The 144,179-nt window shown below is 44.0% G+C and overlaps 2 protein-coding genes across 5 annotated transcripts; one reads left to right on the top strand and one right to left on the bottom strand.

Annotated features, from left to right (window-relative positions):
- Nucleotides 1-29,782: 29,782 nt before the first annotated feature.
- On the bottom strand, nt 29,783-81,278 carry LOC137412859 (carbonic anhydrase 13). 2 transcript variants are annotated; one of them, XM_068098191.2, is made up of 7 exons: nt 80,801-81,278; nt 42,915-43,112; nt 41,319-41,437; nt 36,968-37,063; nt 36,617-36,679; nt 35,430-35,585; nt 29,783-31,825 (listed from the first exon to the last, which is right to left on the bottom strand). In XM_068098191.2, exons 1-7 carry the CDS (start codon nt 80,877-80,879, stop codon nt 31,709-31,711), a joined length of 828 nt encoding a protein of 275 aa, XP_067954292.2. In that variant the 5' UTR covers nt 80,880-81,278; the 3' UTR covers nt 29,783-31,708. The 2 variants fall into 2 exon arrangements, with proteins under 2 accessions (XP_067954292.2, XP_067954293.2); XM_068098192.2 differs by lacking the exon at nt 80,801-81,278 and adding an exon at nt 44,133-44,700.
- A 30-nt stretch (nt 81,279-81,308) lies between these two features.
- NUDT19 (nudix hydrolase 19) lies at nt 81,309-115,894 on the top strand. 3 transcript variants are annotated; one of them, XM_068129221.2, is made up of 4 exons: nt 81,309-81,699; nt 91,295-91,873; nt 92,137-92,347; nt 115,535-115,894. In XM_068129221.2, the coding sequence occupies exons 1-4, from the start codon at nt 81,550-81,552 to the stop codon at nt 115,753-115,755; spliced, it is 1,161 nt and encodes a 386-aa protein (XP_067985322.2). In that variant the 5' UTR covers nt 81,309-81,549; the 3' UTR covers nt 115,756-115,894. The 3 variants fall into 3 exon arrangements, with proteins under 3 accessions (XP_067985322.2, XP_078640443.1, XP_067985324.2); XM_078784317.1 differs by having other exon boundaries at nt 81,310-81,800; nt 91,309-91,873; XM_068129223.2 differs by having other exon boundaries at nt 81,310-81,699; nt 91,309-91,873.
- The last annotated feature ends 28,285 nt before the right edge of the window (nt 115,895-144,179 follow it).

Genomic DNA, 144,179 nt, shown 5'->3' on the forward strand with positions numbered 1-144,179 from the left:
ATCCAGTAGTATATACAGATCAGTGGGTTTGAGCCGCTCGCACTGTGTCCCAATTACTCGTCCACACCCTTTAAAGTCACGTCATATTGCCATCTCAATGGTGAAAGATGAAAGATCAAGAAAGATCAAGATCAAATCAATTTTAATTATTAACACATATCCCAATTTGCATTACCATCCTCACTAAAATTGGATCGACTTGTGTCACAACCCCAATGTGTCCATCAGATTTCGTCCATAACCATCCGAGTTTTCCCTTTCATTGCTTCAGCCTGTCTGTGAAACACCAAGGTGGAAGTTTGCAGCCTCATACAAATTTGCACACAGACCGACCCTCACAGGCACACCTGTCACACTGCAGAGCCACCTCGCACACCACATACACGTCATAGCGTGAATCGAACCGAATTTACCTCATTATTTATTACTCCGTCCGAATTCACCATTCATCACAAGCTAGGAGAAGTACCCGGTGTTGCCGGGCGTGGAAGGGGGGTGGGAGGGGGGGGAGGAAGGAGAGGGGGAGGGGGGAGTGGGGAGGGGGGAAGGGTGGGAGGAGGGTAAGGGGACGAAGGGGGGAAGGGGGAGGGAGAGGGGAAATGGTGGGTAATGGGGGAAGGGGAGGGGAGGAAGGGGGAGGGGCAGGGGGCAGGGGATGGGTCAAGGGGAGGGGGAAGGGAGACGGAGGGGGGAAGTGGAGGGGAGGGGGGAGGGGAGGAGGGGGCGGGGAGAGGAAGGAAGGGGGGGATGGGGAGGAAGGGGGTTCATATATATGTGCTGGTGGGTGAATGTGGCTCACGTTTCTGAGTTAAGTGTGATGCCGATCAGGAAGAAGAAGAAGCCGTACTACCAAATTCGTACACTTCCGGAATTGTTTGATTTATTTCTGTTCAAATGTCTGGTGATTGTTACTCCCGCCAGGGACTAATGCATTCGATCGTGTCCGTCCGTCCGTGTGTGTGTGTGTGTGTGTGTGTGTGTGTGTGTGTGTGTGTGTTCGTGTGTTCGTGAACAAGATATCTGGAAAAGTTCCGAACGGATTTGGATGAATGTTGGTGGGATGATTGCCCTTGGGATAAGGAAGAATTGATTAGTTTTTGGTGAAGCTCAGGATATTATTCCGGATCCAGGAATTTTTTGAAGGCTTGTTTACCATTGGAAGATAGGGCTCATTTTTTTAAACATTATCTTCTATATATTCTATATTTAACATTGTGATATGAAAATAGTTTTCATATTTGTTGTAAATGTAGTTTAAACTCGTGGTTATGTGTTAGTGCGGTGTATTTTGTTAGCGGCGTCGTCTTCAAGGTTCTTTTTTTTTTCTAATAAAGACATATTCTGTCATTTTAAAACCAGCAAAGTGTGTATTCGGTTTCCCCGTTTCATAAAATGTATCGTTTGATACGTATAATTCTTTAAAACCGTTTTTTGTTTTTTTGTTTTTTTTTACCTCAGAAGAGATATCAACATTTACCTCAGCGAATGTCAATCGCGGTGTCAGTATTTGATGAACTTATAAAGACTTAGGTGACTTATAAGTGTGACAAGCATGTGCACGGGATTCTTCCCAGAAGAATGAGTGGTCGCATTAGCCTGTACGACTTAAAATGAGCGAGTTTGTTTTGACGTTTGGGCCAGTTTTACATGTTGTATCCCTAAGGAATGAAACGAACGTTTTCCTGGCTTACAATTTTATTTGAAGTCACACATGCCTCAAAACACACTCACCTATATGGAATTGAACGCTGAATCCGAAAATGTAAGTGAAATTGCCTTGTTTTTTTTTTACATTATCTTCTATATATTCTAAATACATATATATCTGTGCAGTGTCTGTCTTGTGTTGTCTTGTCTTGTGTTGTCACTGAACTACTCCCTCAAACTTTTGTGAAATCGTACTATTCCAACGACCCACGGCGGGAGTATGCGCTCTACTGAGTGGCATTCTAGTTTTGTATTTATCTATGCGAATGTGTACTTGTATATAACTGTCATTCATTTAAAAAGGCTTCGGCACTATCGAGCAAATTAATTTTTTTACTCCAAAAAACCGATCTTTTTTTTTTTTTTTTTTTTTTTGCCTAAAACACGCCCAGGCATTTACTGATGAACCTCTGAAAGTTTGACGAAGATCCGTTCAGCCATCTCTGAGAAAAATGGCGACACAGACAGACAGACACACACACAGACAGACCAACATCTCTCTTATATAGTAGATTTGTTTTGTTTTTTTTTGTCATCGAGAATAAAGAGTCGCCCACCGCGTACCACGCATTCCAGCATACGAACCCGCGTCCAGCCCCGGCACAGCTAATGTCATCATAGTTACCCTCGCCTGAGGAGAGGGTATTGCATTTGAGTTTGTTACTTGGCATTATGACGTCATAATTCGACAAGTAAAAAACTTCATCCGATCAAGATGAAATTTCTTGAGCGTCATCTAGGGATAAATTAGTGGAGAAATTTTTATGACGTCATAGGTCACGTGGTTCGGTCGCCATCTTGGAAAAACCGAAAAGCTTTGCACCTCTATATCTCAAGTGCTGCATGGAAAAAATTGAGACATGGCTCATTGTAAAGAACTCTCCATGAGGAATAAAATATGTTAATGATGATGTCATAGGTGCCTCCATTATGACGTCATAATTCGACAAGTACAAAACTTCATCCGATAAAGATGAAATTTGTTGACCATCATCTAGGGATAAATTGGTGGAGAAAAAAAAATAATGATGACGTCATCGGTCACGTGGTTCGGCCGCCATATTTTTTTAACACAAAAATCTTAAAACCACTGAAAACACATCCTGGCGAGCGTCTGCAATCTCCGATTGCTCTTTCTTGTTTGAAAATGCAATTTGCATCTCCGGTCCTCATCGCACGCAATTTGGACAGCATTAGTTTCATCCCAAACATCCATTATCAAATGCATTCTATTTTCTGCGAACTTCTTCCAATTCTGACAATGCAGATTAAGATACTGCGAAATGATATCATGAGATCTATAATTTCAAGAAATGAGAGCATCTGCAAGCACCAGCTTGCTATGCTTCTCAAAGTGAATCCCACTAATACTCGCCGAAGGCCTTCCTTTTGACAGCAACAAATAAGACATCCATACCACTATGTAGTGACAGATTACATCAGGCTGGAAGTGAGACTTTTAAATCAAGTACTGTAGCGGCTACCGCTGGGTTTTCACAATCGCCTTGCACCTATCAAGGACGTGGAGCGATCACCATGCCGGGCTCGTCCAGGACGCCCGGGCAGGCCCGCGCTCAACTTGCCAGGCCTCGGTCGGGACGCCCGGGCATGCCCGGGCAGGCTCGCCCTCAACTTGCCAGGCCGCAGCCAGGACGCTGGGCCACGCCCCCTCTCGCCTTTCCTGGGCAAACGCTCCTGGATAATATGTATATATATTGCTGCCCGATAAACGGGCTTTTCAGAGTGCCTGAGTGTTTGGTTTGAATAAAGCAACTCGGATGAATTCCAGCTTTTTGTCGCGTCCATTCTTCCGATCGACGTGGGAGCCCCAGCTCCTTCATTGGTGACCTACCGACATGGACACGGCAGTCGCCCTTAAACTGCCTACCTTCTGGGAGGCTCACGCGGCGGTTTGGTTCGCACAGGCGGATTCCCTGTTCGCCCTGCGAGGCATCACGGCCGACGACACCCGCTTCCACCATGTGGTAGCTGCGCTCGGTTCGGCCACCGCGGCCCGCGCCCTGAGCCTCCTCGAGAGCCCGCCAGCCGCTGACAATTACGGCGCGATTAAGAAGCTTCTCCTCGACGCTTTCGTCCTCCCATCGGCGGAACGCGCACGGCGCCTGCTCGACCTGCCCGAGCTCGGCGACACGCACCCTTCCGAGCGAATGGACTACATGCTTTCACTGCTCGGCGAGCACTCTCCGGCATTCCTGTTCCGGGAGCTGTTCCTCCGTCAGCTGCCTAACCCGGTACGCCTCGCCCTGGCAAGCACGACGATCACAGATCCCCGGGCCCTTGCCAGAGAAGCCGACAAGATCTCCGCCGCAGGTCAGCGCATCGCAGCGGCGACATGGGACCCACCGCCGTCCGACGCAACACCCATGGCGCCCGAGCGCCCGGCACGGTCGACGACCGAACTGCCGACGCAATTGGCGGCCGCTACACCGAGCCGACCACCTCCAGCACGACAACCGGGGCCTCCACCTGACCAAGCATGGTGTTACTATCATGCCAGGTTCGGACAGAAGGCCCGGACATGCCGACCCCCGTGCACCTTCGGCAGGCCGGGAAACGGCCGGGCCGGCATTCATTACCAGCCATGAGCGCCGGCCACACGGGCAACTTACTGTTCATCACGGATAAAGCGTCCGGATGGCGCTTCCTGTGCGACACCGGCGCCCAACTGAGCGTCATACCCGCCTCTGACCAGGACAGGCAATCCGTGGTTTGCGGCCCCTCCTTGGTTGCGGCCAACGGATCGACCATCCGCACCTTCGGCCCGCGCAACGTCACCCTCTGCTTCGGCGGCCAACGCTTTGCTTGGACGTTTGTAACCGCAAACGTGCCCATGGCTCTGCAAGGCGCCGACTTCCTCTGCGCACATGGACTGCTGGTGGACGTCCAACGGCGTCGTTTAATCAACGCCGAAACCTTCAGCTCCCTGGTATGCACATTGAGCAGCTCCGCGCCGACCGAGCTGGCATGCGCCGTCCCGGCGGCGAACGAGTTTGCTCGCCTGCTCACGGAGTTCCCGGCCCTCACGCGGCCGACGTTTTCGGCCGTCGCAGTACGGCATGGGATTGAGCACCACATACCAACCACGGGCCCGCCGGTCTACGCCAGGGCCCGCCGCCTCGACCCAGCCAAGCTCGCCGTGGCGAAGGCCGAATTCGACGCGTTGGAGCACCTCGGCATCGTGCGGCGCTCCGATAGCGCGTGGGCCTCGCCACTGCACATCATGCCAAAGCCGGGGGGTGGATGGCGCCCGTGTGGCGACTACCGCCGTCTCAATGACGCTACCACCCCCGACAGGTACCCGATCCCGCATATCCAAGACTTCTCCGCCCGTCTGGCGGGACGGGTCATTTTTTCGAAAATTGATCTCATACGGGGATATCACCAGGTACCTGTCAGGGTGGCCGACGTCCCTAAAACGGCAGTCATCATGCCGTTCGGCTTATTCGAATTCTTGCGGATGCCGTTTGGTCTCAAGAACGCGGCTCAGGCGTTCCAGCGCTTGATGGACGGCGTGCTGCGTGACATGCCGTTCCTTTTCGTTTACCTGGACGACATCCTCGTCGCCAGCACGTCCCGGGCCGAGCACCTCCTCCACCTCCGAACACTGTTCGGGCGCCTCAGCGAGCACGGCCTCATCGTCAACCCGGCCAAATGCCACTTCGGCACGACGGCCGTTGATTTTTTGGGCCACCACATCACCAAGAACGTGGCCGTGCCGCTGCCAACCAAGGTCGAGGCCATCACCACGTTCCCGCGTCCCCGCACCATAAAGGCCCTGCAGGAATTCCTGGGAATGGTGAATTTTTATCACCGCTTCGTGCCCCGCGCTGCTCAACTCATGCGGCCCCTCTACGAAGCCCTCCGGGGCAAGCCGGCCAAGCACGACATCGCCTGGTCCGCAGCAATGGATGCGGCCTTCCAAAGCTCAAAGCGGGCCCTCGCCGACGCAACACTGCTCGCTCACCCGGTGCTCAACGCTCCCATCGCCCTCACCACGGATGCCTCCGACTACGCGGTGGGCGCCGTACATGAGCAATGGGTGAACGGGGTTTGGCAGCCACTCGCTTTTTTCAGCCGGCAGCTCCGGCCGAACGAGCTCAAATACAGCACGTTTGACCGGGAGCTCCTCGGTCTACACCTGGCCGTCCGCCATTTCCGCCACCTCCTGGAGGGCCGACCTTTCACGGCGTTCGTCGACCACAAGCCGTTGGTTTACGCCATGGCCAAGGTCACGGAGCCATGGTCGGCCCGCCAACAGCGCCACCTCTCCGCCGTGTCGGAGTTTACCACGGACATCCGGCACGTCGCCGGCAAAAACAACGCCGTGGCCGACTGTCTTTCCCGGGCCAGCGCGAACGCGGTCCACCTGGGCGTGGACTTTGCGCTTATGGCGGCGGACCAAACCACCGACACCACGGTGCAAGCCCTCCGGGCGGCGGACACGGGCCTCCGCCTGGCTGACATCCCCTTCGCGGACACTGTCCTGCTCTGCGACGTCTCCCAAGGCCAGCCTCGCCCCATCGTGCCCGTCACCTGGCAACGCCGCATCTTCGCCTCCCTCCACGGCCTTTCCCACCCGGGCCGGAAAGCTTCCCAGAAGCTGGTGTCGGCGCGATTCGTCTGGCACGGCCTTCGTGGGGACGTCCGCGATTGGACCAGCACCTGCACGGCCTGCCAACGGGCCAAGGTCCACCGACACACCCAGGCCCCGCTGGCACCTTTCACCGTGCCCGAACGACGTTTCGACCACGTCAACGTGGATCTGGTGGGCCCCCTCCCCCCGTCACGGGGGTTCACACACCTGCTCACCATGGTGGACAGGACCACCAGGTGGCCGGAGGCCATTCCCCTCGTCTCCACCACCACCGCCGACGTGGCGTAGGCTTTTATCGCCACCTGGGTCGCCCGCTTCGGCGCACCGGCGGACATCTCGTCAGACCGCGGACCACAGTTCACCTCCGAGCTGTGGGGCGCGGTCGCCCGCAACCTGGGGGTCAAGCTCCACCGTACTACGGCCTACCACCCCCAAGCAAACGGGTTGTGCGAGCGATTCCACCGCTCCATGAAGGCCGCGCTCATGGCCGGCCTTCAAGACGGCGGTTGGGCCGACCGGCTGCCGTGGGTCCTTTTGGGCCTCCGCACGGCCCCCAAGGAGGACCTCCAGGCATCCACCGCCGAGCTTGTCTATGGCCAGGCGCTACGCGTCCCGGGCGATCGTGCCCGACGCTACCAGTCCCTGGTCCGCAGCTCACCAGCGCTCGGACCTCCAGGAGGCCGCCCGACGGTTTGCCCCCGTGCCAACATCCCACCACGGTGACCCCCAGTCCTACGTTCCCCCAGCACTTCGCACAGCGGAGTATGTTTTTGTGCGTCACGATGCACATCAGGGGCCACTCCGGCCGCCGTACGACGGGCCCTTCCGGGTGCTGCGACGGGACGACAAGTCGTTCGTCATCGACATCGGCGGCAGGTCGGACCGGATTGCGGTGGACCGCCTCAAGCCGGCGCACGTGGACGTCGACCACCCACCACGGGTGGCCCTTCTGCCGCGGCGAGGCCGCCCCCCGTCCACGGTGCCCCCCACTCGACCGCCCACCACCACACCGGACCCCCTCCCACGACCCGCCAGGGGTCGCTTCGGCCGGGTCATCAGGACCCCCCTCAAATTGACCCTGCCGGTGCAAGTCGATTCTGGGGGGACGTGTGTAGCGGCTACCGCTGGGTTTTCACAATCGCCTTGTACCTATCAAGGACGCGGAGCGATCACCATGCCGGGCTCGTCCAGGACGCCCGGGCAGGCCCGCGCTCAACTTGCCAGGCCTCGGTCGGGACGCCCGGGCATGCCCGGGCATGCCCGGGCAGGCTCGCCCTCAACTTGCCAGGCCGCAGCCAGGACGCTGGGCCACGCCCCCTCTCGCCTTTCCTGGGCAAACGCTCCTGGATAATATGTATATATATTGCTGCCCGATAAACGGGCTTTTCAGAGTGCCTGAGTGTTTGGTTTGAATAAAGCAACTCGGATGAATTCCAGCTTTTTGTCGCGTCCATTCTTCCGATCGACGTGGGAGCCCCAGCTCCTTCAGTACTGTAATTTTGTGTCACATACTTGTCACTGAGCTGTTTATATCCTGGTTCAAATCCTGATTTTGCTATAAACTGTCATCCCGGTGTTTTGCAGGCCGGGTTATTCATCAAAGCGTGTGCCGTCCCTCGGATGGACGTTAAACCAGCATTAGTTGGAGGATGTTAAAGATTCCACGGTGTCCTTCACAAGGAGTAGGCGAGCTATCGCCGGCATTCTGAATAAATTACTAATTCCTGCACAGATTGACCACTGCGAAGGCAAAGGCAAACCCCCGAGTACAACCCTTGCCAAAATGACGTCTTTGCCACCGATGCTCTGTCGAGACAGGTTCTCAAAACTGCAGGTGCCTCGCCTATCAGGATTACACCAATGTTGATGTGTTAATCTTATTATTTCATCAAAGGTACCGTGAAAATGGGGGGAATAGGGACAGCAAGGTGAATAGGGACACAAACTGAAAAAAAGTTCGGAAACATTTTTCGCTGAAAATTGATAACCATACTGATTTGTTGATATTTGGGTTGAAAGTGTTCTCTTGTTTTTTAAAAAAAGCAACTTATAGGATTTTTATGGCTGTCCCTATTCACCCCGTTTTACGGGCATTATTAAATATTATTTTTATAAAAAATAATAATCAAGAAACAATCCTGAGTTTCCAACTTATTGCTAAATTGCTAGCTCAGATGGATGCACATAATATGCACCCATAATATAAACCACGGTGCCAATGAAAAAAAAAATGGGATAAAAAGTTTCTCCAAAATGTCCCTATTTCTTGATTATTATTTTTTTGTATTAGAGACTGTCCCTATTCATCCGTAAAACGGGGTGAATAGGGACAGCCATAAAAATCCTATTTATTCCTATTTAACCCATATATGGGGTTAATAGGGACTATAAGTTGCTTTTTAAAAAAACAAGAGAACACGTTCAACCCAAATATCAACAAATCAGTATGGTTATCAATTTTCAGCAAAAAAGTTTCTGAACTTTTTTTCAGTTTGTGTCCCTATTCACCTTGCTGTCCCTATTCACCTTGCTGTCCCTATTCCCCCCATTTCACGGTATCCAATTTTGTTGACACAACGTCTGACGCACATGAACTTTAACCATTGCAAACGCAGACAAATATGTAAACAATATAAATAAATCACAGTGTATGAACAATAACAATTTTTAGATTTCACCAAGTTAGGATTTTCGAATGTTTTCGAGTTACAGGAGAGATGATACAGTTTGATTAAATGAGATGCGGGTTTGACACAGAGGCGTCACTGTACAAAATGGCTCTTCATGTCCAACATATTACTCATCTTCACCAGGCTGACCCATTTATGTTTTGTATTCCACTGATAGGCCAGATCTGGATCCAGACCAGAACCAAAATCGAATCAAATTTTCTTGTCACCCAAACCCAAACCCAAACCCAAACCCTAACCACCCGAATCACCCAAACCAGTCCACCAACATTTCCTCCATTCACAACTTTTTTTTGAGATATTTTGTTCACAGACAGAGGTGAAAAACATAACTTCCATCCACCTTCAGTGTCGGAGGTGATAACAAAAATGAACACCAGGCCTACCCTCCGTCAATATCTCTTCGTGGCAGCTATCGTCTTTAGTGTAGCAGCATAGCAAACCTGTTGTGCATTTTGTGATACAAGCACCAAATTTGGCACAAATGTACATTAATATGTTGCGAACATTTTCAGATATTGGGCCACTTGAAATTCCGTAATTTTTTTTTTCAAATTTTTTCAAATTTCGTAATTTCAAATTTTTCGGGTGACACCGTCACAATTTCGGTCTTCGAGGCCGGCCGATATAGTGGGGCGGCTTAGCCCAAATATTCAAAAGAATTGTGCATTTTGTGATACAAGCACCAAATTTGGCACAAATGTACATTAATATGTTGCGAACATTGTGTGGTCAGCAATGAAGACGAGAGTCTGAATTACATGTATGCAAAAGACCTTGTGAACCAGTGAAGCAAATACACGGGTAAGCATGAATTAAATCTAGGGCATGATATAATTTCCATGATGTTTACCTCTACACTCAATGGTGGAAGGAGGTAATGTTTTGATCCCAGCTTGTCTGTATGTCTGTTTGTCTGTTAGTCCACAAAATTCCAGACAAAGCTTGTAGTAGTGGTAGTTGTAGTGGTAGTGGTAGTGGTGATAACAGAAATTGTTATATAGAACTGAACTTATATTATTATTATATGCAGAAAATAACTTCATTTCTATATGCCCTGCAGTGGACAGGTTAATTGGTTTATGCACTGAAGGGGTCACCCTGGTGTGCACTGCTGTGTTCTGCCTCACTGAGTTGTTCAGGTATGATGTACTCAGCACAAGCTTCCGGTCGGCCCGGAGGTGGGGGTGTGGGGCCTGTCACGGAACGTCAAAACAAACGGCCTGCCGGGGCCGCCCAAAAGTCGGGCGTGAGGGGCGCGTCCACTAATGGAACGCCTCTCGCTTCCCAGATCGAGGGCCACGTGGTCAGGAGAACCTCGTCCCTTCCGGTCACACTTTGCCTATCGGCCGGCCTCGAAGACCGAAATTGTGACGGTGTCACCCGAAAAATTTGAAATTACGAAATTTGAAAAAAATTGGAAAAAAAAATTACGGAATTTCAAGTGGCCCAATATCTGAAAATGTTCGCAACATATTAATGTACATTTGTGCCAAATTTGGTGCTTGTATCACAAAATGCACAATTCTTTTGAATATTTGGGCTAAGCCGCCCCACTACTTGGAGGAACAGAGACAGATTCCGAACATTTTGGACGCCTTTTCACCACACACTTAAAGCCGTCTCAAAATTTGTGGTGATATCCAATGTGATATTCCAGAGACCGATGCCTTTATCCTTGAAGGAGCTGCAGTTGTCAACATGGTGAAACGAGCTGGTGACAAAACTTCACATCACTCTTGAAACGTAAACAACGCAAATTCCTGTCCGCAGCTCACCCTTCCTTCTGTCTGCCGTAAGGACACGTACTGAGCTCTCTGCAGCACATAATACAGCAGAATTGATTCATTTTACATCAAGGGCCCCCAGTTGTACAAATAGCTGTACCAATGCCTCATCATAGTTGTACTCATTCTTATTGACTCTGAATTTTCGTTTCCTTTATGTCAAATAACTACTTTACATGCGATTTCACTTCCGAATCTAAATTTTCCACCTGGACTCACCTTTGCTGACACGAGTCTAAGATTCTTACTCAGAACCATACGAATCAATGTACCACAAGGGGGGCGGTGAGCCTACGGACACTCTGCCATTGGAATCTATATATATATACAAGCTGAAAGCATCCGGCGTTGCCCGGGTTATTTTTGAATGAATTTACTACTATAATTCAGCTTTTACTCGCGGCCGTAGACGATTGATTACTCTAATTCAGCTCAGCTTTTAATTGTGAAATGGGCCCAGCTCGGTTGACGCGGCCTCGCCACCTAGCGTATAACCTTCCCGGGGCCCGTCCCGACATTTTTTGTTCTTTTTGAATGAATTTACTACTATAATTCAGCTTTTACTCACAGCCATAGATGATTGACTACTATAATTCAGCTGTTTTTAATTGTGAAATGGGCCCAGCTCGGCCGAGGTGGGCCTCGACCGGCCTCACCACCTAGCCTATAACCTTCCCGGGGCCCGTCCTGACATTTTTGGTTCTTTTTGAATGAATTTACTACTATAATTCAGCTTTTACCTGCGGCCGTAGAAGATTGACTACTGTAATTCAGCTCAGCTTTTAATTGTGAAATGGGCCCAGTTTGGCCGAGGTGGGCCTCGACCGGCCTCACCACCTAGCCTATAACTTTCCCGGGGCCCGTCCCAACATTTTTGGTTCTTTTTGAATGAATTTACTACTATAATTCAGCTTTTACTCGTGGCTGTAGAAGATTGACTACTGTAATTCAGCTCAGCTTTTAATTACGAAATAAGCCCGGCCCGGCCCAAACGGACTCAGCTGGCCTCGCTACCTAGCCTAAAACCTTCCCGGGGCCCGTCCTGACATTTTTTGTTTTAGAGGTTTCCTCCTATCTTTCACCGTTCGGGAGATTAGCTTGCGCAGACAAACAAACAAAAACTTTATTTTATAATATAGAGAGATAAACGCGAGTTGTCTGTGTGTATGTGTGTCCAGGTTTTGTGTCCGCGTTTTATTCAGAGATGGCTGAACGGATCTTCATCAAACTTTCAGAGGTTCATCAGTGAGTGCCTCGGAGTGTTTTAGGCCAAAAAATAATAATATTATGACAAAAAAAAATAATCGTTTTTTTGGAGTTAAAAATAATAATCGCTTGATAGTGCCTAAGCCTTTTAAAATTAATGACAGTTATATACAAGTACACATTCGCATAAATAAATACAAAACAATCACCAGACATTTGAATACAAATAAATCAAACAATTCCGGAAGTGTACGAATTTGGTAGTATGGCTTCTTCTTCTTCTTCCGGATCGGCATCACACTCAACTCAGAAACGTGATGAACGCCACATTCACCCAACAGCATATATATGAACCCCCTTCCTCTCCTGCTTTCCCTCCCCCCTCCCGCTCCACACCCTTTACCCCCTCCCCTCCCCCTCCCTCCCCCCTTCCCCCTCTCCCCTCCCGCCCCTTTCCTCCCCTCCCTGCCTCTTCCCCTCCTCCCTCCCTCTCCCTTCCCCCCCCTCCAACCCCTTCCCCCCTCCAACCCCTTCCCCCCTCCCTCCCCTTCCCTCCTCCCCTCGCCTCCTCCACACGGCAACGTCGGGTACTTCTGCTAGTGTCATATAAACACCCCAGGAGCCACTGGCACCACCGAATTGTATACATTCTCCCCTGGAAAATCTCACTGGCTTGAAGCCATGTCCGTCCAAATGCGAACAGATCTGTCGACATGTCCAAGCCTTTCTGCCGAATGTCTTTCCTTTCAATACAGAGACATGCATACAAAACCTGTATTTCGAAATTTAATCTTTTAACAATCCTGATACATTGTTGCACCTATACAATGGAACTCTGAGCCCTTGTGATGCCAGAACCCCACACGGGCACACAGAACTCCAGCAAAGGGCGAATGTACACTTTGTATATTTCAACAAGATCGGGGGCACTAACGTGGAATTTCTTCAAGGTACAAAGTACGAAGAGTCCTCGAGCAGCACGAGATACCATCTGCTGGATTTGACTATTCCACTTCAGATCAGATTGGATTATAACACCAAGGAGAGTGAACGATTGAACTCTTTGCAAAGGGATGTTATCAATGACGACGTTAAGGGAAAAATGCTTGCTAAGATCATTATCCAGCTGATGAAGAGATTTGGTCACCAAACGCAAGATTATAGGATTGCTTCTTCATTCCGGTCAATAATCTGATCTGTCTGTGCCATTTTCCAGGCTTTGATCTTTTAAGGTGTTCGACTTTGTTCTGAAAGTAAGAAACCTTAGCTTTACTGATGTGACGCTGAACTATGTTCCTTAGTCGACGATATCGAACAAAATCACCGATATCATGTGCAGCATCCTGTTGTACTTTTCGCTCCCAGACCAAACCCATGTATTCTAAAATCTGAATGGTACGCATTTTCATCGAGCCCACAACCACAACCACACACACCAAAACTCACTCTTAGAAGCACTCGTCAAGAAAAGCACACAGCCACTTAATCCGACAGATAAACAAATATAACTCCATGTACATTTACAGATACACCTCTACATTTCAATATTGCAATCTTTGAATCAAAAAAATTACACATTACATCTTACAACGTGATACCAACACAAGGAACACACTATTGAGACACCCTAGGGCCTAGACCATCGACCTCCAGTTGGTTGATAACATCAGAGTCACCACCAATTAGGAATCTGGGTCCTGCCTCCTGGAGAGGACAGACTCCTAATTCGACCAATTCTTTCCCAAGTCTAACTGCAGGTTAGACTTCACACAAATCAGCAATCTGGGTCTTGTCTTCAGGGCGACGAGAGACTACACCTTGTTCACCACCTGGCTTTTTCCGCTTGATCGGAGCACAGGACTCCAACCTGTTAACCACCGCAGGACTCAAACATTGCGGGCACCGCAATACCTTTTCCATCGCGGAAACACTATCCAACGAATTGACACATAACCGGTAACGACAACACATCATCAAATACTTCAATTTGTTTCGAGATACGTTACCCGCAGGAGCCCCAAGAGAGAGAGTCACTCGGTACCACTGTGGTTCCCCCTGGAGCACCACGGCAGTTAGTACCCCATCCTCGTCGCCAAGTTGTGGAAGAATCATACATGAATTTGTCCTCCATTTAATCGTGCTTTACATGAACATGGTATGACTTTAATGACACAAACACATCAACGATTACAGGACGAAGTCATCCAGCTCATTTTTCTCCTCGAATCCTTGTCCACAACCCATTTATAGTGTTCAGATGTTTATTTCCGAGTCGGTGGCTGTGTGAGTTTGAAGTTGTCGAAGCAGAAGTCTGAGGGGACAGGGAGGGTGGAGAAGAGGCAAGGGGCCTTGAGGAGATATCAACATTGACATCACAAAGTTGGGCTCCCAAGATCTAGCCAGTAATCCCGGTCGGTTACTCAGACAACAACATTCTCCAAGGCCCGACTTTCCCAGATATTAGTTGTAAACATGCAGTTATCTCTCCGGAAGCCTCCGCCAAGGTGTCTGACATCAAAGGAAGACAGCCTTGAGATGCCCGACTTACTGCCTGGCATGAGGGCATCGTCGATTTGTTCTCAGGCTCAAGCACTGCTCCCCATCTGACTACAGTGTGTAGAAAATGTATTTCGCGTGATATGTTATTTTCCAATAGTTTATCTTTTCCCAATGTATCTTAAAAGGTTGCCGTTTAAGGGGAAACACCATTAGTTGTTATTTATGACCCCCACCCGACTTCCTGCAGAAAGTTAACTATTAAACTGACTGCAAATGATTTTGAAGCTCGGATTTATCTACAACCGAGCTGGACACAAGTATTGATCGATAGTGAAGATTTAATTTACCCACAGTCGGTGAGGCCCAACATGTTGGTGGAAGTTGGTGATTTAGTCCATCTGTACTCTGACCGTAACAAGTCATGCGCAAGAAACCGCTACCTCGTTTCGGCCATCAATGGACCCTGGTGGAACATACGCAAGTTTGGAGGATCCCAATTGAGGAGTGCAGCGCATCGGGTCAAAAAATCAGAATGCTACAAGGTATCCAACTACTGGGAAGATACGCCCGCACTTCCTCGCAATAGGGTACATGGAGGTTCTCTGTACACCGAAGACGTGTGCCTCCAACCAACATCGAAACCACCAGAGCCCCCATATATCCCCTATTAGCTGTCTACACCTGCTGACAGTCCCGAATCCTTACCAATCCCTATCAGCCAGACATCGGATCACATCTCCGTTACACCCCCAAAGCTTAACACCCATCAACCAGATCACTCCCAATCTGTTGAGGCCATCGGTGACACCAGCGTGGATCATCCAACAATGTCTCCAAGCGACTGTGCACCAGGACGCTCCAGCCGTCCACGATACCAGCCCAAGTACTTGAAGGATTCTATTTTGGATGCTTAGGATCGTCATATGATGGCCATAATACTTACCCAAGTACTGTAATGGTACAGAATAGTCCCTGAGGTTGGAGGGGTCTACCACTGTAATGGACCTGCATATACATGACTAATTGGTACATTTCTTTGAAGTGTTGACTGTATGTGAGATTGTAATTTGCCAAATGTTTTGCTTATTCATTTGTTATTTGTGCTTTATCCCTGGTTTATAGTGGGTTTTGTTTTTCAATGTGTTGCCTGTAAAGGGTTTTGTTCACACTGGGTGCTCAATATATTGGTCCATAATATCCGTGACCTCCAACATTGTAGGTGATCATTACCTTTATTGTACTCAGCCATCAATTTTAGTAGCCAATTACTCTCACCTGTTTTCTACATGCATGACCTCGAGAACTGTCTTAAAGGTACGAGTACAACAATGAAAGGATGTAGAAGGGGAAAAAGAGGTCACGCCACTATGTGTATTACACCCACTGGTGAGGGCTGGCACGGGTGCTTATGGGGCCAGCACTAAGGCCTGCCTTTTTTACATGAAAAAAGGTATAAAGCCAAACATTTGAACAGCCTCGGACGTGCACCTTGACCCCATGGCCAAGGCACAACGTCAAAAAGGCTGTCCCAATAACAATACACATGCGCCTCAACCCCTGGGGGGAAGCACATGGTCATTCAAACACATGCATCATGCCCCCGAGGGGCCACATTGCATGGTCATACAATTGGGACCACTCCTCTCAATAGGAGTAAGACCCCTGGCAGGGGTGCTTATGGGGCCAGCACCAAGGCCTGCCTTTTTTACAAGAAAAAAGGTAAAAAGTCAAACATTTGAACAGCCTTGGACGTGCACCTTGACCCCATGGTCAAGGCACAATGTCAACAAGGCTGTCCCAATAACAATACACATGTGCCTCAACCCCAAGGGGGAAGCACATGGTCATTCAAACGCATGCATCATGCCCCCGAGGGGCCACAATGCATGGTCATACAATTGGGACCACTCCTCTCAATAGGAGTAAGACCCCTGGCACTGTTTTGGGGCCACAGCTAAGGCCTGCCTTTTTTGCTTGTGAAAAAAGGTAAAAAGTCAAACATTTGAACAGCCTCGGACGTGCACCTTGACCCCATGGTCAAGGCACAACATCAACAAGGCTGTCCCAATAACAATACACATGCGCCTCAACCCCAAGGGGGAAGCGCATGGTCATTCAAACACATGCATCATGCCCCCGAGGGGCCACAATGCATGGTCATTCAATTGGGACCACTCCTCTCAATAGGAGTAAGACCCCTGGCTGTTTTAGGGCCCCAGGCAGGGCCTGCCTTTTTTGCTTGTGAAAAAAGGTAAAAAGTCCAAACATTTGAACAGCCTCGGACGTGCACCTTGACCCCATGGTCAAGGCACAACGTCAACAAGGCTGTCCCAATAACAATACACATGCGCCTCAACCCCAAGACGGAAGCGCATGGTCATTCAAATGCATGCATCATGCCCCAGAAGGGCCACAATGCATGGTCATTCACTTGGGACCACTCCTCTCAATAGGAGTAAGACCCCTGGCACGGGCGTTTAGGGCCCGTCCGAAGGCCTGCCTTTTTTACAATGAAAAAAGGTAAAAAGTCCAAACATTTGAACAGCCTCGGACGTGCACCTTGACCCCATGGTCAAGGCACAGCGTCAACAAGGCTGTCCCCATAACAATACACATGTGCCTCAACCCCAAGGGGGAAGCACATGGTCATTCAAACGCATGCATCATGCCCCCGAGGGGCCACAATGCATGGTCATACAATTGGGACCACTTCTCTCAATAGGAGTAAGACCCCTGGCACGGGCGTTTAGGGCCCGCCTGAAGGCCTGCCTTTTTTACAATGAAAAAAGGTAAAAAGTCCAAACATTCGAACAGCCTCGGACGTGCACCTTGACCCCATGGTCAAGGCACAACGTCAACAAGGCTGTCCCCATAACAATACACATGCGCCTCAACCCCGAGGGGGAAGCACATGGTCATTCAAACGCATGCATCATGCCCCCGAAGGGCCACAATGCATGGTCATACAGTTTGGACCACTCCTCTCAATAGGAGTAAGACCCCTGGCACGGGGTCACCGTGCAGAGATTTTGGTTTTGCCTCGTGCGGCATGATTGCTGTTGGTGAATAAAAGCTGATTTACCACCTCAACAAGACTGGTGTTTGCTCGTGGTGTCGAGTTTGAAGATTCCTTTTGCCCAAGTTGGCGGGGCTCCTTTGGTGCTACAAATTTGGCCCAACTACTGGTCATGGCACTGACGAATTGGGTTTAATAGTTTTTGCCAGAATCGTTATTTACTTGTCTTTGGACAGCCTGCCTTCACCCCATTGGTTGGAATGCTGGCCCGACTCCACCCACAAAATAATCATGCAGCCGCCATTTTGCGAAGCAGCAAAGCCACAGGCCTTGGGTGTCACCACTGAACTATAACACTACGTGGAACGGACGGTGCCCGTGATCCGCTGAAGCCACCGACATGTATGGCGCCCCCTATCGTATGCACCCAGAAAAATGAATGCCCCCATAGCCTTTGTGGGTAGGTGTAAGTTTTCCAAGATAAATTTTGCCATTATTTTCATCGCAAGAACGTACTAAAAATATTGAATCCATGATTATCAATGTTACACACATGACTAATACTGTAATGTACACTGTACTTGCACAAAATACAAGGCAAAACATGGCTATCAAGGTCGAGTTTAGGTAATTTTGTGGCATACTGTCCATAATTCACACACAAAGCAAATTACAATAAACATGTCAAAAAAAATTAAAGGAAGTGTAGCACAACAAAGCGCTTAAATTGCATCATATACTTCATACATGTACACATACATAGATATAATAGTGAGTAAACATGCATAAATGTCCATGATAGGTACATGAACATTTTCTGTACAGTGTATACAGTAACAAATATGTTGCATTTCAGAAATGAGCTGATGAGAGTGAGGCAAGAACTTTCAACTGTAGTTATACAAATAACAAGGCAAATTACTGTACACAGTCAAGTGTCAAAGCTTCATACTATTAAAAAAATTACCAGTGACAATAATTTTCACTATCATTAAGATCATACATGTCTTTGAAATATCTGGATGTTGTATGCTAATAAAAAAAAAAATCCAATTTATTATCATTTTCTACATAATATAAAGTCCATGTCTACTGATGACGAAACAAAATTGTTTTGGCTAGGAGCTTCCTTACTTTGGGCCCGGTAGCAGCATCTGTTTTTACCCTTCCTAAGTGGTAGAGCTTGATCTGTCCATACCGTGATGCAATTTTCTTGATCAGGCTGTGAATGTGGTTGTTGTCAATTGTAGTATCAAACTGGTGACGGTGCAACTGAGGAAATAAGTTCATGTGGCTTGTGTTCTCCAGAACTGAGGAAGAGATAGCAGATGTCACTCCACGGCCTTGAGGAAGCTTTCCTTGAGTTATTCTTAGAAGTCGCTGGAAACATTTCTCTGTTTCTCTACATACAGATACTACGCTAGCTGATGGCCTCTGCAGCCTCCCGCGATCTTTCATGGTGACAAAGTCATGAGCATTGCCATCAGAAGATGACATTGCATTGGCACATTCCATACAGTCCATATGCAGCCTAAGAGATTTCACAATGTATCCACTGATGTAGTTGACAGCCGCATCCTTATATTCTGATAAGGGCTCAATATGTGGCATGTCACTGTAGTCATGATCTGTCTTGCTGGGTTGTCTGGGAATGAGATCATACTTTCGAGTAATGTTCATAGTTGTGACATCATTGACGCTCTCAGTGTGAAGAATGGCTGTGTCATCACGAAGAATACAGTTCCCAGTGCCATTTTTTATGTGATGTCTCATCAACAGGCGTTTGTATGCAGCTTTGAACTGTCTTGCAGTGGGGTTGTTGTTGAATCCTCCACGTGCTCTGAGGGCGGAAAAGAACAATTCAATGTGATCCTGAGAGAATTTATACGTTAGTAGGTATTTGAGTGGGGCATCGGTTGGTGCGACAAGTTCTTGATACATGTTTAAAATGCTTCTGATGCTAACAACGAAGCCAACAAAACCAGTCTTTCTTGGTCCTTCACACATTTTCCTACCAGATCCATCTTTGAGACCGAGAAGGAAGACTTCAGCATCATGCAATCGTTGTTGAATGGATGCATGGTTGTCCCCTTTCAATGGTGCTTTCAGCCCCCTTCCAAACGGATTTCTGCTGTTTAAAGCATCGAAGGCTGAATCAACATGCCGAAGAAACTCTATAGTTGCACTGCAGCCCTGGAATTGTGGAAGTTGAAGTTTTTCTTCGCAATATTGCAGAGCATCAGCAACACTGGCACTGAATATTTGTGCTGCCAGGTTCACTTTCATTTTCTGCGTTCTCCACTGAATGTGGGCATTTTTTACCTTGTTCCCAAGTCGGAGTCCTTCAGATCCTTGAAGTTTGTGAAGCTCTTCAATGTATGTCCATTTCACACTTTGACCATCCTGCGTTCTAAAAATCCCACCATCTGCAAATGAATTGCGAAGTAGTTTCAGCATATGGCAGACGTCAAGTATCACATATACGCGCACGGAAGGGTCAGCTGGGTGTGGAAATGAAGGATCCATTCCATTGATGTTCACGTTTGCTCCTAGTACCTTCATCATTGCAATATGGCAGGATGGCCCATCGCACGTTAATGACACAGCACGTACACCAATGTTATTCAGTCGCAACAGACATTCCAGAACCAAATTTGCCCTTTCTGCTCCCGTCATTCCATCTATGAGGAAATATGCTAATGGTATTTTCCAAGATTCATTCACTGAGACTGCCATGAGAACAAGGGCATCTTTAGCTAATGGGGTGGCATCATCTGTTGCACCATTTCCAACATCTACATAGCCATGATATTTGCCTTCAGCAAATTCCACATGCTTGTGAATAGACATCTCGTCCAACATCAAGGCGATGATAGTCTCCTTTCCAGTTTCTCTGTTTCTGGTCACTTTTCCTGCTAGTGAGGAGAATGCCTGTTTCGTGAAACCTGGATCACCATCAATCCTACTGTACCATCTCCGAAGTTGGCGTGGGTGGGGTATGCTCAAGTCAAAAGTTTTTCTGACATATTCATAAGCCTTTGCCGAGTAGAATTGTAGTGTGAGTGCAAAGGACTTCAGCTCCTCAGGATAAGCAGATGATCCCTTTCCCTTTTTGCATTCAACGATTCTTGTCATCAAATCTTTAGGTATGCCATCAATGGTGCCATCAAGCAAGTCCGCGCAATTGGTGGAAATCAGGTTTTCATTCCGTAGCTCATTGATGACACCTCTCAGGGTCTCTACCTTCCGCTTAAAACGGCGTGTTCGTTGATGCACTACTTTCATTTTCTTTTGACATATTTCCAGTCTCTCTATGGACTTATCTAACTTGTGCTTCAATTTCCTCGGAGAGTCCATTGTAGCATAATTGTGCTCAGCCAGCGGGTCAACAGGGGCATTTTGCCGTGGCAATGGGCAAGAATGAAGATCTGGTTCCCTTAAAGGTGGTGTAGAAATGCGGACTGCTGGGCATTTCCGGTTGTTCACTTTCTGAAACAAAAAACAAAAAACAAAATTTCAAAGGGTAATTCCATGCAAACAGTGATGTACATTGCAGAAGCTAATAATTAAAATTGCTGTAATCACTATAGGAACTAGTAAATTTCATAAATTAGTATTTTAATCACAAAGTACCAGAAGGTCTTACATTGGTTGCCCATTTGTGTGCACACAAACAAAATCAGAATTTCTGCCAGTGTGCATTAGCAGGTAACATAAATGTTCCCAAAATGTGATCTCTTTCAATACATTAGTTGTCTAAGAGACTAAGACAATCAAATAGACAATGTCATCAGATATAAAGATAAATTCTTTAAAACTATTTTATTGCAGCCGTCTAATGACAGGTGCCTCTTTTGGTGAAAATTGTCATCCCTTAAACAATGGCTTTATTCCAAAGTGTTACTAAAATTCATTATGAAATTTAATTTTGTTTTACACCTCACCAATTGCATCAATTATTTCTGATGTGAAGGATTGTCTTAGTACCTCAAAACCTGATCAAGACACACAATATCAAAGATGGAATCACATGTGACATATATACTGTACATGTCACAATGTACTCTACCTGTATTTCTTAGTCTAAGTTTGATATAATTATTAATAATAGAACAGTGTACACTCAGAGCAACTTGGATTTAAATGTACAGATGTGAATACAACATACCTTTTGGAGATGACGAGGGAGGTCAAATATTGTTGGCACAGCAGAATCACGGAGCTTTACACGCAGTCCAAACGTGTGGAAGCTTTGTGCTGTGAAGTGCTTGGAGCATAGCACAGACCTGGCTGTTGGCATCCATCTGTCCCTCCGCATGTTTATCAGCCATTGCCTCAACCGATCTGGGTTGCATCGTGGAAACCTGAAAAAAAAAGTGATTACATGTAAGTGACAAAAGGGTGACAAGGGAAAAAAATGGTATGCTTGTTAAATCTAGAGACATTCCATGTGCGGCAACTCTCACTAGGATGGAGCTTATTGTAAAATGACTGTCTGAAAAAAGCTGTTTTAGGCTAAAAAAATATATATAGACTATAGCCAGCGCCACGCCAGACAGCCCGACAGCAAGTTCAACTGTTCCATTATTGTTTTGTCGAATGAAATGAAACTTGGTATACATTTTTTTTGTTCTTGAATTTTAATTCTTTCTCAGACAAAACTACGGACATCAATATTGTTTTGTACACCAGAAAATGGTGTGATTTCATGTTAAACTTGTCACATCTCTCCTTCTTTGATTACCATTCTCCACACAACAAACACCAAAATATATGGTTGGGACTACACTGCCTGTAAATTGGCGTTTCCTTACCTGTGAAATGTCAACCCTTTCTCGCGATTTTCACGAACATCTCGATTCGTGCAGTTGATTGCAGAACAGGATGGCATTCTGTTTTACTCTAGTATCATGTCACCGAAGTGAAACAACTAAGAACAAATGTGCAATTATGAAAGAAATCTCTATATAAATCTTGCAAGATGTGTACGTCGTTCAATCACAGCGATACAAAAGCAATACGCTTTTTGCGTGACTAAATCCCATAATGCATTGCGATCCCGTGGCTTCATGTAAAACTCACTGCCTATGGGCCTTTTGTGTGTGTGTTCGCAGACTGTCCGTTCCACGTAGTGTTATAGTTCAGTGGGTGTCACCCAGTGTAATTGGAATTATTTCACGTAGCTGTCACTCAGCCAAACCATTATGAGATGAGATGAGACCAGGAGGGAGGGTGTGCTCACTTACTAAGCAGGTAGCTAGCTAATGTTTGCTAAACCAGGCATTCCTTGTAATCTTATTTCATAAAAAGTGCATAGTTTCGGTTTTAGCTTGAGTTTTCAAGGCTGAATAATGTGAAAATACAGAATGGTTTTCGTTCACGGATTTAATTCAAATGAAGGGATGAGCAATTTGCCTGAATTTTTTTGTTATTCTACAATAATCCATAATAGTGTACCGTACATAAATATGTGTTAGTCTACTCCTGATGTAACCAATAGTTTCCTCTCACCGATAAACATGCATCATGAACACGAACGTCTTCAGGTCATTCATCTGGTTTTATAGAGGGTACACAGTCCGGTTTTATAGGGGACAGTCCGGTTTTATAGGGGACAGTCCGGTTTTATAGAGGGTACACAGTCCGGTTTTATAGGGGACAGTCCGGTTTTATAGAGGGTACACAGTCCGGTTTTATAGGGGACAGTCCGGTTTTATAGAGGGTATACAGTCCGGTTTTATAGGGGACAGTCCGGTTTTATAGAGGGTATACAGTCCGGTTTTATAGGGGACAGTCCGGTTTTATAGAGGGTACACAGTCCGGTTTTATAGGGGACAGTCCGGTTTTATAGAGGGTACACAGTCCGGTTTTATAGGGGACAGTCCGGTTTTATAGAGGGTACACAGTCCGGTTTTATAGGGGACAGTCCGGTTTTATAGAGGGTATACAGTCCGGTTTTATAGGGGACAGTCCGGTTTTATAGGGGACAGTCCGGTTTTATAGAGGGTACACAGTCCGGTTTTATAGGGGACAGTCCGGTTTTATAGAGGGTACACAGTCCGGTTTTATATGGGACAGTCCGGTTTTATAGAGGGTACACAGTCCGGTTTTATAGAGGGTTTACCATCTGGTTTTATAGGGGACAGTCTGGTTTTATAGAGGGTACACAGTCCGGTTTTATAGGGGACAGTCCGGTTTTATAGAGGGTATACAGTCCGGTTTTATATGGGACAGTCCAGTTTTATATGGGACAGTCCGGTTTTATAGGGGACAGTCCGGTTTTATAGAGGGTACACAGTCTAATTTTATAGAGGGTACACAGTCTGATTTTATAGAGGGTACACAGTCCGGTTTTATAGGGGACAGTCCGGTTTTATAGAGGGTACGCAGTCTAGTTTTATAGAGGGTACACAGTCCGGTTTTATAGGGGACAGTCCGGTTTTATAGAGGGTACACAGTCTGGTTTTATAGAGGGTACACAGTCTGGTTTTATAGAGGGTACACTGTCTGGTTTTATAGAGGGTACACAGTCTGGTTTTATAGAGGGTACACAGTCCGGTTTTATAGGGGACAGTCCGGTTTTATAGAGGGTACACAGCCTGATTTTATAGAGGGTACACAGTCTGATTTTATAGAGGGTACACAGTCCGGTTTTATAGGGGACAGTCTGATTTTATAGAGGGTACACAGTCTGATTTTATAGAGGGTACACAGTCCGGTTTTATGGAGGGTTTACCATCTGGTTTTATAGAGGACAGTCTGTTTTATGGAGGGTATACGGTCGTTTTATCGAGGAAAGTCCGGTTTTATAGAGGGTATACAGTCTGGTTTTAGAGGGTATACAGTCCGGTTTTATAGAGGGTATACAGTCAGGTTTTATAGAGGGTATACAGTCCGGTTTTATAGAGGGTTTACCATCTGGTTATATAGAGGACAGTCTGTTTTATAGAGGGTTTACCATCTGATTTTATAGAGGACAGTCTGTTTTATGGAGGGTATACGGTCGTTTTATCGAGGAAAGTCTGGTTTTATAGAGGGTATACAGTCCGGTTTTATGGAGGGTTTACCATCTGGTTTTATGGAGGACAGTCTGTTTTATGGAGGGTATACGGTCGTTTTATCGAGGAAAGTCCGGTTTTATAGAGGGTATACAGTCCGGTTTTATAGAGGGTATACAGTCAGGTTTTATAGAGGGTATACAGTCCGGTTTTATAGAGGGTATACAGTCTGGTTTTATAGAGGGTATACAGTCTGGTTTTATAGAGGGTACACAGTCTGGTTTTATAGAGGGTACACAGTCTGGTTTTATAGAGGGTACACAGTCCGGTTTTATAGGGGACAGTCCGGTTTTATAGAGGGTACACAGTCTGATTTTATAGAGGGTACACAGTCTGATTTTATAGAGGGTACACAGTCCGGTTTTATAGGGGACAGTCTGGTTTTATAGAGGGTACACAGTCTGATTTTATAGAGGGTACACAGTCAGGTTTTATAGGGGACAGTCCGGTTTTATAAAGGGTACACAGTCTGGTTTTATAGAGGATACACAGTCCGGTTTTATAGGGGACAGTCCGGTTTTATAGAGGGTACACAGTCTGGTTTTATAGAGGATACACAGTCCGGTTTTATAGGGGACAGTCCGGTTTTATAGAGGGTACACAGTCTGGTTTTATAGAGGGTATACAGTCCGGTTTTATAGGGGACAGTCCAGTTTTATAGAGGGTACACAGTCTGGTTTTATAGAGGGTATACAGTCTGGTTTTATAGAGGACAGTCCGGTTTTATAGAGGGTGCACAGTCTGGTTTTATAGAGGGTACACAGTCTGGTTCTATGGAGGACAGCCCAGTTTTATAGAGGGTACACAGTCCGGTTTTATAGGGGACAGCCCGGTTTTATAGAGGGTACACAGTCCGGTTTTATAGGAGACAGTCCGGTTTTATAGAGGGTACACAGTCTGGTTTTATAGAGGGTACACAGTCTGGTTCTATGGAGGACAGCCCAGTTTTATAGAGGGTATACAGTCTGGTTTTATAGAGGACAGTCCGGTTTTAGAGGGTACACAGTCTGGTTTTATAGAGGGTATACAGTCTGGTTCTATGGAGGACAGCCCAGTTTTATAGAGGGTATACAGTCTGGTTCTATGGAGGACAGTCCAGTTTTATAGAGGGTATACAGTCTGGTTTTATAGAGGGTATACAGTCTGGTTTTATAGAGGACAGTCCAGTTTTATAGAGGGTACACAGTCTGATTTTATAGAGGGTACACAGTCTGGTTCTATGGAGGACAGCCCAGTTTTATAGAGGGTACACAGTCCGGTTTTATAGGGGACAGCCCGGTTTCATAGAGGATACACAGTCCGGTTTTATAGGGGACAGTCCAGTTTTATAGAGGGTACACAGTCCGGTTTTATAGAGGGTATACAGTCCGGTTTTATAGGGGACAGTCCGGTTTTATAGAGGGTACACAGTCTGGTATTATAGAGGGTATACAGTCTGGTTTTATAGAGGACAGTCCGGTTTTATAGAGGGTACACAGTCTGGTTTTATAGAGGGTACACAGTCTGGTTCTATGGAGGACAGCCCAGTTTTATAGAGGGTACACAGTCCGGTTTTATAGGGGACAGCCCGGTTTTATAGAGGGTACACAGTCCGGTTTTATAGGAGACAGTCCGGTTTTATAGAGGGTACACAGTCTGGTTTTATAGAGGGTACACAGTCTGGTTCTATGGAGGACAGCCCAGTTTTATAGAGGGTATACAGTCTGGTTTTATAGAGGACAGTCCTGTTTTAGAGGGTACACAGTCTGGTTTTATAGAGGGTATACAGTCTGGTTCTATGGAGGACAGCCCAGTTTTATAGAGGGTATACAGTCTGGTTCTATGGAGGACAGCCCAGTTTTATAGAGGGTATACAGTCTGGTTTTATAGAGGGTTTACCATCTGGTTTTATAGAGGACAGTCTGTTTTATAGAGGGTTTACCATCTGGTTTTATAGAGGACAGTCTGTTTTATGGAGGGTATACGGTCGTTTTATCGAGGAAAGTCCGGTTTATAGAAGGTATACAGTCCGGTTTTATGGAGGGTTTACCATCTGGTTTTATAGAGGACAGTCTGTTTTATGGAGGGTATACGGTCGTTTTATCGAGGAAAGTCCGGTTTATAGAGGGTATACAGTCTGGTTTTAGAGGGTATACAGTCCGGTTTTATAGAGGGTATACAGTCAGGTTTTATAGAGGGTATACAGTCCGGTTTTATAGAGGGTTTACCATCTGGTTTTATAGAGGACAGTGTGTTTTATAGAGGGTTTACCATCTGGTTTTATAGAGGACAGTCTGTTTTATGGAGGGTATACGGTCGTTTTATCGAGGAAAGTCCGGTTTTATAGAGGGTACACAGTCTGGTTTTATAGAGGGTATACAGTCTGGTTTTATAGAGGACAGTCCGGTTTTTAGAGGGTACACAGTCTGGTTTTATAGAGGGTACACAGTCTGGTTCTATGGAGGACAGCCCAGTTTTATAGAGGGTACACAGTCCGGTTTTATAGGGGACAGCCCGGTTTTATAGAGGGTACACAGTCCGGTTTTATAGGAGACAGTCCGGTTTTATAGAGGGTACACAGTCTGGTTTTATAGAGGGTACACAGTCTGGTTCTATGGAGGACAGCCCAGTTTTATAGAGGGTATACAGTCTGGTTTTATAGAGGGTATACAGTCTGGTTCGATGGAGGACAGCCCAGTTTTATAGAGGGTATACAGTCTGGTTCTATGGAGGACAGCCCAGTTTTATAGAGGGTATACAGTCTGGTTTTATAGAGGGTTTACCATCTGGTTTTATAGAGGACAGTCTGTTTTATAGAGGGTTTACCATCTGGTTTTATAGAGGACAGTCCGTTTTATAGAGGGTTTACCATCTGGTTTTATAGAGGACAGTCTGTTTTATGGAGGGTATACGGTCGTTTTATCGAGGAAAGTCCGGTTTTATAGAGGGTATACAGTCTGGTTTTAGAGGGTATACAGTCCGGTTTTTTAGAGGGTATACAGTCAGGTTTTATAGAGGGTATACAGTCCGGTTTTATCGAGGGTTTACCATCTGGTTTTATAGAGGACAGTGTGTTTTATAGAGGGTTTACCATCTGGTTTTATAGAGGACAGTCTGTTTTATGGAGGGTACACGGTCGTTTTATCGAGGAAAGTCTGGTTTTATAGAGGGTATACAGTCCGGTTTTATGGAGGGTTTACCATCTGGTTTTATAGAGGACAGTCTGTTTTATAGAGGGTTTACCATCTGATTTTATAGAGGACAGTCTGTTTTATGGAGGGTATACGGTCGTTTTATCGAGGAAAGTCCGGTTTTATAGAGGGTATACAGTCCGGTTTTATAGAGGGTATACAGTCCGGTTTTATAGAGGGTATACAGTCAGGTTTTATAGAGGGTATACAGTCCGGTTTTATAGAGGGTATACAGTCCGGTTTTATAGAGGGTATACAGTCCGGTTTTATAGAGGGTATACAGTCCGGATTTATAGAGGGTATACAGTCCGGTTTTATAGAGGGTATACAGTCCGGTTTTATAGAGGGTATACAGTCCGGTTTTATAGAGGGTATACAGTCCGGTTTTATAGAGGGTATACAGTCCGGTTTTATAGAGGGTATACAGTCCGGTTTTATAGAGGGTATACAGTCCGGTTTTATAGAGGGTATACAGTCCGGTTTTATAGAGGGTATACAGTCCGGTTTTATAGAGGGTATACAGTCCGGTTTTATAGAGGGTATACAGTCCGGATTTATAGAGGGTATACAGTCCGGTTTTATAGAGGGTATACAGTCCGGATTTATAGAGGGTATACAGTCCGGTTTTATTGAGGGTATACAGTCCGGATTTATAGAGGGTATACAGTCCGGTTTTATTGAGGGTATACAGTCTGGTTTTATCGAGGACAGTCCGGCTTTATTGAGGGTATACAGTCCGGATTTATAGAGGGTATACAGTCCGGATTTATAGAGGGTATACAAGTCCGGTTTTATTGAGGGTACACAGTCTGGTTTTATCGAGGACAGTCCGGTTTTATAGGGGGTATACAGTCCGGTTTTATAGAGGGTATACAGTCCGGTTTTATAGAGGGTATACAGTCCGGTTTTATAGAGGGTATACAGTCCGGATTTATAGAGGGTATACAGTCCGGTTTTATAGAGGGTATACAGTCCGGTTTTATAGAGGGTACACAGTCCGGATTTATAGAGGGTATACAGTCCGGTTTTATAGAGGGTATACAGTCGGGTTTTATAGAGGGTATACAGTCCGGTTTTATAGAGGGTATACAGTCCGGTTTTATAGAGGGTATACAGTCCGGTTTTATAGAGGGTATACAGTCCGGTTTTATAGAGGGTATACAGTCCGGTTTTATAGAGGGTATACAGTCCGGTTTTATAGAGGGTATACAGTCCGGTTTTATAGAGGGTATACAGTCCGGTTTTATAGAGGGTATACAGTCCGGTTTTATAGAGGGTATACAGTCCGGTTTTATAGAGGGTATACAGTCCGGTTTTATAGAGGGTATACAGTCCGGTTTTATAGAGGGTATACAGTCCGGTTTTATAGAGGGTATACAGTCCGGTTTTATAGAGGGTATACAGTCCGGTTTTATAGAGGGTATACAGTCCGGTTTTATAGAGGGTATACAGTCCGGTTTTATAGAGGGTATACAGTCCGGATTTATAGAGGGTATACAGTCCGGTTTTATTGAGGGTATACAAGTCCGGTTTTATTGAGGGTATACAGTCTGGTTTTATCGAGGACAGTCCGGTTTTATAGGGGGTATACAGTCCGGTTTTATAGAGGGTATACAGTCTGATTTTATAGAGGGTACACAGTCAGGTTTTATAGGGGACAGTCCGGTTTTATAAAGGGTACACAGTCTGGTTTTATAGAGGGTATACAGTCCGGTTTTATTGAGGGTATACAGTCCGGATTTATAGAGGGTATACAGTCCGGATTTATAGAGGGTATACAAGTCCGGTTTTATTGAGGACAGTCCGGTGGTCTTGGAACTTGTTTTGCATGTGAAGGCCATAGTGAAGCGGTGGTTTGACAAGGCCGTACAAAGTAAAATCACAGGTTGGAGTTACAATGCGCAAGTAAAAAATTCGTTGTTCAATGTAGAAAGAAGCTCACCCCCCCCCCCCCCCCCGCTCATCCCCCCCAAAAAAGAAAAAAGAATAATAATAATAGAAAGAAAAAAAAAAACCTCAAACATCACAAACAAGTGAGTGGATCAGACTCAAAGAGCAATTTATTTAATTAATGACATCATTATACTATTCTGCGAGTAACACCAGCAACTACACTGCTTAAGAGTATCCAAAACATACAACTGTTACCATGCATGTTCTTTTATCATATTTTGGAGTACTCTTAACTTTCTTGTGCATAGTTTCATGATTAAGCATGGAATTATTTTTCAGCAAGCAAAGGCATGGCCTCAGAAGAGCCAAAAACGTAGGGTAAAACAATTGAACAGAGCACGAGGCATCTAGAACACAGAACAGTCGTGCTGCTGCATGTACCAGTCATAGCTCTGTTTGGCCTCCCAAGAGTTTCTATATGGAATAACAAAAGATACAGAATATAGGGCTGGGGAAGAGGGGACATACCTGGTGAAACGTAGCCAACCTGTTTATCAAAGTTTCAATGAATGCCTACTTGTATGTTACCTTTATTCCAGGCCATGGGGTGTTTGTTATACACCTGATTTATTCCAAAATTAATCACTCGATCACAGGAAAGAGCGAATAAAAAAAATCATTGATATCAACGAGTTAAGTTCACAGTTGATCGGAAGTGGAAAGTTATGGAATTTAAAGCAGACGATTGAAAACAAAACATGAAGGTCACTGTACTGGATCGGAATGGTAACAAAGCAACATGCAGGTTTTCCGAACCCAAGATCGAAAATATGCTCCTGACGACCATTTGGAAAAGTCCATTCAAAATGTTTCGTCAAAGTGGATTTGCAAAACTAACAATCAACAGTTGCTGTTTAAATACAGATCATTAAAACATTCGTTTATCTAGTCTAGTGTGCTTCATTGATTAGTTCTTCTTGTGTGCGTGACACGCGGCTGCGATTAGCATCATTGGCTGAGGGTGCGGCTGCGCCGCGGATGCCCGATTATCTCGTTGCACAGGTTGCCAGTCTGCACAGGTTGCCAGTCTGCACAGGTTGCCAGTCTGCACAGGTTGCCAGTCTGCTCTAGCTGGGTACGATTGTCAACCTGATTATAAAATCTCATTCCACAGGTTGCCAGTCTGCACAGGTTGCCAGTCTGCACAGGTTGCCAGTCTGCACAGGTTGCCAGTCTGCACAGGTTGCCAGTCTGCACGGGTTGCCAGTCTGCACGGGTTGCCAGTCTGCTCTAGCTGGGTACGATTGTCAACCTGATTATAAAATCTCATTCCACAGGTTGCCAGTCTGCACAGGTTGCCAGTCTGCACAGGTTGCCAGTCTGCACAGGTTGCTAGTCTGCACAGGTTGCTAGTCTGCACAGGTTGCCAGTCTGCTCTAGCTGGGTACGACTGTCAACCTGATTATAAAATCTCATTCCACAGGTTGCCAGTCTGCACAGGTTGCCAGTCTGCACAGGTTGCCAGTCTGCACAGGTTGCCAGTCTGCTCCAGCTGGGTACGATTGTCAACCTGATTATAAAATCTCATTCCACAGGTTGCCAATCTGCTGTACCTGTGACCATAATGGTGTCAAGAGACAATCACATATGATTCTGTTTGGGCAGGAATTTGGAATTTGTTCAGGGTGCCGGCGATCGATCGCAGACTCTTCATGAAGAACGCCATGGTATCTTCAACGTCTACCGAGTAACGCTGGCAGAAGGGACGCCCGTTTACCATCCATCCAAGGGACGGCACACACAAACATGCCTCGCCCTGCCTGTGAGACACCAGGATGACAGTTTGTAGCTGCGCCGACAATGATTAGTCGGTCTACTCTTTAAAAAGAACTTAAAGACTTATGTATATGACTATGTGATTAAAATGCCATCAATTTCCCCTTAGTGTGATCGGTTGTTCATCAAATCATGAGTAATTCTTAAAGTTTAAACAAACAATGCTCTAATTCCATTCACAGCAGAAGAATCTCCTTCAATTTTTTGCATAAAATGTAAACATCTTCATGATCACTTGAAGGATGCCCTGATCTCTCGTCCGGCAAGCCGTTGTAGAGGCCTGTAGTTGTTCAGCAAGCGTTCATGCTTCCCTGCACGGGTGAAGTATAGAGACTGTATGGCCTTGAGCTGTGGATAAAGGTGCAAAAGGATATCAAGATGAGCTCGTACTACTGTTTAAGTTGGGATCACAAGAAATCAGAACATAAAATCAAGCTTAGCTTTAGAGGAATTGCTCAGAGGTAACGTTCACGTTTGAGTTGTTTCGTAATTGTTTTATTATTGATGGATTCCAACTCCACCATGAGTCTCGTCTTTGTATATAAACACAGGGGCAATACCCCTGGCACTCACCTGGTAGAATAAGCAGTATACTGCACCAACTAAAGGTATTTTAAACCAAATTCAATGGTTGCTCGAAGACAGGGCATCATGTAGGATCATATTAACATAATCATAATACTTTAAACAAAAACAACAAAAAAAACTATTTTGGGGGGAAACTCCCCCTCCCCCAACCACGTATCCCTCCTCATACCTCGTAAGACCCCAATTTTTCTAATGCCTTGAACAAACATTGGTACATCATGGGCGATTAAGGTTGTGGTGAAGTCTCATCGAAATAGTGTGTGTAGTTTCTGAGAACAAAAAGCAAATCCCTATTTTGCGGCGTCAAACCTGGACCCACTTTGACCAACCCCCCCCCCACCCCCTCCCCCGTAGACCACCTTAGACTTCGATTTTCTTGGTGCTGTGATCAAACTTCGGTACATCGCGGGTGATGAAAGCTGTGGTCAGGTTTCATCCAAATAGTAAATATTGTGTGTAGTTTCAGAGGAAAAAGCAAATTCCTATTTTGAGGGGTCAAACCTGGACCCACTTTGACCAACCGCCCCCCCCCCCCCCCCCGTAGACCCCCTCAGACTTCGATTTTCTTGGTGCTGCGATCAAACTTCGGTACATCACGGGTGATGAAAGCTGTGGTCAGGTTTCATCCAAATAGTAAATATTGTGTGTAGTTTCAGAGGAAAAAGCAAATTCCTATTTTGAGGGGTCAAAGCTGGACCCACTTTGACCCCTGTAAACCCCATTAGACCCCGATTTTTAAAAATACCGTGAACAAACTTTTGTCACAACACAACAAATATAATTTGTGCCAAATTTGGTCGCAATCCCATCAGCGGTTTCGGAGAAGAAGTTTCAAGTGTTTACGGAGTGACAGCACGCCATCACATAAGCCCTCCTGAACTTCGTTCCAGGTAAGCTAAAAACAAAAAAAAAATAGGAAGGCTTTGCTATAAAAACAAAAAGATTAAATCGTCACTTTTTGACGTTTGGCCTCTGACACACATGCACCCAAAAAAGCTTAATTGATGGATTTATTTAGCAATAATTACAAACATTACTTCTAAGCATATGAGTCAATTAAGAGGCAGGAATAACCCAAAACGCATTTATGACGTCATGTGTGTGTCCCATCGCTCATCGTGGAGCCACGAGTGGCTATGGGTGCGATGTCCGCATGTGAGCTTCCCAACCGATAATTGAAAATAAATTACCAAGGGAAATTACTGACTTGCAGATAGATCCTTTTATGTATTTATTTATTTATTTTATGATAGATCGTTTCAAATACGAAAACGGAAATTGAACAATGATCAGATCTTGAATATCTCAGTATTTCAATTTTGTCTTGTGATTCGCAATAAGTAGAAGTTTGTGTGAAATCGGTCTTTATTTACAGTATAAGGATGAAAACATGATCACACTTATTAAATCAATTACTTATTTAACAGCCCCAGATATTTTCGCATTATTGTGGGGATTGGCCCCTGGAACGTTTTTGGCCAAGTCAGACCATGAACAAATTGTTCAGGGTGCCAACGACAACTCTGTCTTTTGGGACTGCCACTAGTTTCGGGTCAGGCCAGTCCTTTGAGACTGCGGGACTGACACCGGTAACATGTAACCTTCATGCTCCCAGTGCTACCTGCCACCTGGTCGGGTCGTCAGCGACGAAACCAATACCCCTCGCTGGTTTTGGCCTCACTGGCTAGTGAAGAGGGTGATTGTGACACCTTTCCAGAACTAAAAACAACACCTGACAAAGGGTGGATGAGCATCCTTCGGGAGCCAACGGCCATCCGGTACCGAGATGGTGTCTCCTAAAAAACACCCGATGGGGGTAGGAAAATTTATTTTTCCATCTGGCCTAGTTACCCCCTCCTGCCTAGTGGTCCTCCGAAGAGGTTTCCTTGTTTAAGGACTCGGTGAAGGTTTTGCCAGTTTTTCCTCTTCTTTTTCTCTGTAGCCTATCACATTTAGTCGCTCTTGGCCTTGTTGTTTTTATTTTTGTTTTTTTTGTATACAAGACCGAGGCTCGTGAAAGAGCGAACATTAATCACACAGAAAGACAAACCGACACATAAAACATATAACATGGGGAGTGGTAGACAAGATGGGGAGAGAGGGGGAAGGATACAAACACAACATTTGAGAGCAGGGACTGAGAGACATCGAGAGATCTGTGAGAGGGAGAGGGCTTTGGGGGGGGGGGGGGTGGAGGCATGAGAATGGGGGTTGGGGGGCGGAGAGGTATAAAACTATAAAACATATGGACACTGCCAGGACTTCCAGGAAAGAAGTTGGAATTTCAACCAAGGTGGATCTGGGGTGAATTAGTGGGGGTAGAAAAGATCAAGGTTTTGGATGGGGGAAGATAAGAGATGGTGGTGAACAGCTGTTTTAAAGACCTGGAGGGAGGAGTGGAATTGAAGGGAGTGTGGGAGTTTGTTCCAGAGGCGGGAGAAAAGAGGAATGAAAGAGTGAAGGTGAGCAGAGAGTCTTGATTTTGGCAGTTTAACCATCAGAGGGTTGCTGGCAGATCTTGTGCAACCTGTAGGAATATTTGGGGGACAGAGCACAGAGAGAGCTGGGGGAGCTAGGCCGGAGAGGAGTCGGTGGAAGACAGAAAGACCACCTACCTGCCTGCGGTGAGTGAGTGAAAGAACCTCGGAGATAGCTTCATCACGGGAGATTCCAATGATTCTGAAAGCTTTGTGAATTTCAATAAAAAAACCTCAAAGTCTTCACAAAAGATACCGTGCGAACTTTAATGTCCACCAACAAACGCTCGCAGACAGGACACCCAGCTTAACGGTCATCTGAGGGATGGTGCACTTTGTTATACAACGCCCTGCTGGTGATGCTCCGATCCGACAGTTTATCATTGAGGCGGAAATCAAGCTTCGACTAGACAACTCAAAAGTAATCACACTGCCCCTGTACACAACAAGTTGGGTCACCTGATCTAATAAATACTTGTATAAAGAGTAAATCGTCATGAACCTGATTGCAAGCTTAAAGCAAAATGTTCAGCAGCATCTCCTCCCTTGAGAGGTAATGATGAGAGTATTACAGCACAAGAATAGAACAGGGTGATCATCAAGAAGAAGCATTATTAATGAGAAGGAGCTGAGGGAGATAGAAAACACCTGGATGACGATGAGTCAGTGGGCCCAAGCAGATGAAAGTGTCACGTGCTCCTTAAGAGGCTCCGTATGTCATCAAAGAAATATTGTTATATTAAACCCCAGCAATGATGCTCTCTGCTGCACATGAAACTCCAGAGAGTGCAGCAAATGTGCAAGGCAAGGCCATTAGAGGACTTTAACGAAATAAAAGCATTTCAAATACCGTGGTGGAGATCGATTCATGCAATTAACCTTCTCACCTGATTCGAGCTAATGCTGAGGGGCTCCTTCATAACAATCCATGTGACGCTCTCATGCAAAGGTGGGGTGGTAAGCGATCCAAGATACGTCCAGTAATCAGTAGAGGATGGAAGCAGCATGAAGGGGTTCAACCCATGGAGTTCTGTTTTCGATCCCTGTGGCCACACAGACAGATTTCTGGAGGATAATCTAAAAAGACAATTACTAGCAGCTCTTGATGCTCCCTCACTGGTGAACAACATTTAAAACGCGTAGAACAACAATTAGCCAAATGTGAGAAGTCGTCGGTAAGTCTGTGGCCCGACGTAAAGAGTAATCAATGAAACCTGCTATTCAACATTTCCTTCTTTTTTTTTTTGTTTTTTTGTTTTTGTTTTTGTTTTGGATACAGAGTCGAGGCTCGTGAAAGAGCTAAGCTGGGGCAATCTTTTTGTCTTTTCGAAAGTTTAACTCAAGTATCATGATTTATTTATGAGAGGTGCTTTGAGTGTAAATATGGATCCTGATGAACAACCTTCATGCTCCATGAAAGTATAATTTAAACTTTACAAATAAAAGATTTGTGAACTTAAAAACAAGGTTAAAGTTTGTTTGCTCAACAGATCCTGGGAGATGCGGCAATGTTATGGAAACAATTCTTTCTAAATAATGAATCACCTTTGGTGTTCTGCTCTCATGTGACCTTATCAGAGGACAGATAAAAAATGTGTTTCAATAAAGGTGCAATAATGATGGCAAAATAGGAGGAAAAACAACAAACAAAACAAACATTTCACTTGAGGATAAACATACAGGTCTCCATAACACCTACCTGGGAAGAGATGACAGCCAAGTCTGTAGGTTACACCAAGGTGACTTGCACCTAATCTTTTTCAAGGTGAACGGTGCATCATGTTTTGCACAGAAAGAGAATACACCAAAAAGGATAAGAACAGACTTACCTGGTAAGCAATCTTTGGCAAGAGATCAGTTAATGATGGCAAAATAGGAGGAAAAACAACAAACAAAACAAACATTTCACTTGAGGATAAACATACAGGTCTCCATAACACCTACCTGGGAAGAGATGACAGCCAAGTCTGTAGGTTACACCAAGGTGACTTGCACCTAATCTTTTTCAAGGTGAACGGTGCATCATGTTTTGCACAGAAAGAGAATACACCAAAAAGGATAAGAACAGACTTACCTGGTAAGCAATCTTTGGCAAGAGATCAGTTATTTTCTTTAATTCTTTGTGTTCCGCCCCCACCTGATAAAAACAACAACAACAACCTCCCATCAATTATCATGAAGCACGACAATCGACAACAGTTATCATTATAACAATTGTCACAAACACCTGCTGTACGATGAATCGTGAAAATGTTATTTCAGATATTCAGGCCAACTTTTCTGTGTTGAGGACAAATAATGTTGATGACAATGACAGAACAACAATTTCAAATGTTCTTCATGTGGGTGACGGGAACATCATGATTACGATAATTGCCTTTTCAGGGCAATTTAACAAAAGCAGAATTGAAACGGAAAGAAGCACCTGCATGAAGACTCCGATCACAGCCAAGCCGTCCGGCTGTGCCACGGCCTGATGCACGCTGCTGTACTTGCTCGAGTTCCAGTGTACCATGTGGAGCTGTGTGGTGGAGACACGAGTGTGAACAATTTTGACCTCTTTACCTCCGTCACCAAAGGTGAATGTGGGTTATGTTTTCACCCCTGTCTGTTTGTTTGTTTGTCTGTCTGTCTGTCTGTGAACAAGATATCTCAAAACGTTGTGGACGGATTCAGACCAAATTTGGCACAGCAGTAGTGTATGTGACAAGGACGAAGTGATGAGATTTTAGTGAACATCAGGATTCGGATCCGGCTACTAGAATATTTTAAGTGATTCTTCACCATTGGGAGATCGGGCCAAAAACTATATATAGCAGGATATCTCAAAAAGTTATGGACGGATTTGGATGAAACTTGGTGGAGAGGTTATGTGTGTATCAAGGACTAATCGATTCTATTTTAGTGAAGATCTTAATATGGATTCGGATATGAGAATTATTTCATTTTTAGTGATTCTTCACCATTGAGAATGAAATGAATGAATGAATGATCGTTTTAAGGCCATTTTCCCGACTAGAGCGGGGGTTAGCCTTGTGGGCCCCATGACAATCATGGTTCCCTGTTTGAGGCAATGTTTTTTTTATGGCCGGATGCCCTTCCTGACGCCAACCCTTGGTCACGCTCTTATGATGCGCAGGGATACGGTGTACACACCGTGATCATTCATCCCAGCAAGCTGGTACTCAAATTTGCCGACCTTGGAAGGATGACAGGCTGAGTCAACCCCCCTGGTGTTAATTTAGCGATCGACCGGGATTCGAACCCAGGATCCTAGGATCCCAAGCCGGCACCCTAACCGCTAAGCCAACACCAGGCTCACCATTCTTCACCATTGAGAGATCGGGCGAAAAGCGATACATTGCGGGATATCTCAAAATGTTGTGGATGGATTTCGACGAACCTTGGTGGACAGGTTGTGTGTGCGACAAGGACAATTCGAGTCGAATTTGGTGAAGATCTGAATATGGATTCAGATACGATAATTTTTTAATTTTTAAGTGATTCTTTAACATTAAGAGATCGGGCGAAAAGCGTTTATATAACATGATATTTGAAAAAGTTATGGACGAGTTATGACTAAACGTGGTGGACGAGTTGGTCAGGTGACAAGAACAAGCCGATTCGATTTTGGTTCAGGTCCGGATCCAGATCCGGCCTATCAGTGCGATACAAAACATAAACTGTTGCCTGGCAGAGGTATGCGCTCTCCCGAGTGCTGTTCTAGTTTGTTTTTGAGTTTTGTATCAAGATGCACGAGTTAAAAAAAACAAGAATGGCCACACTGTGGTCACAACTTGTGACACAATATATATATATCGTTTGCTTCCTCTGTCCACTCAACTCCCTCATCCTTCCTATTGAAGGTATTATATAATTCATCTCCGAGGGTATGCAAGCTTTGGTTCAATATCAATTACGAGTCTGACTACCAGCTGGGTCTGGTTTTACACCCCCGAAGATGTTACGTAGCAATTAAACACACCCCTCCCCTTTCAATCAACACCTGACCCAAACAAAGCCAATGGAAATCTGACGCAACAAATCCGGGCAGTGTAAAATCAGCAGAGGCCTATAGGCCTGATGTCTTTGGCCCACCAGAAAACCAAGATGGCGGCCATATGTCATCTTTCAAGGCTGTAGTTTTGCTCGTTCAGCACAGCATGCATGACTTGCTATAGATGGCAGTACAGACAACAGCAGATTTGTATTTTTTGATTGGATACCAGCATCTAGAGCGGCACAATGGCAAAGTGGGGTAAAGACTTCTTGCATTGCCCATACTGGTGTGGGTTTGATTCCCAATTCCCCTGACATGCTCAGCAAAACCTTCTGTACCCTTTGACAGAGTGGCGACCTGTCCAGGATGGATTCTTAACTAGTAATTGACGTTCACAACCATCCTTGACCATGGTGTGGTACACGTTGGCCTAGGCCGTCACTTTTTTTCTTCCACCCTCACGTTTCCACCATTATTCACTTGTAAATTTGTTTTCTCCGCAACTGCTTGGGCATTTGACATGAAACTTTCAACATAGGAGTGCCAACCCATGGAGAATTATTTAAAGAAAGTTACATTTTGATTGGATGGAAAATGCGGCCGGCATTCCAAAAAAGTTTGTTTTCTGTATACATGGGTTGCGGGGGTTTTTTTTTTATACGTCTGAGGAATAAAAGGCCTCGACCTCGATTCGTTTGGCCTCTGACAAAGCAGATGCAATCCGCAAACACCACCACTGCCACGGCAAAGCTCATTAAAGGCAAATCAGAGATGACAAAGTAGATAATGTTGTTTTACTTGTATTACTACAAGTGTCGAGATCATGCCTTTTATTGTGCCTTATGTAATTGTGGTTTGCATTTAATAATGGTTGCTTTTTTTTTTTTTTTTTTTTTTTGTATACAAGGTCGAGGCTCGTGAAAGAGCGAACATTAATCACACAGAAAGACAAACCGACACAAAAAACATATAACATAGGGAGCGGTAGACAAGATGGGGAGAGAGGGGGAAGGACACAAACACAACATTTGAGAGCAGGGACCGAGAGACATGGAGACATCGAGAGATCTGAGAGAGGGCGAGGGCTTTGGGGGGGGGGGGGGGCGTGGGAAGGGGGCGGTGGGAGAGGTATAAAACATATGGACACTGCCAGGACTTCCAGGAAAGAAGTTGGAATTTCAAACAAGGTGGATCTGGGGTGAATTAGCGGGGGTAGAAAAGATCAAGGTTTTGGATGGGGGAAGATAAGAGATGGTGGTGAACAGCTGTTTTAAAGACCTGGAGGGAGGAGTGGGATTGAAGGGAGTGAGGGAGTTTGTTCCAGAGGCGGGAGAAAAGAGGAATGAAAGAGTGAAGGTGAGCAGAGAGCCGAGATTTCGGCAGTTTAACCATCAGAGGGTTGCTGGCAGATCTTGTGCGACCTGTAGGAATATTTGGGGGACAGAGCACAGAGAGAGCTGGGGGTGCAAGGCCGGAGAGGAGTCGGTAGAAGACAGAAAGACCACCCACCTGCCTGCGGTGATTGAGTGAAAGGCCCTCAGAGATAGCTTCATCGCGGGAGATTCCAATAATGTGAAAGGATTAAGGATTAAGGAATGTGAAAGGCTTTGTGAAAAGGATTAAGCTTACTATGTTCCCTCTTGCTTTTTAACTATGCTATATTTTCCAACTGTGCCAAGGAATGTAGAAAGATAGTGAAACTGCTTGCTCTGTTAGACCCCCTCGTGAAAACGCGTCTGTCTGTCCTTGACCAAAAGCCAGCATGGAAGATAAGTTTTGAGAATGTCACGGTGCTCTTGTGCTCATGCCAAAGAAGATAGGGTCTCGGTGGGAAATGTCGAGCCAGTTTTCCTTTGTCCGTGCTCATTTTTCAGCGGAGATTTTTTGTATAATTTTGTGTATATAAAGAAACTCTGGGTTGCCAATTTTCTAGGAGTGTATGTGGCCATGCTGTTCAATTGTGAATGGTATGACTCTTACACCCTCCACAGCGCTGTGATATTGGTTCATCATTAAATCTTGTTATCTCTTGAACTCAAGGTGTGGAACATGGTTCTATTCTCCTCACAAGTAGTAACAAGCTCATGTTTAATCCCAAGTGGATTACAAGGTGAACAGACAACCAAATTACAACATTTGAAAATACAGTAATTGCCATTTTATTAACAGCTTGGGTATTTTTGTCTGCAAGATACGTTGCCCTGGGGATTCACATGACTTCAATTTTCTTTTCCACTGTTATAAATATATCCCAAGATCCATACTTTCAATACAATATCTCAACGGTTTTTAATGACTCTATTTGTATTCATTGCTATAAAGTTAATGCTAAGCATCTCGGATTTGTTGCACCAACAGGTCAATATTTGCATTATAAGACGAAGCAAACTGAAATTGCACATTATTTAGAATGTTATTTGTTTCCATGCATATCAGTGCTGTCTTCAGCAAATATGTATTTGAAAGGAAGTCCCGTCTAAAGTTGGCAGCACCCAAGTCACAGGCTGGCACTGGCCGGTCCACATTAAAATCTCCATTCCGAGGCAAAGCTGTTTTCGACATGTAGTTTGACGATTACGCAGAAATGCACACGATGACAGACAATGACTTTAATGGGATACTTTGAGGCCTTGTCAAAGCGATGCAAGTCGGTGGTAATAAAAAAACAAACAAAAAAGCAGGATGATTCAGCCTTGCATAGAAAGGGTGTAAAATTTGGACTCAAAATGAGTTCTTGTTTTCTAATGCGCGCACCGATCTCCAGAAATATACTCACTTCAGCAGCATAGGTATTCCCATCAACATTGTGTTCAGAGCCCGCATGCTCGTCACAACCCCAGTGCATATGTAACTGGTTCAGGCGGAACTGTCCATCCAAAGGGCCTCGACTCAGCACTGGCATCACAGGAAAGGGTGAAAGGTCAGGGGTGGAAGGTGTCTTGAGAGAGAGGTATTTCATCGAGACGTTTATCAGTGTTGGAAAAATTTGTCCAAAATAATCAAATATACTTGAAGAATGTATACCAGGCATGGCGGTGTAATGGGTAGAGTGTCTGCTCTGAGTCTGGAAGGATTCAAACCCCAGCAAGGTCATAACAAATACTTAAGAAAACGGTACGTGCTGCTTCCTTGCTTGACGTTCAGCATTTAAAAGGACAAATAGCCACAGAGCACAGACAAATAGCCACAAGTTGGAAATAATTGCACAGGCTTTGATGGGCCTTATGGCCTCTTGCGTCGAAGTTCCTTGAAAGGGAACTTGTATTCTCGTATCATCGGTGGCTTTTGCAACATGACGAATTGCAAAAGCAAGACCGTAGATCTAGATTAGTACTTGTATATGTCTCAATCAACCCTTAGTTTCTCAATAGGAGAAATCACTATCTCAAGTTTATCGCAAGAATAAATCATTCGGAGGAATGGTTGTACGGAATAAATATTGTTCTGAGTAGACAAACAATAATATAAGGAATGAATAGATGATGAGTGAGGAAATTTGGTATTCTCGGGGTAGAGAGGGGTCTTCCGATGAAAAAGTGTCTTTTCCAAAAGTTTTGTTGTTGTTTATCAACACAGAGGAGCTTCAGGATTTATTATTTTGAGTGGACCAAAGCAGGCATGCTCGTGTGCACTAACCCTTACTGTCATACAACAACAACAACAACAACAACAACAACAACAACAACAACAACAACAACAACATGCATTTAAAGGCCATTTTCCCTGCTGGAGCGGGGGTTAACCTTGCGGCCCCCATGACAATCTTCTCCATTTTGCCCTATTTTCTGCATCGCCCCTTGTTAACCCCCTTGCCCGCATTTCTTCTTCCATCATCTTTAGCCAAGTCTTTCTCGGTCTTCCCCGTCCTCTACTTCCTTCTACATTCATTTCCATCACTCTTCTCAACCAGTCACTTTCATCCTTCCTCAACACATGACCAAACCATCTCAACCTGTTCCTCTTCACAGCATCAATCACAGGCTCTATTCCCATCATCTTTCGCAATTCATCATTTGTCTTCCTCTCTCTCAACGATACTCCGCACATCCGTCGAACCATTCGCATTTCCACCCTTTCCAGCCTTCGTTGCTGCTCTACGTTCATTACCCATGTCTCGCTCCCATAAATCATAACACCTCTCACACATGCAGCATACACCTTTCCCTCCAGCTTCAACGACACTCCCCTCCTCGTCTAACATAACCCTAACTAACCCTTACTGTCATAAAAAATGTATATCAATAATTGGACAAAGTGTGAATGTATACATTTGGAGTTTTCCTGAGAATGAAAGGGGGAGGGATCCAGACCCGACGGAGACCCCTTTGTATCTGAAAATGTAACGCAAATGCCTGAACGTGGAGCTTCATACCGCAGGGATCAGAGGAGTCGTCGAATGATAGCTTGAAGGAGAATCCATTGTTATTCAGCATGCGGGAAGATGTGGGCACATAGTTGTAGTTGAGGGGATCGAGCTTGGCATCAAAGCGTGTCTCTGAGCTTCGCAAATCCACAGGCGATTGACGCGAGCTTTGCGCTATTGGGAATTGATGCACCCATGTGTGCGGACCTGTCGGGGTATCACACACGTGTTAGGTTAGAGAGACACATGCGTGCACACAGTGCTTACACCTTTCCCCAAATCTCCCTCTCTCTCCAAACAAAACTTGAACTTCATGGTGTAAACTTTGCAGCAGCTCTTCGGCACGAATCTCCAACGTAATCTCTCGGCCCCATAAAAACCAAATTGCATCACACTTGTTTGTGACACAGCAAAACCAAGCTGCCGATGTTTGATAATGCTCCACCCTAACCACCACCCATGACCGACCCTATAATCCTCAATGACAAGCACTCTCAAAATGCATGGCAGTGGATAGACGACACACACCACACAAGAGCTTAACGCAAAGCGAATTTCATGGCATTTCCTGCAAAGTGCTCCAGGGGAGCAACAACGTGGGACTTGTGGTGAATTTAAATTCGCTCATGCGAATAGACGTTTCCTTGCTGTGCAGTTCCTCAAATGGAACTTTGCATTCCACGACATCCTGCTGTCGTTTTGGGGAGCATTTAAGAAACAATATTTAACTATACAAAGTCTGTATATTTAACGATACAAAAACAGTACAAGAGCAATCTATTTTCAGTGCATGTATATATACATATATGTGACGTCGACTGGAGGCAGTCGTGAGACAAGACGGTGCGAAACCGCGAGCACAACAATTTCACCACGTTGGTGAGGATTCCTTACCACGGGATATTTTGGTCTCTCCCCTGGAGCCGCGTTGGAAGAAAAAAATAAATAAATAAATAAAACCCATCTGAAACCCACACAGTCGATTCCACTTTTTCAGACCCTTTCACTTGCAGAAGACTTTTAACAGTGTTGCAAGGACATGATCACGATTACTAGTAAAGATTAGTTGGCTTGGGATAAAGGGAAAGCAGGTGATGTGCTATGCACTCAGGACAATTTCTTCTATAGGTATATGCAAATTAGAACGCACCTGGATGAGGGTAAGGATTCTGAGAAACAGAGAGCAATTGTTTTACCTACTTGCCTATTGACTTTACATGTGCTTACCATTATCTTTGCTGTAACCCCAAGAAGGCTGTTCAGCCATCGCTGCAGACTCAGAGTGTGAAGTATGGAAGAGTGTGAAAGTACAATCAGCAAATCCTCCTCCGCACCCTTCCGGTGACCCCAACCGGTCTATTGGTATCAGCCCCGGTGAACTGTGGGATCAGTGACTGTTGCGAGGCGCTGATTCAGCGACGACTAAAAGAACATCCAGTCCGTCGTAAGTTATACTACTATACTTCGGTCGAGGCTTTTAACTCCACGCGCGCATGAAAGACCCGCAACAGCCAATGGACGGCAAGCTGGGAGAGGGCGGGGCAAGGCGTTAGGGGCGGAGCGAGAGGTCCCTCGCGCATTGACCTTGGCGCGAGACGGTGAACATGACGTCCCGAGTCCCGATCGCCCGTGTAAGTTCCTCGTCGAGCGCTGAGGCGACGGAACCGCACGGGATACGCCTTCCGTTCACTATATCTCGTTCCGGTTTAGGAAAATGTCGCTTTAACTCCCGGCTCCCCGGTCAAGCACCACGACCTCATCGTGAGACGCAGACGTCACGTGCTCGTTCCTTCGGACGGGACATTCGACCAATGAGCGTTATTTGTCCTGCAGGCTTCAAGAGTACATAATAAATCGACGATCGAAAATGAAAAGAAATGTTAAATCGCTTTTCAGCAGGACGCGGATTATTTAATGTCCAAGGTGAGTTTGGAGGGAATCGTGAGATGATTCATGATTATATCTCAATGCGATCATTTCCTGTACGTGTTCTTTCATTCCATCGCTCAGAGATGCTACTTCGTTCAAGATTAGAATCACGGCTTTCAGGTACGAAGGTAGTACTAGTAGGTGACCAACCAAGGTGTTTCTATGACTATGAGTTGACCAAGGCCCTGAAGGCATTAAAAATTCTCACCACTTAGATATCGCTTTCGGAAAATCTTTCACGAACCTGTTGGCCAGGCATGACGTTCGGCTGGAGGTGGCGGGAATGGGTCATTTGTTCAAGGTGCCGGCGATAACTCGCCTACCTTCCGGGAAACAGAGTGTGGGGTCTTTAACATCCACCAACGAATGCTAGCGGACGGGACAACCGGCTTAACGTCAATCCGAGGGGTTGTGGAGTTTGTAATATATAATAATATGCCTCGCCTGTGAATCCCAAATCCGACAGTTTACAGTCGGATCGGGAATCAAACCCAGGCTCAACAGCTCAAAGGCAATTGTGAATGGGGGGGGAAGAAGCAAAGGGGTGTAAGCCCAATATCATGACTGGGGTATACCACTGGAGTCAAAGATGCGATTGCAGGATGGTCGTTGGGGTACAAAATACATTGTGGCTGTGCCACAACACCATGGGGTGAAAATTTAGATATGTATTCTGGGTCCAACCACCTCCACCTCAAATTTTTTCATATCTTCTTAACGAATCTCGACAATTCCAATGGGTGGTCAATTTGAGGCCAAAACACGAAAGTTTGTATTTTTTGGGACCAATAACACCCCTGGCAGTGCAATGAAAGGTAGGGCAAAGTGAGTAGCATGAAATATACAGTGCCTTCAGAAAATATTCACACCACCTGACTTTTTTCACATTTTGTTGTTACAGCCTGAATTTAAAATTCATTGAATTGAAATTTTGCGTCACTCATCTACACAATATCCCATAATGTCAAAGTGGGAATTTTTTTTTTGGAAACTTTACAAATTATTTTAAAAAGAAATATTTACAGAAATATCTAATTTACATAAGTATTCACCCCCTGAGTCAATACTTTGTAGAAGCACTTTTCAGAGTGATTACAGCTTCAAATCTTCTTGGTTATGTCCGTATCAGCTTAGTACGTCTGGATTTGCGAGTTTCTCACATTCTTCCTTGCAGATTTTCTCAAGCTCTGTCAAGTTAGATGGGAAGCGTCGGTGAACAGCAATCTTCAAGTCTTTCCACAGATTCTCAATTGGACTCAAGTCTGGCCTTTGGCTGGGCCACTCAAGGACTTTCACGTTCTTGTTCTGAAGCCATTCCAGTGTTTCTTTGGCTGTATGCTTCGGGTCATTGTCCTGTTGGAATGGAAATCTTTGCCACAGTCAAAGGTTTTTGCACTCTTAAGCAGGTTCTCCTCAAGGTTTTGCCTGTATTTGCCTCCATTAATTATTTCCTCTATCATTACAAGTCCCACAGTCCCTGCTGCTGAAAAGCATCCCCGTAGCATGATGCTGCCACACCACAGGATGTTGTTGGATGGTTAATGAGCTGTCCTCAGTTTCTTCCAGACATAGTGCTTTGCATTTAGGCGAAAGAGTTCAATTTTTGTCTCATCAGACCACAAAAGATTTTGCCTCATGCTCTCAAGAGTCTTTTACGTGTGTTTTTGCAAACTCCAGACATGCTGTCATGTACCTTTTTCTCAAGAGTGCCTTCCATCTGGCCACACCCCCATAAAGCCTAGATTTGTGAAGTGCTGCAGAGATTGTTGTCCTACTGGCAGATTCTCCCATCTCAGCCTATGAACTCTGCAGTTCTGTCAGAGTGATCATTGGGTTCGTTGTCACCTCCCTGACCAAGGTCTTTCTTGTCCGGTTGCTCACTTTGGTCGGACTGCCAGCTGTAGGAAGAGTCTGGGTAATTCCATATTCTTTCCATTTCCTAATGATGGAACTCAAAATGTTCTCTTGGAAATTTTCAACACTCTAGAAATTGTTTTATACCCTTCCCCAGATCTAGGCAGGTCTCCTCACAATTCTATCTTGAAGTTCTACCGACAATTCCTTGGATTTCATAGTCGAGTTTCTGCTCTGACATGCACTGTCAACTGTGGGACCTTATATAGAAAGGTGTGTTTCTTTCTAAGTCATGTCCAATCAATTTAATTGGTGACAGGTGGAACTCAATCAAGTTGTCGAGACATCTGATAGATGACCAAATGAAAATTGATGCATCTCAGCTCAATTTGGAGTGTTACAGCAAAGGGGTTGAATACTTATTGACCCAAGACATTTCAGCTTTTCATTTTTAATTTACTTGTAAAATAAATCAAAACTAGGACGGGCACTCGGTAGAGCGCATACCTTCGCCGCAGGTAAAAATACGATTTTGACCTTTTCGTGACCTTGACCTTGACCTTTGACCCGATTGCTCCCAAAATCTAATCAAATGTGTCCCGTATAATAACCAATCATCCCACCAAATTTCATGCAATTCGGTTGAATACTTTTTGAGTTATGCGAATAACATACACACACACACACACAGACATACAAATAAATACACAGCGATCAAAACATAACCTTCCGCTTTTGCGAAGGTAACAAAAATCCACTTTGACATTATGGGGTATTATGTGCTTGTGGTGAAAAAAAAAGAAGAAAAAAAATCTCAATTTAATACAATACACTGCTCACCTTCACTCATTCATTCCTCTTTTTCCTGCCTGTGGAAGCAACTTCCACATTCTCTTCAATCTCATTCCTCCCTCCAGGTCTTCAAGACAGCTACACACCACCATCGCAGATCGTCCCCAATCCAAAACTATGATCATTTCCACCCTCGTAAACGCCACCCCAATCCCTCCTCCTTCCAAACTTCCAGTTTTCCTCCCCTGAGAGTTTCCTTCTTATCCACACTACGCATCCCCTCCTGTCCCTAATTCCTCCACACACCCATTGTTTGTCCAGGTCTGCCTCTATATAGGCTTTCAGCTCTGTTGTCAGTGTTTTCCCCCTCTCTCCCGTTACCTTTGCATGCGTCTCTCCTGGTCCTTTAGCATAATGTTACATCCTGATCCGTTCAGTGTACTAGCTCTTCCACGAGTCTCGAATATGTATCCAAAACCCCCCCAAAACAGGGTAATATTATACATCATCGAACCATGTGACCTTAAATCTAACCCTCACCCAGTTCCTCTATCAATAGACGGTTGACACCATAAATGTGGTTGAACTAATGTTTTACTACATTTCTCATAGCGACAGCGAGTGAAGAACTAAGTTTGCACCCGTTTATATGTACAGTGCAGTCACGATACCTGCAATGTTATTACGGATTACGGAGCAGTAATCATACTAATATGTAACAATTGTATGTGTGTGTGATATATATATATATATTGTTACGGACACGACTTAGATGTTATGATGGGCCGAGCGGAATGGCCGCCGTGTTCGCACAGTTTACCCGATTATACTCGAACGTTGGCCGAATCGCGCTACGCTAGATCAATGAAGGAAAGGACACAACGGCTGGGTTAAATGACACGACACCAGGGGTACAGTTCTCAAGACCTCCGGAGGAGGATATAATATTGGGTATGCAGAACGTTTAGATTACACGGCACAAGAGGTACAGCACAGAAAGGTGGGCACTTAGACATGGTCTTATCTTATCCCCGACAGACCACAGACAAACGGGACAAGACTGACTCACACAGGGATTGATGGCAGGGGAGGGCAGGCAGTCGATGGCTCAAGGTGCACCTTGGCTCAGGGGCAGAATCGACCCGGTCCGGTCCAAAAGATTCAGGGAGGTGTCTCAGCGCTCGGAGGTGGCGTCCTTCTTTGTCCAAGCTGAGGCGCATCTGACGTCACCTCCGTCTTTCTGCGCATGTCCAGCGGGGAGTGACACGCCCTCGGCTCGTTAGCTCCCCCCCAGATGGAATCGGTCCGCCGCTTCTTATTGAGTGCGGGGGGTTACCGGGCTCCGCCCTTGACGAGGAGCTGACAGTGAGCCCCTTCGTGGTAACCCCGTCGGAGCACATGGTCAATGGCGGCTAACCAAGCCGGAGTGAGGACGCACACTCCCCGCGCCGCCGCCGCGCCGCCCCCGCTGTTGTTGTTGTTGGTGTTGTTATTCCATGAGGAAGAGATGCGGGGAGGTATTGGGAGGTCCTAAACTTACTACTGGTGCCATACAATCACATTCTGGTGCAACGAAGAGTCAGAATTAATGGAAACGAGTCCTTAACTGACATAGACTAAGAATAACTAGCAAGATGTCCTATAGTTGTCTACGTGAGATGCGGTGAACCTGGGCACGACATTTAATGGGGGAAAAAGGGGAAGGTCGGGGCTACAGAGTGTTGTTTACAGACAATGGGACTAGGGAATGGGGGATTGGGGATAGTTGGGGAGTATTGGGGAAATAGGGGAATATTTACAAGCGGATATGGATGGAGGCCAAATCCCATATCCGCAACATTGCACCCTTCTCTACCTCGGGGCGTCCCGACCCGATAAATTTTTACCTACGTTAGTGTGGCACTCAGATGTAGTTCCCTCTACTATTAACTCAACCCTGAGTGCGACAGTTTTACAGATGTTCACAAATGAGTAAATATGTCCCCCTGCGACGTTGCACCCTTCTCCTCACAGAAACACACCCACAGGATAACCGAATCGCGGAAAGAATCCTCAAACTAAACATACAGCCGGTAGGGAGCATTATTTACACAAGACTACACTGATATTTACACTACGATCCAGGACCTGTTTTTGGAGGAACACATGCAGATGTTATGCATAGAGAGAGCACGCATGCCAGCATCGATACACCAACCCACGAGTGCTCTGTGGCCCTACGGCCTTTAATAACGTGCAGAGCACCCCATCCAAGCACCAAAAGCACCACCCCATCATGTACAGTCAGCACCATCCGGTGCACCAGTAAAGTGTTCAATAATCACCGGTGGTGTCGCAGCCGGCCGATGTTCTGCCGCTGGTCTTGCCTTCATGGAGCACTTGGCCTTCTGGCTTCCTTAGAAAATAAAGAAAGGCGCCAACCGCGTCCATTTCTGTATTGTGGCCGTCAGGGGGCCAACTAAAAGTGGTTCACCTGTATGGCATAGGTGCCACATTGACCCATAGGTCCGCAAGCAAGATTCCCTGGCCACTATGGCCGGTCTCCAACAGAGGTGCCCTGCCCCAGAACCTGGGGTCCATCAAGTGGTACTTGGCCGCAGAACAGCGGTCCATAAAGTGGTACATCAACGCAATGCATGCTGGTTCTGGGAATCTCGGGCGCACAATGGCCACCTCACGCACGCTCCCCTCGGCACCCAATGGCGCACAGGTCATGTGGGAGACAAAAGAAAGACAATTGAGCGAGGGGTAAGGTCACAAGGGTACACGTCAATAAGGCAATGCAAGGCGAAATGCGTACGGAGGGCGAAGTGAGAAAGCTCGTCCCTACCGTACGTCACCCCCCTGTCACCTACACTACCCTTGCCCTTACCCCCTATTTACAAAATCTACCCATTTACAAATTCGTCACTACTGTCACGTCTTCCCCATATTTCCTCTATACCAAATTCGTCACCACAATCCCTCTAACCAAAATTTGCCATCACCCAATTCATCATCAATCCTCATAAGGAGGGAGAGATGGAATTACGCACAATGTCACACCCACGTCATGATGCGTCTCACAATCCAAACATTTGCATCAAAAATAATTAAACATGGCATGGTGCGGAGTACCTGTCACCTCAGGTGAGTGGATGCAGATGGTGTGAGGAGATCCTTCTTCCTAACTATCCTCTAAATGACTTTAACACACTTTACACTACCCGGGGTCTTTCCCTGCCAATCCATTGGCCAACTTACACTATGGGTTCTAAAAACCAATTCCCATTGCCCAAACTGTGGTGCTTCTCAATTTGGGGTCTCACTCCCCCGATTCATCTCCCGGTGCCTTCGCACAATTTCTGGGCTGCGACGTGTAGCTCTCCCAGCAGGTCTACCCACCTGCACACCTCCACCACTGCAGTTGCCACCCAAGCTTACCTAGCTCCTCACCCTAACCTAACTAACTGGGGAAGGCCCTCTCCTGGCTCTGTCACCCCTTGGTGCCCTCTGGCACTGGGCTACCCGGGTCCGTCCTCCGGATCCTCGGGCCCCATCCACAACAACTACTACCGGCTCCCAGAGCCCACCTGCGGCCTCACCTGGCCGACATCCTCACAGTGGTGGAGCGCCCAACCAACTACACACACGAACAGGCTACACGCCCAGCCATTTCCACAACACTAATGCACCCATCCAAAGACCATTCTTTCACCCGCACCACAGATGCCAATATCCAACCACAATTTACCTGTACCCTCTACCTAACACTTACACTACCCGCCCCGGGTATCCGTGATGCGGGTCCACTCTTCCCCCATTCACACCTTCGCACCATCCACTCCACTCCACAATTTCCACCATTCTCACTCCACGACCATCCATTCCAATACTCCAGATATTCCACACTACCATTTATTCCACACAGCCACATACACCTGTTGTTGCACACCTGTGCCCTCACACCTGGTGCCACCTGCACCCTCCTTTTTTCCTGGACCATTTGGTCAACACAATACCCATCATCATCACTCACTCATACACTGCTCCATTCACCTGTTCAGTTGCACACCTGTGCAATCACACCTGTTCAATCTTCAAACACACGGCATCATCTCAGCTAACTACTCCCCTCTGAAACTTGCGCTTCCCAGTCGTCCCTTTAAACTATTGCGCTCCCACGTCATTATCAACCACACTAAACTACCTGCGTCCCCACTACAGGTATCAGTCACTATCTAAACCTTAACGTTACCTAATGTCATCTTCGCTAGATCCCTATCAATATAACCAAGCCCTCCCTGGCTCGGTTGTCATAGCCACCCCATAAACTATTGCGCATTTGCCCCCACCTGTCTGTGAGGGATGGTGGATTTGCCATCCCACCACATCGGGGGTCTCTCACTATCAATTTCGCACACCTAAATCCAACCAATCAAGAATTCTGCCAATCACCGTACCAATCATCAAATTTCGCCTTTTTCTAATTTCGGGTTCAAAACACTAACCTCATCACCCGTCTACTTATTACATCCTCTCGGTGCGCCAATTCCCTTCCAAAGCTCGGCTTCGTACAGCCGAGCAATGAACGCGGGTTCTTTGGTGCCGGCGGCTGGATGCGTCCGGCACTCGGTGCAGGGACGGGGGCTTACCCATGCCGAGATCCCACGCACCACCTCGGCGTGGAGCCATCCAATGTCCCGATCTCGACCTGCCGGCACGTCTCAATAGAAAGTGGTCGCCATGACGACCCTTCCTATCGGGCTGCCCGCTTCGCCTAGTGGAGCCCGGACGCGGCCGTTCCACGCGAGGCCCAGCGTGGATCGCGCACGGCGGTCCTTTCGAACCCGCCGTGGCTCGGATCCCCGCTGGTTCTCGCGGCACGCGAAGCCCGGCACGCACCGAGGGCCCGATTCGGCTATAAGTCGCTCTAACCGCTAAACCGGTTACCGTCGATGCTTCACCTGGATGCTTACATGCATACGCTACCCCTTTCTTGCTCATACCTCCAGCTGTTCCCATTCTCCTCGTACCTTTCCTTACACACCTCGGTACACTCATTCCGCTCACCGACTTGGTCACACACCTGACCACCGAACACCTTGGCACACATTCGTCGCTCGCACACCTCACCAACACACCTCTTCGCGCCCCTTCCTCGGTCACCTCCTCTGTGACAATCACAGGTGTGCTCTCACTCGCACACCCAACCACGTGCCTCACTACCAATTCCAGCGTGCATTCCCACTCACGCTCTACCATTCCAGGTGTGCATCCTTCCATTCCAGGTGTACACCCTCGCTCACCTGTCATAACCAACTCACGCTCCGTGTCACTCTCACTACTCTCACCACCACTCTTGACAACGCACTCACCCTTACTCCCGACAGCGCACTCTTTCCTCATGCACCTGTCCGTTACACACCTTTCTCGCGCATCCTCTTGCGCACACTTTTCCGTTACTTCCTCCGTAACACTCACCACACCGCGCTTCCATGTGCTCCCTCGCACACGCGCTACGTCCAACTCACTCTTGACGGCACACTCACTCCTCGGCGTGCACTTTTTCCTCACACACCCCATGGTCGGACATTCTCGCACACCTCTTTTTTCGCACACCAGACCTGTCGCACACTTCACCAACGGCCTTTCACGAACACCCGGATCCAAACCAATCCCCAAGCCGACTGAAGCTTTCCTCACATCATATACATTGCCACTCACCTCCGTACCTCGTCTCCGCACCTCCTTTGCCACCTGCAAACTCTTTATTTGGTTAGTGAGCATCACATTATGAGTTGAGCACCGACCTTGTACATATTCCGCTATCTCCTCCTTTATTTCTCTCTTAGTTTCTGTCCGTCTCTTCTTAATTTCACTCACCTCTTCTTCCACTTCCTCTAATTTTTGTTTAACCTCTTTTATTTCTTGGTGCGTCTCCTCAAGTTCGTCCTCTAAGGCTACCGTGACCGTCTCTATGTGCTTCCTCACCTGCCGGTCCTTTGTCTCCATTATCTCTGTCACCTCGTCCACCCTCATTGTCAGTTCCTCACGTACCATCTGACATTGCTTCTGTGTCGCTATTAATTCGTTTTTTATTTCTTTTTGTGTCGCCTTTAACCCTCCATTACCGCTGTGGTCGGTCCCCCAACTCCTTTTGTCCCACTGTCAGTTGTTCTACTCCCAGCGTCAACTCCTCTATACCCCCTTGCAATTTTACAGTCCCCTTTCTCACCTCCTTCTCCATGCGCTCCTTACAGTGCCTCACCTCCTCGCGCACTCCTCCGACCTCCTCACTCACACCTCTTCTGATCTCCTCTCCCATCACTTGCATCTCCTGCCCAGATGCCACCCTCATCTGCTCCATTTCCTCCCTGTGAGCATCCAGTTTAGTTTCTACCCCCATTCTGACCCCCTCTATCTGCTGCCCCATTTGTTTAACTTCCCTTTCCGCTTGGTCCCTCATGTCCCTCAATTTGCCTTCCATACTGTTTTCTAATCCCTCTAACCCATTTTTCACTCCCTCTATCTGATTCTCCTGGGCAGCCATTCTATTTTCTACCCCCGTTAACCCCTCCTGTATTTCCCCTAATCTATTGTCTAATTTCCCAAATTTCTTGTCTAATCCCTTAAAATTATTGTCTAACCCCTCACCGGTACCCCTCGCTTCGTCCCTCATTACCCCCATTTGGCCCTCCAATCGCTCACCCTGAGCATCCATCCGCTTCCCCATTACCCCCATTTGGCCCTCCAATCGCTCACCCAATCGCTCACTATCAGCCCTCATTTGCTCACTATTAGCCCTCATATCGTCCTTCTGCAGGTTGAGGGATGCCTGCATTTGCGCCATAAATTGCTCCATGAGGGCCTGCATTTGGGCCATCCCTCCCACTTGTGCAGTGGGTGCGGCCGCCGTAGCTATGTGCGAGGCGCCATTTTGCGCGCCCGCAACCTCGTGCGCGACGACGCCATTTTGCGACCCTGCTACCCTCACTGCTTCGCTCTCCTCATGTCCCTCAATTTGGTCCTGGATCGACCCTGCCTCACTCTCCTCTACCGGAACCCAGCCGTCTTGGTCTGCCATACCGCGACTTTCAAAATTCGGGTTTTTTTTTTTTTTTTTGGAAAACACAATTAAATTTCGCTGTTATAATTTCGAGCGCGTGAAACGCGCTCCGGGACCGATCCCACTTCCCGACACCAATTGTTACGGACACGACTTAGATGTTATGATGGGCCGAGCGGAATGGCCGCCGTGTTCGCACAGTTTACCCGATTATACTCGAACGTTGGCCGAATCGCGCTACGCTAGATCAATGAAGGAAAGGACACAACGGCTGGGTTAAATGACACGACACCAGGGGTACAGTTCTCAAGACCTCCGGAGGAGGATATAATATTGGGTATGCAGAACGTTTAGATTACATGGCACAAGAGGTACAGCACAGAAAGGTGGGCACTTAGACACGGTCTTATCTTATTCCCGACAGACCACAGACAAACGGGACAAGACTGACTCACACAGGGATTGATGGCAGGGGAGGGCAGGCAGTCGATGGCTCAAGGTGCACCTTGGCTCAGGGGCAGAATCGAACCGGTCCGGTCCAAAAGATTCAGGGAGGTGTCTCAGCGCTCGGAGGTGGCGTCCTTCTTTGTCCAAGCTGAGGCGCATCTGACGTCACCTCCGTCTTTCTGCGCATGTCCAGCGGGGAGTGACACGCCCTCGGCTCGTTAGCTCCCCCCCCAGATGGAATCGGTCCGCCGCTTCTTATTGGGTGCGGGGGGTTACCGGGCTCCGCCCTTGACGCCTTCGTGGTAACCCCGTCGGAGCACATGGTCAATGGCGGCTAACCAAGCCGGAGTGAGGACGCACACTCCCCGCGCCGCCGCCGCGCCGCCCCCGCTGTTGTTGTTGTTGGTGTTGTTATTCCATGAGGAAGAGATGCGGGGAGGTATTGGGAGGTCCTAAACTTACTACTGGTGCCATACAATCACATTCTGGTGCAACGAAGAGTCAGAATTAATGGAAACGAGTCCTTAACTGACATAGACTAAGAATAACTAGCAAGATGTCCTATAGTTGTCTACGTGAGATGCGGTGAACCTGGGCACGACATTTAATGGGGGAAAAAGGGGAAGGTCGGGGCTACAGAGTGTTGTTTACAGACAATGGGACTAGGGAATGGGGGATTGGGGATAGTTGGGGAGTATTGGGGAAATAGGGGAATATTTACAAGCGGATATGGATGGAGGCCAAATCCCATATCCGCAACAATATATATATATATATATATATATATATATATATATATATATATATATATATAGTTGCGGAAATGACGATTGTTTTTTTTTTGTGTTGTATTGTATGGTAAATTGTTGTGTAATATTGCTTGATTCTGGCCCCTCCTGCCTCAAGTGTTGTGTAAAGATCAAAGGGCGTTCCGGTAGTTAATTCCATAAAGCATACACGTCAGCCAATCATAGAATACCCCTGTTCGATAGTTATATCTTTATTATGTGTATCAGGGTAAGGCCTTGTCTTCCATTAAAATGACACTCCATTGCACCAAGTGAAAGAAGAGTAGATCCCCTTTCATTCCCATTCCCAAAAACCGCAATTGCCAACTGTTCCCTCCGCGACTCCATTCGCCACGAGGTAGGCTCGGAGAAGAAGGGCGTGTCTCCACCTCGTCATAGAGGGGAGGAGTGAGCCAGCCCCGAACAACCAACCAAGCACGAGGGGTTTGGTTTGAGAGGGCGGAGGAAGAGCGATCGAGGAGGGTCGCAAAGGTTGAGGGGCGGGGCCTATATAACCCGCCGTGGGACGCTCCCCAAGGAGATGAGTTCTGAGTTCTGCAAAGAGACGAGCTTCAGAGAGAAGTGCGCAAGGAGTAAAGAGAAGCGCGGGGAAGCCTTGAGAGAAGTGCACGACGTCACCCTGCTCGCTCCCAGCCTGACGAGGCCCGGTTTGCTGTGCGCCCTGCAAAGCCTTCCAGCTTGTGGTCCGAGCTGAACCTTCCTCCCGGTCCAGCCAATCGTTCCTGCCTCCATTCCCAATTCGTGTGAGTCTGTCTCTGTTTGTTCTGTCAAGGGTATAAGTTAAGCCTGTTTAGATAAACTAGTAATTTTCACTGTGTCACCTGCTTTTTCCATGTTCCCTGTAAATAACTTTGACTGCTCCTTTTGCTTGTGTGTGTAAATAATAAATCCCGTTACTCTTCTGTACGTCTTCTTCTTCCTCTTTACATTCGGTCGCTTTAGAGGTTTCCAAATTGAATGTCTGTGGCGCGATCCGGCCAACGTTTGGGAATCGGGTTTAGTCGGGGAAAACTGTTCGGCCGCGGTGCCTCCGCTTGGCAAACCAACATCCTTAACCGCGGACCGTAACAATATATATATACATACATACATACATACATACATACATACATACATATATACATATATACATACATATATATATATATATATATATATATATATATATATATATATATATATATATATATATATATATATATAGTCGCGTCCCCGGGGTTAAGACTCCTGGGTGACGGATGACCGAAAGGAGCTTTAACTCTGAGGCGTACTTCGAACCTTGGCGGGATTGTCTTTGGCGCGCGTGGGAAAGGCCCGAAGCCTTATCTGATCGGACGGCCGACACTGGGTCAATCCAAACCCACAAACACAAATACGGACAAGCAAAATCCACAATACAAGAATGAAATGCAAAAATAAAGGATTTAATGAAAATAAATGCAAGAGACAAAAATTAAAAGCGAGGTAAAAACTATCATTCTTAATTGAGAGGTCTCCACTCAAACTCATATACAAACAAGGGGAAAGATTAAATTTAATAAATTTATGATGTTCCTGCCGGCCAGCACTTTACTCTGGTCTAAACGAGGGGGGTTGGCATTCGTCGCATCCAAACCACCGTGCGGTAAGCGCACCAACAAATGGTGCTGAAAATGCTCAGGCGTGAACAAGCAGCCAACCGGCCCTTCCTCGCTTCTACCGCCAAGCGAGACGCGGCTCTCTCCTCACCCAAAAAGCACCGCAGTCAACAACACCCCTACTCCGACGTTGCAAAAATTCCAAAGCTTCGACACGTCTCCTCACCAGTGCACCCGAGACAACAGCGCCCACTCTAGCCGAGAGCCAGAACGAGAGAAAATGCCACCGCTTCCAACGAACGCCAGCACAAAAGAGAATGTGACTGCCTTCAACGAATGGCAGCACCAGAAGAGACCAAGATGGCGAGACGGCTTCTTTTTGCTCTCCTAGCTCTCAAATGTTCCACCGCTGACATCACACTCAGTCCAATCACCGACGTCCCATTACAGCGCTATCATTGTTTTACTGAGCCCTCAATTTCCTGGCTGGCTGAATGTAATAAATAGCACTGCAAAGCGGGCGTAACACCTCAGCCCATGCATGGTGAAAGGAAGCATTGATGATAATTTGTTATTTGAAGATTTGTTATTTGTTATTTGTTATTTTGTTATTTGAACCTTCCTCTATTCAACCCCAACACACACTGCAAAATGGATTTAATCGGACAAGCCGTTCTGCTCGAAATTGACGGAAACCAATTTCAAGATGGCTGCCGTGGCGGCCATATTGAAAATCGCAGCGCAACCATTTTCAAAAGGCACCTTCCTCTACTCAACCCCAACACAAACTGCAAACATGGATTTAATTGGACAAGCCGTTCTGCTCGAAATTGACGGAAACCAATTTCAAGAAGGCTACCGTGGTGGCCATATTGAAAATCGCAGCGCGCCCATTTTCGAAAAGAACCGTCCTCGACCCAACCCCAACACACACTGCAAAATTGAATTTAATCGGACAAGCCATTCTGCTCGAATGAATACTATTACTATGCGAATGGTTCGGTGGATGTGTGGAGTATCGTTGAGAGAGAGGAAGACAAATGATGAATTGCGAAAGATGATGGGAATAGAGCCTGTGATGGATGCTGTGAAGAGAAACAGGTTGAGATGGTTTGGTCATGTGTTGAGGAAGGATGAAAGTGACTGGTTGAAAAGAGTGATGGAAATGAATGTAGAAGGAAGTAGAGGACGGGGAAGACCGAGAAAGACTTGGCTAAAGATGGTCGAAAAAGAAATGCGGGCAAGGGGGTTAACAAGGGGAGATGCAGAAAATAGGGCAAAATGGAGAACATTGTCATGGGGACCGCAAGGCTAACCCCCGCTCTTGCAGGGAAAATGGCCTTAAAATGCCTGTTGTTGTTGTTGTTGTTGTTGTTGTTTGCAAGCCATTCTGCTCGAAATTGACGGAAACCAATTTCAAGATGGGTACCATGGCGGCCATATTGAAAATCGCAGCGCACCCATTTTCGAAAGGAACCTTGCTCTACTCAACCCCAACACACACTGCAAAAATGGATTTAATCAGACAAGCCGTTCTGCTTGAAATTGACGGAAACCAATTTCGAGATGGCTGCTGTGGCGGCCATATTGAAAATCGCACCACACCCATGAACCTTCCTCCACTAAACCCCAACACACACTGCAAACATGGATTTAATCGGACAGGCCGTTCTGCTCGAAATTGACGGAAACCAATTTCAAGATGGCTACCGTGGCGGCCATATTGAAAATCGCAGCGCGCTCATTTTCGAAAGGAACCTTCCTCTACTCAACCCCAACACACACTGTAAAAATGGATTTCATCGGACAAGCCGTTCTTGAAATTGACGGAAACCAAAAGTTGACGGATGCCTGGACGCCCATGACGACAATTATACCCCTCAGCCCAATTTGGGCTGAGGGGTGATAAAACCGAAGGGAAGACCACAGGAGGCAAGCACGTAAAGGGGAATTTAACCTTACCTAGATAAGATAACACAACTTCACGCCTCCGGGTGGAGACACCTAAACACGAAACCCGACATTCGACCCTACTTAGAAACAGAGATTCTTCTTCTTCGCAGCATACGGTCCATTCTAAACTAAAGACCTGACTTCACCAAGGTATTTCATCTCCTACCCCCACAAACGTAACAATATGTATGTATATATGTATGTACAGTATATAAATTCCCACTCACCCTACCCCTCCCAACCTCAGGTGAGAATGGGGAGACAACTTCCATTTTTGCCCTGCACACAGAGAATAGTGCATGTGGTTTAACCAATGACTCCTGCCAAAGGCAGAAGGTACTAACACCTTTTTGTTTCTGGAAAGAACGAGTGTTACTGTTACTAAAACAAGAAGCGTCTGTCATGCAAAGAAGAAGAAGAAGAAGCAGGAGCTTGAGCAGATTTTTTTTTTTTTGTATACAAGATCGAGGCTCGTGAAAGAGCTAACATTCATCACACAAAAAGTCAAACTGACACACAAAACACAAAATAAGGGGAGCGGTAGACAAGATGGGGAGAGAAGGGGAAGGACGGACACAAGCACAACATTTGAGAGCAAGGACATCGAGAGAACTGTGGGAGGGAGAGGAGAGAGGTATAAAACATATGGACACTGCAAGGACTTCCAGGAAAGAAGTTGGAATTTCAAAAAAGTGTATCTGGGGTGAAAATTAGCGGGGGTAGAAAAGATCAAGGTTTTAGATGGGGGAAGATAAGAGATGGTGGTGAACAGCTGTTTTAAAGACCTGGAGGGAGGAGTGGGATTGAAGGGAGTGGGGGAGTTTGTTCCAGAGGCGGGAGAAAAGGGGAATAAAAGAGTGAAGGTGAGCAGAGAGCCTTGATTTTGGCAGTTTAACCACAAGAGGGTTGCTGGCAGATCTTGTGCGACCTGTAGGAATATTTGGGGGACAGAGCACAGAGAGAGCTGAGGGAGCAGGGCCGGAGAGGAGTCGGTAGAAGACAGAAAGACCACCAACCTGCCTGCGGTGAGTGAGTGAGTGAAAGGCTCTCGGAGTTAGCTTCATCGCAGGAGATTCCAATGATTCTGAAAGCTTTGGTTTCAACAGCGTGAAGCCGGGCTAGGTGTGAGGCAGGAGCACCGGCCCAGAGGGGGGAACAGTATTTCATTGAGCTGCGGATGAAAGCCTTGTATGTGGTGAGGAGCTCAGGTGTGCCAAGGAAGGACTTCGCACGACGGAGGATGCCCAGTCGGCGACTGGCTTTGGAGGCCAGCTTGGAAATGTGGTTTTCCCAAGAAAGATCATGGCAGATAGTGAGACCCAAAAGCTTGAGCGACAGAACTTCTTGGAGAGGATTGTTGAGAAAGTAGATGGGAGGGTTTTCCAGTCGGTCCTTTCGGAGAGACATTGTAAGAGTGTGAGATTTGTCAGGATTGAAAGACATGTTCCACTTGTTTGACCAGTCTGTGATTTTGTTCAGGTCTGCGGAGAGTGAGGAGGCTGCAGACTGCCGATCTGAGGGATGAGGAATGGAGCGGCAGAGAGTTGAGTCATCAGCAAAGAGATAGAGAGGATTTTCCAGAGAGTCAGAGAGATCATTGATAAAGACCAGAAATAGCACAGGGCCCAGAACACTACCTTGGGGAACTCCAGCCAGAACAGGAAGGGGGAGATGAGAGAAATCCATTCAGGGCCACACGTTGACTACGACCAGAGAGGAAGTCAGCAAGCCATGTGAGGAGATTTCCATGGATACCATAGGAGGAGAGTTTGGTGAGCAGAGCTGGGTGCCAGACCGTATCGAAGGCATGTGATATGTCAAGGGAGACAGCTCTGATTTCCTGTTTGGCATTGAGGACCTCCATCCATTGTTGAGACAGCAGAAACAACATGTCCAGAGTAGAATGACCTGGTCTGAATCCAAATTGATGACCGGAGATCAAGCCATTGGAGAAGAGGAAGGATTTGATATCTGAAGCAATGATGGATTCCATAGATTCCAGAGAGGAGGAATGAACACCATATTTCACTCCCGATATGAAGCAGGTATTATTACTAGTTAAGGGAATTAACAACAGCGGTTGGGGAGTTGGTAACGGGTTCCAATGAATACTCCTACTCTAGTTTGGGGGAGGGAGAGGAGGGCGAGGGTTAACTGAGTTAACTTTCACGTTTTAATGCAGTGTATTTTGTTGATATAATAATCTGACTGCTTGCCACTGGTTGCAGAATACATGTCAATGTGTCTGTTTCCTTTGAACATCCTTGAGATGTCTCTATAACTTCATTGGAGTCCACCTGTGGCCAACTCAATTGATTGGACATGAGAAAGAAACACACCTTTCGAGGTAAGGTACCACAGCTGACAGTGCATGTCAGAGCAGAAACTCCACCATGAAATCCAAGGAACTGTAGGTAGAACTCAGAGATAGAATTGTGAGGAGGCCGAGATCTGGGGAAGGGTACAAAACAATTTCTAGAGTGTTGAAAGTTCCCAAAAGCACAATGAGCTCCATCATTAGAAAATGGAGAGAATATGGAACTACCCAGACCTGGTGTTGGCTTAGTGGTTAGGGTGCCGGCTTGGGATCCTAGGATCCTGGGTTCGAATCCCGGTCGATCGCTGAATTAACACCAGGGGGGTTGACAGCCTGTCATCCTTCCGAGGTCGGTAAATTGAGTACCAGCTTGCTGGGATGAATGATCCCGGTGTGTACCCCGGTTTAGAATAGGGACACCGTATCCCTGCGCACCGTAAGAGCGTGATCAAGGGTTGGCGTCAGGAAGGGCATCCGGCCATAAAAACATTGCCTCAAACAGGGAACCATGATTGTCATGGGGCCCGCAAGGCTAACCCCTGCTCTAGCGGGGAAAATGGCCTTAAAAAACCGATCATTCATATTCATTCATTCCTGACCCTTCCTAGAGTTGGCTGTCAGACCAAACGATGCAACCATGCAAGAAGGTCCTTGGTCAGGGAGGTGACCAAGAACCCAATGAACACTCTGACAGAACTCCAAAGTTCCTTGGCTGAGATGGGAGAACCTGTCGGAAGGACAATAATCTCTGCCACACTTCACAAATCTAGACTTTATGGGAGAGTGGCCAGACAGTAGCCACTCCTGAGAAAAAGGCACATAGCAGCATGCCTGAAGTTTGCAAAAAGGCATGTGAAAGACTCAGAGAGCATGAGGCAAAATATTCTGTGGTCGGATGAAACGAAAATTGAAATATTTGGCCTCAATACAAAGCGCTACCTCTGGGGGAAACCGAGCACAGATCATTACACCATCCCTACCGTGAAGCATGGTGGAGGCAGTATCATGCTATGGGGATACTTTTCAGCGGCAGGGACTGTGAGACTTGTGTGGATAGAGAGAACAATGAATGGAGCCAAATACAGGAAAATATTTGAGGAGAACCTGCTTCAGAGTGCAAAAGACCTTAGACTGCGGCGAAGATTTACATTCCAACATGCCAATTACCCCAAGCATACAGCCAAAGCAACACGGGAATATTTTCAGAACAAGACCCTGAAAGTCCTTGAGCGGCCCAGCCAAAGTCCAGACTTAAATCCCATTGAGAATGTGTGGAAAGACTTAAAGATTGCTGTTCACCAACGCTCCCCATCCAACTTGACAGAGCTTGAGCAAATATGCAAGGAAGAATTGGAGAAACTCCCCAGATCCAGATGTGCAACGCTGGTAGACATACCCAAGAAGACTGGATGCTGTAATCTCTGCCAAAGGCACTTCTACATAGTATTGACTCAGGGGGTTGAATACTTATGTGAAGGAATGAATAAAACCACCTTTAGAGGCCATTTTTCCCCGCAAGCGGGGGTTGGCCTTTTTCGGGAACTGTGGTTGTTGTTGTTTTTCGGTCCCCTTTTTGAAGCAATGTTTTACGGCCGGATGCCCTTCCTGACGCCAACCCTTTTTGCCGCCTTTAACGACAAGCAGGGAATTACCAGTGAACTGGTACTCAATTTGCCGACCTCGGAAGGATGACAGGCTGAGTCAACCCCCCTGGCGTTAATTCAGCGATTTTCAGGCCTCATTCAGGAAGGAATTCAGGAAGGAAGGATTCAGGAAGGAATGAATGAATGATCGTTTTATGGCAATTTACGGCCACTTATGTAAATTAGATATTCTTGTATTTCATGTTAAATTAATTTGTCAAAGTTCCTGAATGAAAATTTCCATTTGTAGATGAGTGACATTTCCACTTGTAGTTATAGTGATCTGGATACTAGAGGTATTATGAGTAGATGAGTGACAAAAAAAAATCTCAATTTAATCCATTTTTAATTCAGGATGTAACACAAAAAAATGTGAAAAAGTCAAGGGTTGTGAATACTTTCTGAAGGCACAGTACATTAAACCCTTAAATATTGGGGTTACGTTCCTGGAAAAATGCTGCAATATTGAAGATTGCAATAAACCACAAACCAATTTCCTTTGGGAATAAAGGGCTTGCGTTCTTGGGCTTGGAGAAAATATTGAGGAAGGTGGGAGGCAGCCAAGATAAACACATCACAATTGAAATAAACATGAAAGAAACATAAATCGGCTTTGTGATGAAGTCTCCTGCTGCTTTGAAGCAGATTAAACTTGCCCCCTCACACCCACCATTCCTCCCCGAGTAATATTTGAAATCGTTTTCCTTTGTAATCTGTCAATGTGTTTCTTTTATAAATCGTTCTGCAGTTCCATAAAGCAGGGAATAAATAAAATTAAAATAATCACTTTTGTCTATTGTTTTACAGTTCCACCACCAGAAGGTGGGCTTTTCACCTCTGTCTGTTTCTGTGCCTGTCAACAGGATATCTCAAAATGTTGTGGATGGATTCAGATGAAATTTGGTGGAGATGTTGGGTGTGTGACAACAACAAAATGATTACATTTTGGTGAAGACCCAGATCTGGATACTAGAATTTTTCAAGTGATTCTTCACCATTGAGACATAGGGCCAAAAACGATATACAGAAGGACATCTGAAAATATTGTGGCTGGATTTGGATGAAATTTGGTGGAGAGGTTGGGTGTGTGAAAACAACAAAATGATTATATTTTGTTGAATATCCGGATACTATAATTTTTCAAGCGATTCTTTACCATTGAGAGATAGGGTGAAAATGATATATAGTAGGATATCTCAAAAAGCTGTGGGCCGATTCAGATAAAACATGGACAGTTTGGGTGTGCGACATTGAATAATTGATTCGATTCTGGTGAAGATCCAAATCCGCATTCGAGAATTTTTCGGTGATTCTTCACCATCGAGTGATAAAACCGATATATAGCACAATATCTCAAAAAGTTATAGCTGGATTTGGACGAAATTTGGTGGCCAGGTTGGGTGCATGACAAGGACGAATTGATTAGAATTTGCTGAAGATCCGAATCCAGATATGAGAATTTTTCTTAATTCCTGAAGTTGAAATTTTGATGAAATTTGGTGATTTTGATGAAATTTTGATGAAATTTTTGATTTGAATGAAAAATGGATTTTGAGATTTGAAAAATTTGATTTAAAATTTGAATTTTTTTTGGTTAAAAATGGATTTGGATTTTGAGATTGGGCTAAAAACTATATACTATATAGCACTATGTTTCAAAAAGTTGCGGACGGATTTGGATGAAACTTGGTGGATGAGTTGATTAGGTGGCAAGTTGAGACAATTAGATTTTGGAGGTTCGGATTCAGATACCGCCTTTCAGTGGGATACAAAACGTAAATTCTTCAGCTAGGTGCAGGCATGCGCTCTACCAAGTGCCGATGGTGCGGTGCAAGAGAAGCTATGAAAGGCTCGTAGTACAAGAAAACCATCACAGCTCAGCTCAAAAACCACAATTGGTCGAAATTAAAGCTGCAAAAACGAAATTGGTGCAACAAGAGGTTGCATCGACAGGTCAAAACCGACTGGATTCAAACCCACAATATTTAAGCCAGTCATCAGTTTAAGTTTAAGTCAGTTTAGTTAAGTGTTTTAAGCCAGTTTTAAGTTTAGGTAAGCCACCCACGATAGCTGGCCTCCAAAGCCAGTAGCTGACTGGCCATCCTCCATCATGTGAAGTCCTTCCTTGGCACACCTGAGCTCCTCACAACATACAAGGCTTTCATCCGCAGCTCAATGGAATACTGCTCTCCCCTCTGGGCTGGTGCTCCTGCCTCACACCGAGCTCTGCTTCACGCAGTTGAAACCAAAGCTTTCAGAATCATTGGACTCTCCCGTGAAGAAGCTAACTCTGAGGGCCTTTCTCTCTCACCGCAGGCAGGTTGGTGGTCTTTTTGTCTTCTACCGACTCCTCTCCGGGCTAGCTCCCCCAGCTCTGCCTGTGCTGTCCCCCAAATATTCCTACAGGTCCCACAAGATCTGCCTGCAACCCCCTTCTGGTGAAACTGCCAAAATCAAGAATCTCTGCTCACCTTCACTCTTTCATTCCTCTTTTATCCCACCTCTGGACCAAACTCCCTCACTCTCTTCAATCCCACTCCTCCCTCCAGGTCTTTAAAATAGCTGTTCACCACCATCTCTTATCTTCCCCCATCCAAAACCTTGATCTTTTCTATCCCCATTGATTTCACCGGTGTGTACCCCGGTTTAGAATAGGTAGACCGTATCCCTGCGTGTCGTAAGAGGCGAATAAAAGGGTTGGCGTCAGGAAGGGCATCCGGCCATAAAAACATTGCCTCAAAAAGAGAACCATGACAATTACAACTACATATGAGCAGGGTACAGTCTGAAGTACCCCGTGGGGGCCCCACTCCCTCTCGTCAAAACGAATGGTGGGGAACCCGATCGAAGCAAGGGTGGAAATCACTCCATTTATGACGACGAAACGTCTGATGCCCGACGTGGAGATCGGTTTCTGAGGTTTGGGACATGGAATGTTGCGACAATGACAGGGAGATCAGGAGAAGTGGTGGAAGTATTGGTCAGAAGAAGAGTGGACATATGTTGTGTGCAGGAGACGAGATGGAAGGGAAGTGGTGTGAGAATGGTGAAGGGTAGGCAGGGACAGAAATACAAGTTTGTGTGGCAAGGGTGCCTGGAAGGCGTGCATGGTGTTGGTGTCCTGTTTCCTGAGGAGTTTGTAGACAGTGTGGTGAGTCTAACTAGAGTGAGTGAAAGGTTGATGATGGTGAAAATGATGATTGGAACCCCTTGGTGAACGTCATCTCGGGATATGCTTCGCAGGTCGGTTCGAGCGATGAAGAGAAGGACAAGTTCTGGTGTGCAATAGAGAAGCTGATGGAAAACGTGAAAGATGAGGAGGTTGTTTTTGTAGGAGACCTAAATGGACATGTGGGAAGGAGTATGGACGGTTTTGAGGGAGTTCATGGGGGTTGCGGATATGGTGTGAGAAATGGAGAAGGTGAAAGGATTTTGGAGTTTTTCTGATGGAGCTGATTTGTTGATTTGTAATACTCTGTTCCAGAAAGAGGATAATAAGCTTGTTACATACACGTCAGGTGGGTCGACGACAACCGTTGACTACCTGATGGTGCGTAGGCGAGATAGGGGGCATCTCCGGGACACATAGGCGATCCCGGGGGAGGAGGCTGTTTCACAGTACCACTTCGTTGTCTGTGACATAAGGGTGAAAGGTGCGAGGAGAGCTCGGCGGGTGAAGTACCAACCGAGAATGAAGGTGTGGAGGTTGAAAGAGGTGACAGTGAGGGAGGCATTAAAAGAGAGGCTGATGTCAATGATGGTAGAGGATGATGTATGGTAGAGGATGATGTATGGTAGAGGATGATGTGGTTGAGCTTGAAAGTGGCTGGATGTCAATGAAAGATAGTCTGTTGGAAGCCATTGGTGAGATATGTGGATGGACAAAAGGACCACCGAGGCACTCGGAAACATGGTGGTGGGATGATGAAGTTGGAAAGAGGATTGAGGAGAAGAAGAAATTCAAGGAGTGGCAGAAGGCGAAGGGTACGGGGGCAGAAAAGGCAGAGCATGAAAGTTAAAAGGCAGCCAAGAAGACTGCAAAGAAAGAGGTAGCAAAGGCGCAGGAGGCATGTAGGAAAATGTTCGGAGAACGCTTTGATTCGGAAGAGGGTCAGAGAGCGGTATTCAGGATTGCAAAGCAGATAGCGAAAGAGAGGTGTGATGTGATGGGGGTGAGTTGCTTGAAGGATGAAGTGGGACAAATCGTTGTAGACCCAGATGGAATTAAAGGAAGGTGGAAGAGATACAGCCACGTGAAAAAGTAAGTACACCCCATGTAAAGTTTTGACTTTTTCAACATATTTCAACATACAGCTATTTGATCTTCATTTCAACAATATTGAAAGATAAAGGTGATATAATATAACAAATATCATGAAACATTTACATTTTGTAGTCCATTGTATAATTTAAACAAACATAAATGCAAATTTCGCATGTGGAAAAAGTAAGTACACCCTTGGCTCTAATCGGTGGTATTGCCCCCTTTGGCAGAATCAACCTCAAGTAGGCGTTTCTTATAACTGTCTACCAGTCTCTGACATCGACTGGGTTATTTTTGCCCACTCCTCCATGCAGAATTCTTTCAGCTGTGCGATGTTTGAGGGGTTTCTTGCATGCACAGCTCGTTTCAAATCCCACCACAACATCTCGATGGGATTTAGATCCGGGCTTTGACTTGGCCATTCCAGAACCCTCCATTTCTTTCTTTTCAGCCATTCCTTGGTGGATTTACTGGTATGTTTAGGGTCATTGTCATGTTGCAAGGTCCACCTTCGGTTGAGCTTCAACTTTCCGACAGATGGCCTCACATTATCCTCAAGCACCGTCTGGTACAATGAAGAATTCATAGTGGATTCTATGATGGTGAGCTGCCCAGGCCCTGATGCAGCAAAGCTGCCCCAAACCATAATATTTCCACCACCATGCTTTACAGTTGGTATCAGGTTCTTGTGGTCAAATGCTGTCTTTGGTTTTCGCCAAACATGTCTTCTGGTACTGTGGCCAAATAGCTCTACCTTTGACTCATCTATCCAGAGCACATTGTTCCAGAAGTGCTTGTCTTTGCCTCGGTGTTCATTGGCAAACTTTAGTCTTGCCCTGATGTTCTTTCTGGACAGCAAAGGTTTCCTCCTGGCACACCTCCCATGTAGATCAAATTTGTGCAGCCTCTTTCTAATGGTAGACTCGTGCACTTTGACATCACCAGTGGCAAGAGCTACCTGTAGGTCCCGTGATGACATTCTGGGGTTCTTAGAGACTTCTTTCAGCATCTTGCGGCCTGCTCTCGGGCTGAACTTGCTGTGGCGGCCTGGCCTGAACAAGATGGCAGTTGTTTGGAATCTTCTCCACTTGTAGATGATCTTCCGGACAGTCGAATGATTGATTTCAAATTGTTTGGAGATCTTTTTAAATCCCTTCCCAGACTCGGAGGCATATTTTACCTTCTTTCTGAAGGCCTAAGAGAGCTCTTTTGATCTAGGCATGGTGACGCCGCACACTTCAACAACAAAGAGCAAACCAAACTAAATGTCTGAGGTTGAAATAAGACAGGTTCCTCCAAGATCCTCTCTAACGATGTTCTAATCATTTGCACCTGAGCTGGTGCACCTGATTCCAATTTCAGGCATTTGAAGTAGTGATAAATGTAGGGGTTGTGCTTACTTTTTCCACATGCGAAATTTGCATTTATGTTTATTTCAATTATACAATGGACTACAAAATGTAAATGTTTCATGATATTTGTTATATTATATCACCTTTATCTTTCAATATTGTTGAAATGAAGATCAAATAGCTGTATGTTGAAATATGTTGAAAAAGTCAAAACTTTACATGGGGTGTACTTACTTTTTCACGTGACTGTATATGGAAATGCTGTTGAATGCATAGAATGAATGGGATGGCAACATAGAGAGTAACCCAGTTTTAGGACCGGCAGAGAAGATAACTGAGAAGGAAGTTGAGGAAGCAGTAAAGCAATGAAGAGTAGAAAAGCGGGAGGGCCGATGGGAGTTGTGGGAGATATGTTGAAGGCAGCACGAAGTTGGTGTGTGAAGAGAATGACAGAGACCTGTAAACTGGTGGTGAAAGAAGGCCGCATTCCAGTGGATTGGGAATAGTACCGTCGTCCCTCTATACAAGGGGAAAGGTGACCCTCTGGACTGTGGCTCATATCGAGCGATAAAGTTATTGGAGCATGGAATGAAGGTAGTGGAAAGGATGTTTGAGAGGAGGATAAGGAAGAACGTGAAGATCGACAAAATGCAGTTTGGATTTATGCCAGGAAGAGGAACGACAGACGCGCTTTTTATTGTAAGGCAGTTGCAGGAGAAGTACAGGGAGAAGAGGAAGAAGTTGTTTCTTGGGTTTGTTGATCTGGAGAAAGCATTTGATAGGGTTCCACGTGAAGTAGTGACGTGGGCATTGAGAAGTTAGGAGTGGAGGAATTGTTGATCAGAGTAGTGATGGCAATATACGAGAGAGCGCGCACAACTGTAAGGACGAAGAACGGGAAGAGTGGTGAGTTTGAGGTGAAGGTGGGAGTGCATCAGGGGTCGGTACTAAGTCCACTACTATTTGTAGCTGTGATGGAGGTGCTGGCTCGGAACGTAAAGGAGGGTTTACCGTGGGAGTTGTTGTATGCAGATGATCTGGTGTTAATTGCAGAAAGTATGGATGGACTGAAGGAGAAGATGAACAAGTGGAAGAAATGTATGGAGACAAAAGGTCTGAAGGTGAATATCGGAAAGACGAAGGTGATGGCAAGTGGTAAAGCATGTGGTGAGGTGGAAAGAACTGGGAAGTGGCCCTGTGCTGTGTGTAGGAAGGGTGTCAGAATGAATTCCATTCAATGTACAATGTGCGCTGAGTGGGTTCATTAAAAATGTAGTGGTTTGAGAGGGTCATTCACCAGTGTGGCAGCTACATTCAAGTGTAAGGTGTGCACAGAGGGAGCTGCACATGGAGGAAATGTTGAGTTGGATCTTGGAGATGGCGTGAAGCTGGAAGGTGCGAAAACATTTTGCTAACTCGGAGAAATGCTGAATGGAGAAGGTGGATCAGACTCGGAAACGGTTGCTGGAGTGAGATGTGCATGGAAGAAGTTTCGGGAACTGAGTGGCGTGCTGACGAGGAGGGGAGTGTCGTTGAAGCTGAAGGGAAAGGTGTATGCTGCATGTATGAGAAGTGTTATGATTTATGGGAGCGAGACATGGGTAATGAACGTAGAGCAGCAACGAAGGCTGGAAAGGGTGGAAATGCGAATGGTTTGGTGGATGTGTGGAGTATCGTTGAGCAAGAGGAAGACAAATGATGAATTGCGAAAGATGATGGGAATAGAGCCTGTGACGGATGCTGTGAAGAGAAACCGGTTGAGATGGTTTGGTCATGTGTTGAGGAAGGATGAAAGTGACTGGTTGAGAAGAGTGATGGAAATGAATGTAGAAGGAAGTATAGGATGGAGAAGACCGAGAAAGACTTGGTTAAAGATGGTGGAAGAAGAAATGCGGGCAAGGGGGTTAACAAGGGGAGAAGCAGAAAATAGGGCAAAAATGGAGAAGATTGTGAAATGTAGTAATATATTAGTTCAACCATATTCATGGTGTCAACTATCTATTGATAGAGGAACTGGGTAAGGGTTAGATTTAGTTCGATGATGTATAATATTACCCTGTTTTTTTTGGGGGGGGGGGGGGGTGGGGGGGGGTTGGATACATATTTGAGGCTCGTGGAAGAGCTAGTACACTGAATGGATCAGGATGTTACATGATGCTAAAGGAACAGCAGAGAAACACGCAAAAGTAACAGGGAAGAGGGAGGGGAAACACCAATAGCAGAGCTGAAGGAGTCTATATAGGCAGACTTGGACAAACAATGGGTGTGTGGAGCAATGAGGGGCAGGAGGGGCTGCATTGTGCTGATAAGATGGACACAGAAGGAAACTCTCAGGAGGGAAAACTGGAAATTTGGAAGGAGGAATTTGGGTGAGGTTAGGGAGGGTAGAAAAGATCATGGTTTTGGATTGGGGACGATCTGCGATGCTGGTGTGCAGCTGTCTTGAAGACCTGGAGGGAGGAATGAGATTGAAGAGAATGTGTAAGTTGGTTCCACAGGCAGGAGAAAAGAGGGACGAATGAGCGGCGGTGAGCAGTGATCCAGGATTTAGGCAGTTAAACCAGAAGGGAGTTGATAGTGGAGCATTTGTGCCCTGCAGAAGCCTGGAGGGGTGGGGGGGGGGGGGGGGGGGGATGAAGGGGACAATGCATGGAAAAAGAGGCGCAAGAACAGAAGGGAGGTGGTAGAAAACAGAGAGGCCACCATGTTGTCTGCATTGGCGATGTTTTATAATGCGCGATTCCAAGAATCTTGAAGGCCTTGGTTTCCATGGCGTGAAGCTGAGTAAGGTGTGAGGCAGGAGAGCCAGCCAAGAGGGAAGAGCAGTGCTCCATCAAGCTGCAGGTGAAGGCCTTGTAGGTGGATAGGAATTCAAGGATGCTAAGGAAGGACTTTGTATGACGGAGGATGCCCAGTTGGCGTTTGGCTTAAGAAGCCAACTTTGTAATGTGGTTTGCCCAAGAAAGAGCATGGCTGATAGTGAGACCCAGGAGTTTGGTTAACTGAATTTCCTTAAGAGAATTGTAAAGAAAGTAGATAGGAGGGTTGTCCAGTCGGTCTTTTCGGAGAGATACAGTGAGAGTGTGAGATTTGTCAGGATGGAAAGAAAGACATGTTCCACTTGTTTGACCAGTCTGTGATTTTGTCCAGGTCTAAAGAGAGTGAGGAGGCTGCTGCCTGCTGATCTGAGGGTTGAGGTATGGAGCGGCAGAGAGTGGAGTCATCAGCAAAGAGAGAGAGGATTTTCCAGAGAGTTGGAGAGATCATTGATGAAGACCAGAAAAAACAGAGCCCAGAAGTGTTGAGGAACTCCAGCCAGAAAAGGAAGGGGAGACGAGAGAAATCCATTCAGGGCCACACGTTGACTACGACTGGTGAGGAGGTCCGCAAGCCATGCATGGAGGTTTCCATGGATACCATAAGTGGAGAGTTTGGTGAGCAGGGCGGGGTGCCAGACCGTATCGAATGCACGTGATATGTCAAGGGAGACAGCTACGATTTCCTGTTTGGCATTGAGGACCTCTATTCTTGTTGAGACAACAGAAGCAGTATGTCCAGAGTAGAATGACCTGGTCTGAAACCAAATTGATGATCAGAGATCAAGCCATTGGAGAAGAGGAAGGATACGTTCTAATGAAGGTCCTGCGTTGTGTCAAATAAGTAGGGGGCTATTTTGCTGGAAACGCCTTGAAGTACAAAATTGATGTGGGAGCATGGGTTTCTCGAACCACAGGTCTTTCACCTCATAGAATGGTTTATTCCAGATTTCACGGAACATATTTTGATCTCGCTGCTCTCAGTTCCCTTATAGCATGCTGAATAAACTGACCAGCTTGTCCAATTGTTGCTTGTGGAGCTTCGCTGAGCTGGGTAGTCAGCTTGAAGATGGCTCACTGACCGAAACGTATAAGTCAAAATTATTGGGAGATTGTTGGAACCTGCTGGTACATTCCTGTTGTCTATTTGCTCCTCGATGCATCTTGCACAGCTCTAAGTTGAACTTTCATTCCATGAAAAGCTCTCCATTTCACCGTGAACCGGGTAGGTCACAAGGGAGACGTGCATGCGTCTGTGTGCGTTGCAATGCTTCAGAAGCATACTTCATGATACACAGTTTAGGAGAATCACAAAGTATCCTGTACACTTCCAACAGTATCCTGTAAAGTTTCACCGGAACATTTACACAATGCACAGTGAAATGTGTCGTTATGCATGCTTCTTCATAATAATGGGCCTTGGAATGTTGCTGCGCCATCAAAACACAAGGCCCGAGATGTAGAGAAAGACAAATTATACAGCAGAACATCCCGCATAGTTTTAAAGAGGGTCTTTGCATCATACTTCTGGAGTGAATGTAGACCAAGGCCAGGTTGTTTTCTTTCCAGATCGTCGCTAACAATATGCCAACGCACACAAACCTGCTCAATTCCTGAAATATCGGCAGTTTCATCAACAGGAAAAGGGAATGGTCTGTCCAGCAGTATGTGGGCTATTCTGCATATCATGGGAAGTGACATCATTCCAATGATCTCTTCTTGAACTCGAGATGTCCACATTGACTTGCTGTCCAGCCATTGGCTCAAACCCTCTGTTGTCAGAGTGTAATCGTAGCAACTGGTGAAAAGTAGTGATATCTTGATGGCCTCAAATCACAAGACCTTGTCTCGAGCCAAGAACTTCAAGCTAGAGAAGATAGCCACCAGATACTTGGTGTTATTCTTTATTTCACACCTTCTTCAATGAGCCATGCTGCCACATTTTCTTCCTTCCATATGCTCGTCATCTTGTGTACCAGAAAGCACTGACATTCACTTCTTTTGCTCCTGTTGAAATTCTCAGTCATACGTTTCCAGTTCATATAGTCCTGCACAGAAAATGCATCTTCTGCACTGTTTGTCGCTATCATTTGATGGAGTCATGCTTGGCGGCAAACATGACAAAATGGTGCTCCTTTACAATCCTTGGCTGCACCACCATATTCAAGCTAAGGATTAGTGCTGCACCACTTTATGCAAAATGATCTACTGTTCTTATCTGGATTGATACTCTTGGTTGAAGTGGATACATGTCTAAGACCACGCGTAAGGTCAACACAAGTCATTCAAGGTCAGTCAGCATATGTAGGGCCCCAAAATGAGTTGAAAAAAAGAAAAAGAATTGTATACAGAGATGCGGCTCGTGGAGGAGCTAGAATACAGAATTGACCAGGCCGTAACATAACGAAAAGTGTGTCGCAAGAGGTGACTAACAGGGTTGGCGGCAGGAAGGGCATCCGGCTGTAAAACATTGCTTCAAAAAGGGGACCATGGTGCCCAAAAAAGTCCAACCCCTGCTCTGAAGGGAAAAATGGCCTCTAAAGGTGGTTGTTTTTGTTGTATACAATACTTGGTTATGAGATTGGATACCTACAAATAATTGAAATCCTTATGCAAGAGGCATTTGGCAAATTAAATTGAATACATATTTCAATGTTTAAACATGACTTAGCAAAAATATTTCAAACACTCTTAAAAGAGGAACAGCGCGATTGGGAAACACACATGTAATGCGCAATTATAAGATCAACTCGTTGCACGTAAAAACGGTCCCGTTGGAAAGGTAATAATCAATTTACTTGGAGCAAAAATGTGTCCGTTTAATCAAAACACGGATTGTTTTAAAGGCCTGTCCTGGGATGGAAGAAGCTGGACTTGGAGCTCTAATGTAGCAGCTGCAACAGTACAAGAGCACTGTGTACAATTAAACTCTCATATGGCAGTGCAATTACATTCATGCAAGCGGAGAAGTTAAACAAACAATGGATGATACATCCTGTTATGGGATTAAAGGGGACATTTACAGATGGATTAAGCATTTTCTTGGTGGACAAGAACGGGTCTGGGTGCATGGATCATTTTGGGAATGGAGTAAAGTGAGAAGTGGAGTACCAACGGAGAATGTTACGACCAATTATTTTTGTGATCTACATCAATGATCTACCTGCTGTTTTAAGGCGATGATGTTGTTGCATCGCAAATTGTTTGGCGATGATGCGAATGTTTACAGGAAGGTTTATAATGATCGACAAGATAACGATTTTCTGCAAAGTGATGCCTTTCTTTACTTCATGGTCAGATCGTTGGTGGTTACAATGGGTGAAAAAAATGTAGTTGTTCATATGTCCAACAACAACAACAACAACAACATGCATTTTAAGGCCATTTTCCCTGCTAGAGCGGGGGTTAGCCTTGCGGTCCCCATGACAATCTTCTCCATCTTGCCCTATTTTCTGCATCTGTCCTTGTTAACCCCCTTGCCCGCATTTCTTCTTCCACCATCTTTAGGCAAGTCTTTCTCGGTCTTCCCCGTCCTCTACTTCCTTCTACATTCATTTCCATCACTCTTCTCAACCAGTCACTTTCATCCTTCCTCAACACATGACCAAACAATCTCAACCTGTTCCTCTTCACAGCATCAATCACAGGCTCTATTCCCATCATTTTTCGCAATTCATCATTTGTCTTCCTCTCTCTCAACGATACTCCGCACATCCATCGAACCATTCGCATTTCCACCCTTTCCAACCTTCGTTGCTGCTCTACGTTCATTACCCATGTCTCGCTCCCATAAATCATAACACTTCTCATACATGCAGCATACACCTTTCCCTTCAGCTTCAACGACACTCCCCTCCTCATCAGCACGCCACTCAGTTCCCGAAACTTCTTCCATGCACATCTCACTCCAGCAACCGTTGCCGAGTCTGATCCACCTTCTCTATTCAGCATGTCTCCGAGGTAGCAAAATGTTTTCACACCTTCCAGCTTCATGCCGTCTCCAAGATCCAACTCAACATTTCCTCCATCTGCAGCTCCCTCTGTGCACACCTTACATTTGAATGTAGCTGCCACACTGGTTAATGACCCTCTCAGACCACTACATTTTTGATGAACCCACTCAGCGCACATTGTACATTGAATGGAGTTCACTCCGACACCCTTCCTACACACAGCACAGGGCCACTTCCCAGTTCTTTCCACCTCACCACATGCTTTACCACTTGCCATCACCTTCGTCTTTCCGATATTCACCTTCAGACCTTTTGTCTCCATACATTCCTTCCACTTGTTCATCTTTTCCTTCAGTCCATCCATATTTTCCACAATCAACACCAGATCATCTGCATACAACAACTCCCACGGTAAACCCTCCTTTACGTTCCGAGCCAGCGCCTCCATCACAGCTACAAATAGTAGTGGACTTAGTACCGACCCCTGATGCACTCCCACCTTCACCTCAAACTCACCACTGTTCCTGTCCTTCGTCCTTACAGCTGTGCGCGCTCTTTTGTACATTGCCATCACTACTCTGATCAACCATTCCTCCAATCCTAACTTCCTCATTGCCCATGTCAATACTTTGCGTAGAACCCGATCGAATGCTTTCTCCAGATCAACAAACCCAAGAAACAACTTCTTCCTCTTCTCCATGTACTTCTTCTGCAACTGTCTCACAATAAAAAGTGCATCTGTCGTTCCTCTTCCTGGCATAAATCCAAACTGCATTTCATCGATCTTCACTTTCTTCCTTATCCTCCTCTCCAACACCCTTTCCAATACCTTCATTCCATGCTCCAATAACTTTATCGCTCGGTACGAGCCACACTCTAGAGGGTCACCTTTCCCCATGTATAGAGGGACGAGGGTACTCAGTTCCCAATCCACTGGAATGCGGCCTTCTTTCACCGCCAGATTACAGATCTCTGTCATTCTATTCACACCCCAACTTCCTGCTGCCTTCAACATATCTCCCACAACTCCCGTCGGCCCTCCCCCTTTTCTACTCTTCATTGCTTTTATCGCTTCCTCAACTTCCTTCTCAGTTATCTTCTCTGCCGGTCCTAAAACTGGGTTACTCTCTATGTTGCCATCCCATTCATTCTCTGTATTCAACAGCATTTCCATATATCTTTTCCATCTTCGTTTAATTCCATCTGGGTCCACAACGATTTGTCCCACTTCATCCTTCAAGCAACTCACCCCCATCACATCACACCTCTCTTTCGCTATCTGCTTTGCAATCCTGAATACTGCTCTCTGACCCTCTTCCGAATCCAAGCGTTCTCCGAACATTTTCCTACATGCCTCCTGCGCCTTTGCTACCTCTTTCTTTGCAGACTTCTTGGCTGCCTTGAATTGATATGTCCAAAAATGTTGTTCATATGTCCAAAAAAATAAAATAATGAAGGTTTAATAAAATTCTTTCTTTCTTTACAAGATCGAGGCTCATGGAAGAGTGAGGTTACGGAGGGGATGAATTGATAGGACAGGGGCAAGAGTTGGACAAAACAAGCAAGGGAATGAATGAACAGGAAAAGAGAAGATAGTGAGGGAAGGAAACATAGGAAACCACAAGTGGGTGGGTTAAGTTGGGTTGACGGAGGTTTCCAGAATATTATTGTATTGTAATGGAAAACTAAATAGTGCATTGGAGTCATCAGAAGGAACCAGAAGAAGTAGAGAGCAAAGATGGAGTCATCAGGAGGAATCAGAAGAAATAGAGAGCAAAGATGGAGTCATCAGGAGGAATCAGAAGAAGTAGAGAGCAAAGATGGAGTCATCAGGAGAAACCAGAAGAAGTAGAGAGCAAAGATGGAGACATCAGGAGGAACCAGAAGTAGAGAGCAAAAATAGAGTCATCAGGAGAAACCAGAAGAAGTAGAGAGCAAAGATGGAGTCATCAGGAGGAATCAGAAGAAATAGAGAGCAAAGATGGAGTCATCAGGAGGAATCAGAAGAAGTAGAGAGCAAAGATGGAGTCATCAGGAGAAACCAGAAGAAGTAGAGAGCAAAGATGGAGACATCAGGAGGAACCAGAAGAAGTCGAGAGCAAAGGTGGAGTCATCAGGAGGAACCTGGATGGGATTTGGCTTTCAGCTGCTACTCCTCTGCCCTCAAATCCATCCAGGCGCAGCCAAGGAGAACCTAAAAAACAATTTCCACAATAATTTACTTCTCCCAAGACAGATAGATAAAGAAAGAGAGAAATAAAGAAGAAGTAAGAATTAGAATGAATAGAGAGAAATATGAAAAAGTAGAAATAAGTTGTACTCTGGATGAGATTTGTGCTGAAAAAGACTTTTGAATTCCTGTCGATGACAAATTTGGTCTCAGGACACAGGTTTTGCCAGTAACAAACAAAGCTAAGAGAGTCCACTACAGGCATTGTAAAGAGAACATTTAGATATATGGACCATTTTGGGAATGCATCTTTAAAAGTCTTTCGTTCACCCAAGCTCGGCGGATACAAATTTTGTATGGTCCCTGTTGTATGATTAGGATAAGGATGAGCTGTAAAGGGTGTAAAGAAGGCCAGCCACGGGTATTGGGAGTTTACACCAACTTCCTCGCTGTGAAAGGTTACAAAAAGTTTTAAGACTTCTGACACTAGCTCATAGGAGAGCCGAGAGAGGGCAGAGGGTAGAAGACCAAGGTGGAGGTAGAATTCAGAGAGGCCACCAACCTGTCTACAATGTGAGCTTTATCTTTATCACGTTCTCAGCTTTATCACGGGAGATCCCAATGATTTTGAAGGCCTTGCTTTACACGGCATCAAGAAGGGAAAGGTGTGAGGCAGGGGCCCGTAGGAGAGAGCAGTACTCGATCAAGCTGCAAATTAAGGCCTTATAGGTTGTGAAAAGTTCATATTGGCCAAGGAAAGACGTTGCACGATGAAAGGAAGCTGTCGGTGGCTGGCTTTGTGGGCCATCTTGGAAATATGGTCTTCCCAACAAAAATCATGGCTGATGGTGAGGTCCAAACTTTTGAGCGACAACCTCTCCAAGTAGTTTGTTTAGGAAGTAGATGGGACGGTTTACCAAGTACAGACTAAACTGTGTAGCCTGGGTTTGAATCCCGACCCAGCTATAAACTGTCATCCTGGTATTTCATAGGCAGGGTGATTCAACAATGTGTGTATCGTACCTCAGATGGACGTCAAACTGGGCGTCTTGTCTGCCAGCATTAGTTGGTGGACGCTGAAGATCCCACTGTGTCCTTCGCGAAGATTAGGTGAGCTATCACCGGCACCATGAACAAATTACAAATTCTTGCCCTGACCTACAGAGGACATTGCATCAGTGGTGCAGCTCCACAGCCAATAATGCTACATATTAAAGAAGAAGAAGACTACTTAGGAATCCCCAAAAAAAAAATCACTTGCACTGATTAAATGATCTTTCTTGATACCAAGTAATGTACAACTGAACTCTGACATTCTGAAAGGCAACTTTAAAATGTGCAAACGGAAAGATGAAAGTGTTGGGTGAATCATTATTTTTTGGTCAAGTCTAGTACATACCGGTACACTAGTTTTCCGAATTATGAAAAGTTGCATTTTTCCTGGAAAAATGAACATTCATCTTTCAATATTCATACACAACTGTGTTGGATGTTCATCTAAGGACCTCAAGTGACCGAGATCACAGTATTACTACTTATCTTACGACCAGGGCCGGCGCTACCATTAGGCCAACTAGGCAGCCGCCTAGGGCGCAGACATCAGAGGGGCGCATTACTGAACTTGTAGCAATACCTCGAAGACTTCCAAGGTCTATGCTGCCACAAGAAGTACTTCTCTTCATACTACAACAAAAACTCCTGGATAATGTGCCTGTTTCCGTTGCTTTAAGGATCCTTCTCACACTTCCAGTATCAGTGGCACGTGGTGAACGTAGTTTCTCAAAGCTCAAAGTTATAAAAACTTACATACGCTCTACAATGTTGGAAAAGAGACGAGTTGGCTTGGCAACTATGTCAATTGAACATGCCCAGGCATCAGCACTTGATCTGGTTGAATTGTGACAAAATTTGCAAAGGAAAAGACACGCAAAGTGAGATGTTGATATGTCTGAAATTGAAACTTTTATGAGACATTTTAAACTCTGTTTGTCTGGTTTTTTGTTTGTTTCTCTGTCTGACTAAGGGAAATATTGTGGTGACATGACGGGTTGGTTACGCCAAGTATCCTTAAATGGTATATATACTTAGAGGTGTGTGCAGTAAAAGGTTTGAATGTTGTGTTGCCAATGGCTGAGGTATGCATTGTACCGAGTGCCCTTTAGTTCAAAATGATTTGTGTGCCAAAATATTTTATTTTGTATTTGCGAAAGATTATCAAAGACTGATTATTTAAAATTTTGATTTTGCATGTCTAAAACTTATTGCTCAAACCAAAAACTGTTTTGTTTATCTGTAATTCCCATTCACACACTCATAAAGGGACCACTTTCTTTATTTTGCATTGCAAACCACATGTAGCGTCATATTTTTTTAAAGTGAAAGCCCATTTGCCCCAAAGCGTGGGGTAACAGGGCCACCGCCATATTAATGGATATTGCGCCTTTAATATTGGTGCTGTTGGCATCTCACGGTACTTATTCTTGCAATTTAAAATAACTTTAGCAGTTTCAAGTTTTCTGCTTTTTATTTTTTCTACAAAACATCTTTTTAATAATCGAAGTTGGCAAAAAAAAAATTTGGGGGGGGGGGGGGGGGGGGAGCAAGTAGCTGGCCTTGCCTAGGGCGCAAAATAGTCTGGCGCCGGCCCTGCTTACGACCCAAATCAATCACACCTACTTATGGGGTCAGCTAGGAAAAGTTTTTGGCCCGTCTTTCACGAACTAGTCGACCAGGCCTGACGTTCGACTGTATTTGCAGGATTTCTTTGTTCAGGATGCCGGCGATTACTCGCCTACTCTTTACGAAAGACACCGTGGGATCTTCAGCCGTGCACCAGGTAATGAGACCGGCGTTCCGAGGTTCACTCCCGCTTTGTCGGCATCATGGCGGCACTTGTGATCGCTCATCGTTCCCAATGACGCTGTAACCTGTCAAGATGCCGATCGGTGAAGCACTCGCTCAGCTTACTCACCTCTCAGCAGAAATCGTGTGTGCTTAAACGAACAGTGCTCATGGCTGAGCCGCAGGAACTTAAATCCGGCAGGGAGCATGATGTTGCAGCCGAGGCGGAAGATATGTCGCTTTCACTTTCAGGCACCAATGGCATGGCATGAACCGGTCGCTTCCGCAAATCCAATCGAGCCACTTTGTGCCGCAGGCGACATCACCGCGGTTCATATATCGGACGAACCATCGTGAGGGAGGAGGGGGCCGTGATTCACAAACAAAACATCCTCGCCAAGGGCGCACACTCGATAATGGACACTCGGTGATGGAAACGTCCGCTTTGTGCGACAATAAACACATTTTCATCGAATGATTATATATAGATTTCGAATCACTTTGAATATGTCCTTCATAAATGATGGTAAAAACTGCAAATTGTACAACACGCTCCCACGGAGGATTTCGACCTCCATCTGTGCAATGTCGTGCAACTGCGCACGCGCAGTCCCCACAGAAGTCACGTGATATTTTAAACCAATCATAACGGCTATTGGAATCGACGGCAAAGCGAGAAAAAACAACAACAATAACATCTGCTCCCAGAGGCCCAAGAAGGGAAGTTTTTCGCCATGATTCCATCAACTTCCTCAATTCTGAGGCGAAACCTTTCCCCAAATCCGGCGGTGTCATGGAGACACCCGGCGCGTGTTAAATTTTGCACTGTACACTGTACACTTCCGGTGTGTTGTTTTGACCGACGCGGAGTTTGGCGCGATGGCGGCCGGCTTGCGGGGTTGGAGGGAGGCCGCCACACTCGTAATCGCAGCCAAATCGGTTGTTGGTCGAGTTGCATGCGAGCCCGGTACGTCGTTCCTGGCAGCACATGGGCCGGACTGGCCGCATCCCTCGCTCTTCGACTATCGAGTAAGAAGATGAACTGTCTGCAGATATACATTTATTGTGTCAAATTTTTCATTCAAAACAAAATCCCAAAGCACATACAAAGAAGGAAGAGCTAAGAAAAGGTAACTTAAAGAGGTTCCATTTTAGGACAATTAAAAACAGTAATGAGTTTTAGGACATGATTAAATACTTTTTTCCCCATTGGCCAACCTTACCAGGAAGGTCAACACCACGCTGGTCCACCTGTGGTTCCTGGAGGCGACTTATTTTTTATCAGGCCAGTCATCAAAATCGAAGTACCGTGAAATCCCGACATATCTTATTATAATAGAGCAAACGTACATTCACGTGAAAAAGTAAGTACACCCCATGTAAAGTTTTGACTTTTTCAACATATTTCAACAAACAGCTATTTAATCTTCATTTCAACAATATTGATAGATAAAGCTGATATAATATAACAAATATCATGAAACATTTACATTTTGTAGTCCATTGTATAATTTAAATAAACATAAATGCAAATTTCGCATGTGGAAAAATTAAGTACACCTTTGGCTCTAATTGGTGGTATTGCCCCCTTTGGCAGAAACAACCTCAAGTAGGCGTTTCTTATAACTGTCTACCAGTCTCTTACATCGACTGGGAGAAATTTTTTCCCACTCCTCCATGCAGAATTCTTTCAGCTGTGTGATGTTTGAGGGGTTTCTTGCATGCACAGCTCGTTTCGAATCCCCCCACAACATCTCGATGGGATTTAGATCCGGGCTTTGACTTGGCCATTCCAGAACCCTCCATTTCTTTCTTTTCAGCCATTCCTTGGTGGATTTACTGGTATGTTTAGGGTCATTGTCATGTTGCAAGGTCCACCTGCGGTTGCGCTTCAACTTTCCGACATATGGCCTCACATTATCCTCAAGCACCCTCTGGTACAATGAAGAATTCATCGTGGATTCTATGATGGTGAGCTGCCCAGGCCCTGATGCAGCAAAGCTGCCCAAAACCATATTTCCACCACCATGCTTTACAGTTGGTATCAGGTTCTTGTGGTCAAATGCAGTCTTTGGTTTTCGCCAAACATGTCTTCTGGTACTGAGGCCAAATAGCTCTACCTTTGACTCATCTGTCCAGAGCACATTGTTCCAGAAGTGCTGGTCTTTGCCTAGGTGTTCATTGGCAAACTTTAGTCTTGCCCTGATGTTCTTTCTGGACAGCAAAAGTTTCCTCCTGGCACACCTCCCATGTAGATCAAATGTGTGCAGCCTCTTTCTCATGGTAGACTCGTGCACTTTGACATCAACAGTGGCAAGAGCTACCTGTAGGTCCCATGATGACATGCTGGGGTTCTTAGAGACTTCTTTCAGCATCTTGCGGTCTGCTCTCGGGCTGAATTTGCTGGGGCGGCCTGGCCTGAACAAGTTGGCAGTTGTTTGGAATCTTCTCCACTTGTAGATAATCTTCCGGACAGTCGAATGATTGATTTCAAATTGTTTGGAGATCTTTTTAAATCCCTTCCCAGACTCCTAGGCATCTATAACCTTCTTTCTGAAGGCCTCAGAGAGCTCTTTTGATCTAGGCATGGTGATGCCGCACACTTCAACAACAAAGAGCAAACCAAACTAAATGTCTGAGGTGTAAATAAGACAGGTTCCTCCAAGATCCTCTCTGACGATGTTCTAATCATTTGCACCTGAGCTGGTGCACCTGATTCTAATTATTAGGTATTTAAAGTAGTGATAAATGTAGGGGTGTACTTACTTTTTCCACATGCGAAATTTGCATTTATGTTTATTTAAATTATGCAATAGACTACAAAATGTAAATGTTTCATGATATTTGTTATGTTATATCACCTTTATCTTTCAATATTGCTGAAATGAAGATCAAATAGCTGTATGTTGAAATATGTTGAAAAAGTCAAAACTTTATATGGGGTGTACTTACTTTTTCACGTGACTGTATATGGTTATGTTTGTTTATATGCGACCAAAACGTCTTCTTCTTCAGATAAAATTAACACCGAAAACAGTCCTTGAACTCTTACTTACGTTTAGACTGCTGAGAATCCTCAGACCTTTGACGACCCTTTAAGTCCCACAAGACCCTTGAGACCACCAAGACCCCTGAAGACCCAAAATACCCTAAAAGACCCTGAAGACCCAAAATACCCTAAAAGGCCCTGAAGACCCAAAATACCCTGAAGACCAAAAATACTCCGAAGACCCAAAACACCCTGAAGACCCCAAATAACCCAAAGATCCTGAAGACCAAAGAAGATTGATGTGCTGTTTTTGTCTTTCCCTCGCGGTCCCCATGTACTGTCTTTCCCTCGCGGTCCCCATGTACTGTCTTTGTCTTTCCCTCGCGGTCCCCATGTACTGTCTTTGTCTTTCCCTCGCGGTCCTCATGTACTGTCTTTGTCTTTCCCTCGCGGTCCTCATGTGCTGGCTTTGTCTTTCCCTCGCGGTCCCCATGTGCTGTTTTTGTCTTTCCCTCGCGGTCCCCATGTGCTGTTTTTGTCTTTCTCTCGCGGTCCCCATGTACTGTCTTTCCCTCGCGGTCCTCATGTGCTGTCTTTGTCTTTCCCTCGCGGTCCCCATGTGCTGTTTTTGTCTTTCCCTCGCGGTCCTCATGTGCTGTCTTTGTCTTTCCCTCGCGGTACCCATGTACTGTCTTTCCCTCGCGGTCCCCATGTACTGTTTTTGTCTTTCCCTCGCGGTCCCCATGTACTGTCTTTCCCTCGTGGTCCCCATGTACTGTCTTTGTCTTTCCCTCGCGGTCCCCATGTACTGTCTTTGTCTTTCCCTCGCGGTCCCCATGTGCTGTCTTTGTCTTTCCCTCGCGGTCCCCATGTACTGTCTTTGTCTTTCCCTCGCGGTCCCTATGTGCTGTCTTTGTCTTTCCCTCGCGGTCCCCATGTGCTGTTTTTGTCTTTCCCTCGCGGTCCCCATGTACTGTCTTTGTCTTTCCCTCGCGGTCCCTATGTGCTGTCTTTGTCTTTCCCTCGCGGTCCCCATGTGCTGTTTTTGTCTTCCCTCGCGGTCCCCATGTGCTGTTTTTGTCTTTCCCTCGCGGTCCCCATGTACTGTCTTTCCCTCGCGGTCCCCATGTGCTGTTTTTGTCTTTCCCTCGCGGTCCCCATGTACTGTCTTTGTCTTTCCCTCGCGGTCCCTATGTACTGTCTTTCCCTCGCGGTCCCTATGTGCTGTCTTTGTCTTTCCCTCGCGGTCCCCATGTGCTGTTTTTGTCTTTCCCTCGCGGTCCCCATGTGCTGTTTTTGTCTTTCCCTCGCGGTCCCCATGTGCTGTTTTTGTCTTTCCCTCGCGGTCCCTATGTGCTGTCTTTGTCTTTCCCTCGCGGTCCCCATGTGCTGTTTTTGTCTTTCCCTCGCGGTCCCCATGTGCTGTTTTTGTCTTTCCCTCGCGGTCCCCATGTGCTGTTTTTGTCTTTCCCTCGCGGTCCCCATGTACTGTCTTTGTCTTTCCCTCGCGGTCCCCATGTGCTGTTTTTGTCTTTCCCTCGCGGTCCCCATGTGCTGTTTTTGTCTTTCCCTCGCGGTCCCCATGTACTGTCTTTCCCTCGCGGTCCCCATGTACTGTCTTTGTCTTTCCCTCGCGGTCCCCATGTGCTGTTTTTGTCTTTCCCTCGCGGTCCCCATGTGCTGTCTTTGTCTTTCCCTCGCGGTCCCCATGTACTGTCTTTGTCTTTCCCTCGCGGTCCCCATGTGCTGTTTTTGTCTTTCCCTCGCGGTCCCCATGTACTGTTTTTGTCTTTCCCTCGCGGTCCCTATGTGCTGTCTTTGTCTTTCCCTCGCGGTCCCCATGTGCTGTTTTTGTCTTTCCCTCGCGGTCCCCATGTACTGTCTTTCCCTCGCGGTCCCCATGTACTGTCTTTGTCTTTCCCTCACGGTCCCCATGTGCTGTTTTTGTCTTTCCCTCGCGGTCCCCATGTACTGTCTTTGTCTTTCCCTCGCGGTCCCTATGTGCTGTCTTTGTCTTTCCCTCGCGGTCCCCATGTGCTGTTTTTGTCTTTCCCTCGCGGTCCCCATGTGCTGTTTTTGTCTTTCCCTCGCGGTCCCTATGTGCTGTCTTTGTCTTTCCCTCGCGGTCCCCATGTGCTGTTTTTGTCTTTCCCTCGCGGTCCCCATGTGCTGTCTTTGTCTTTCCCTCGCGGTCCCCATGTACTGTCTTTCCCTCGCGGTCCCCATGTACTGTCTTTCCCTCGCGGTCCCCATGTACTGTCTTTGTCTTTCCCTCGCGGTCCCCATGTGCTGTTTTTGTCTTTCCCTCGCGGTCCCCATGTACTGTCTTTCCCTCGCGGTCCCCATGTACTGTCTTTGTCTTTCCCTCGCGGTCCCCATGTGCTGTTTTTGTCTTTCCCTCGCGGTCCCCATGTACTGTCTTTGTCTTTCCCTCGCGGTCCCTATGTGCTGTCTTTGTCTTTCCCTCGCGGTCCCCATGTGCTGTCTTTGTCTTTCCCTCGTGGTCCCCATGTACTGTCTTTGTCTTTCCCTCGCGGTCCCCATGTGCTGTTTTTGTCTTTCCCTCGCGGTCCCCATGTACTGTCTTTCCCTCGCGGTCCCCATGTACTGTCTTTCCCTCGCGGTCCCCATGTACTGTCTTTCCCTCGCGGTCCCCATGTACTGTCTTTCCCTCGCGGTCCCCATGTACTGTCTTTGTCTTTCCCTCGCGGTCCCCATGTGCTGTTTTTGTCTTTCCCTCGCGGTCCCCATGTACTGTCTTTCCCTCGCGGTCCCCATGTACTGTCTTTGTCTTTCCCTCGCGGTCCCCATGTACTGTCTTTGTCTTTCCCTTGCGGTCCCTATGTGCTGTCTTTGTCTTTCCCTCGCGGTCCCCATGTGCTGTTTTTGTCTTTCCCTCGCGGTCCCCATGTACTGTCTTTCCCTCGCGGTCCCCATGTACTGTCTTTGTCTTTCCCTCGCGGTCCCCATGTGCTGTTTTTGTCTTTCCCTCGCGGTCCCCATGTACTGTCTTTGTCTTTCCCTCGCGGTCCCTATGTGCTGTCTTTGTCTTTCCCTCGCGGTCCCCATGTGCTGTCTTTGTCTTTCCCTCGTGGTCCCCATGTACTGTCTTTGTCTTTCCCTCGCGGTCCCCATGTGCTGTTTTTGTCTTTCCCTCGCGGTCCCCATGTACTGTCTTTCCCTCGCGGTCCCCATGTACTGTCTTTCCCTCGCGGTCCCCATGTACTGTCTTTGTCTTTCCCTCGCGGTCCCCATGTGCTGTTTTTGTCTTTCCCTCGCGGTCCCCATTTGCTGTCTTTGTCTTTCCCTCGCGGTCCCCATGTACTGTCTTTCCCTCGCGGTCCCCATGTGCTGTTTTTGTCTTTCCCTCGCGGTCCCCATGTACTGTCTTTCCCTCGCGGTCCCCATGTGCTGTTTTTGTCTTTCCCTCGCGGTCCCCATGTACTGTCTTTGTCTTTCCCTCGCGGTCCCTATGTGCTGTCTTTGTCTTTCCCTCGCGGTCCCCATGTGCTGTTTTTGTCTTTCCCTCGCGGTCCCCATGTACTGTCTTTCCCTCGCGGTCCCCATGTACTGTCTTTGTCTTTCCCTCGCGGTTGTCAGCTCTTTCACGAGCCTCGATTCAGTATAGAAAAAAAAAAAAAAAGAAAAAAAAAGACCCAAAACACTCTGAAGACCCAAAAGACCCAACATATTAGAAAGACTCAGAGGAACAAAAACACCCCAAAGACCCAAAACACCCTGAAGACCTCAAAGACCCTTAAAGACCCTTTAGACCCAAAAGAGCCTTAAATACCCCGAAGAACCAAAATACCCTTAAAGGCCCAGAGTATCCAAAATACCCTGAAGACCCAAATGGTCCTGAAGACCCAAAACACTATGAAGACCCAAAAGACACCGAAATGGTCAAAGATGCCTATCCCTCTGAAACAACGTGTGGTGAGGTGCGCGCACCGAGTCACACTAGTAAATCCAATGTGGAGCATACAGTCATGTGAAAAAGTAAGTACACCCCATGTAAAGTTTTGACTTTTTCAACATATGTCAACATACAGCTATTTGATCTTCATTTCAACAATATTGAAAGATAAAGGTGATATAATATAACAAATATCATGAAACATTTACATTTTGTAGTCCATTGTATCATTTAAATAAACATAAATGCAAATTTTGCATGAGGAAAAAGTAAGTACACCCTTGGCTCTAATAGGTGGTGTTGCCCCCTTTGGCAGAAACAACCTCAAGTAGGCGTTTCTTACAACTGTCTACCAGTCTCTGACATTGACTGGGTGACATGTTTGCCCACTCCTCCATGCAGAATTCTTTCAGCTGTGCGATGTTTGAGGGGTTTATTGCATGCACAGCTTGTTTCAAATCCCCCCCCCTCCCTCCCCCCACAACATCTCGATGGGATTTATATCCGGGCTTTGACTTGGCCATTCCAGAACCCTCCATTTCTTTCTTTTCAGCCATTCCTTGGTGGATTTACTGGTATGTTTAGGGTCATTGTCATGTTGCAAGGTCCACTTTCGGTTGAACTTCAACTTTCCGACAGATGGCCTTACATTATCCTCAAGCACCCTCTGGTACAATGAAGAATTCATAGTGGATTCTATGATGGTGAGCTGCCCAGGCCCTGATGCAGCAAAGCTGCCCCAAACCATAATATTTCCACCACCATGCTTTACAGTTGGTATGAAGTTCTTGTGGTCAAATGCTGTCTTTGGTTTTCGCCAAACATGTCTTCTGGTACTGTGGCACAATAGCTCTACCTTTGACTCATCTGTCCAGATCACATTGCTCCAGAAGTGCTGGTCTTTGCCTCGGTGTTCATTGGCAAACTTGTCTTGCCCTGATGTTCTTTCTGGACAGCAAAGGTTTCCCCTGGCACACCTCCCCTGTAGATCAAATTTGTGCAGCCTCTTTCTAATGGGAGACTCATGCATTTTGACATCAACAGTCATCAACAGTTTGACATCATCTCTCTGACTCTCTGGAAAATCCTCTCTATCTCTTTGCTGATGACTCCACTCTCTGCCGCTCCATTCCTCTTCCCTCAGATCGGCAGTCTGCAGCCTCCTCACTCTCTGAAGACCTGGACAAAATCACAGACTGGTCAAACAAGTGGAACATGTCTTTCAATCCTGCCAAATCTCACTCTCTTACTATGTCTCTCCGAAAAGATCGACTGGACAACCCTCCCATCTACTTTCTCAACAATCCTCTCCAAGAAGTTCTGTCACTCAAGCTTTTGGGTCTCACTATCTGCCATGATCTTTCTTGGGAAAACCACATTTCCAAGCTGGCCTCCAAAGCCAGTCGCCGACTGGGCATCCTCCGTCGTGCGAAGTCCTTCCTCGGCACACCTGAGCTCCTCACCACATACAAGGCTTTCATCCGCAGCTCAATGGAATACTGTTCTCCCCTATGGGCTGGTGCTCCTGCCTCACACCTGGCTCGGCTTCACGCTGTTGAATCCAAAGCTTTCAAAATCATTGGAATCTCCCGCGATGAAGCTATCTCTGAGGGCCTTTCACTCACTCACCGCAGGCAGGTAGGTGGTCTTTCTGTCTTCTACCGACTCCTCTCCGGCCTTGCTCCCCCAGCTCTCTCTGTGCTCTGTCCCCCAAATATTCCTACAGGTCGCACAAGATCTGCCAGCAACCCTCTGATGGTTAAACTGCCGAAATCTCGGCTCTCTGCTCACCTTCACTCTTTCATTCCTCTTTTCTCCCGCCTGTGGAACAAACTCCCACACTCCCTTCAATCCCTCTCCTCCCTCCAGGTCTTTAAAACAGCTGTTCACCACCATCTCTTATCTTCCCCCATCCATAACCTTGATCTTTTCTACCCCCACTAATTCACCCCAGATCCACCTTGTTTGAAATTCCAACTTATTTCCTGGAAATCCTGGCAGTGTCCATATGTTTATACCTCTCCCACCCCCCCCCCCTTCACATGCCTCCCCCCCTTCACATGCCTCCCCCCCTTCACATGCCTCCCCCCCCAAAGCCCTCTCCCTCCCACAGATCTCTCGATGTCTCCATGTCTCTCGGTCCCTGCTCTCAAATGTTGTGTTTGTGTCCTTCCCCCTCTCTCCCCATCTTGTCTACCGCTCCCGATGTTATTTGTTTTATGTGTCTGTTTGTCTTTCTGTGTGATAAATGTTCGCTCTTTCACGAGCCTCGATCTTGTATACAAAAAAAAAAAAAAAAACAAACAAAAAAAAACAACAGTGGCAAGAGCTACCTGTAGGTCCCGTGATGACATTCTGGGGTTCTTAGAGACTTCTTTCAGCATCTTGCGGTCTGCTCTCGGGCTGAACTTGCTGGGGCGGCCTGGCCTGAACAAGATGGCAGTTGTTTAGAATCTTCTCCACTTGTAGATGATCTTCCGGACAGTCGAATGATTGATTTCAAATTGTTTGGAGATCTTTTTAAATCCCTTCCCAGACTCATAGGCATCTATAACCTTCTTTCTGAAGGCCTCAGAGAGCTCTTTTGATCTTGGCATGGTCACGCCGCACACTTCAACAACAAAGAGCAAACCAAACTAAATGTCTGAGGTTTAAATAAGACAGGTTCCTCCAAGATCCTCTCTAATGATGTTCTAATCATTTGCACCTGAGCTGGTGCACCTGATTCTAATTTTAGGTATTTGAAGTAGTGATAAATGTAGGGGTGTACTTACTTTTTCCACATGCGAAATTTGCATTTTTGTTTATTTAAATTATACAATGGACTACAAAATGTAAATGTTTCATGATATTTGTTTTATTATATCAACTTTATCTATCAATATTGTTGAAATGAAGATCAAATAGCTGTATGTTGAAATATGTTGAAAAAGTCAAAACTTTACATGGGGTGTACTTACTTTTTCACGTGACTGTACATTTCACTTTTTGAGCAGCAGACTAATGCTATCGTACTAGTGGGGTGACCTCATGGGTGAATTTTCATTTGCATTTCAAGCTCATGCCGAAGTTTACTTTTTTGTTATCGCCTTGAAGCTTTGCATCTATAGAACAAATTTGGTCCGAATGAATAAAAATCAGCCCACATGGGGGGCATGGTGGGTACTTGTGTGACATACTACCCTGTGAGTCATTGTGTGACCCCTAGTCCCCTGGCAAATTTGGTTCATATTGGCTAAGCAACGACCGAATGTATCGCCATCAGACAGACAAGCCCAAAATTGCGTATTTTAGTATTATTGAAGGGGCATTGCCAGATGACGACCAAATAAACAGCTTATGGGATTTAAACCTAGGATCCCAGCATCATGCACAATGTTGTCATGTTAGAATTGTTAAACAGGCAAACATACCATGTGGTGAAAAGCAAAGCAGCTTTGGGCACAGAGGTAGATTGCATTGTGCCAGAACTTGATAGTTTCATTTCATGGTTAAGTTTCAATGTTTCAAGGGAAATTTTATAAGCTAGAGAAATGTCCCATGGCTCATTTATTTATTTTTACCTTACAGCAGTGCCTTTTCACTGCAATATTGAATGGCCAAATTTTACCTTGACACAAGAGTGAATTACCCTGTGTTGGCACAAAAATCGTTTCTGTTATTGAATATTGGTGAATTTCCATTACGGGACTTGGCCCTTTTGCTTGTTCACTCTGAAGGTGCTCCTTCTCAGACGCAGCAATCGCAGCAGCTTTATGCCTGGTGCCATGGTATTTCCAGGTGGCCTCGTTGATGAAGCTGATTTTTCTGCCGCCTGGAAGCCACTTTTAAGCCGTGCTTGTGATTCATCGAAATGCCAACAAAATTTTGGCTTACCGCCCACACAATGGAAACAGGATCGGGCACCACTCTTCACGAGAGACCGGTCTGTCGGATTACCTGCTGAAGTGGCCTTTCGCATTTGTGCGATACGTGAGACCTTTGAGGAGTCAGGCGTTCTGTTGACGATTCCTATGGAGGATCCTTTGATGGACAATTGTCATAATGACTTTCCCAAGGACGTGGCCAAAATGGACAGGTGGCGACAGCTTATTTGGGATGATGCTACAAACTTTGCACGGATGTGCACAACACTGAATTGCGTACCTGATATTTGGGCATTGCATGAATGGAGTGATTGGCTAACTCCTGCATACTACCCTGTGAGTCCTAACCGTTATGATACAGTTTTCTTCATTACCTGCTTAAAGAATCTCCCATCAGCAGTCCAAGACAACACTGAGACTTTTCTTGTGGAGGTATGTTCTTTCTTATAATTTCCAAATTCCTTGGTGGAATAAAAAAAATTTTTTTGGGGATTTTACATGCAGCTCGTAATGGGCCATTTGCTTATGTATGCAAAGGGAGGATAGGGTGTGTGTATTTGTATGAGATATCCGTTATGGGAGGGGAGAGAATATAATGTATTGATGTGGGGGAGGAACAACTGACTCCATTTTTGCAAACACAATATCCACAGTTACCTTAAATTTCAACCTGTGGAATTTCTCTTGGACTCTAGTGGTTGCTGCCAACTGTTGCACTTTCCCGCTTTGAAAGTGCATCCCTATGGCTTCCTCGACCGCAAATATACGAGCTGAGCCGCCTCTGCCGCATTCCATCTCTGGAGCTGTTGCAAAACTTCAGCAAGAAGCGAGCAGCACAGCATGGCACACAGCGCTGGTTGCCAGTCATTCTCCATGCCACTGATGGAATTTTAAGCCTTTTACCAGGTGGGTCACTTTTTGCTTATATGTTCCTGTTCATTCAAAAATCACATAGAGGAGGATAGGTATAATTTTAATGTACAGTAAAACAGCGTACTGTATACAAAACACCCATTTATTGACGTTATTCAAATTTGAGGAAGTAATTTTTGAAATTAATTAGTGTATTTCACTTTAACAGTATGATATTAACAGCAGAAAACAGGGGGATCGCACAGTCCTTGTAACTCCTTGAAATTCCTGAAAAAAGGATTTTCCTGCACGGGAAAGTCCTACAAAACTTGTCCAAGACCTTGAAACTCCTGGGAAACCGAGAAAATTGCACAAATATAAATAATCTTCTCGCTAATTTTGGCAAAGAGGGCATTGCCCATTTTTATCTCCCCCAGGGATTTACCATAAAAGCTATGCAACGAAATGGTTTCTCAGTCCAGTCAGTCCGGACTGACTGCAGAGCTAATCCTAATCCCCATCAACGGATTGATTGATCGCATGTAATTGTAATCAACTCCTTTGTTTTCTGTTATTATTGCCCTTAGTGATTTTTAACCATTGCTCCCAAGAGAAAACCGTTGACAAGTACACAGACATTCAAAGTACACCGCCCCATGCCAAATAATTAAATATGCTGCAGCGCGGCATTGCCGGGGCGCCTCCGGCGCCCGGCAATACCGCAGTGCAGCTCATTGAGGCTGCATTGGGAGGGAGAGGTGTACACTAATTGATTGATTAATTGTATAATTAAAATCAATAAAAGATTATCACAAAATATTTTCATAATCAATTGGCTAATCGCATAACTAAACCACTAGTGCTTCATCCGAAGATGTATCTTTTAGAAATTTAATTAAATAAGTCATTTATAAAAAATGTAATAATTTATTGATTACTCAATAAATAATTAATCGATTAATCAATAAATAATTAATAGATGAAATGATTAATCAATAAATCAAAAATATCCTTGATAGCCACATCACTTGGTCACTCATGTCCAAATATTAGCTTCCCAGCTCAAAAGGTGCCTGAGATATTGGCCAAATGAGAAAGAAAATAAATAAATGATTAATAATGAAAATAAATAAATAATAATCATAAAAAATTAAATTATTAATCAATTTGGTCAGAGAACACATAAACTACCACTATTTCATCAGAATCTGTAACTTTAAAAAAAAAAATTTTTTTGTCATTAATCGAATAATTAAATAATTAATCGATTAATTGATTAATTAATAAATCAAAAATATCCTTTGCAGCCAAATCACCTGGTCATTGGCATGTCCAAATATCAGCTTCCTAACTCAAAAGGTGCCTGAGTTAATGGTCAGAAGAGAAAGGAAATTTGATTAATTAAATAAGTACTTAATTAATCGCTAATAATTAAATAACTTCTCAATTTATTGATTAATCAAAAAAAAAAAATACCGTTTTTGACAAAGGACTTGCTCACGATTGTGCCGAAATTTCAGCTTCCTAGCTCAAAGGATGGCTGAGATATCGCCCGGACAAACAAACAAGAAAGAAAACAAACAAACAAGAAAGAAAACAAGTACACATACATTCAAAGTACACCGCCCCATGCCAAATAATTAAATATGCTGCAGCGCGGCATTGCCGGGGCGCCTCCGGCGCCCGGCAATACCGCAGTGCAGCTCATTAAGGCTGCATTGGGAGGGAGGGGTGTACACTAATTGATTGATTAATTGTATAATTAAAATCAATAAAAGATTATCACAAAATATTTTCATAATCAATTGGCCAATCGCATAACTAAACCACTAGTGCTTCATCCGAAGATGTATCTTTTAGAAATTTAATTAAATAAGTCATTTATAAAAAATTAAATAATTAATTGATTACTCAATAAATAATTAATCGATTAATCAATAAATAATTAATAGATGAAATGATTAATCAATAAATCAAAAATATCCTTGATAGCCACATCACTTGGTCACTCATGTCCAAATATTAGCTTCCCAGCTCAAAACGTGCCTGAGATATTGGCCAAATGAGAAAGAAAATAAATAAATGATTAATAATGAAAATAAATAAATAATAATCATAAAAAAATTAAATTATTAATCAATTTGGTCAGAGAACACATAAACTACCACTATTTCATCAGAATCTGTAACTTAAAAAAAAAAAATTTTTTTGTCATTAATCGAATAATTAAATAATTAATCGATTAATTGATTAATTAATAAATCAAAAATATCCTTTGCAGCCAAATCACCTGGTCATTGGCATGTCCAAATATCAGCTTCCTAACTCAAAAGGTGCCTGAGTTAATAATGGTCAGAAGAGAAATGAAATTTAATTAATTAAATAAGTACTTAATTAAACGCTAATAATTAAATAACTCCTCAATTAATTGATTATTCAAAAAACAAAAAATACCGTATTTCACAAAGGACTTGCTCACTACTGTGCCGAAATTTCAGCTTCCTAGCTCAAAGGATGGCTGAGATATCGTCCGGACAACCAAGAAAACAAACAAACAAGAAACCAGAGTGAAAACTGAGTACTCTCTTTCAGCGTGCGTCACTGCCGAGCCCCCTTTGGTGCCCGGCAATGACGATTTGCAATGCCTGGAGATGGCATAGGAAAGGAGCGGTGTACAACAAGTACACATACATTCAAAGTACACCGCCCCATGCCAAATAATTAAATATGCTGCAGCGCGGCATTGCCGGGGCGCCTCCGGCGCCCGGCAATACCGCAGTGCAGCTCATTAAGGCTGCATTGGGAGGGAGAGGTGTACACTAATTGATTGATTAATTGTATAATTAAAATCAATAAAAGATTATCACAAAATATTTTCATAATCAATTGGCTAATCGCATAACTAAACCACTAGTGCTTCATCCGAAGATGTATCTTTTAGAAATTTAATTAAATAAGTCATTTATAAAAAATTAAATAATTAATTGATTACTCAATAAATAATTAATCGATTAATCAATAAATAATTAATAGATGAAATGATTAATCAATAAATCAAAAATATCCTTGATAGCCACATCACTTGGTCACTTATGTCCAAATATTAGCTTCCCAGCTCAAAAGGTGCCTGAGATATTGGCCAAATGAGAAAGAAAATAAATAAATGATTAATAATGAAAATAAATAAATAACAAGTACACATACATTCAAAGTACACCGCCCCATGCCAAATAATTAAATATGCTGCAGCGCGGCATTGCCGGGGCGCCTCCGGCGCCCGGCAATACCGCAGTGCAGCTCATTGAGGCTGCATTGGGAGGGAGAGGTGTACACTAATTGATTGATTAATTGTATAATTAAAATCAATAAAAGATTATCACAAAATATTTTCATAATCAATTGGCTAATCGCATAACTAAACCAGTAGTGCTTCATCCGAAGATGTATCTTTTAGAAATTTAATTAAATAAGTCATTTATAAAAAATTAAATAATTAATTGATTACTCAATAAATAATTAATCGATTAATCAATAAATACTTAATAGATGAAATGATTAATCAATAAATCAAAAATATCCTTGATAGCCACATCACTTGGTCACTCATGTCCAAATATTAGCTTCCCAGCTCAAAAGGTGCCTGAGATATTGGCCAAATGAGAAAGAAAATAAATAAATGATTAATAATGAAAATAAATAAATAATAATCATAAAAAAATTAAATTATTAATCAATTTGGTCAGAGAACACATAAACTACCACTATTTCATCAGAATCTGTAACTTAAAAAAAAAAAAATTTTTTGTCATTAATCGAATAATTAAATAATTAATCGATTAATTGATTAATTAATAAATCAAAAATATCCTTTGCAGCCAAATCACCTGGTCATTGGCATGTCCAAATATCAGCTTCCTAACTCAAAAGGTGCCTGAGTTAATAATGGTCAGAAGATAAATGAAATTTAATTAATTAAATAAGTACTTAATTAAACGCTAATAATTAAATAACTCCTCAATTAATTGATTATTCAAAAAACAAAAAATACCGTATTTGACAAAGGACTTGCTCACTACTGTGCCGAAATTTCAGCTTCCTAGCTCAAAGGATGGCTGAGATATCGTCCGGACAACCAAGAAAGAAAGAAAACAAGAAAACAACCAGAGTGAAAACTGAGTACTCTCTTTCAGCGTGCGTCACTGCCGAGCCCCCTTCGGTGCCCAGCAATGACGATTTGCAATGCCTGGAGATGGCATAGGAAAGGTGCGGTGTACAACAAGTACACATACATTCAAAGTACACCGCCCCATGCCAAATAATTAAATATGCTGCAGCGCGGCATTGCCGGGGCGCCTCTGGCGCCCGGCAATACCGCAGTGCAGCTCATTAAGGCTGCATTGGGAGGGAGGGGTGTACACTAATTGATTGATTAATTGTATAATTAAAATCAATAAAAGATTATCACAAAATATTTTCATAATCAATTGGCTAATCGCATAACTAAACCACTAGTGCTTCATCCGAAGATGTATCTTTTAGAAATTTAATTAAATAAGTCATTTATAAAAAATTAAATAATTAATTGATTACTCAATAAATAATTAATCGATTAATCAATAAATAATTAATAGATGAAATGATTAATCAATAAATCAAAAATATCCTTGATAGCCACATCACTTGGTCACTCATGTCCAAATATTAGCTTTCCAGCTCAAAAGGTGCCTGAGATATTGGCCAAATGAGAAAGAAAATAAATAAATGATTAATAATGAAAATAAATAAATAATAATCATAAAAAAATTAAATTATTAATCAATTTGGTCAGAGAACACATAAACTACCACTATTTCATCAGAATCTGTAACTTTAAAAAAAAAATTTTTTTTGTCATTAATCGAATAATTAAATAATTAATCGATTAATTGATTAATTAATAAATCAAAAATATCCTTTGCAGCCAAATCACCTGGTCATTGGCATGTCCAAATATCAGCTTCCTAACTCAAAAGGTGCCTGAGTTAATAATGGTCAGAAGAGAAATGAAATTTAATTAATTAAATAAGTACTTAATTAAACGCTAATAATTAAATAACTCCTCAATTAATTGATTATTCAAAAAACAAAAAATACCGTATTTGACAAAGGACTTGCTCACTACTGTGCCGAAATTTCAGCTTCCTAGCTCAAAGGATGGCTGAGATATCGTCCGGACAACCAAGGAAACAAGAAAACAAACAAGAAACCAGAGTGAAAACTGAGTACTCTCTTTCAGCGTGCGTCACTGCCAAGCCCCCTTCGGTGCCCGGCAATGACGATTTGCAATGCCTGGAGGTGGCATAGGAAAGGAGCGGTGTACAACAAACAAGAAAACAAACAAACAAGAAACCAGAGTGAAAACTGAGTACTCTCTTTCAGCGTGCGTCACTGCCGAGCCCCCTTTGGTGCCCGGCAATGACGATTTGCAATGCCTGGAGATGGCATAGGAAAGGAGCGGTGTACAACAAGAAACCAGAGTGAAAACTGAGTACTCTCTTTCAGCGTGCGTCACTGCCGAGCCCCCTTTGGTGCCCGGCAATGACGATTTGCAATGCCTGGAGATGGCATAGGAAAGGAGCGGTGTACAACAAGTACACATACATTCAAAGTACACCGCCCCATGCCAAATAATTAAATATGCTGCAGCGCGGCATTGCCGGGGCGCCTCCGGCGCCCGGCAATACCGCAGTGCAGCTCATTGAGGCTGCATTGGGAGGGAGAGGTGTACACTAATTGATTGATTAATTGTATAATTAAAATCAATAAAAGATTATCACAAAATATTTTCATAATCAATTGGCTAATCGCATAACTAAACCAGTAGTGCTTCATCCGAAGATGTATCTTTTAGAAATGTAATTAAATAAGTCATTTATAAAAAATTAAATAATTAATTGATTACTCAATAAATAATTAATCGATTAATCAATAAATACTTAATAGATGAAATGATTAATCAATAAATCAAAAATATCCTTGATAGCCACATCACTTGGTCACTCATGTCCAAATATTAGCTTCCCAGCTCAAAAGGTGCCTGAGATATTGGCCAAATGAGAAAGAAAATAAATAAATGATTAATAATGAAAATAAATAAATAATAATCATAAAAAAATTAAATTATTAATCAATTTGGTCAGAGAACACATAAACTACCACTATTTCATCAGAATCTGTAACTTAAAAAAAAAAAATTTTTTTGTCATTAATCGAATAATTAAATAATTAATCGATTAATTGATTAATTAATAAATCAAAAATATCCTTTGCAGCCAAATCACCTGGTCATTGGCATGTCCAAATATCAGCTTCCTAACTCAAAAGGTGCCTGAGTTAATAATGGTCAGAAGATAAATGAAATTTAATTAATTAAATAAGTACTTAATTAAACGCTAATAATTAAATAACTCCTCAATTAATTGATTATTCAAAAAACAAAAAATACCGTATTTGACAAAGGACTTGCTCACTACTGTGCCGAAATTTCAGCTTCCTAGATCAAAGGATGGCTGAGATATCGTCCGGACAACCAAGAAAGAAAGAAAACAAGAAATCAACCAGAGTGAAAACTGAGTACTCTCTTTCAGCGTGCGTCACTGCCGAGCCCCCTTCGGTGCCCAGCAATGACGATTTGCAATGCCTGGAGATGGCATAGGAAAGGTGCGGTGTACAATAATCATAAAAAAATTAAATTGGTAATCAATTTGGTCAGAGAACACATAAACTACCACTATTTCATCAGAATCTGTAACTTAAAAAAAAATTTTTTTGGGGTCATTAATCGAATAATTAAATAATTAATCGATTAATTGATTAATTAATAAATCAAAAATATCCTTTGCAGCCAAATCACCTGGTCATTGGCATGTCCAAATATCAGCTTCCTAACTCAAAAGGTGCCTGAGTTAATAATGGTCAGAAGAGAAATGAAATTTAATTAATTAAATAAGTACTTAATTAAACGCTAATAATTAAATAACTCCTCAATTAATTGATTAATCAAAAAACAAAAAATACCGTTTTTGACAAAGGACTTGCTCACTATTGTGCCGAAATTTCAGCTTCTTAGCTTGAAGGATGGCTGAGATATCGCCCGGACAACCAAGAAAACAAACAAACAAGAAACCAGAGTGAAAACTGAGTACTCTCTTTCAGCGTGCGTCACTGCCGAGCCCCCTTTGGTGCCCGGCAATGACGATTTGCAATGCCTGGAGATGGCATAGGAAAGGAGCGGTGTACAACAAGTACACATACATTCAAAGTACACCGCCCCATGCCAAATAATTAAATATGCTGCAGCGCGGCATTGCCGGGGCGCCTCCGGCGCCCGGCAATACCGCAGTGCAGCTCATTAAGGCTGCATTGGGAGGGAGAGGTGTACACTAATTGATTGATTAATTGTATAATTAAAATCAATAAAAGATTATCACAAAATATTTTCATAATCAATTGGCTAATCGCATAACTAAACCACTAGTGCTTCATCCGAAGATGTATCTTTTAGAAATTTAATTAAATAAGTCATTTATAAAAAATTAAATAATTAATTGATTACTCAATAAATAATTAATCGATTAATCAATAAATAATTAATAGATGAAATGATTAATCAATAAATCAAAAATATCCTTGATAGCCACATCACTTGGTCACTTATGTCCAAATATTAGCTTCCCAGCTCAAAAGGTGCCTGAGATATTGGCCAAATGAGAAAGAAAATAAATAAATGATTAATAATGAAAATAAATAAATAATAATCATAAAAAAATTAAATTGGTAATCAATTTGGTCAGAGAACACATAAACTACCACTATTTCATCAGAATCTGTAACTTAAAAAAAAAATTTTTTTGGGTCATTAATCGAATAATTAAATAATTAATCGATTAATTGATTAATTAATAAATCAAAAATATCCTTTGCAGCCAAATCACCTGGTCATTGGCATGTCCAAATATCAGCTTCCTAACTCAAAAGGTGCCTGAGTTAATAATGGTCAGAAGAGAAATGAAATTTAATTAATTAAATAAGTACTTAATTAAACGCTAATAATTAAATAACTCCTCAATTAATTGATTATTCAAAAAACAAAAAATACCGTATTTGACAAAGGACTTGCTCACTACTGTGCCGAAATTTCAGCTTCCTAGCTCAAAGGATGGCTGAGATATCGCCCGGACAACCAAGAAAGAAAACAAACAAGTACACATACATTCAAAGTACACCGCCCCATGCCAAATAATTAAATATGCTGCAGCGCGGCATTGCCGGGGCGCCTCCGGCGCCCGGCAATACCGCAGTGCAGCTCATTGAGGCTGCATTGGGAGGGAGAGGTGTACACTAATTGATTGATTAATTGTATAATTAAAATCAATAAAAGATTATCACAAAATATTTTCATAATCAATTGGCTAATCGCATAACTAAACCACTAGTGCTTCACCCGAAGATGTATCTTTTAGAAATTTAATTAAATAAGTCATTTATAAAAAATTAAATAATTAATTGATTACTCAATAAATAATTAATCGATTAATCAATAAATACTTAATAGATGAAATGATTAATCAATAAATCAAAAATATCCTTGATAGCCACATCACTTGGTCACTCATGTCCAAATATTAGCTTCCCAGTTCAAAAGGTGCCTGAGATATTGGCCAAATGAGAAAGAAAATAAATAAATGACTAATAATGAAAATAAATAAATAATAATCATAAAAAAATTAAATTATTAATCAATTTGGTCAGAGAACACATAAACTACCACTATTTCATCAGAATCTGTAACTTAAAAAAAAAATTTTTTTTTGTCATTAATCGAATAATTAAATAATTAATCGATTAATTGATTAATTAATAAATCAAAAATATCCTTTGCAGCCAAATCACCTGGTCATTGGCATGTCCAAATATCAGCTTCCTAACTCAAAAGGTGCCTGAGTTAATGGTCAGAAGAGAAATGAAATTTAATTAATTAAATAAGTACTTAATTAAACGCTAATAATTAAATAACTCATCAATTAATTGATTATTCAAAAAACAAAAAATACCGTATTTGACAAAGGACTTGCTCACTACTGTGCCGAAATTTCAGCTTCCTAGCTCAAAGGATGGCTGAGATATCGCCCGGACAACCAAGAAAGAAAACAAACAAGTACACATACATTCAAAGTACACCGCCCCATGCCAAATAATTAAATATGCTGCAGCGCGGCATTGCCGGGGCGCCTCCGGCGCCCGGCAATACCGCAGTGCAGCTCATTGAGGCTGCATTGGGAGGGAGAGGTGTACACTAATTGATTGATTAATTGTATAATTAAAATCAATAAAAGATTATCACAAAATATTTTCATAATCAATTGGCTAATCGCATAACTAAACCACTAGTGCTTCATCCGAAGATGTATCTTTTAGAAATTTAATTAAATAAGTCATTTATAAAAAATTAAATAATTAATTGATTACTCAATAAATAATTAATCGATTAATCAATAAATACTTAATAGATGAAATGATTAATCAATAAATCAAAAATATCCTTGATAGCCACATCACTTGGTCACTCATGTCCAAATATTAGCTTCCCAGCTCAAAAGGTGCCTGAGATATTGGCCAAATGAGAAAGAAAATAAATAAATGATTAATAATGAAAATAAATAAATAATAATCATAAAAAAATTAAATTATTAATCAATTTGGTCAGAGAACACATAAACTACCACTATTTCATCAGAATCTGTAACTTAAAAAAAAAAAATTTTTTTGTCATTAATCGAATAATTAAATAATTAATCGATTAATTGATTAATTAATAAATCAAAAATATCCTTTGCAGCCAAATCACCTGGTCATTGGCATGTCCAAATATCAGCTTCCTAACTCAAAAGGTGCCTGAGTTAATAATGGTCAGAAGATAAATGAAATTTAATTAATTAAATAAGTACTTAATTAAACGCTAATAATTAAATAACTCCTCAATTAATTGATTATTCAAAAAACAAAAAATACCGTATTTGACAAAGGACTTGCTCACTACTGTGCCGAAATTTCAGCTTCCTAGCTCAAAGGATGGCTGAGATATCGTCCGGACAACCAAGAAAACAAACAAGAAACCAGAGTGAAAACTGAGTACTCTCTTTCAGCGTGCGTCACTGCCGAGCCCCCTTCGGTGCCCGGCAATGACGATTTGCAATGCCTGGAGGTGGCATAGGAAAGGAGCGGTGTACAACAAGTACACATACATTCAAAGTACACCGCCCCATGCCAAATAATTAAATATGCTGCAGCGCGGCATTGCCGGGGCGCCTCCGGCGCCCGGCAATACCGCAGTGCAGCTCATTGAGGCTGCATTGGGAGGGAGAGGTGTACACTAATTGATTGATTAATTGTATAATTAAAATCAATAAAAGATTATCACAAAATATTTTCATAATCAATTGGCTAATCGCATAACTAAACCAGTAGTGCTTCATCCGAAGATGTATCTTTTAGAAATTTAATTAAATAAGTCATTTATAAAAAATTAAATAATTAATTGATTACTCAATAAATTAATTAATCGATTAATCAATAAATACTTAATAGATGAAATGATTAATCAATAAATCAAAAATATCCTTGATAGCCACATCACTTGGTCACTCATGTCCAAATATTAGCTTCCCAGCTCAAAAGGTGCCTGAGATATTGGCCAAATGAGAAAGAAAATAAATAAATGATTAATAATGAAAATAAATAAATAATAATCATAAAAAAATTAAATTATTAATCAATTTGGTAAGAGAACACATAAACTACCACTATTTCATCAGAATCTGTAACTTAAAAAAAAAAAATTTTTTTGTCATTAATCGAATAATTAAATAATTAATCGATTAATTGATTAATTAATAAATCAAAAATATCCTTTGCAGCCAAATCACCTGGTCATTGGCATGTCCAAATATCAGCTTCCTAACTCAAAAGGTGCCTGAGTTAATAATGGTCAGAAGATAAATGAAATTTAATTAATTAAATAAGTACTTAATTAAACGCTAATAATTAAATAACTCCTCAATTAATTGATTATTCAAAAAACAAAAAATACCGTATTTGACAAAGGACTTGCTCACTACTGTGCCGAAATTTCAGCTTCCTAGCTCAAAGGATGGCTGAGATATCGTCCGGACAACCAAGGAAACAAGAAAACAAACAAGTACACATACATTCAAAGTACACCGCCCCATGCCAAATAATTAAATATGCTGCAGCGCGGCATTGCCGGGGCGCCTCCGGCGCCCGGCAATACCGCAGTGCAGCTCATTGAGGCTGCATTGGGAGGGAGAGGTGTACACTAATTGATTGATTAATTGTATAATTAAAATCAATAAAAGATTATCACAAAATATTTTCATAATCAATTGGCTAATCGCATAACTAAACCAGTAGTGCTTCATCCGAAGATGTATCTTTTAGAAATTTAATTAAATAAGTCATTTATAAAAAATTAAATAATTAATTGATTACTCAATAAATAATTAATCGATTAATCAATAAATACTTAATAGATGAAATGATTAATCAATAAATCAAAAATATCCTTGATAGCCACATCACTTGGTCACTCATGTCCAAATATTAGCTTCCCAGCTCAAAAGGTGCCTGAGATATTGGCCAAATGAGAAAGAAAATAAATAAATGATTAATAATGAAAATAAATAAATAATAATCATAAAAAAATTAAATTATTAATCAATTTGGTCAGAGAACACATAAACTACCACTATTTCATCAGAATCTGTAACTTAAAAAAAAAAAATTTTTTTGTCATTAATCGAATAATTAAATAATTAATCGATTAATTGATTAATTAATAAATCAAAAATATCCTTTGCAGCCAAATCACCTGGTCATTGGCATGTCCAAATATCAGCTTCCTAACTCAAAAGGTGCCTGAGTTAATAATGGTCAGAAGATAAATGAAATTTAATTAATTAAATAAGTACTTAATTAAACGCTAATAATTAAATAACTCCTCAATTAATTGATTATTCAAAAAACAAAAAATACCGTATTTGACAAAGGACTTGCTCACTACTGTGCCGAAATTTCAGCTTCCTAGCTCAAAGGATGGCTGAGATATCGTCCGGACAACCAAGAAAGAAAACAAACAAGTACACATACATTCAAAGTACACCGCCCCATGCCAAATAATTAAATATGCTGCAGCGCGGCATTGCCGGGGCGCCTCCGGCGCCCGGCAATACCGCAGTGCAGCTCATTGAGGCTGCATTGGGAGGGAGAGGTGTACACTAATTGATTGATTAATTGTATAATTAAAATCAATAAAAGATTATCACAAAATATTTTCTTAATCAATTGGCTAATAGCATACCTAAAGCACTAGTGCTTCATCCGAAGATGTATCTTTTAGAAATTTAATTAAATAAGTCATTTATAAAAAATTAAATAATTAATTGATTACTCAATAAATAATTAATCGATTAATCAATAAATACTTAATAGATGAAATGATTAATCAATAAATCAAAAATATCCTTGATAGCCACATCACTTGGTCACTCATGTCCAAATATTAGCTTCCCAGCTCAAAAGGTGCCTGAGATATTGGCCAAATGAGAAAGAAAATAAATAAATGATTAATAATGAAAATAAATAAATAATAATCATAAAAAAATTAAATTATTAATCAATTTGGTCAGAGAACACATAAACTACCACTATTTCATCAGAATCTGTAACTTAAAAAAAAAATTTTTTTTTGTCATTAATCGAATAATTAAATAATTAATCGATTAATTGATTAATTAATAAATCAAAAATATCCTTTGCAGCCAAATCACCTGGTCATTGGCATGTCCAAATATCAGCTTCCTAACTCAAAAGGTGCCTGAGTTAATAATGGTCAGAAGAGAAATGAAATTTAATTAATTAAATAAGTACTTAATTAAACGCTAATAATTAAATAACTCCTCAATTAATTGATTATTCAAAAAACAAAAAATACCGTATTTGACAAAGGACTTGCTCACTACTGTGCCGAAATTTCAGCTTCCTAGCTCAAAGGATGGCTGAGATATCGTCCGGACAACCAAGAAAGAAAACAAACAAACAAGAAACCAAGAAAACAAACAAACAAGAAACCAGAGTGAAAACTGAGTACTCTCTTTCAGCGTGCGTCACTGCCGAGCCCCCTTCGGTGCCCAGCAATGACGATTTGCAATGCCTGGAGATGGCATAGGAAAGGAGCGGTGTACAACAAGAAACCAGAGTGAAAACTGAGTACTCTCTTTCAGCGTGCGTCACTGCCAAGCCCCCTTCGGTGCCCGGCAATGACGATTTGCAATGCCTGGAGGTGGCATAGGAAAGGAGCGGTGTACAACAAGAAAGCAAGAAACCAGAGTGAAAACTGAGTACTCTCTTTCAGCGTGCGTCACTGCCGAGCCCCCTTTGGTGCCCGGCAATGACGATTTGCAATGCCTGGAGATGGCATAGGAAAGGAGCGGTGTACAACAAGAAAGAAAATAAATAAATAATAATCATTAAAAAATTAAATTATTAATCAATTCGGTCAGAGAACACATAAACCACCACCATTTCATCAGAATCTGTAACTTAAAAAAAAAAAAAACAAGTACACATACATTCAAAGTACACCGCCCCATGCCAAATAATTAAATATGCTGCAGCGCGGCATTGCCGGGGCGCCTCTGGCGCCCGGCAATACCGCAGTACAGCTCATTGAGGCTCCATTGGGAGGGAGAGGTGTACACTAATTGATTGATTAATTGTATAATTAAAATCAATAAAAGATTATCACAAAATATTTTCATAATCAATTGGCTAATCGCATAACTAAACCAGTAGTGCTTCATCCGAAGATGTATCTTTTAGAAATTTAATTAAAGAAGTCATTTATAAAAAATTAAATAATTAATTGATTACTCAATAAATAATTAATCGATTAATCAATAAATACTTAATAGATGAAATGATTAATCAATAAATCAAAAATATCCTTGATAGCCACATCACTTGGTCACTCATGTCCAAATATTAGCTTCCCAGCTCAAAAGGTGCCTGAGATATTGGCCAAATGAGAAAGAAAATAAATAAATGATTAATAATGAAAATAAATAAATAATAATCATAAAAAAATTAAATTATTAATCAATTTGGTCAGAGAACACATAAACTACCACTATTTCATCAGAATCTGTAACTTTAAAAAAAAATTTTTTTTTGTCATTAATCGAATAGTTAAATAATTAATCGATTAATTGATTAATTAATAAATCAAAAATATCCTTTGCAGCCAAATCACCTGGTCATTGGCATGTCCAAATATCAGCTTCCTAACTCAAAAGGTGCCTGAGTTAATAATGGTCAGAAGAGAAATGAAATTTAATTAATTAAATAAGTACTTAATTAAACGCTAATAATTAAATAACTCCTCAATTAATTGATTATTCAAAAAACAAAAAATACCGTATTTGACAAAGGACTTGCTCACTACTGTGCCGAAATTTCAGCTTCCTAGCTCAAAGGATGGCTGAGATATCGCCCGGACAACCAAGAAAACAAACAAACAAGTACAAATACATTCAAAGTACACCGCCCCATGCCAAATAATTAAATATGCTGCAGCGCGGCATTGCCGGGGCGCCTCCGGCGCCCGGCAATACCGCAGTGCAGCTCATTGAGGCTGCATTGGGAGGGAGAGGTGTACACTAATTGATTGATTAATTGTATAATTAAAATCAATAAAAGATTATCACAAAGTATTTTCATAATCAATTGGCTAATCGCATAACTAAACCAGTAGTGCTTCATCCGAAGATGTATCTTTTAGAAATTTAATTAAATAAGTCATTTATAAAAAATTAAATAATTAATTGATTACTCAATAAATAATTAATCGATTAATCAATAAATACTTAATAGATGAAATGATTAATCAATAAATCAAAAATATCCTTGATAGCCACATCACTTGGTCACTCATGTCCAAATATTAGCTTCCCAGCTCAAAAGGTGCCTGAGATATTGGCCAAATGAGAAAGAAAATAAATAAATGATTAATAATGAAAATAAATAAATAATAATCATAAAAAAATTAAATTATTAATCAATTTGGTCAGAGAACACATAAACTACCACTATTTCATCAGAATCTGTAACTTAAAAAAAAAAATTTTTTTTGTCATTAATCGAATAATTAAATAATTAATCGATTAATTGATTAATTAATAAATCAAAAATATCCTTTGCAGCCAAATCACCTGGTCATTGGCATGTCCAAATATCAGCTTCCTAACTCAAAAGGTGCCTGAGTTAATAATGGTCAGAAGATAAATGAAATTTAATTAATTAAATAAGTACTTAATTAAACGCTAATAATTAAATAACTCCTCAATTAATTGATTATTCAAAAAACAAAAAATACCGTATTTGACAAAGGACTTGCTCACTACTGTGCCGAAATTTCAGCTTCCTAGCTCAAAGGATGGCTGAGATATCGTCCGGACAACCAAGAAAACAAACAAGAAACCAGAGTGAAAACTGAGTACTCTCTTTCAGCGTGCGTCACTGCCGAGCCCCCTTCGGTGCCCGGCAATGACGATTTGCAATGCCTGGAGGTGGCATAGGAAAGGAGCGGTGTACAACAAGTACACATACATTCAAAGTACACCGCCCCATGCCAAATAATTAAATATGCTGCAGCGCGGCATTGCCGGGGCGCCTCCGGCGCCCGGCAATACCGCAGTGCAGCTCATTGAGGCTGCATTGGGAGGGAGAGGTGTACACTAATTGATTGATTAATTGTATAATTAAAATCAATAAAAGATTATCACAAAATATTTTCATAATCAATTGGCTAATCGCATAACTAAACCAGTAGTGCTTCATCCGAAGATGTATCTTTTAGAAATTTAATTAAATAAGTCATTTATAAAAAATTAAATAATTAATTGATTACTCAATAAATTAATTAATCGATTAATCAATAAATACTTAATAGATGAAATGATTAATCAATAAATCAAAAATATCCTTGATAGCCACATCACTTGGTCACTCATGTCCAAATATTAGCTTCCCAGCTCAAAAGGTGCCTGAGATATTGGCCAAATGAGAAAGAAAATAAATAAATGATTAATAATGAAAATAAATAAATAATAATCATAAAAAAATTAAATTATTAATCAATTTGGTCAGAGAACACATAAACTACCACTATTTCATCAGAATCTGTAACTTAAAAAAAAAAAAATTTTTTGTCATTAATCGAATAATTAAATAATTAATCGATTAATTGATTAATTAATAAATCAAAAATATCCTTTGCAGCCAAATCACCTGGTCATTGGCATGTCCAAATATCAGCTTCCTAACTCAAAAGGTGCCTGAGTTAATAATGGTCAGAAGATAAATGAAATTTAATTAATTAAATAAGTACTTAATTAAACGCTAATAATTAAATAACTCCTCAATTAATTGATTATTCAAAAAACAAAAAATACCGTATTTGACAAAGGACTTGCTCACTACTGTGCCGAAATTTCAGCTTCCTAGCTCAAAGGATGGCTGAGATATCGTCCGGACAACCAAGGAAACAAGAAAACAAACAAGAAACCAGAGTGAAAACTGAGTACTCTCTTTCAGCGTGCGTCACTGCCAAGCCCCCTTCGGTGCCCGGCAATGACGATTTGCAATGCCTGGAGGTGGCATAGGAAAGGAGCGGTGTACAACAAGAAAGCAAGAAACCAGAGTGAAAACTGAGTACTCTCTTTCAGCGTGCGTCACTGCCGAGCCCCCTTTGGTGCCCGGCAATGACGATTTGCAATGCCTGGAGATGGCATAGGAAAGGAGCGGTGTACAACAAGAAAGAAAATAAATAAATAATAATCATTAAAAAATTAAATTATTAATCAATTCGGTCAGAGAACACATAAACCACCACCATTTCATCAGAATCTGTAACTTAAAAAAAAAAAAAACAAGTACACATACATTCAAAGTACACCGCCCCATGCCAAATAATTAAATATGCTGCAGCGCGGCATTGCCGGGGCGCCTCTGGCGCCCGGCAATACCGCAGTACAGCTCATTGAGGCTCCATTGGGAGGGAGAGGTGTACACTAATTGATTGATTAATTGTATAATTAAAATCAATAAAAGATTATCACAAAATATTTTCATAATCAATTGGCTAATCGCATAACTAAACCAGTAGTGCTTCATCCGAAGATGTATCTTTTAGAAATTTAATTAAAGAAGTCATTTATAAAAAATTAAATAATTAATTGATTACTCAATAAATAATTAATCGATTAATCAATAAATACTTAATAGATGAAATGATTAATCAATAAATCAAAAATATCCTTGATAGCCACATCACTTGGTCACTCATGTCCAAATATTAGCTTCCCAGCTCAAAAGGTGCCTGAGATATTGGCCAAATGAGAAAGAAAATAAATAAATGATTAATAATGAAAATAAATAAATAATAATCATAAAAAAATTAAATTATTAATCAATTTGGTCAGAGAACACATAAACTACCACTATTTCATCAGAATCTGTAACTTTAAAAAAAAAATTTTTTTTGTCATTAATCGAATAGTTAAATAATTAATCGATTAATTGATTAATTAATAAATCAAAAATATCCTTTGCAGCCAAATCACCTGGTCATTGGCATGTCCAAATATCAGCTTCCTAACTCAAAAGGTGCCTGAGTTAATAATGGTCAGAAGAGAAATGAAATTTAATTAATTAAATAAGTACTTAATTAAACGCTAATAATTAAATAACTCCTCAATTAATTGATTATTCAAAAAACAAAAAATACCGTATTTGACAAAGGACTTGCTCACTACTGTGCCGAAATTTCAGCTTCCTAGCTCAAAGGATGGCTGAGATATCGCCCGGACAACCAAGAAAACAAACAAACAAGTACAAATACATTCAAAGTACACCGCCCCATGCCAAATAATTAAATATGCTGCAGCGCGGCATTGCCGGGGCGCCTCCGGCGCCCGGCAATACCGCAGTGCAGCTCATTGAGGCTGCATTGGGAGGGAGAGGTGTACACTAATTGATTGATTAATTGTATAATTAAAATCAATAAAAGATTATCACAAAGTATTTTCATAATCAATTGGCTAATCGCATAACTAAACCAGTAGTGCTTCATCCGAAGATGTATCTTTTAGAAATTTAATTAAATAAGTCATTTATAAAAAATTAAATAATTAATTGATTACTCAATAAATAATTAATCGATTAATCAATAAATACTTAATAGATGAAATGATTAATCAATAAATCAAAAATATCCTTGATAGCCACATCACTTGGTCACTCATGTCCAAATATTAGCTTCCCAGCTCAAAAGGTGCCTGAGATATTGGCCAAATGAGAAAGAAAATAAATAAATGATTAATAATGAAAATAAATAAATAATAATCATAAAAAAATTAAATTGGTAATCAATTTGGTCAGAGAACACATAAACTACCACTATTTCATCAGAATCTGTAACTTAAAAAAAAAAAAATTTTTTGTCATTAATCGAATAATTAAATAATTAATCGATTAATTGATTAATTAATAAATCAAAAATATCCTTTGCAGCCAAATCACCTGGTCATTGGCATGTCCAAATATCAGCTTCCTAACTCAAAAGGTGCCTGAGTTAATAATGGTCAGAAGAGAAATGAAATTTAATTAATTAAATAAGTACTTAATTAAACGCTAATAATTAAATAACTCCTCAATTAATTGATTATTCAAAAAACAAAAAATACCGTATTTGACAAAGGACTTGCTCACTACTGTGCCGAAATTTCAGCTTCCTAGCTCAAAGGATGGCTGAGATATCGTCCGGACAACCAAGAAAGAAAACAAACAAACAAACAAGAAACCAGAGTGAAAACTGAGTACTCTCTTTCAGCGTGCGTCACTGCCGAGCCCCCTTTGGTGCCCGGCAATGACGATTTGCAATGCCTGGAGATGGCATAGGAAAGGAGCGGTGTACAACAAGAAACCAGAGTGAAAACTGAGTACTCTCTTTCAGCGTGCGTCACTGCCGAGCCCCCTTTGGTGCCCGGCAATGACGATTTGCAATGCCTGGAGATGGCATAGGAAAGGAGCGGTGTACAAAAATTGTCATTAATCAAATAATTAAATAATTAATCGATTAATTGATTAATTGATTAATGAATAAATCAAAAATAGCCTTTGCAGCCAAATCACCTGGTCATTGGCATGTCCAAATATCAGCTGCCTAACTCAAAAGGTGCCTGAGTTAATGGTCAGAAGAGAAATGAAATTTAATTAATTAAATAAGTACTTAATTAATCGCTAATAATTAAATAACCCATCAATTAATTGATTAATCAAAAAACAAAAAATACCGTTTTTGACAAAGCACTTTCTCACTATTGTGCCGAAATTTCAGCTTCCTAGCTCAAAGGATGGCTGAGATATTGCTCGGACAAACAAACAAGAAAGAAAACAAACAAACAAGAAACCAGAGTGAAAACTGAGTACTCTCTTTCAGCGTGCGTCACTGCCGAGCCCCCTTTGGTGCCCGGCAATGACGATTTGCAATGCCTGGAGATGGCATAGGAAAGGAGCGGTGTACAACAAGAAACCAGAGTGAAAACTGAGTACTCTCTTTCAGCGTGCGTCACTGCCGAGCCCCCTTTGGTGCCCGGCAATGACGATTTGCAATGCCTGGAGATGGCATAGGAAAGGAGCGGTGTACAATAGTGGTGAACCAACTGCAAAAAAGTCGAGAAAAGTGATGTCTTTGACACAGAACGTGGAGGTTTTCGATAAGCTTGGTCGAGGCGAGAGTGCTTGGCATCATTGGGCAGACAGTATGGCGTTAACGGGTTCAGTATCCACCAAATAAAGAAATGTTGACAACGGTATAAAATATATTGGTTTTGGATTGTGGACGATCTGAAATGGTGGTGAACATCTGTCCTGAAGACCTGGAGGGAAGAATGAGATTGGAGAGAATGTCGAAGTTGGTTCCACAGGTGGGAGAAAAGAGGAACGAATGAGTGTGGGTGAGCAATGATATTGGATTTAGGCTGTTTAACCAGAAGGGGGTTGATGGTGGACCATGGATGCCTGCAAAAGCCTGAGGGGGAGGTAGTGGGACAAAGCATGGAAAGAGCAGAGGGTGTAAGACCAGAAAGGAAGTGGTAGTAGTCAGTGAGACCACTGACCTGTCTGCGATGGCATAGTAATAGTCTCATAGACTCAGCTTCATCGTGAGAGATTCCAATAATCTTGAAGGCCTCAGTTTCCATGGCATCAAGCTAAGCAAGATGTGAGGCAGCAGAGCCAGCCCAGAGGGGAGAGTAGTACTCCATCAAGCTGCAGATGAAGGTCTTGAAGGTGGATCGGAGTTCAAGTGGGCCGAGGAAGGACTTTGTATGATGGAGGATGTCCAGTTGGCAACTGGCTTTGGAGGCCAACTTTGAAATGGGGAAGAAAGATCATGGCTGATAGTGAGACCCAGAAGTTTGAATGACTTCCTCAAGAGGATTGTTAGGAAAGTAGACGGGCAGGGGGGGGGGGGGGGTGGGTGGGGTTGAGTTGAGTTGCCAGACTTTCCTTTCGAAGGGAGACAAAGTGAGAGTGTGAGATTTGTCAGGATTGAAAGACATATTCCGAGTGTTTGACCATCTTGTGATGTTGGCAAGGTCTGAAGAGACGGAAGAGGCTGCAGCTTTCCTATCTGAAGGATGTCACGGCAAGGGGTGGAGTCATCAGCAAATAGATGAAGAGGATTTTCCAGAGATTCAGAGAGATCATTTATGAATATCAGCAATAGGACTGGGTCCAGAACACTGCCTTGGGGCACTCCAGCCTTGACAGGGAGAGGAGATGAAAGGATTCCGTTGAGTGCTACACGTTGGCTATGAGAGTAGACAAAGTCACTAAGCCATGTGTAGAGTTGGATGCCATAGGCAGAGAGTTTGGAGAGCAAGGTGGGACGCAAGACTGTATCGAAAGCACACGAGATATGTCCAGAGAGACGGCCCTGATCTCATGTCTGACATTGAGGGCCTCCATCCATTGTTGGATGAGTAGGAGCATGTCCAGGGTAGAGTGACCTGGTCTGAAACCAAACTGGTGATCTGCGATGAGGTTGTTGGAGAAAAGGAGAGTTTTCATATCAACTGCGATGATGAAGTCCATGACCATGCTGATGATTGGAAGTAAGCTGATAGGTTGCTGTAGTTAAAGGGATCAGTTTTTGCACCTTTTATGTAGCTCTGTGATGTTGGTGGATTAAAATTAGTTGTTATGGTTGTTGTTGTTGTTTGTGTGCTTCGTCCATGTACTTTTATATATTTAATTTTTCTATTGCTTCGACAAATATTACTGCATATAATTTACCGTGTCTTCTTCTTCAATCCTGGAAAGAGGGCATTTAAATCAGGAATTTCCTGTGATTAAACAGAAATTAATTGTTGTTCCAAGTAAATCGATTATTAGTTTTCCAAACATGTAAATCAACTTTCCAAACAAGTAAATACATTTTTAGCTTTCCAACAAGTAAATAGATTATTAGCCTTACAACCAAGTAAATAGATTATTGGCCTTACAACCAACTAAATAGATTATTAGCCTTACAAACAACTAAATAGATTATTGGCCTTACAACCAAGTAAATAGATTATTAGCCTTACAAACAAGTGAATCATTCATTCATTCAACCAAGTAAATAGATTATTAGCCTTACAAACAACTAAATAGATTATTGGCCTTACAACCAAGTAAATAGATTATTAGCCTTACAAACAAGTGAATCATTCATTCATTCAATCAAATAAATAGATTATTAGCCTTACAAACAAGTGAATCATTCATTCATTCAACCAAATAAATAGATTATTAGCCTTACAAACAACTAAATAGATTATTGGCCTTACAACCAAATAAATAGATTATTAGCCTTACAAACAAGTGAATCATTCATTCATTCAACCAAATAAATAGATTATTAGCCTTACAAACAAGTGAATCATTCATTCATTCAACCAAATAAATAGATTATTAGCCTTACAAACAAGTGAATCATTCATTCATTCAACCAAGTAAATAGATTATTAGCCTTACAAACAACTAAATAGATTATTGGCCTTACAACCAAGTAAATAGATTATTAGCCTTACAAACAAGTGAATCATTCATTCATTCAATCAAATAAATAGATTATTAGCCTTACAAACAAGTGAATCATTCATTCATTCAACCAAATAAATAGATTATTAGCCTTACAAACAACTAAATAGATTATTGGCCTTACAACCAAATAAATAGATTATTAGCCTTACAAACAAGTGAATCATTCATTCATTCAACCAAATAAATAGATTATTAGCCTTACAAACAAGTGAATCATTCATTCATTCAACCAAATAAATAGATTATTAGCCTTACAAACAAGTGAATCATTCATTCATTCAACCAAATAAATAGATTATTAGCCTTACAAACAAGTGAATCATTCATTCATTCAACTAAGTAAATAGATTATTAGCCTTACAAACAAGTGAATCATTCATTCATTCAACCAAGTAAATAGATTATTAGCCTTACAAACAAGTGAATCATTCATTCATTCAACCAAGTAAATAGATTATTATCCTTACAAACAAGTAAATCAAATATTAGCTTTCCAACAGTACCATTCTTATTATTCCATAATGGTAGGTACTCTTGAGAATGAAGTGCTGCACACACACACACACACACACACACACACACACACACACACACACACACACACACACACACACACACACACACACACACACACATTTTCTCATTTTAATACATGTTCTTGTGGTTGTTGGTTTCACAATGGTGGGATGTAAAGTAACATTATTTTGCCTTCAGGCGAGCATGAGCTAGCAATGATTTTTAGATGTCCGCTAACGTTATGATGTGAACCAGTTGTACATGGATATCCAATACATTTATTGGATCCCTGGAACTATCCTGCTTCTCAATTTATTATTTGAATTATTTACTTCACAACATGATGTCAACATTCTTTGGAAATTATACCCTGGAATGAAGTGAGCCAAAATGCCTGGTGACTGCCTTTTCTGCCAAACCAGATGTAAACTGATGATGCACCTTGCACATTTGACATTTTAGGAGATGACATCTATCCTGAGTGGGCCAGCAGGAGTGGAGAAGTTGATCCGAAGCTGGAGTGTTCTTTAACCATGACAGAGCTGCGAGCAAAAAGCCATGCTTTGCACCGCTTTGAAATTCGCGAAAGGCACACTATATCCCTGCGGTGCTCTGTGCAGCCCGGTGGTGGTCATCTGGTGCCTTTCTCAAAAGAGTCGTCTCAAAATCCAAGTCATCTCTGATGAAGATGAATCGAGTAGCCATGTTTTAAATCACAGCAAATTTGTGTGTGTTCCTCAAGTATGTCAATGCAGATGTACTTTTCCACTATATTCCTCTCTGCACATTCCCAATTAAATAGCTTTCCTTGACTGCCCATAACTAGCTTATGCTTAAAATATCTCTACATTTCCCCCCTGTGACAATCTGGCTGATTACCTTGTACATCATTAATCGATCGAATAATTTATTACTCGAGCAAGCAAACATTCACAGAAGCAGGAGGATGTTGCCATAAACCTCACAAAAAAAAAGTTTTGTGGAGTTGGTGCAGTTGCATTATAGTTGCACTTTGGTAACCTGTCCTGTCGTGTGTACATCAACAATGGGGAGAGGGATGTTGCACCACAGTGCATCTAGCTAAATTGCACTGTCAGGCCCTGGCGAGGGTGGGGGCTGTTTGAGAAGGGTTTTCAGACTGCCGATTGGTGGAGTGTCACTTCTTCTACCCCCACAAGCCCTCTCCAAAGTTCCTCTGGTGTTGATTATTGGCCCATTGTCACCCTGCCCCCACAAGCCCTCTCGAAGGGACTTTTAACTGGTGCATAACCCAATGGTCTTTGGTGCATTTGAAAAGTTCCATGTCCACAGAATGGTGTTGCTGGCATACATCCTTGAGGCCTTGGGCCTGTCTTCTGTCCTTCAAGACTGAATCAATATCTGTGGATGCAATCTCTGTGCATCTGCCTGGCTTCCCCTTATGAGTGGAAGGCCTGTCTTTCCCTCCCCAACACAAAACGACAAACTAACTCATATATGGGGAAGGGACGAAGATAATGTTCTGCCATGAAATAACTATTCTAAGGGACCTGTATAGTGGTTGCCATTCCTTCGTAGCGGTTTCCTAAAAGTGCAACAGTATATATACGTACATATACATATATATACATATATATTGTTACAGACCGCGGATAAGATGTTGATTTGCCGAGCGGATGGCGCCGCGGCCCTAACAGTTACCCCGACTAACCCAATTCCTGAACGTTGGCCGAATCGCGCCACAGATATTCAATGGGGAAAAGACTAAGGCGACACGGATGTGAAGAAGAAGAAGGAGAAATAGGGAATACGAATATAATTTATTTGCTATTTACAGGCCAAAAAAAACCAAGGAGAAGGAAGGATAATAAAACAATTTACAGAAGATATTAGAGACACAGTGCAATGCTAGCTTACCTACAGTCTTAATTAACCCAGGACAGAACAAACAAAAGACAGACTCACGCGGGGAATGATGACAGGAATGGCAGGAGGTGGATGGCTGGAGGGGGAGGAAGGTCCAGCTGGAACCGCAGCACGGTTGGGTCGGGGATGGGCAGCCGCCGCCCTCTCTCGATCGGCGCGTTTAGCAGCCGCCGTTCCTTCGCAGCCACGGACGAAAACTGCCGTCGAAGCTCAAAGCTGTGGGGCTGAAGCTGCGGTGGCTGAAACTGCTGTGGCTGAAGCTGTGGTGGCTGAAACTGCTGTGGCTGAAACTGCGGTGGCTGAAGCTGCTCTTTCAGGGATCCCTTACTCAACTCTCTTCTCAACTCAACTCTCAACTCAACTCAACCCTCAACTCAACTCAACAACTCTGGGGGCGTCGGGGCCGCGGGTTATATAGGCCACACCCTCAAACCTTCGCGAACCTCCCCGAGCGTTCTCTCTCCGCCCTCTCAAGCCAAACCCCCTTGTACTTGGTTGGTTGTTCGGGGCTGGCTCACTCCTCCCCTCTATGACGAGGTGGAGACACGCCTTTCTTCTCCGAGATTACCTCGGGTGATGGCGGCAAATGTAGTTGGCAGTAGTAGTTTTGGGAGTGGGAATGGGGAATGAAAGGGGATCTATCTATTTCACTTGGTGCAATGGAGTATTTCAATTAATGGAAGACACAGCCTTACTCTAATACACATAATAAGGATATAACTGTCAAAAAAGATATATCGTGTCCTGCATGTATGTTTTATGGACTAACTACGGGAACGCCCTTTGACCTTTATACAACCACAAATGGAGGGAGGAGGGGTGATATTTTACAACAATTTACACAACAACATTTTACCACAACAATAAAAAAACAAAAACATTCTCATATCCACAACACTGCACCCTCCTCCCCTTAGGCACGTCCCGGGCCTATAACTTTTACCTTAGTGTGGCACGTACGTGTAGTTCCCTCTACTTTTAACCTGCCCCTGAGTGTGACAGTTTTAAAACACCAATAAATATGTCCCGCTGCTCCATTGCACCCTACCTAACAGACTCACGCCCACAGCTAACCGAATTGCGGAATTGTCTTCAAACTATACATTGACGGTGGGGAGCATTATTTACAATGACGTTACTTTATTTACAAAACGTAACCCAGGACCTATGATTGTTCTTTCTGGGGGGGGGGGGAGACAGTCTGCTCTGCATCGACGCACCATGAAAGCACCCAAAACGCACCAATACACCCTCAAGCACCAATCGGTGCACAGTCATCACTGTTCATGAAAATAAAAACAACAAACAAACCCCAAACCCTGCTGGTGGTCTCTTGCTCTTCGGCTCCCTCTGCTGGCTATTACTATCTTCCAGGTGTTGTCATCTTCTTTGCTGACGGCCTATTTGCAATAAAACTTGCACAAAACGTGTCCATTTTTTTTTAATCTATGGCCCACAGGGCCGACTATGTATGGTTCACCTGTGGGGCATCGGTGCCCTGTGGCCAAGGTCCGCCAGCAAGATTTCGAGCCTTCATGGCCGGTTCCAGCAGAGGGGCCATGCCCCAACCCATGGGGTCCATAAGTGGTGCACAGCCACAGACATGTGGTCCATAATGTGGTGCATCGATGCAGACAGCTGGTTCTGGGAGTTCCGGGCGCACAATGGCAGACTCACGCACACTCCCCTCGGCGCCCAGTGGCGCGCACAGGTCCTCATGTGGGAGACAAAAGGGGGGAAAGACAGATGAGCGAGGGGTAAGGTCACAAGGGTACACATCAATATGGCAATGCAAGGCGAAGTGCGTACAGAGAGCGAAGTGAGAAAGCTCGTACAGAGAGCGAAGTGAAAAAGCTCGTCCCTGCCGTACGTCACCCCCCCCTGTCACCTACTCTACCCTTGCCCTTACCCCATATGTACAACAATCTACACATTTACAAATCCGTCGCTACCGTCACATCTTCCCCCTATACCAAATTCGTCTTCACTCCCTCTACTTCAAAATTTGCCATCACCAATTCATCATCAATCCTCATAAGGAGGGAGAGATGGAACACAGCACAATGTCACACCCACGTCATGATGCGTCTCACATTCCCAAACATTTGCATCAATAAAAATAATAAAAACAACCTGGCATGGTGTGGAGGTACGTCATCCCAGGTGAGTGGATGCAGATGGTGCGAGGAGATCTCCATCCTAACTATCCTCTAAATGACATTAACACACTTTACACTACCCGGGATCTTTCCCTGCCAATCCATTGGCCAACTTACACTATGGGTTCTAAAAACCAATTCCCATTGACCAAACTGTGGTGCTTCCTTAATTTGGGGTCTCACTCCCCCGATGCAACTCCCTGTGCCCTTGCACAATTTCAGGACTGGGGCGTGTAGCTCTCCCATCAGGCCTACCCACCTGCACACCTCCACCACTGCAGTTGCCACCCGAGCTTACCTAGCTCCTCACCCTAACCTATCTAACTGGGGAAGGCCCCTCCTGGCTCTGTCACCCCTTGGTGCCCTCTGGCACTGGGCTACCCGGGTCCGTCCTCCGGATCCTCGGGCCCCATCCACAACAACTCTACCGGCTCCCAGAGCCCACCTGCGGCCTCACCTGGCCGACATCCTCACAGTGGTGGAGTGCCCAAACCAACTACACACACTAACAGGCTACACGCCCAGCCATTTCCACGTCACTAATGCACCCATCCATATACCATTCTTTCACCACGCACCACAGATGCCAATATCCAACCACAATTTACCTGTACCCTCTACCTAACACTTACACTACCCTCCCCGGGTATTCGTGATGGGGGTCCATCCTCCTTTCCCCCATCCACACCTTCGCACCATCCACTCCACTCCACAGTTTCCATCATACTCACTCCACGACCATCCATTCCCATACTCCATACACTCCAGACCATTTATTCCATACAACCATTCTCCATTCACCTGTAGTTGCACACCTGTGCAATCTCACCTGGTGCCACCTGCACCCTCCTTCCTCCCTGGACCATTTGGTCAGCACAACTCACATCACTATCACTCACTCATACACTGCTCCATCCACCTGTTCAGTTGCACACCTGTGCAATCACACCTGTTCCTCACAATCACAATCAGTTACTCATACCCTGCTCAATACACTTGACTACACCTCCAACACTCATACGGCATCATCTGAACTACCTGTTGCCCTGCTAACTTAGTGCTCCCCATCTTCCCTTTAAACTAAGCACATACCACGTCATTATCATCCACTCTAATCTACCTGCGTCCCCACTACAGGTATCATTGTCACTCCCTAATCTTACCGTTACCTAAGGTCATCTTCTCTCGATCCCTATCATTATATCCTAACCCTCCCGGGCTAGTTTTCACTGCCATAAACCCCATAAAACTAGTGCTCCTTTGCCCCCGCTGTGAGAGATGGCAGAGTTGCCATCCCACCACATCGGGTATCTCTCACTACCAATTTTACACACCAAATTCCAGCTAATTAAAAATTTGCCAATCACTACCCATCATCACTCTGCCAATCCTTTGCCAATTATTAAATTTTGCTTTGCTATTTCGGGGCCAAAAGACTATCCTCATCATCACAGTCTACTCACTAGAGCCTCTCGGTGCGCCAATTCATCTCTAAAGCTCGGCTTTGTAAAGCCGAGCAATGGATGCGGGTGGTTCGTTGCCAGCGGATGGGTCCGTCCGGCATTCGGTGCAGGGAAGGCGGTCTACTCGGCCCGAGATTCCACGCACCATCGGGGCACGGGACCGTCCGATGCCCCAATCTCGGCCGGCCGGAGCGCGGCAACCACAAGGGGACGCTGTGTCGGCCCTTCCAACCGGACCGCCCGCTCCGCTTGGCGGAGCTCGGACGCGACCGTTCCGAGCGAGGCCCAGCGTGGATCGCGTACGGCGGTTCTTTCGAAACCGCCATGGTTCGGATCCCCGCTGGTCCTCGCGGCACGCGAAGCCCGGCAAGCACCGAGGGCCCGATTTGGCTAAACGTCGTTCTAACCGCTAACCCGGTTAGCGTCGATGCTCCATTCGCATGCTTACACCCCGCAGCCCGTTCCTTGCTCATACATCCAGCCGCCTCCATGCTCTTTGTCATTGCATCTTCCCTGACACACCCAGGTACACTCATTCCGCTTACCGACTTTGTCACACACCTGACCACCGCACACCTTTGCACACACTCGTCGTTCGCACACCTCACCAACACACCTCTTCGCGCTCCCTCCTCGGTCACCTCCTCTGTGACAACCACAGGTGTGCTCTCACTTGCACACCCAACCACGTGCCTCACTACCAATTCCAGTGTGCATTCCCACACACGCTCTACCATTCCAGGTGTGCATCCTTCCATTCCAGGTGTACATCCTCTCTCACCTGCCACAACCAACTCACGCTCCGTGTCACTCTTACTACTTTCACCACCACACTCGGTCGCGCATTCACCCTTACTCTTGACAGCGCACTCTGTACCCATACACTCCTCTGTTACACACCTTTCTCGCGCATCCTCTTGCGCACACTCTCCCGTTACACTCTCTGTAACACTCACCACAGGTGTGCACTCTTTCGTTACATCCTCTGTAACACTCCCCACTACGCGCTTCCATGTGCTCCCTCGCACACACGCTACGACCAACTCACTCTCGACAGCACACTCACCCCTTGGCGCGCACTTTTTCCTCACACACCCCAGAGTCGGACATTCTCACACACCTCCTCCGTCACACTCCGTACCTGTCGCACACTTCACCAACGGCCTCTCACGAACACCCGGATCCAAATCAACCCCCAAGCCGACTGAAGCTTCCCTCACACCATATACATTTCCGAATATATCGCCACTCACCTTGGCACCTCGTCTCCGCACCTCCTTCGCCACCTGCAAACTCTTTATTTGGTGAGTGAGCACATCATCATGATTCGAGCACAGACCGTGTACATATTCCATCACCTCCTCCTTTATCTCCCTCTTAGTTTCCCTCCGTCTCTTCTTAATTTCACTCACCCCCTCTTCCACCTCCTTTAACTTTTGCTTCACCTCTTTTATTTCCCGGTGCGTCTCCTCTACTTCGTCCTCTAACGCCACCTTGACCGTTTCTATGTGCGTCGTCACCTCCCGGTCCTTCGTCTCCATTACTTCTGTCACCTCGTCCAACCTCGTTGTCAGTCCCTCACGTACCATCTGACATTGCCTCTTCGTCGCTATCAAGTCGTCTTTTAGTTCTTTTTGTGTCGCTTTTAACCCTCCTAGTACCGCAGTGTTCCTTTGTACCTGCTCCACTAACGCCGTCTGTCCCACCGTCAGCTGTTCCACCTCCTCCGTCAGGTCCTCTATGCCCCCCTGTAACCTAGCCGTATTATTCCTCACCTCTTTCTCCATACGCTTCTCACCTCGCTTTACCTCCTCGCGTACCCCCGAGACCTCCTCGCTTACACCTCGTCGTATTTCCTCCTTCATCTCCTTCATCTCCTCCATCTCTTTTGTGGATGCCGCCCTCATCTGTCCCAATTCATCCCTCTGAGCATCCAATTTACCTTCTAACCCGATTTTCACCTCCTCTATCTGGTTCCCCATCCGTTTGATTTCCTGGGCGGATTGCTCCCCTACTTCCCGCAATTTGTCGTCCATTGTGTTTTCTAACCCCCTTAACCCATTTTTCACCCCCTCTATCTGATTCTCCTGGGCAGCCATTCTATTTTCAACCCCCGTTAACCCATGTTTCACCCCCTCTATCTGATTCTCCTGGGCAGCCATTCTATTTTCCACCCACGTTAACCCATGTTTCACCCCCTCTATCTGATTCTCCTGGGCAGCCATTCTATTTTCCACCCCCGTTAACCCATGTTTCACCCCTTCTATCCCATTGTCTAACCCCTCAAATTTCTTGTCTAACCCCTCAAATTTCTTGTCTAACCCCCCAATTTGATTTCCTAGTCACTCCCCCATTCTGTTTTCCAAACCTCCAATTTGGTTTCCCATACTCATCTGCACAGCTGCTTGCAGCTGCGCAATGAGGGCCTGCATGTCAATCCCTCCCACTTGTGCAGCGGGCGCGGCCGCCGTAGCCATGTGCGAGGCGCCATTTTGCGCGCCCGCAACCTCGTACGCGAGGGCGCCATCTTGCGCGCCTGAAACCTCCTCAACCACCTCATTGCTCTCCTCTATTTCTTCCCTCTGATCCTGGGTTACTCCTAACCCCTCTTCTAGTTCCCCCACCGGCATCCGATCGCCTTGACTAGCCATGGCGCGATTTCAAAATTCAGGTTTTTCTTAAAACAAAACAAATTTCAGCAGCTCGTAATTTTGAGCGCGTTAAGCGCGCTTCGGGTCCGATCCCGCTCTCGACACCAATTGTTACAGACCGCGGATAAGATATTGATTTGCCGAGCGGATGGCGCCGCGGCCCTAACAGTTACCCCGACTAACCCGATTCCTGAACGTTGGCCGAATCGTGCCACAGATATTCAATGGGGAAAAGACTAAGGCGACACGGATGTGAAGAAGAAGAAGGAGAAATAGGGAATACGAATATAATTTATTTGCTATTTACAGGCCAAAAAAAACCAAGGAGAAGGAAGGATAATAAAACAATTTACAGAAGATATTAGAGACACAGTGCAATGCTAGCTTACCTACAGTCTTAATTAACCCAGGACAGAACAAACAAAAGACAGACTCACGCGGGGAATGATGACAGGAATGGCAGGAGGTGGATGGCTGGAGGGGGAGGAAGGTCCAGCTGGAACCGCAGCACGGTTGGGTCGGGGATGGGCAGCCGCCGCCCTCTCTCGATCGGCGCGTTTAGCAGCCGCCGTTCCTTCGCAGCCACGGACGAAAACTGCCGTCGAAGCTCAAAGCTGTGGGGCTCAAGCTGCGGTGGCTGAAACTGCTGTGGCTGAAGCTGCGGTGGCTGAAACTGCTGTGGCTGAAACTGCGGTGGCTGAAGCTGCTCTTTCAGGGATCCGTTACTCAACTCTCTTCTCAACTCAACTCTCAACTCAACTCAACCCTCAACTCAACTCAACAACTCTGGGGGCGTCGGGGCCGCGGGTTATATAGGCCACACCCTCGAATCTTCGCGAACCTCCCCGAGCGTTCTCTCTCCGCCCTCTCAAGCCAAACCCCCTTGTACTTGGTTGGTTGTTCGGGGCTGGCTCACTCCTCCCCTCTTTGACGAGGTGGAGACACGCCTTTCTTCTCAGAGATTACCTCGGGTGATGGCGGCAAATGTAGTTGGCAGTATAAGTTTTGGGAGTGGGAATGGGGAATGAAAGGGGATCTATCTATTTCACTTGGTGCAATGGAGTATTTCAATTAATGGAAGACACAGCCTTACACTAATACACATAATAAGGATATAACTGTCAAAAAAGATATATCGTGTCCTGCATGTATGTTTTATGGACTAACTACGGGAACGCCCTTTGACCTTTATACAACCACAAACGGAGGGAGGAGGGGTGATATTTTACAACAATTTACACAACAACATTTTACCACAACAAGAAATAAATAAAAACATTCTCATATCCACAACAATATACAGTGGAACCTTGACTTACGAGTGCACCAACTTACGAGTTTTCCGAGATACGAGCCGTCGCTCGGGCGGTTTATTGCTTTGAGATGCGAGCCGAGATCTGAGTTACGAGCTTACGCCACCCGCCACCAAGTGGGTTCCGGTCACGTGGTTATCTTGCCGTGCAAGCATCTCTGCCGTATATCGCTGCTGTTTTGTTTTCGCATTTTGGTTATTTTGGAGCTTACGCCACCAAGTGGGTTCTGGTCACGTGGTTATCTTGCCGTGCAAGCATCTCTGCCGTATATCGCTGCTGTTTTGTTTTCGCATTTTGGTTATTTTGGAGCTTACGCCACCAGGTGGGTTCTGGTCACGTGGTTATCTTGCCGTGCAAGCATCTCTGCCGTATATCGCTGCTGTTTTATTTTCGCATTTTGGTTATTTTGGAGCTTACGCCACCAGGTGGGTTCTGGTCACGTGGTTATCTTGCCGTGCAAGCATCTCTGCCGTATATCGCTGCTGTTTTGTTTTCGCATTTTGGTTATTTTGGAGCTTACGCCACCAGGTGGGTTCTGGTCACGTGGTTATCTTGCCGTGCAAGCATCTCTGCCGTATATCGCTGCTGTTTTGTTTTCGCATTTTGGTTATTTTGGAGCTTACGCCACCAGGTGGGTTCTGGTCACGTGGTTATCTTGCCGTGCAAGCATCTCTGCCGTATATCGCTGCTGTTTTGTTTTCGCATTTTGGTTATTTTGGAAAATTTTCTTAGTTTTAACCATGGGTCCTAAGTAATTGAGTGCCAAGGGCAGTACTGAGAAGAAGAAGAGGATGATGTGCTTGGATATAAAACACGCAATCGTCGAAAAACATGAGCGAGGTGTGCGTGTTGTCGACTTGGTGAGGCGGATGTGAAGGCAGCTGAAGATTTTATTATAACTTTTGCCGAACTGATAGAAGCCGAACGATACATCCCCCAGCAAATCTTCAACTGTGACGAGACAGGGCTCTTCTGGAAAAAGATGCCGAGGAGGACGTATATAACGGCAGAGGAGAAGAGCATGCCAGGCCACAACTTGTTCAGAGTGCCGGCGATAGCTCGCCTTCTCTTTGTGGAAGACACGGTGAGATCCTCAACATCCAACAACTAATGGGACGCAAACGGGGCGCCCAGTTTAGCGGTACACACATTGATGAATCACCCTGCCTGTGAAACACCGACATGACAGGTTATAGCTGGGTCGGGATTCAAACCCAGGCTGGACAGTTTAGAGTCAAGTGTGCGTACCTCCAGTCCAGGCCATCCTGCCAACTTGTATGCTGCATACAGGTGAAATATAAAGCGCGAGATATTTTTTATATATACTGTATATTTAAAAAAAAATTGGTGTGGTTTTTGGCGGGCTGGAACGGATTAATAGCATTTCAATGCATTTTAATGGGGAAATTTGATTTGAGAAACGAGCAAATTGAGTTACGAGCTCGGTCACAGAACGAATTAAACTCGTAAGTCAAGGTTCCACTGTATATATGAGGGTGGTCCACAGATATATGTAATATTTAATACTATTAAAAATCCATGCTCCACAAGGCTGCCCTTGTTCCTATGTTTATAAAGATCATATGAACCAAATATGAGGTCAATCGGAACTTATTTGGAGGTTGCTCAAAAAATAACATTTTTAATTGATCTTGTTTTTTTCAGATGGCAGAAACTCGCAGCTCTTCCACAGTTTGGTTGCTGGGCAAGTCTGAAAAGGAAGTAATATGTGGGGGACTACCAACCAAAGGACACACATTGCAGAAAATGGTGTACCATCACATACAAGAACACCATACAGTTCGTGAACGTGCCAAACATAGTGTACAAGCTGTGTGTGCATACTGGGAGAAAGCACGAATTCCAGTGCAGAGAGTAGATTCCTGTGAGCGCCAACTTTTGAAGTTGTATGATGCCTACAAACTGGTAAAGAAAAATAGAACCAAGACATTCGAAAACTATAGAGTGAAGGACCAGATGTTCAAAGATGATCTTCAATCCCTCTTCGATATCTCACCAAATGATGCACTTGAGAAAATGACGAATGAAGAAGACAAAGCATTCCTTATCATGCAGCGTGAGGATCCCTCAAGTTCACGTATGGGATCTGTGGACAACACTCTGGCAGTGAAGGAGAACAGAAAGCGTATCTGGCTTGAGAATGAAGATAAAAGAAAGAAGAAACGTGCTGCTCAGACTCTAACAGCAATGCAATCTGTTCCATCAACATCGGCTGTGGTTGATGATGATGATGAGTCTGAGATTAAAAGCTCCGATTCAGGGGACAATGAATTCAAACTCCAAAGTCCATCTTCTGCCAAACAGGCGAAAAAGGCTCCCATCAAGGTGATCACTCCAGCAATAGTGGCAAGTCTGGACAGAGTAAATCTCTCAGATCGGCGTGCTATGTTTGTGGCCAGTGCTTTTGCACAATCTCTTGGTCATACCATTGAAGACAAGTGCAAGCCAACAATAACAAGTGAATCCTCTTGGATTGCGCTGAGGTTCGGGCATGGAATTTCGAGCCTCGATCATGGTTCGAGCCTCGATCTTGTATACAAAAATAATAATAATAATAATAAGAACCTTGGGCCGAATCTCACGCTTCACCAGTGCGCGTGCGCGAATTTACGTCACGTCGGCAGCGAGAAGGGGTTCCCCAACACGAACCAATCAGGAACTGCCACGTCACACTTATATGATCTCAGAATTCCTGTGACAGGAATTCGCGTTACACTGGCTGGAAGTCATTCGCTAGAGGCGCTTCCTCAGCGCTAATAAATAATTTGAGTAATGGAAAATAAGATAATTATCTATGAATTGATGTATGATGCTAAAAATTCTGTATCTTATTATTCATTCAAATTTGTCAACATTTTGAGCAACCTCTAAATATTGTCCAATCAAGCTCAAATTTTCACCACAAACTACTTTCTTCAATAGGAATAGGGGCAGGCTTGTGGAGAAATGAAAATCAAATCTTCAAATTTTTGGACCACCCTCATATATATATATATATATATACAGTCACATGAAAAAGTAAGTACACCCCATGTAAAGTTTTGACTTTTTCAATATGTTTCAACATACAGCTATTTGATCTTCATTTCCACAATATTGATAGATAAAGGTGATATAATATAACAAATATCATGAAACATTTACATTTTGTAGTCCATTGTATAATTGAAATAAACATAAATGCAAATTTTGCATGTGGAAAAAGTAAGTACCCCCCTACATTTATCACTACTTCAAACACCTAAAATTAGAATCAGGGGCACCAGCAAATTAAAATCAGGTGCAAATGATTAGAACATCGTTAGAGAGGATCTTGGAGGAACCTGTCTTATTTAAACCTCAGACATTTAGTTTGGTTTGCTCTTTGTTGTTGAAGTGTGCGGCGTCAACATGCCTAGATCAAAAGAGCTCTCTGAGGCCTTCAGAAAGAAGTTTATAGATGCCTACGAGTCTGGGAAGGGATTTAACAAGATCTCCAAACAATTTGAAATCAATCATTCGACTGTCCGGAAGATTATCTACAAGTGGAGAAGATTCCAAACAACTGCCAACTTGTTCAGGCCAGGCCGCCCCAGCAAGTTCAGCCTGAGAGCAGACTGCAAAATGCTGAAAGAAGTCTCTAAGAACCCCAGAGTGTCATCACGGGACCTACAGGTAGCTCTTGCCACTGTTGATGTCAAATTACACGAGTCTACCATTAGAAAGAGGCTGCACAAATTTGATCTACATGGAAGGTGTGCCAGGAGGAAACCTTTGCTGTCCAGAAAGAACATCAGAGCAAGACTAAAGTTTGCCAATGAACACCTAGGCAAAGACCAGCACTTCTGGAACAATGTGTTCCAGACAGATGAGTCAAAGGTAGAGCTATTTGGCCACAGTACCAGAAGACATGTTTGGCGAAAATCAAAGACCGCATTTGACCACAAGGACCTGATACAAACTATAAAGCATGGTGGTGGAAATATTATATGGTTTGGGCTTGGGGCAGCTTTGCTGCATCAGGGCCGGGGCAGCTTTGCTGCATCAGGGCCTGGGCAGCTCACCATCATAGAATCCACTATGATTTCTTCATTGTACCAGAGGGTGCTTGAGGATAATGTGAGGCCATCTGTCGGAAAGTTGAAGTTCAAACGAAGGTGGACCTTGCAACATGACAATGACCCTAAACATACCAGTAAATCCATCAAGGAATGGCTGAAAAGAAAGAAATGGAGGGTTCTGGAATGGCCAAGTCAAAGCCCGGATCTAAATCCCATCGAGATGTGGGGGGATTTGAAACGAGCTGTGCATGCAAGAAACCCCTCAAACATCGCACAGCTGAAAGAATTCTGCATGGAGGAGTGTGCAAAAATTTCTCCCAGTCGATGTCAGAGACTGGTAGACAGTGATGAGAAACGCCTACTTGAGGTTGTTTCCGCCAAAGGGGGCAATATCACCTATTAGAGCCAAGGGTGTACTTACTTTTTCCACATGCGAAATTTGCATTTATGTTTATTTAAATTATACAATGGACTACAAAATGTAAATGTTTCATGATATTTGTTTTATTATATCACCTTTATTTATCAATATTGTTGAAATGAAGATCAAAGAGCTGTATGTTGAAATATGTTGAAAAAGTTAACAACTTTACATGGGGTGTACTTACTTTTTCACGTGACTGTATATATATATATATATATATATATATATATATATATATATATCAGTCACTATGCGACCTTCATATCATCAGTGGAGAACCGCCAGCAAGGTGTCCCATACAGCTGCTGCTGCACCTTGCTGGGAGCGATAAGCACCGCCTGCCACACGGTAACGTTATCTCTGGTATCCGCTCATCATATATATATATATATATACATATATATATGGTATATATAGAACCCTGGTGTTGGGCTAGCGGCTAGGGTGCCGGCTTAGGATACCTAGGATCCTGGGTTCGAATCCCGGTCGATTGCTGAATTAACGCCAGGGGGGTTGACTCAACATCAGAAATGAATTTTTTTCATTGTTGTTTATATATTGTAATGAAATTCCATTATTGTGATTCGATGAACATTCGATGAACATTCGGGCCTGTCATCCTTCCGAGGTCGGCTAATTGAGTACCAGTTCACTGGTAATTCCCTGTTTGTCGTTAAAGGCGGCAAAAAGGGTTGGCATCAGGAAGGGCATCCGGCCGTAAAACATTGCTTCAAAAAGGGGACCAAAAAAACAACAACAACCACGGTGCCTGAAAAAGGCCAACCCCCGCTTGCGGGGAAAAATGGCCTCTAAAGGTGGTTATTTTATATATATATATATATACATATATATATATATATATATATATATATATATATATATATATATATATATATATACAGTGCGTATTAAAAAAAAGGTAATCCGAATTCAAGGGGTTAATATGCAAAGGTTATTTATTTTGACAATTTACATGTGGTTTACTAATTAAGAGGAGATCCTCAGCTTTCCATTGATACCTGCCATGCATCATTGCTGTCACACATGACCGAGGACATGTTCATTGAAAATGACGAGTTCAAATCGCATTTTTACAAGTTTGGCTAATCGATGCAAGTCAGGATAATTGGTGCAAAATGAACGTCAGATGTGAACTTTTCTCAGGAATGATTGGCCTTTATGCACCCACACCTTCAATATGTCCACCTCCCCTTTCAACACAAAGCTCATAGCGGCGGAGCATGCCCTGAACTGCTCGTCTCACCATAGCTGGGTCATTGCGCAAAGCATCCACTTCATATCGAATACGGCCCTGCAATTCGTCAAGATCATGGGGAGGAGTTACGAACACCTTGTTCTTTAAATGTCCCCAAAGGAAATAATCACATGGTGTGAGGTCAGGTGATCTTGGCGGCCATTCCACTGCATGGTTGAGGGCTCCACTCGGTCTCCAAAGAGTTCCCTCAGTCGATCTCGGGCAGCGATAAGACGATGTGCTGGGGTGCCGTCTTGGGCCCACCAGAGATATCTGAAGACACCACAAACCTGTTGCTCAAAGTTCTCCTCCAGCTGCGGTAAAACTTCATCATTGATCATCTGCAGATACCTGTTACCATTGACATTCCTTTGAAAGAAAAATGGTCCGATCACCTGACCACTTCCACAAAGTCCCAACCAAACAGTCCACTTTTGTCGATTGATGTTGGTGTCAAAATTAAATTCCGGGGGTTGTCCTGTCGGTGCATATTCAAGAACATTATGGGTATTGACCTTGCCATCCATGGCGAAAGCAGCTTTGTTGCCGATAACGAGATACCGCAGGAAATTGACATCTGCTTCGCAACATGCTATCAACCATCTGGCAAGCACCAGCCTCCTGGCAAAATCCCCTGGCGTAAGTTGATGCCGGATGTGAATCCGATATGGATGTTGGTGGAGATCCAGTCTTGTGATTCGGTTGAATGTTGCCAAAGGCAATCCTGTCCCATTTCGTCTTGCGCTGGTATCCCGAGGATGCTCCAAAACTTGCTGCCTTACTGCTGCAATGTTCATTTCCGATCGCCCAGTGCGCCTCCAACCACAATTCCCCTTGTTACGGTTGAGGCTCGTGCCATGCTCTTGGTATTTGCTAACATTTGCCCAGATGGTTTTGGCCGCTGGAGGCTCCCGTTCTGAGAAACGTTCCCTGAACGCATCACGAGTTCGCTGCAAACTTCCAGTTTGGTGAAAGGTTGTAACCACGGAGGTCTGCTGTTCAGTCGTAAGTTGATCCATCTTTTCAATGACTCAGACTGTCTCTAAACCCATACACTGTAGGCCCATTTTAAATACCCATCTTAAACAAAGGATGACGCAACCGACGATTACCAGACCAGCTTAACAATTTTACATAATCAACTTGGCAGTCGACAAGTAATGCGTCCATTTCAAACTGTCTTGCATCGATTAGCCAAACTTGCAAGAAGGCGATTTGAACTTGTCATTTTCAATGAACATGTACTCGGTGATGTGTGACAGCAATGATGCATGAAAGGCATCAATGGAAAGCTGAGGATCTCCTCATAATTGGTAAACCACATGTAAATTGTCAAACTAAATAACCTTTGCATATTAACCCCTGGAATTCGGATTACCTTTTTTTTGATACGCACTGTATATATACATATATATTGTTACGGCTCGCGGATAAGATGTTGTGTTTGCCGAGCGGATGGCCCCGCGGTCGTACAGTTACCCCGACTAACCCGATTCCCGAACGTTGGCCGGATCGCGCCACAGATATTCAATAGGGAAAAGACTAAGGCGACACGGATGTGAAGAAGAAGCAGACAAAAAGGTTGGAAATACGAATATAATTTATTTGCTATGTACAGGCTCAAAAAAACCAAGGAGAAGGAAAGATAAGAAAATAATATACAGAAGATATTAGAGACACAGTGAAAATCGCTAGCTTATCTAAACAGGCTTAATTAATACCCTTGACAGAACAAACAAAACAAACTCACGTACACAAGAGGATGGAAAGGCAGGAGGTGGATGGCTGGAGGGAGAGGAAGGTCCAAGGGGGTCCTGCAGCACGATCGGCGCGTTTAGCAGCCGCCGTTCCTTCGCGGCCCTGCTCAAAACCGCCGTCCAGGCCCCAAGCGGCTATTGTTGCTGCTGTGGCCGCCGCTGCTGCTGCTGTTGTCTGCTGCTGCTGCGGTGGACGTCGCGCACTTTTCCAGGACTACAACAGGCTTCTTGCTGTTAACTACTGCTCAGTCCAACCTTGGCGAGCAAGGCGACGAATAGCAGGCTTTGTGCTTCCCTGGACGATCTCTCTTTATGATCTCCTTTGGACAAGAATCGCTGCTGGATGATCTCTTTTGGACAAGAATCGCTGCTGGATGATCTCCCTTGGACAAGAATCGCTGCTGGATGATCTCCCTTCTCTGTCCAACCACTCTTTCTCTCTCTTGGTCCAATCACTCCTCACCACCGACCACTCAACGCCACCACTTTGCTTTTTGCGCGCGCGCTTTTTATAGCGCCTCCGGCGATCAAGCCGCCGGCCTTCAGGACACGCCCATCGGTGTGCTCACCTCGGCCCTGGTTGGTCGCGCGACCCTCTGGCTCTGCCCTTGATGACGGCGGGCGGGCACGCCCGTCTTGCCCGACCCGAGCACATGTTCAATGGTGGTTTTGGAGGGGATGTAATTGGCAATCGAGGCTTGGCAATGACGAAAGGGGAAATGGAGGTTTTGGGAATGGGAATGAAGAATGAAGGGAATCTATCTATTTCAATTGGTGCAATGGAGTGTCATCTTAATGGAAGACAAGGCCTTACCCTAATACACATAATAAAGATATAACTATCGAACAGGGGTATTCTATGATTGGCTGACGTGTATGCTTTATGGACTAATTATGGGACGCCCTTTGACCTTTACACTACGGAGGTATTTACAAGGAATCATTACATTTTACAGAGGGTGATATTTACAACAATTTACTATACAATACAACACAATTACAAAACACAATCCTCATATCCACAACAATATCTATATATCTATGTATCTATGTATATATATATATATATATATATATATATATATATATATATATATATATATATATATACACAAAGAAATAAGTTAAGCACCCCTACACAACGAATTAAGGTAAGCACCCCCTAATATATATTCTTTGTGTATATGTATACATTGGCATATATTCTAAGGTATGTGAGATCAAATAATGATTGGTATGACATTAGCAATTATCCATTGATGAAATGCAGATGAGTGCACACATCTGTGACGCCCATCGCTCGTGCAGCACGTGTTATCATCCACGTGGTCGTGATCTTCTGTAAATGCACTATCATCACGGGTTATTGCAAGTCACGCCTGAGCTCGTGTGGGGGTTACATGGTCATTTTCTCGTAATGGTGGCTCGTAGACGGTTGTCGGACGGAGAACGATGGCGGATAATAGGCATGATCGAGTCCGGAATGTCCAGAAAAGCTGTAGCTCGAACGTTTGGTTACCACCATTCGGTGATCAGTCGGTTGGTGCAGAAACACCAGGAAACGGATGCGGTGAAGGACCGCCCAAGGTCTGGAAGACCTCGCGTGACAACAGTCCGCCAAGATAGAGCGCTTTTGAGACTGGTGCGATGATATCCCTTCGCCTCGAGCCATGTCCTGAAGGACAACTGGCTGCCCAACAGAAGGCTATGTAACCGTACCGTGAGGAACCGCCTGAAATCGGCCGGTTTAAGGTCAAGACGAGTGATCAAGCGTCCAAGGCTACTCGAACGACATCAGAGGGAGCGTTTGGCATGGTGCCTAGCGCGACGTGGATGGAACATCCGGTCTTGGAGGCGAGTTCATTGGTCGGATGAAAGCCGGTTCTTGCTGTACGTGACAGATGGGCGTGTTTGGGTGTGGCGCCACAAAAACACCGCGTATGCACCTAAAAACATTCAACCAACGGTACCCTTTGGTGGTGGCTCGATTATGGTCTGGGGATGCTTCTCCCATGACTGTAAGTTGGACCTGATAACTGTGCGAGGTAACCTCAACGGAGAGCGATATGCCGAGGAAATCCTGAATACCACCGTAATCCCGCACTTCGATGACCACACCCTGTGGTCATCGCCAGCAGACCCATCTTCATGGATGCAACGCCAGGCCTCACCGTGCGAGACGCGTCCGAGCCTTGCTGGAGCAAGGTGCTGTGACAACCATCCCCTGGCCTGCGTACAGTCCTGACCTGAACCCCCTCGAGCACGTTTGGGACATGTTGGGACGACAAATTGCGAAGATGGTCCCTCCAATAGCCAATCTGGATGAATTGGAACGTGCATTACATCGGGAATGGAACAACCTGCCACAGCAACGCATACGACGGCTTACAGGGTCTATGAGACGTAGGGTTGAGTCAGTGATCCGATCACGTGGGTCCTACACACGTTATTGACGCAAAGATCGCTAGAGGTCTTCTCAGAACAATGACTGTACGTTAGAAAACATAAACGTCATCCACACTGTCCGTGATGGACCTATAGCTCCATACTTAAATTGAGGTGAAAATATGCCTAAAATTCCCAAAAAATTTCACCTTAAATTATTCAGAACTAGGGCATGCCCGTACTATATCTATATCTAAAATTATATCCCCCCCTCTATTTACATGAAATGGTTTGGTCCATGAAATGTTTTGGTCCATTCGCAACGCCAAAGCGAACGGCGAACGCTTTACATGAAATGGTTTGGTGCATGAAATGTTTTGGTCCATTCGCAACGCCAAAGCGAACGGCGAACGGCTTGCGAGTACAGTGACAATCCCCCCGGGGTTTTAATTAGTTTTAAAACGGAGCTTGGCAACCGCTGGCGTTCTTTAGCCGGCAGCTTCGCCCGCCCGAACGCCGTTACAGTACCTTCGACCGCGAGTTGCTCGGACTTCACTTGGCGGTCAGGCACTTCCGCCATCTGCTCGTGCGAGTACAGTGACAATCCCCCCCCCCCCTCTATTTACATGAAATGGTTTTTATTAGTTTTAAAACATAGTTTAACGCCAACATAGCGCCAACATAGTTTGCAAACGTGAAATAAATGAATACGCTCTCAAATGTGCCATCCGAGGCAGAGTGTGTCCGCCACGTTCGGCACACGCGATAGCTCGCTGCTCTCTGATTGGTTGAATCGTTTTTTGGACATAGCTCGGTAAGTAATTGTCCGATTAATATGAAACCTTGAAAAGGCACATCCTCGGGTCCCCAGCAATATACCTGGCAAGTTAAAATAGTCTAGTAGGAAGACTAGGTCCCCCTGCACCCCCCGGAGATATACTTCTAATCAGTGTTTCTAGATTGGAAAAAATGTGTAGAAAATGACTAGCTATGGCCCCAAGCTGAAAAAATGTCCCACATACCATTTTTATGCAAATTACTGCTGCCATTATCAAAAAAACGATTTTTGACATATCTCAGCCAATATTGCAGATAATTGAAAAATGAAGGTGTCTAGACCCATGTTTTGAAGGGCATAGATCATGATAGAACTATTCATAACATGATTACATGTGTCTATGGTATACTAGTATGCATATTAATGCTGTAATTACAAAATAATCAGTTTTACAAATGATAAGGATACGTTAATACTGCAGATAACTTAACATGGTACATAAGGGGGCTAAACCCAGGTATTTTCAAGGTTAAATGTCAACAAGATGCTCCTGAGTCTTGCATAGGGGCGGGACATTGGCAGTAACATTGGTACCACTCAACTTTTCTTCCCACCATTGACTTTGTATTGCGAGAGATTTTCACTTGCTTATTTAAAGGTTTCTCACCCAGCCCACGTAAAATCTACCAACTCCTGCTGTTAACTCCCAAACATATTTTTTTATGTTATCCAATCACAGTGCAGAAATGACAGACTAGAGATCCAAATTAGTGCTGCTATAGCTGCCATTTTACATTTCCATCCATGTAACATGCGCGCTCGCGCGCTCGTATCAATTGGTAATGTCGCGCGCTCGTATCAATTGGTAACGTTGATGTTATTGAATACCTCAGTTGAAAGTTCAGTCTTCCATTCCATCTGTGTGTTGTTCTTGGTATTCATCCTCCAATCTAGCCAGGTAAGATGCTAACTATAATGTTACTCACACTCTTGACTTCAGTTTCTGCATGAAATCATAAACAGGCAGAATAACAGCTGAGCCAGCTAGCACCATGTTAGCTAACGTTAAAGCTAGCCTCATCTATGTACAGTATGTTCCTAATGTCGGTGTAACTTAAACTTTTGTTAATGCCAAACATGAGACATATCTGTTGACTTCTGTATATGAATTGAACCAGAAAGAGGCACGACAGCTGAGCTAGCTACAGTAACTTAGCACAATGTTTCATTGGCCTAGATAGCTAACGTTAGTGTGGAAGAATTTAGATGTTTTAGCTATTAGCACTTTTGATGCCACTAAACATGGTTTAGTCAGCTAAAAAGTACCCTAGTGTAGAACATGACTCAGAACCTCTGTTACCTCACTGAAAACTCAGAGCCTCCTTTCACAGGCACTTTTAACATCATTCGTGATTTCTTATTTGTCATTTAACAGTGATGGTAGACATCGACAGCAAGCATGCCCAAAAGAAAACGGAGTGTAGAACCTGCAGCCCAAAGCTCTCCTCCTACATGCATCCTTCATGTACCATCCATGTCTGATCATGGGGATTTCACGCCCCTCCGTAAAATTAAAGGATCTGCTTCAGAAAAACTGCAACTGCTTCAAAAGATCCGGGATAGACGTCTCAACCAACCGCATGACTCCCCATGTCGTATGCAATCAGTATGTGATCAGATCCCGGCAACTCTTCCTGATGACCTAGAAAGAGTAGGATATCACAGCAAGTGTTATAAGCACTTTGTCCGCCACTTTCATCGTCTGGGAGATGATACAGAACCAGGGCCATCAACCTCATCATGGCATCACTCTCCTCGTAAACCAGGAGGTTCTGCTGAACCCATCTTCCCGCCAGAGTGTATATTTTGTGAGAAAGTTGAGACCAAAGATGCTCATCGCAATACTGAGAGGCCTACAACCTTCCCATCCTTTAAAAACAAAGAAAATGCATGGGAGCAAATCGAAACACGGGCTGAGAAAATGGGTCTCTATCGACTCCATCGAAAGGTGAAAAACAAAGACCTCTTTGCATGTGAGGCCAAACACCATCCGTCATGTTTTAAAGCTTTCCGCACAGCATTCTACAACTATGAGCGTGCGATTCACAGAGCCGAAGCACCAAAGGAGCAGGCTTGCATGTCAGCCGCCCATGAAAAGGCATTCAACTCAGTACTGGAACACATTCAAACCCAGGTCATCCAGCAGAATAAAGTTCTACAGCCTCAACGAATGGCAAGGTAAAATTGAAAGCCCTTCGTGAATGGCGATTCAATTTGTAATTTTTCCTGAAAAAAAGGTGATTACCTGTGATGTTTGTCTAGATCTGAAACTGGCAGTGACTGGTGATTGAAATGCGGTGCCTTTTTGTGTTTCAGGTCGAGGTACGTGAACTCCCCACGATCTACAGCAACCAGGAAGAGACTGATACCAGGGTGGTTCTGTACCTCCATCATGCTGCTACCATCGGATACAAGAACGCTGTAGTCAGAACACCGGACACAGACATCCTCCTGATCCTGCTCCACCATGCCCACAACATCAAGCTGACGGTGTACCTGGATACAGGGTCAGGGAAGCATCGCCAACTTGTCAACGTCTCTGAGCTGGCAGAATCCCTGGGAGAGGACTACTGTGCCACTCTCCTGGGGTACTATGTGTTCAGCGGAGAAGACTGCACCAGTGCCTTCAAAGGGAAGGGAAAAGTCGGGCCCTTGAAAAAGCTGGAGAAGAATCCCAGGTTTCACAGGGCATTCGGTGAACTGGGTGACAACTGGGATGCCAACCCTGAGGTGGAGAGGCAGTTAGAAAAATTCACCTGTGTGATGTACGGCCAGAGTCGCGAGTCATCAGTGGACATTGTCCGTGCCAAGCTGCTACGAAAAATGGTGGGAGAGGACAAGACCCTCACATCCAAGTCCAAGGTTGATCTGGCTCGCCTTCCTCCATGCCAGTCTGCCCTGAAGCCGCACATCCAGCGTGTGAACCACCGCGTAGCATTGTACAAAAGAGCCGATCAACCTATCATCGAAAAGCCAAAACCTTATGAGGAGCAAGGATGGATAAGGACTGATGAAGGACTGTTGAAACCAATGTGGTCCAGTGGTCCCATCCTACCAACCTCACTGGTGGATCTTCTGAACACAGGAGAGCACGAAGAGGAGGAGGAAGAGGAAGGAGAAGAAGAGTTTGACTCTGACGATTTCGATGAAAATGATGATGACTGACTCAGTGTAGAATCACTAATGCTAATGATGTTTATCTAAAACAAGCAAGAGAAGAGTGGTCACATTGAGTGCTAGGACTATTTTGACAGTTGTAATATTTAGAAAAATAAAACTTTGTGTTAACGTCTGTGTAGACGGACCTTAATATGAGTCTATTATTTCGTAAAACTGTGATTATTTTGTAAATAAAGCACTAATTAGCATACTAGTATACCATAGACACATGTAATCATGTTATGAATAGTTCTATCATGATCTATGCCCTTCAAAACATGGGTCTAGACACCTTCATTTTTCAATTATCTGCAATATTGGCTGAGATATGTCAAAAATCGTTTTTTTGATAATGGCAGCAGTAATTTGCATAAAAATGGTATGTGGGACATTTTTTCAGCTTGGGGCCATAGCTAGTCATTTTCTACACATTTTTTCCAATCTAGAAACACTGATTAGAAGTATATCTCCGGGGGGTGCAGGGGGACCTAGTCTTCCTACTAGACTAAAAGTATATCGGACCCGTGGTTGTCGAGAAACAGCGGTCACAGACAAACAAACAAACAAACGTACAAACGTACAAACGTACAAACGTACAAACGTACAAACAAACACACAGAGATTACTGGAATTATAGATAGATAAAATATTGAAAACGGCATGATTGTTATGTTTTTATGTGACCATAATATCACTTCTCCAGAAAATATAGCAATATCATGGGTATATTACACTGTTTTGACGACAACAAACTTGTAATGTGCGAGGTTGTAAAAAAACGGGGGGGGGGTGCTTAACTTAATTCTTTGTGTATATATATATATATATATATATATATATATATATATATATATACACACTGAACAGCAATAGAAACGTCACTTCATAAAAATAATTCCTGAACATTTCCCATAGAAATATCAATGCATTTCGTTTAGATATCTCGTTATTTACATTAGTCTGTATCTAAATTTAATCCTAACTACCGACAGTGATGCACACGTGAATAAAAACAGGTCACCAAAACGCAGGGAAAAAAACGACCATGGTACATAGTCATGCATGATTCCCATGGAAATCAAAATGCACGTGCGTCTCCTTGTGACTTTCCCTATAAAAGGCACCCCAAAACGTGTGTTCATCATTCGTGTTTCGATGCCAGCACCATGCCCAGACTTACGAGGATTCAGAGAGACCAGGCTATTGGAAGATTGCATGATGGACAGACTGCACGAATGGTTGCCAATGCTTTCCATGTCAACGTGAGAACCATCTCCAGGTTACAGGAACGATACCAGGCCACAAACAGCAACGATGACCGCCCACGCAGTGGCAGACCGAGGGTAACAACACCACGACAGGATCGACAGATTGTGCGTCATCACATCCAAGATCGCTTTACCAGGGATACAGAAACTGCAAGACAAACAGTTTGAACCCACCAGAGACACATTAGTGGTGATACAGTCCGTCGACGTTTGAAGAACAGGGATGTCCGTTGTCACAGGCCGTATCGTGGCCCCATTCTTACAGCTCGACACTGCCGTGACCGACTACAGTGGGCCACACAGCATCAAAATTGGCGTTACCAGCAGTGGAGAACTGTTCTTTTCTCAGACGAAAGCCGATACTGTGTTTCCACGGCAGATAGCAGAGAGAGTTTGACGGAGACGTGGGGAACGCTACTCAGATGACTGTGTGATGGAAGGAGACTCGTGGGGTGGTCCAAACATCATGGTATGGGGTGCTATTGCTCTCAATCACAAAGTCGGTCCTGTGGTGTTCCAGAATATTGGTCCAGGAAGAGGCAATGGTGTCACAGCCGCTTGCTACATCGATCAACTCCTCAGACCTCACGTTGTGCCACATTTTGGACGTCACGGAAATCATGTCTTCCAGCAGGACAACGCCCGTGCCCACACTGCCAGAGCAACAAGGGACTTCCTGCAACAGAATGGCATCCAAACCATGCACTGGCCTGGGCTCAGCCCCGATATAAACCCGATAGAGCACTTGTGGGACGAGGGTCAAAGAAGACTGAATGACGTTCGACCAAGGCTGACAACTGCAGCTCAACTCAGTCAGGCGTTTCTCAGAGTGTGGGCCCAAGTGACAAATGCCTTCATCAACCGATTAATCTCCTCCATGTACAGACGATGTATGGCTGTCATCAACGCCCACGGAGGTCACGCAAGATACTGATTTTGACCTCCCTTGTTCTCACCTGGTCTTGTGTTTTTCTTATTCGGAACATTTCACATTATTGTTTGAACTGTGGTGACCATACCTGTAATGTTTCATGTTGATCCTAAATCTCAATTCGTGTTGATCATGACTTGAAAATAAAGACTCCAAAATATTGATTCTGACTGACGTTTCTTTTGCTGTTCAGTATATATATATATATATATATATATATATATATATATATATATATATATATATATATATATATATATATATATATATATATATATATACCAACTTGGCATTTAATATGGAATATTTTTTTTGTGGGGGTGAACTTACTTTTGAAGATGTCTTAGAACCAAAAGTTCATTGGAATTATGTTGAAATTATTCTAGATTTTGTTAATGTGACCTTTAAAAGAAACAAAATCCACATTTGACATTTCGAAACAAATAAATTGATCCTTGAAAGTGATGTAAACTGATATCGAACTCAATTCATGGACAGTACTGTGTTAAACTTCTGTACGTTTTCCAGAAGTATCTCTTTATTTTGCACATTAGCCAAATATTTTTTTAACAAAAACAAAAGTTAAATTACGACTGGGATTACGGACAGTAAAATTACAGTTCAGTACTTCGTGTAACCCCCACGAGCATTCAGGAGAGCACGTACACGTTGAGGCATGCTGTTCACGAGATTTGCCAAGGTTTGGACAGGAATCGCTTGCCATGCAGTGACAATAGCCTGCTGCAATTCATGCACAGAGGTCGGCTGCTGGTCCAAGTGGTCGATTTGACGCGTTAATTCTGCCCACAAGTTCTCTATCGGATTCATATCCGGGGACATGGCAGGCCACTCCATATGCTCGACACCACGGTCAGCAAGAAAGTGTTCGATCATTCGAGCACGATGAGGCCGTGCATTGTCATCTTGGAAGACAAAGTTTCCTCGAAAGGCTGCACGAGCAAATGGAAGCAATGTTTCTTCCAGAATGGCCCTGTACTTGAACTGGTTCAGGTTTCCATTCAGAACAACCAGGTCAGTTTTGCCCCCTGCATGAAAAGCAGCCCAAACGGTCACCCCACCACCTCCAGCTTGGACTCTTGGCACTATACAATCTTTGTTGTAGGCTTCATGCACTTGCCTGCGCACTCGGACGCGGCCATCTTGACGATAGACAAGAGATCTAGACTCGTCACTGAAAATCACATGATTCCAGTGTCCTGGCTGCCATTGACGGTGCTCTCTGGCCCACTGCAATCGGCGCTGGCGGTGTTGTCTGGTCAGGCGTGGCTTTCTCAGGGGACGCCTGGCACGATAGCCTGCTTGAACCAGTCGTTGGTTGACTAGCCTCCTGGATACAGGCACATTTGTCAGTTGCTGCCACTCAGCCCTAAGCCGATTAGCTGACTTGGTACGGCCATTGCGGACTAACCGGTGCAGCTGGTGATCATCCCTCCTTGTGGTTCTGCGGGGACGTCCTGGCCTCGGTATTGGAGTAGGGACACCACTCTGAGCATTTTGTTTCAGGATCTTTGACACCTGACCTTGAGTGATGCCATACTGCCGAGGAATAGCACGCTGTTTCATGCCGTAATTTCGTAAAGCCACCACTCCATGACAAACAGCATTGTCGAGTTGACGGACCATCTCCAGAGGAAGCGGTAATAACTTTTGGAGATGTGCAACAGTTGTTTTCCACTAATACAGAACGCAACAACCCTTGTATACCCGACTGTGAAGCCAATCATCAAATGCACCTGTCCGTACATTTTGCCACGCCACCTGTGATATAATCCTGTTGTTGACTTCTTGCTGCGACAGACAATCAGTGACATGGTTCTTTTAACAAATAAATCACCAAACTGTAAAAGAAACTCACCAGATTGATATACTGAGTTAAGAAAGTAAACCCAAGTCAAGAAAAAAAAATATTCCATATTAAATGCCAAGTCTGTATATAACTGTGAGAAATAGTAGAAACTCCACAGTACGAGCAGGGCGTCTCATTTGCATTAAATAAAGAATCGGGAGATTAAATCAGATGCGGACGTAGCTTCAGGACGTCGATCTTTAATTTTCGACAAGCTTTTGACCAACAAAGGTCTTCTTCTTAGTCTACAGAAACAACAGTGTATATCAGACAAGTATGTATAGTGATATGTGTGTAAGATGTGTGATATGTGTAGAAAATGCATACAAAAGGAAGAGCCACGCTAAAGCTCACTCACCGTCCCCAAGTTCAACGGAAGTGAAGCGCAGCTTACAGTTACCGTTCGCGTTACAGTTCGGTGCACGTGCATATACAAATATAGAGATACATACATACATAAACGCACAAGCATATATTCATATACCATTTATATTCATATAATATATTTATATATTTATTTATATATTTATATAAATGACATATAAAGGTAGAATGAAAGATTGAGTGAATGAATGAGTGAATGAATGAATGAATGAATGGGTTACGGTTAATGATTTGATTGGGTTGATGTAGGAACATTCTTTAATCATCAAAATTTATGCCATGAGGGATTTTTTTCCGAAGTTTATGTATCCAAAAGGACTCACGTTTCAGAGTTCAGTGCTAGAAATTTTTGTCCAGTGCTAGAACTACAAAATTTGTTTCCTTCTAGTAAATGCTTGTGAATAATACATTTGTTTGCTGTCCATTTATAGAAGCCAGGGATCCTAGTTTCTTTGTTGTGGGGCTGTGGGTGCTTTGCTTTTACCAAGAGGTCCCTGAGTGTCCGACCATGTCGAAATGATGTTCGTGGAGGTTGAGGAAATGTGGTGCCGAGTGTTTCTGATTGATGGAGGAGAGGAAGGGCCTTATTCAGAATACTTGGCAATTGGGATGAGGTAGGAGAGTAGGTGGTTACCAGTGGGACACGGTTAGTTGCAGGTTTGGGTTTGTAAATCAGAAGGTCTGCTCTCGGTATGCGAGATATTGGTATATCTCGATATTGGTATTTTTTTTTTTTTTTTTTTTTTTTTTTTTTGTATACAAGATCGAGGCTCGTGAAAGAGCGAACATAAATCACACATGAAAGACAAACAGACACATAAAACAAATAACATCGGGAGCGGTAGACAAGATGGGGAGAGAGGGGGAAGGACACAAACACAACATTTGAGAGCAGGGACCGAGAGACATGGAGACATCGAGAGATCTGTGGGAGGGAGAGGGCTTTGGGGGGGAGGCATGTGAAGGCGGGGAGGCATGTGAAGGGGGGGGGGAGGGTGGGAGAGGTATAAACATATGGACACTGCCAGGATTTCCAGGAAAGAAGTTGGAATTTCAAACAAGGTGGATCTGGGGTGAATTAGTGGGGGTAGAAAAGATCAAGGTTATGGATGGGGGAAGATAAGAGATGGTGGTGAACAGCTGTTTTAAAGACCTGGAGGGAGGAGAGGGATTGAAGGGAGTGTGGGAGTTTGTTCCACAGGCGGGAGAAAAGAGGAATGAAAGAGTGAAGGTGAGCAGAGAGCCGAGATTTCGGCAGTTTAACCATCAGAGGGTTGCTGGCAGATC

The sequence above is a fragment of the Myxine glutinosa genome, chromosome 9, assembly GCF_964187855.1.
Source record: "Myxine glutinosa chromosome 9, kmMyxGlut1.1, whole genome shotgun sequence".
Taxonomy (NCBI): domain Eukaryota; kingdom Metazoa; phylum Chordata; class Myxini; order Myxiniformes; family Myxinidae; genus Myxine; species Myxine glutinosa.

Excerpts from the sequence above, each read along its gene's own strand:
- LOC137412859 (XM_068098191.2), bottom strand. The coding sequence starts at position 80,879 with ATGCTCCCTGCCGGATTTAAGTTCCTGCGGCTCAGCCATGAGCACTGT. Across the intron at positions 41,438-42,914 it reads CGACTCCTCTGATCCCTGCG|TGCTGAGTCGAGGCCCTTTG; the intron begins GTATGAAGCTCC and ends CTGTGATGCCAG. Across the intron at positions 37,064-41,318 it reads GGAATACCTATGCTGCTGAA|CTCCACATGGTACACTGGAA; the intron begins GTGAGTATATTT and ends TCCACCACACAG.
- NUDT19 (XM_068129221.2), top strand. The coding sequence starts at position 81,550 with ATGGCGGCCGGCTTGCGGGGTTGGAGGGAGGCCGCCACACTCGTAATC. Across the intron at positions 81,700-91,294 it reads CCTCGCTCTTCGACTATCGA|GTGCTCCTTCTCAGACGCAG; the intron begins GTAAGAAGATGA and ends TTCACTCTGAAG. Across the intron at positions 91,874-92,136 it reads CTGAGACTTTTCTTGTGGAG|TGGTTGCTGCCAACTGTTGC; the intron begins GTATGTTCTTTC and ends CTTGGACTCTAG.